The following is a 144179-nucleotide window of genomic DNA, read 5'->3' as shown; positions in this document are numbered from 1 at the left end:
ACAATTAGCCTCCCTTCCAGAAGTTAAGACTTTCGTGAAGGGCGTGTTGCACATCCAACCTCCATTTGTGCCTCCAGTGGCACCATGGGATCTTAATGTGGTGTTGCAGTTCCTTCAATCACATTGGTTTGAGCCTTTGCAGAAGGTGGAGTTGAAGTTCCTCACTTGGAAAGTGGTCATCCTGTTGGCCTTGGCATCTGCAAGGCGGGTGTCTGAGTTAGCGGCCTTGTCTCACAAGAGCCCTTATTTGATCTTCCATGAAGATAGAGCTGGATTGAGGATACATCAGCAATTTCTACCGAAGGTGGTTTCCTCTTTCCACATGAACCAACCTATTGTGGTACCTGTGGCTACTGATGCTTTCGCTGAGTCAAAGTCTCTGGATGTGGTCAGAGCTTTGAAGAGTTATGTCGCCAGAATGGCTCAGATTAGGAAAACAGAGGTTCTGTTTGTCCTGTATGCTCATAACAAGATTGGGTGTCCTGCTTCCAAGCAGACCATTGCGCGCTGGATCTGTGGTATGAGTCAGCGTGCTCATTCCACGGCAGGATTGCCGTTACCGAAATCGGTGAAGGACCATTCTACTAGAAAGGTGGGCTCGTCCTGGGCGGCTGCCTGGGGGGTCTCGGCGTTACAGCTTTGCCGAGCAGCTACTTGGTCAGGATCAAACACTTTTGCTAAGTTTTACAAGTTTGATACCTTGGCCGATGATGACGTCAAGTTTGGTCAATCGGTGCTGCAGAGTCATCCGCACTCTCCCGCCTGTTCTAGAGCTTTGGTATAACCCCATGGTTCTAATGTGATCCCAGCATCCTCTAGGACGTATGAGAAAATAGAATTTTAATACCTACCGGTAAATCCTTTTCTCTTAGCCCGTAGAGGATGCTGGGCGCCCGTCCCAGTGCGTACTAAATCTGCAGTTATTAGTTGTGGTTACACACATGTTGTGTTACGTTTATTGTCAGCATGTTGCTGCAATTGTTTATGCCGTTGGCTTGTGTTCTGTTGAATGCCATGTTGTGCAGCATGCTTGAGGTGTGAGCTGGTATGAATCTCACCTTAGTTTAACAATAAATCCTTTCCTCGAAATGTCCGTCTCCCTGGGCACAGTTCCTATAACTGGAGTCTGGAGGAGGGGCATAGAGGGAGGAGCCAGTTCACACCCTTTCAAAGTCTTAAAGTGCCCATGTCTCCTGCAGATCCCGTCTTTACCCCATGGTTCTAATGTGACCCCAGCATCCTCTACGGACTAAGAGAAAAGGATATACCGGTAGGTATTAAAATCCTATTTTTTTTCCTTATTAAACCTGTCATTATCTCTATTATTTATTTACATCTTAGGCCTAAAGAAGCAAATTTGGTATAAGGTCACCACTTTTACCGCTTGTGACTTCAACTCCTAAGAGTAGCAGGGGTAAACTTGGTCCAATTTACAATTAGTGCTTTTAATATTGTAGTTGGTCACAGTGGAGGTGGGCTGTTGTTGCCAGAGCCGGCCATAGGCATAGGCAAACTAGGCAATTGCCTAGGGAATTTGATATGCCTAGGGGCATCAGCAGCTTCTGCTGATTAAAATGATATGTGGCATGCCTATATTCTATGTGTAGCATTTCATATGCAGATACAGCCACAGTCTCACACAGTATATAGGCATGCTGCATATCATTTTTTTCATAAAAAAAGGTTCCCGACGTTAGCATTGAGGCAAGATTTATGAGGACACATCTGTATCCAAGCAGAGGCAGAGGTCAGAGTGTTAGTGGCAGTGTGAGTGCTGTGTGCATGTGAGTGGGTTGGTTGTGCAGTAGTGTTCGGAATATGTGTATGGAGCATAATGTGTGTCATGTAAAAATGCATTAATAATGTGCAACATATGTGTAAGGGGCACTATGTGTGTCATTATGTGTATAAGGGCATTAATAATGTGCGGCATATGTGTAACAGGGTACTACTGTATGTGTGTCATTATGTGTATAGGGGCACTAATAATGTGCAGCAAATGTGTAGGGGGCACTATGTGTGTCATTATGTGTATAAGGGTATTAATAATGTGCGGCATATGTGTAAGAGACATTGGGGTAAATTTACTAAGATGGGAGTTCTATTTAAGATTTAAGATAGCAACCAATCAGATTCCAGGTACTATCATCTAGAAGGTGCTAGATAAATGAGAAGTAGAATCTGATTGGTTGCTATGGGCAACATCCCATCTTAAATAGAACTCCCATCTTAGTAAATTTACCCCCTTATGTGTAAAAGGGCATTAATAAAGGCAGTCATAATGTGTAAGGCGCATTATGTTTATAAGGACATTAATAAGGTGTCTCATATGTGTAAGGGGCATTATTGTGTGGAATTAGGTGTATACATGCATTACTAATGTGTGTGTCACAACTGAGGGCCTGAGCTGACGGGAGGCAGCCTCAGTTGTAGGGGCTGAGATGTACCGGAACCTGGGAGGTTGTATCAGACCCCTGGACATGTAAGTAACATGAAGAATAACCGCCCGAAGGCGTGACCACGACAACTAGAATAAAAGTCAATGATGTTTATTTATGACAAACTCCATGCATCACAGTAGCAGTAAAAGAAACATAAAATCAGCAGAGAAATAATACAGTTCCTGGGTACTACAGGGTGGCAGGGGCCACAGAGCTCTGGTAGTATGAGACAGTTCTTATTATCTGCGAGTTGGAAAGTCCTTACCAGGCCCGACTGTAGCAATGAAGAAAGCCCAGGATCGTACCAGCTGGTGTTCCAGGGAAAGCTGGACTGCTGTAAATAAAATAGCTGCTGTGGGTTCTGGTTGGAACCAGACAGATGTTGGCACGGAGTGGATACTGGCTGGAACAAGTTAAATAATAAATGAAGCTTGAGAGCGATGCAATATGAATGAAATGTAGAGCTTGAGAGCGGAGAAATAATAATACCGGTGGAGAGTGGTAAACTGTAGAAAGGACACCGGCCCTTTAAGAGAAGCTGTACTCTGCTGGAAGCTGGGCTGGAAGCAGGTAATGTTGTAGCTGGAAACAGATGAATCCACAATGGATCGGAGAGTCAGGCTACACCGCAGGTGGAATGCTGGTGCGGGTCTCTATGGTGGAAGTCTTGAGACAGGAGCTGGAACCTGGAAGACAATCACAGGAGAGAGACAAACAGGAACTAGGTTTGACAACCAAAGCACTGACGCCTTCCTTGCTCAGGCACAGTGTATTTATACCTGCAGCAAGGAAGGGATTGGCTAGGCAATTATGCAGATTAACAATACTGACAACAGATTGGAGGAAATGATCAGCTGACAGAATCCAAGATGGCTGCGCCCATGCAGACACTTGGAGGGAAGTTTGGTTTGTAATCCATGTGGTAATGAAAACAGTAATGGCGGCGCCGGCCACTGGAGACAGGAGACGCCAGACTGACAAGTGCACATCCAACCACGCGGACACAGCGGAGGCCGCGGCTGACGCAATCGCCACTCAGACACTCTGCATGCAGAAGCTCAGGGACGGCGGCGGAGGCCGCGGAAGACGCCATGCCAGGTGTAATATGGCGTCCACTGTGACAGCGTCCCAGAGTGACAGGAGAGGATACAGGAATGCAAACATCAGGACAACAGATGGGATCCGGTCCTGGAGCGCTGAGCCAGCCTTAGGAGGCATCTGATGGGTAAGAAATGGCGTCCAGATACCCGGATCGTGACAGCACCCCCCCCTTTAGGAGTGGCCCCAGGACACTTCTTTGGCTTTTGAGGAAACTTGGAATGGAATCTCCGGACCAAGGCAGGAGCATGGACATCAGAAGCATTGGTCCATGAACGTTCCTCAGGGCCATAACCCTTCCAGTCAATAAGATATTGTAGTTGACCGTAACGGTGACGTGAGTCCAGGATCTTGGCTACTTCATACTCAATGCCTCGTTGAGTTTGGACTTTCGGAGTTGGAGGAAGTGAGGAATGAAACCGATTCAAGATCAGCGGTTTCAACAGGGAAACATGGAATGTCCTGGGTATTTTTAAGAAGGGAGGCAACTGGAGTCTGTAAGCAACAGGATTGATGACTTGTTCAATCTTGAAAGGACCGATATAGCGAGGTGCAAACTTCATACTGGGAACTCTTAACCTCAAATTCTTCGTGGATAACCATACCCGATCACCCACCTTGAGAGCAGGAACTGCTCGACGCTTCTTATCCGCAAACTTCTTGTACCTGAACGATGCCTTGAACAGAGCTGATCGTACGCTCTTCCAGATATTGGCAAACTGATGCAAGGTGATATCCACTGCGGGAACAGAAGTTGCTGGAAGCGGTTGGAACTCAGGGACTTTAGGGTGGAATCCAAAGTTAGTGAAGAATGGTGTTGAAGCAGATGAAGAATGATACTGGTTGTTATGACAGAACTCGGCCCAGGGAAGTAATTGAACCCAGTCATCTTTAGAGGAGGACACATAGATGCGGAGGAAGGCCTCCAAGTCCTGATTCACCCTCTCGGTTTGACCATTGGTCTGAGGATGGTAAGCCGTGGAAAACTTTAGCTTGACTTGGAGGACTTGACATAAACTTCGCCAGAATTTGGCTGTGAATTGAACTCCTCGATCTGAGATAATTTCTTCAGGAAGACCGTGGAGTCGGAAGATCTCTTGTATGAATACTTGAGCCAACTTGGAAGCTGACGGAAGACCGGTGAGAGGAATGAAGTGTGCCATCTTGGTGAACCGGTCAACTACCACCCAGATGGTATTGAACTTGTTGCACATGGGTAAATCTGTAATAAAATCCATCGACAAATGGGTCCAAGGTCGACGGGGAACAGATAATGGAACCAGTTGCCCCGCAGGCGACTGGCGGGATACCTTATGTTGACACACTTTGGGCAAGATGCAATAAACTCCAAGACGTCCTTTTTCAGAGTTGGCCACCAATAGGACCTAGAGATAAACTCCAGGGTTTTTTGGATACCTGTATGTCCGGCAAAACGGGAAGCATGGGCCCAATGCATGAGCTTCTTCCTTAGCATCGGTTTCACAAAACTTTTCCCTGATGGGGGCGTAGAGTCCATCCCTACCGTGGAGAATGCCAACGGATTTATAATAGGATGCTTGTCTGAAGACTCTGACTCATTTTCTTGCTCCCATGAGCGGGAAAGGGCATCGGCCTTGCGATTCTGAGAGCCCGGACAGAACTGGAGTTTAAAGTCGAACCTGGAAAAGAAAAGTGCCCATCTGGCCTGACGAGGGTTGAGACATTGTGCGCCTTTCAGATATAAAAGGTTCTTGTGGTCTGTAAGTATGGTGATTGAATGAGAAGCTCCCTCCAACAGATACCTCCACTCTTCTAGAGCGAGCTTGATGGCTAGCAACTCCTGGTCGCCAATGGCATAGTTGCGCTCAGCTGGGGAGAACTTCCGGGAGAAGAAACTGCAAGGGTGTAAATGGCCATCTTTAGCCCTCTGAGATAACACCGCTCCTACTCCAACGGAGGAGGCATCCACCTCTAAGATGAAAGGAGAGTCGATGTCAGGCTGTTTCAGAACAGGCGCAGAGATGAACCTTTGTTTTAAAAGATGAAATGCTTGCATGGCTTCTTCAGACCACTTGGACGGGTTAGCACCCTTCTTAGTGAAAGCAGTAATAGGCGCCACAATGGTGGAAAAGTCTCGTATAAACTTTCGGTAATAGTTGGCGAACCCCAAGAACCTCTGGACCCCTTTGAGGGTTAAGGGTACCGGCCAATTTTGGATTGCTTGTAGTTTCTCAGGATCCATCTCTAGTCCGGAACCGGACACAATGTACCCTAGAAACGGAATGGACTTGACTTCAAAGACGCATTTCTCTAATTTGCAATAGAGATGATTGACACGGAGACGGGACAGAACCTCTTTAACACAAAAACGATGTTCCTCTAAATCGTTGGCAAAAATGAGGATATCGTCTAGATAGACCACGACATGACGGTATAGAATGTCTCTGAAGATCTCATTGACAAAATGCTGGAAGACAGCTGGAGCATTGCTCAATCCGAAGGGCATGACGAGGTACTCATAATGTCCGTCACGGGTGTTAAAGGCGGTCTTCCACTCGTCACCCTCACGGATCCGGATGAGATTGTACGCACCTCTCAAGTCCAGCTTTGTAAAGATGGTAGCTCCGCTAACTCTGTCAAAGAGCTCAGTAATCAGGGGTAAAGGATAACGGTTCTTGATGGTAATGTCGTTCAAACCTCTGTAGTCGATGCACGGCCGCAGACCACCATCTTTCTTCTTTACAAAAAAGAAGCCTGCGCCGGCTGGAGAAGAAGAAGGTCGAATGAACCCCTTTGCTAGGTTCTCTTTAATGTATTCCTCCATAGAATGCGTCTCAGGCAGAGACAACGGATAAGTTCGGCCTCGAGGTGGAACCTTCCCTGGAACGAGATCAATCGGGCAGTCCCATTCTCTATGAGGAGGAAGGATATCAGCAGAAGCTTTACTGAACACATCCGTGAAATCTTGATATGGAGGAGGCGGAACATCAGACGACCTGCGGGAGGAAGAACAGACAGGCAATACTTTAAACAAACATGTCTCAGCACAGGAGGAACCCCATGCAAGGATTTGCGTAGTCGTCCAATCAATTGTAGGATTGTGAAGACGGAGCCATGGAAGGCCCAGGACCACAGGATGTGTGGCTCTTGGAATCACTAAAAAAGAAATAAGTTCGGAATGAAGAACTCCCACTCTCAGACGAACTGGTAGAGTCCTTAAAGAAATAACTGCATCAAAAATTTTGCTGCCATCCACGGCAGTTAAAGAAATGGACGAAGGAAGTCTCTCGGTGGGTAGGGACCACCGTTTAACATAGGCTTCGGTAATAAAGTTCCCAGCTGCTCCGGAATCAAGGAGGGCAATGACGTTCCGATAACGTTGAGCAACTTGAAGCGAGACTGGGAGATTACAATCTTGAGGAGATGGAGAGGAGATCATTACTCCTAGCCGGCCCTCTCCTTGGCGAGCTAGGATTTGGAGTTTCCCGGACGTTTGGGACAGGCATTAATGGTGTGAGACGGAGCTGCACAATAAAGACAGAGAGACTCGGAGAGACGTCTTCGGCGCTCAGCAGGAGTTAAATGGGAACGGCCAATTTGCATGGGCTCATCTTTAGTTGGTGACAGTTGGCGAGGAGGAGGAGGAGCAGAAGATTTTGGAGCAGATGATCTTCCACGCTCAGTTGCTCTCTCTCTGAAACGTAAATCAACTTTCGTGCAGAGTGAGATTAGCTCATCTAACTTAGAGGGTAACTCTCTGGTAGCTAACTCATCTTTAATACGCTCAGATAAGCCATGCCAGAATGCAGCATACAGGGCCTCGTCGTTCCATGCCAGTTCGGATGCCAGGATCTGGAACTGTATCAGATATTGTCCTACAGTACGTGACCCCTGGCGTAAACGGAGAATCTCGGATGAAGCTGAGGTTACCCGGCCTGGCTCGTCGAAGATGCGCCTGAATGTTGACACGAATGCAGTGTAAGAAGATAGCAGGGTGTCGGACCTCTCCCATAACGGTGATGCCCAATCAAGGGCTGAGCCACTGAGAAGAGAAATAATGTAGGCAATTTTTGTACGGTCACTGGGAAAATTGCCAGGTTGTAGCTCAAACTGAATCTCACACTGGTTGAGAAATCCCCTGCAGAATCTTGGAGATCCGTCAAATTTTGCTGGCGTTGGAAGATGAAGACGTGGAGCAGAAATGGGTAAGGTGGGTGGGGTTATAGCTGGAGTCACTGTGGTTGACGCACCAGACGCGCCTGATCCACGGAGAGTTGTCTGAATCCCATCCAGCCGAGTAGAGAGATCCTGGAGACAGCGGATGATGTGGCCCTGTGCAGCCTCCTGATGTTCTAGTCGGGCTGCCAGTTCTTGCATCGGCCCGGCCGCTTGATCCTGGTCTCCAGCTGGATTCATTAGGTCAGTGCTTACTGTCACAACTGAGGGCCTGAGCTGACGGGAGGCAGCCTCAGTTGTAGGGGCTGAGATGTACCGGAACCTGGGAGGTTGTATCAGACCCCTGGACATGTAAGTAACATGAAGAATAACCGCCCGAAGGCGTGACCACGACAACTAGAATAAAAGTCAATGATGTTTATTTATGACAAACTCCATGCATCACAGTAGCAGTAAAAGAAACATAAAATCAGCAGAGAAATAATACAGTTCCTGGGTACTACAGGGTGGCAGGGGCCACAGAGCTCTGGTAGTATGAGACAGTTCTTATTATCTGCGAGTTGGAAAGTCCTTACCAGGCCCGACTGTAGCAATGAAGAAAGCCCAGGATCGTACCAGCTGGTGTTCCAGGGAAAGCTGGACTGCTGTAAATAAAATAGCTGCTGTGGGTTCTGGTTGGAACCAGACAGATGTTGGCACGGAGTGGATACTGGCTGGAACCAGTTAAATAATAAATGAAGCTTGAGAGCGATGCAATATGAATGAAATGTAGAGCTTGAGAGCGGAGAAATAATAATACCGGTGGAGAGTGGTAAACTGTAGAAAGGACACCGGCCCTTTAAGAGAAGCTGTACTCTGCTGGAAGCTGGGCTGGAAGCAGGTAATGTTGTAGCTGGAAACAGATGAATCCACAATGGATCGGAGAGTCAGGCTACACCGCAGGTGGAATGCTGGTGCGGGTCTCTATGGTGGAAGTCTTGAGACAGGAGCTGGAACCTGGAAGACAATCACAGGAGAGAGACAAACAGGAACTAGGTTTGACAACCAAAGCACTGACGCCTTCCTTGCTCAGGCACAGTGTATTTATACCTGCAGCAAGGAAGGGATTGGCTAGGCATGTTTACATTGGAAAAGCGGAGACTAAGAGGGGATATGATCAACATCTACAAATATATAAGGGGACAATACACAGAGCTTGCGCGGGACCTGTTTTTGGTTAGATCAACACAGAGGACTCGTGGACACTCGCTCAGGTTAGAGGAGAGGAGATTCCGCACAATACGGCGTAAAGGCTTTTTCACGGTAAGGACAATACGTGTTTGGAATTCCCTGCCCGAGGGAGTTGTAATGGCGGAATCTGTCAACACCTTTAAGAATGGGTTGGATAAATTCCTATTGGAAAAGGATATCCAGGGGTATGGTGCATAGTCATGCAGTATAGTTACTATAAATAGGGATAAAATGCAATGGCTGCTGACAGCAGCATCAGTCAGAAATTTTAGTCAAATCATCATGCATAGGACACCACAAATAGGTTGAACTCGATGGACAATTGTCTTTTTTCAACCTCAGATACTATGTTACTATGTTAATACTGACAACAGATTGGAGGAAATGATCAGCTGACAGAATCCAAGATGGCTGCGCCCATGCAGACACTTGGAGGGAAGTTTGGTTTGTAATCCATGTGGTAATGAAAACAGTAATGGCGGCGCCGGCCACTGGAGACAGGAGACGCCAGACTGACAAGTGCACATCCAACCACGCGGACACAGCGGAGGCCGCGGCTGACGCAATCGCCACTCAGACACTCTGCATGCAGAAGCTCAGGGACGGCGGCGGAGGCCGCGGAAGACGCCATGCCAGGTGTAATATGGCGTCCACTGTGACAGCGTCCCAGAGTGACAGGAGAGGATACAGGAATTCAAACATCAGGACAACAGATGGGATCCGGTCCTGGAGCGCTGAGCCAGCCTTAGGAGGCATCTGATGGGTAAGAAATGGCGTCCAGATACCCGGATCGTGACAGTGTGGCATTATGTGTATAAAGTGCTCTACTATGTGGCGTTGCATATAGAAAGGGCACTACGGTGTCATCTAATGTGAATAAAGAGCAATAGAGTGTGGTGTAATGTGAATAAGGAGCAATTCAGTGTGCTGTAATGTGAATAAGGGGCTCTCCTGTGAGGAGTAACGTTTAGAAGGTAAAGTGATACTACTGTGGGATGTAATATGAATTATGGACACTATCACATGATCAAATGTGAATAAAGTTGCAGTACTGTGTGGCGTAATTGGAATTGGGGTTACTATTGTGTGGCCATGCCCCTTGCCAGCAAAAACACACCACTTTTTGGGCTGTGCGCCAAATGTGCGAACTGTTCCTATTTAAAATATAGGGGTACAAACACCAAAATAAGGACTGTTATGGATGAGGGATGATGGTGCTGGGAAAGAGGTGCAAGGTCAGAAGCGGAACCAGCGGTGGTGCTAGGGGGCACCAGTCAAAATTTTGGCTAGGGCATCATATTGGTTAGGGCCGGCTCTGGTTGTTGCAATAATGCCATGAGACCGCCTCACTATCTGTGAGACCTCCTCACTATCGCTTCTCTTTCTGTGTAAAGCTTCTTCAGGGATGACCAATTCATACTCCATCCAGTCTGTTTAACCTGATTCCTACTTGTGATTGACTAGGGTTACCATTTCATCCCTTTAATTCTGGACACAAATTAATTACACAGGTTCTGTGGCTGGCTGTCTTCAAGACTCCATTTCACATGGTTTTAATCAGCCACAGAACCTGTGTAATTAATACCCCTTTTCCACTAGTGATGCGGGTTGCAGCCGGGAGCCTGACACGGGTGCCGCTCGGCTGCGACCCGCTTCAGAGCCCCCTTTCCCACTGCACTCACCAACCCGGCATATTGCCAGGTTGGTGACGCTGCTGGTGACGCGGCAGGGGCGGCGCTGGGAGATCACATGATCTCCCAGTGCCGCTCTTCCATACACTGTGAACGGGAGCATTGTCGCATCGACACGGCTTCTGTTTACACTGCACAGCTTACCAGGTTGTACTCGTGCTCAACCCGGTAAGCTACACGGATAGGATTTCCGGATCACTTGATCCGGGTTTTTGCAGAGGGACCCGTTTCCAGTAGCAAAAAACAAGGGTAAATGCACGCCCCCGTGCATTTACCCGTGTTTCTTGAGTTAGTGGAAAAGGGGTATAATATGTGTCCAGAATTAAAGGGATAAGGTGGTAGATTGACACGTGTCAGAGTTTAAAATTCAAATGTCATAGTAGTGCAACTGTTTACGGTTTGTGCAATCTGAATATGTTCTTTGACTAATCTCTGATAAAAATCAGTCTAACATATCCTCTTTATGTTAAGTGTTATGTGCTGTATAAATAGAGACTGTCACTTTGTGTTTCAGTTGTTTTTAGGTGTATGGATAACTTGTGGCAGACCTTGCCTATTCAAACTGACATCCTTCAAGGTTTTATTGGTTAAAATTAAAATTGACTCAAACGAAAACACAATATTGTATATTGGGGAGATTTATCAAAGATTGGAGAGTAATAAAGTGGAGAGCAACAAAAGGACTAAAGAATAAGCTGCAGATATTTGACAGCCTGTGTTTGAAAAATAACAGTTAGACATTGGATGATTGGTACTTTATCCCCCTCCCACCCCTTTATCCCTCTCCAAGATTTAATAAATCCCTCATAGTCCGCAACTGGTAGTTTTGTGTGTAGAATTCCTTGAAGATCTATGGAATTGTGAAATAGCAGTGTCACTCCCCATTGTAGCTGTTCTTCTATATTGTAATAATATAATAAAAAATGTTTTAATCTAATTAATTGTAAGAACTGAACAACACAGCGAATATAGGGCCCGATTCAGACCTGATCGATGCGGTGCGGTTTCGCACAGCGGGCGATTATCGATTGACTGCATATGTATATGCACCGCAGTGCGCACGTGCGTCTCCAAACAGTGACAAGCTGGTTCAAGCATTTTGATCGCACAGCTATTCGCAAGTGGATTGATAGGAAGAGGCCATTTGTGGGTGGTAACTGCCCGTTTACTGGGAGTGGCAGGAAAACGCAGGCGTGCCCAATCGTTTTCTGGGAGGGTATGTGACGTCAGCTCCGGACCTGATCAGCCTGTTCTTTTTGCATTGAAGCAGTAAGTCCTGGGCTGTGCACAGACTGCACACACTGGAAAAACTATTCGATGGTGAGCGAGTTGCAAACGGATTTGCAGCTGTCAGCTGACTGAGGGACATTTTTGCACAGCATGCACATGTGATTGCACACTTGCACGGGTGAATTTACACTACCCCTTGGGCGGCGACAATCTGGTCGCAGGACAACAGCCATCAGGTCTGAATATACATTATCATAGTACATTTTGAAGGGTAACAAAAAATATTTGTTTGGGATTATTTTTTGCAATTCCACTGTTTGAAATAAATGTTGAAATATTTTCATGTACTGTACATGTAAACAGGTATTTTTTTTCTAAATGCTATTGCGTGCAATAGAGGCATGCTTTGGCTTTGAACAGTTTAAGCTGTGAGAGTTTTTTGCTGCTGTTTGAATGACTTGGAACACTCAGGAAGATAGCAAGGTATCACAATCCTCTATGGGAATTCTCTGTATTCCACACCTACTAACTAAATAACGCAATTTTCCTAATCAAAGACGGCATTATATTTGTTTTATTATTTATTTACGTCTTAGACCTAAAGAAGCAGATGTAACTCACGATGATGACCTGAGTTTAGTGGGAGAAAGAACCAGGTGGCTAATTGTCTGTAAAACAAATACACTGATAATTAGCTAGAGAGCACAATGCCACAGAATCCTAACCACCAACCTTTATTTAAGTTAAGCAAATGGTTGAGCAAATGATGCAGCTGCATCTTTTCCTGACAAGTTAATAAGAGTGCCATACTTCATTTAGGCAGTCTTACTAGCCAAAGCATGCCCTTAGGACCTGACATCAATGACTCTTGAATTGTGAAGTTAAATTGCATAAAATTAAGCACTGCAAAAGCAAATAAGAAAACATGGTTCTCAATTGCAGTGTATATACTGTATATGAAGATAAAATAAAGATAAATGAAAAATAAATATTTCTCAGTCACTGTAATTTTAATGCATATCTCCTTTAATGGGTAATCAGGAAACTATAATATATAAAAGCAGTCATGCAATTTTCATCTATATATACGGAAATTAGTGTGATTTTCATTCATTTTTAATTTTAAGACAACCTAATCATCATCATCATTCAGTTGACCCACCTCTTTATCTTCTAATGCCATTATAATTTCTTATCAATTCTCTAGCGTTTCTTAGGGGTAAATTTACTAAAGCTTCTAAAACAGAGAATTGGTGATGTTGCCCATAGCAACCAATCAGATGCTGTCTATCATTTTTCTATTGCATTTTAGAAAATTATAGACAGCATCTGATTGGTTGTTATGGGCAACATTCACCAATTCTCTGTTTTAGAAGCTTTAGTAAATTTACCCCTTAGTATCAAGAGATGGCTAACATCATCCTGATTACACATTCATTACTATTTGTATGTATGATGCACCTAAAAATGATCAACCAAACCTTGTGCACACCCAGTTACTATGCAACAGGCTGAGACATGGCCATGAAGACGGTTGCGTTACATCTTGATCATAGTGTCTCATGGTATTTGACTGTGGTGTCACCAGCACTCTCCCATCACGTCCACTAAGATGCCTGCTGACTCAACACTCCCCTTCTCCCCATTACCGGGCAGGAATGCCTGTCAGAACTGCATTGATCTGGATGCAGTTCCAATATGCGTCCTTAAGTGGTTACCATTGGGATGTATGTTCAGTGCATCTCGGACACATACGTATATGTAAAACATTGGGTGCTTGCTTGATTTACGTAAGTCCACCTCTAAATCAGGCCCAGTGTAAGCAGTAAGTTGGCTCTGTGATGGTAAAATACCAGAGCTGAATGAGAGACAGAAGGCCATCCAAAAGGGCACTGCAGCTCCGAGACTTGGCATATTATAATACAAGGCAGGATACCTTTAAAAGTTTGCAGCACAGTTATCGAAAAAGAAACAACTAAATAGTTCAGCAATGGGCCTGAAGGTTGTCAACCTGGAGCCAGAGCAATAAACATGGGGCACTGGCTTTAGGATGACTACCTATGTATTGCACAAACATATTTCCAAATAAATAATTGTAATTAAGGTACATGTGTTGAACTGCTGAAGTCTTTACTATCTTTTGCGTAGTTATCAGAACCGTATTTTCATGGTAGAGTGGCCCATGCACTCTGTCCACCTCATGTTTTTTTTCTGTAATCAATACTTATTTGCCGCCACAAACGAACCAAAACAGTGACGTCTATAAAAGAGGCAACAAGTACCGTCATAGTGTGAGTGCATTTTTCAATAGAACAATGAAAAGGAAAAAGAACAAATACACACAGACAAGGAGTAGCGGGGAGGGTATATGAGCAAAGAACATGAAAAGGTGTGGGCAGCACAGTGGTCAGATTAAAATCGTTGTATAAAGAAGGTGTGTTTCAGGTCAGGGGTCAACAATGGGTATAAAAATAGTGAAATACAGATATAGTAATGCTCAGCTTTGCCGCAATGCGATAGCAAAAAGAGGGAGACGGTTCCCTCCCAATTGTGGCAAAACGTTCCTGCGAAACACGCGTGTGTATCATGAGACAGATGAGCAGTGCTAGATGCTTTGCAAGCCAGCATGCCTGCAGACTGATGAGACCCTCTCCCAGGCAAGATGCAACGAGTTTGCAAACTTCTTTGCAGATAAAATATCCACCATCCGGGCTGGAATCTCCACAGTGCCATCAAAGGAGTGCCAAACTACAAAGCCTGCCAATATAAGCTACCTGCCTTCATGGACCAGCTTTGATCCAGTGGATGTAAAGGACACTGCTGAAATTGCTCGGATTTTGCGTCCCACCACCTGTGATCTGGACCCAGCCTCAACCAAGCTTCTAATAGGTTGTATGGATATAATTGGTCCTGTCTTTACAAAAATTGTTCAATGCTCTGTGAAGACAGGCATTTTTCCTGGACCCCTAAAGGAAGCAATTGTTAGACCGCTTCTTAAAAAACCTAATTTAGATCCCGACTGCATGACCAACTACAGACCGGTATCAAACCTTCCTTTCCTTGGAAAGGTTATTGAGAAAGTCGTTGCAAATCAACTGGAAACCCGCCTGACAACCCATGATATTTATGATCCATTTCAATCAGGATTCAGGAGAAGACATAGCACTGAAACCGCCCTGGTGTGTGTGTTAAATGATCTTCTGATGGCAAAAGACAGAGGTGACTGTTCAATATTAATCCTTCTGGATCTCTCGGCAGCATTTGATACCGTGGACCATGGGCTTCTGATTGAGCGACTGATACATTTCTGTGGTCTGGATGGCACAGTCCTAAAATGGTTCAAATAATTTCTCACAGGCAGGTCACAGAGAGTATCATCTGGATTATACTCATCACCACCAGTGCCATTGGTTCTATACTATCCCCCATGCTTTTTGCAGTATACATGCTCCCATTGGGCGAAATAATCAGGCGCCATGGCCTGGTCTACCACTGCTATGCAGATCATACACAACTGTACTTGTCCTTTACTCCGGGCACTGATAACCCAATAGCAACCCTAAATGGCTGTCTAGCTGAACTACAGGAGTGGATGAGCGCCAGTTGGCTGCCACTGAACCCGGATAAAACAGAGGTCCTTATGATACGACCGCAACATCAAAGGACAAGACTGCAGCATAGCCAACCAACTGGACTTACACTTGGGGATTCAGAATTACAGACCAGTGATCGTGTGTGGAATCTTGGCGTTGTCCTGGATGGTGGCTTGACACTTAAACATCAGATATCAGCCACAATCAAATCCTCATTCTTTCACCTGAGGAACATAGCCAGAATCAAGCACTTAATTCCCTCAGATGATATGCCAAAAGTCATACATGCATTTGTATCATCTCGTTTAGACTACTGTAATGCCCTCTACCTTGGTCTACCAGCAAAAGAATTGCAGCGCTTACAGCTGGTGCAAAACACAGCTGCCAGGCTATTAACCAACCAGCCTCGTTCTAGCCACATAACACCCATCCTCTACTCCCTTCACTGGCTGCCTGTACGATGGTGAATCATCTTCAAGATTGGCTTACTGAGTTTCAAAGCATTACATGACCAAGGCCCAAGGTACCTGAAACAGCTTCTCACCCCATACTGCCCCACTCGATTACTGCGATCTGTAGATGAAGGACTTTTAGCAGTACCTAGAATCTACTGTAATTCATCTGGGGGTCGAGCTTTTAGTCATGCGGCTCCGACTCTATGGAACTCACTTCCCCGCACAGTGCGAGAGGCCCCAACTATAGAATCCTTCAAAATTAGACTCAAGACTTTTCTGTTTACTCAAGCATTTCCATAATGTCCCTTTTAGTATCTTCATGCTTCTGTATTTTATGAAAATGTACTTCATTATTTTCTGTACTATATTATGCTATGTATCTGTTAAGCGTCTTGAGTCCTATTGGAGAAAGAGCGCTATATAAATAAAATTATTATTATTATTATTATTATTATTATATCTGCAGGTCTGTTTAACCTGGCTGGATATTGATATGTCCTCCATATCCTTGTACATATCTATTCTTTGAAACCATACAGATATCTGAGGGCTGTGTTGGGCTTTCCAGTAAAATGGAAACACAGCTTTCTCCGGCTGGGTCCACAGGTTATCAACAGGATAACATTGGGATATGCCGGAGCGACAGCGGAAATGGCACCAAATAGTCACGAGCTTTCTGGCCTCCCAGGATGCATCGGGCTCCTCCATATAATTCCGCCCACCGACTCAGTCAAATCAGTTTTTTGTTTGGTGCGGCAGGTGCCGGACCATGGTCACAGGGCTGCTGTTAAGGCAGCCCTAAGCTTTTATTATTTTATTTTTATAGTCTTACTATGTTTTGAGTGATCTTTCTTAATAGCATCTTAAACGCATGCTGGAAAGAGTCGCTCCAACAACTCTCCACCGGGTCGCAACAATGCTTACCCCCGGGTATTAGTGCTGTCTCGACGGGTGTCTGTGTCGGATGTTCTAGCAGGTCCAGCAGACGTTACCAGGCTGTGGCCGGAGCATGGGGAGACGGTAAGGCATCGGTTCCATTTACTAGGGGAATTCGAACACAGCCGAACTGTATTGGAGGAGACTACAAACAGTGGCTGATGCGCCGCCACTGTTAAGTGCTCCAGCGCTATGCTTTAGGGATCATAGGTGCCAGGACTAGGTTGAGGCTGCGATCCCTGGAGTTTATGTTAGCAGGGGGAGTCAGACGCTCTCCTGGTCGCCCCTCCCCCCAGTTCATGACCAGTTTCCGTGCGTCTCCCGTCCATGAACTGATGACCTCACTTCCATCTCAGGCGCTACCACGAGGGTACTCGGTCGCAGCTTAGGCCGCTGCGGTTGTGTACACTACAGTTGCCGCCGGGACCGGGTCGCAGACAGGAGCGTCTCCATACACTCATCGTTCACTGAGCGTCTGAGTCCGTTATTGAGTGTCTGTGTCTCCTATCAGTTACCGGAGCGGCAGTGTACACTAGTAGCGTCTGAATCCACTCAGCATCTATTATACGTAAAGATCGATCCTGGAAGTGGGTGAGTCTCCCTGTATCCCACTCTACTGAGTAAGGGTTATACAGTACTAAAATTCTATCTACTTGTTAGTATGAATAGTTAATTTTGGTACACAATGCATATGAGACCTGTACAGTACTGTTGTATTCTGCATAACATGTCTGAAAAACTTGTGGTAATAGCTGTTTAAAAACAGAAGTGCAGTAATTGTACTCCTACATACTGGAGAAGTATTTTGAGGTTCATTATATACTCATATGGCAATGTCTAATAATTAACATGTGACTGACTGCTAGTGTGATTGATGACTTTTTTATGTTTGTCAAGTATTGTTTCTGAACCTCAATTCAGGTGCACGGATTGTGGTCAGATTGATATCACTTCTATATCTATATAAGTAATTTTCAGTAACAGAGAGTGTAATATTTGTAAAAACGGATTATTTACCATGTCTGTGAGTGGCAAAAGTGATGAGGATACTTTATCAGGGGCACCTACACCCTTAACATGCTTATCTTGTAAAATAGGGTTTTTGGATGGAATAGCCCAGTATCTTACTTATGAGGGGTTATGTACAAACTGTTTTGCGTATAAGCAAACTAAAAAGCAGGCTCTGGTTCAGCAACAAGTAGAGCCACCATGGGGTGTGTTCACACAGACCTTGTCTACAATAGCGGACAGATTAACACCGGCAGTTCCACCCCCAGGAATAGGTTACACTATTAACCCATACATGCAGCTCCCTTTGTATGGTTTGATGCCATCAGCCTCTACAAGTAGCCAGGCTATTAATACCAGGGTAGATACGTCCATGTTACAGACTACACAAGATGATACAACAGATGAGGATACAGTGTATTCAAATACCCCATATGATGATCAGTCGGAGGGTTTCAGCACAGAGGAGATAGCTGAGCTTATTGAGGCCATGAAGGCTATTCTGTGTCTGGAGGAACCAGCCAAAGCAGTGTCAAAATCTAAAGCACCTGTGTTTAAACGTCCAAAAACGGTTAGGACTGAGTTTCCAGAGTCAGAGGATCTGATGGAAATTATGGAAGGACCTTGGGCTACTACCAACAAGAAGTATAAGATTCCGAAAAAATGGGATTCTTACTATCCTTTTCCAGCTGGGGACTGTACAAAAAGAGAAGTTCCTCCTAAAGTAGATGCACATGTTGTACGACTTGTGCGTAAATCGGTTTTACCATTGCCATCTACCTCACTGAATGATGTCACAGATAGAAGAGTAGATGGTTTCTTGAAAAAAAAAATTCTCTCTCAGGGGCTGTTGTAAGACCAGCTATGGCTTCAGCCTGAATAGCAAAAGCAATGGTAGAATGGGTGGAGGAACTAGAGAATGGCCTCTCCGCACCTACCCGGGAGCAGGAGTCTCATCTAGGCTATATAAAACAAGCTGCGCAATATTTGGAGGAAGCAGCAATTGATATGGGTACGATTGCTTCTAAAGCATCAGCCTTAATGGTAGCCGCTCGTAGAGCAATTTGGATACGTACTTGGAAAGTGGATGCAGAATCCAAGAAAGCTCTTGAAGCATTGCCTTTTGCTGGTAATATTCTGTTCGGACAGCAATTGACAGATATTTTGGAATCGGAAGCTGAATCCAAAAAGGTCAGGTATCCAGCTAGTTATAACCCTAAACCGAGGGGGTCAAAATTTCAGCCATTTCGATGGCAAGGTAAATCAAAGGGAAAGGTTGATGCTAACCAACCCCAGAACAATAAATCAGCTAGGGGTAGGAAGCAATGGGCCAATAGACGGCCAGCTTCCAATCCAGAGCAGAAGCCATCAGTTTGAAGGTGCGGGCCTCCGCCTGGAGGATTCCAGGGTTGGGGGCCGACTCCTTCACTTTGCACACATATGGCACCAGTCGATGACAGATGCTTGGGTACAGAAGGTACTATCTTTCGGTTATGATTTCCCTTTCAAGAAACAGCCTCCTCAAAGGATTTTTTGCACCAGCCCATCTCGTATAGTCGAAGACCAGAGCTCTGCAAGAAGCAGTTCAGAAATTGCTTCAGTCTGGGGTAATTATCCCGGTGCCCCTGACACAAAGGGGTCGGGGGTTTTACTCAAACCTATTTTTTATTCATAAGCCAAATGGATCATTCCAACCAATTCTCAATCTCAAGAGGTTGAACGAATACATTTGGGTTCCAAAATTCACATGGAGACGTTGTGCTCCATAGTCTTGGCCATGGAACCAGGAGATTATATGGTATCTCTGGATGTACAGGATGCTTACCTGCATGTGCCCATAGCATGGTCCCATCAGTGTTACCTCAGGTTTGCCATCCTCCAGCAACATTTTCAGTTCCAGGCTTTGCCCTTTGGGCTAGCGACAGCCCCCAGGGTAGTTACCAAAATAATGGTGGTTATGGCAGCTTATCTCCGCAGGCAGGGGATAAGAATTTTTCCATACCTCGATGATCTTTTAATCCTGGCTCAATCCCAGGAGTTAATCTTGGACCATCTCCAACAGACAATAGCTTGTCTACAAAGACACGGATGGTTCATAAATTGGGAAAAGTCGTCTCTGAGTCCATCCCAATGGATGTTCACTTGGGAGCCATATTGGATTCAAGTCTACAAAGGATTATCTTAGAGGGGAGGAAGATATCCAAGGTGCAAGTAATGACTCAGAAATTGTTGCACCGTCAGACAGTATCAGTCCATGCAGCAATGTGAGTGATGGGTCTGATGGTGTCAACATTGGAATATACACAATTCCACTCCAGACCCCTACAGCACCTCATTCTAACCAGATGGAATGGAAAACATCAGACAATAAAAAGACAGATGATAAAGCTTCCAGTAAGCGTAAAAAGGTCACTAGCCTGATGGCTACAGACGGACCATCTAGACAAGGGGAGACCCTTTTGGATAGCAGATTGGCAAGTACTGACAGCAGATGCCAGTCTTCAAGGCTGGGGATCAGTGTTCAAAAATCTTTGGTTCCAGGGAAAATGGACCACAAGGGAAAGTTAACAAAGAAGTACAGCGCCTAATGGTCACAAATGCAAACTTGGTCACATGAAAACATTTATCATTTTATTAAAACATATAATTTAAGTATATTAAAAAGTAATTGAATAAAGTGCACATAAGTGGCAGCTGCCACATGAAATCAGATCTAAATCAGATTTCATGTGGCAGCTGCCACTTATGTGCACTTTATTCAATTACTTTTTAATATACTTAAATTATATGTTTTAATAAAATGATAAATGTTTTCATGTGACCAAGTTTGCATTTGTGACCATTAGGCGCTGTACTTCTTTGTTTGCTTATATTGTTTGGGGGTCTGACCAACCCCATTTCTTGTTTAGCTGCTGTGGTGAACCACCCATCTAGCGCCTGGGAATAGCAATACCTTCGGGTATTTCTTTTTCTTTTATCTTGCATTTCACAAGGGAAAGTTGCCTGCCAATAAATCTGTTGGAAATAAGAGCCATATATATGGCTCTGGTTCAGGCAAAGGACATTCTGCAGGGAAGACCAGTCCAGATCCGTTCAGACAATGCAACAGCAGTAGCGTACCTCAACCATCAGGGAGGAACTCACAGCAAAATACTGATGGTAAAAGTAGATCACATACTAAGATGGGCGGAACTCCATCTTCCGGCGTTGTCCGCAGTGTTTGTGTCAGGAGTGCTGAACTGGGAAGCGGACTTTCTCAGTCGACATACCATTCAGGAGATAGAATGGGCATTACACCCGGAAGTATTCCAAACTCTAGTAAACAGATGGGGTCTGCCAGAGATAGATTTCATGGCATCCTGTTTGAACAACAAAGTTCCGGCATACGGGTCGAGAACAAAGGATCCCGGGGCGATCCTTGTAGACGCTCTGTCAGTGAAATGGGAATTTCATCTGGCATATCTGTTTCCTCCAATCTCCCTGTTACCCAGGGTGGTGAGGAAAATAAAGCAAGCAAAGGGAGCCATAATTCTAATAGCTCCAGCCTGGCCCAGAAGGCATTGGTATATAGATCTACTAAGGATGTCCGTGGAAGCTCCAGTTCTGCTTCCTCAACGTCCAGATCTATGAATGCAGGGGACTTGTTATCACAGCCACCTGGATCGGCTGTCTTTGACGGCGTGGCTGTTGAAACATCTATCCTAAAATCAAGAAGATTTTCACAACAGGCAATTCAAACCATGCTTAGAAAGCCTTCTTCAGCTCGTATTTATTATCGAATATGGCAGGCCTATATTCAGTGGTGTAGCCAAGGAGGTATGAATCCAAGATCTTTTAAAGTATCCAGGATTTTGGATTTCCTCCAAGCAGGAATAGATAAGGGTTTAAAGATGGCTTCCTTGAGAGTTCAAGTTACAGCATTAACTGTATGGTTTCAGAAAAAGTTTGCTAACCTACAGGATGTGAATACGTTTTTTCAGGGAATGTTGCACATTCAACCACCGTTTGTTCCTCCTGCAGTACCCTGGGATTTAAATCTGGTTCTTAAAATCCTTCAGGGGGCTCCGCTTGAACCACTTAAGAGAGCAGATCTTAAATGGTTGATGGCTAATGTTCCCTTTCTACTGGTGATGGCGTCAGCTAGAAGAGAGTCAGATTTAGGAGCACTGTCATGTAAGTCTCCTTTTCTGATCTTTTATCCAGATAAAGCAGTTCTCAGAACTAAATCTGGTTATCTTCCGAAAGTGGTTTCAAAGTTTCACCTGAACAAAGAAATTGTAGTCCCGGCTTTTCAGGTATCGGGACTTTCTGCGGGAGAAGCGTCGTTGGACGTAGTCCGTGCATTAAGAATTTACGTAGATCGTACTAGTGCCATCAGAAAGACAGATTCTCTCTTCATTCTCTACAGATTTCACAAAAGAGGATGACCTGCTACTAAACAGACGCTAGCAAGATGGCTTCGAATGACGATTTCAGAAGCATATTCTCGTGCTGATCTCCCTGCTCCGGCTAATGTTTCTGCGCACTCTACACATAGGGTAGGTCCTTCATGGGCAGCCCAACATGGTGCTTCAGCAGAACAGATTTGTAAGGCAGCCACATGGTCTTCCATTAACACATTCATTAGACATTATGCCTTGGATACTTTTGCCTCTCATGACACGGAATTTGGGCGAAAGGTTCTCCTGCCTAATCAGGAGCGTCCCCACCACTAATAATGGCTTTGGGAATCCCAATGTTATCCTGTGGACCCAGCCGGAGAAATATACCGTTATGGTAAGAACTTACCGTTGATAACGGAATTTCTCCTATGTCCACAGGTATCCACAGGGATCCCACCCTGATGCACCTGATTTGAGGATCTTTACAATCACTAAACCTCTTCCCTCTTGTATGGAAGGGTGTGCATGTGTGTTCATATCGCCTGAATAGGGTTCTACATGATACTCCTGCCTAATTGCTGTGAAAACAACTGATTTGACTGAGTCGGTGGGCGGGATTACATGTAGGAGCCCGTTGCATCCAAGGAGGCCAGAAAGCTCGTGACTATTTGGTGCCATTTCTGCTGTCGCTCCGGCATATCCCAATGTTATCCTGTGGATACTTGTGGACATAGGAGAAATTCAGTTATCAACGGTAAGTTCTTACCATAACGGTATGTTTTGCTACATTGATAAAATGTTTCATCAGAGATTCTTTTATCTAGAAATGGGTAGGTCTGCAAAGTTAAGGAGCCAAGATCAATAGTCACAACAACCAGTAATGAAAAAATTAAGATCTAGTGCACTATTACAATGCAGCTAATAAAGGGGATGTCAGCCCCTACAAATATTAAAAGAACAAGAAGTAGTGAAACCAGAGTTAGTATATACAATATATATATATGATGGTAGGTATACTGTATGGTAAAGAAAATACACAATAAAAATAAAATCACAAGGAATGAAAAGTAACTACTAGCTAGGACACAGGTGTATTGGTATATTAGGGTCATGCAATATCAGACTGACTGCTCTATTAGTCAGTGTTTAAATTAGGACATCTCCTTTGTCTCCATAAGGGATCCTATTTTAGCAGCAATGTATTACCAGTATGTGAATCTTGTGAAATAGGTGGTCATTCTGAGTTGATCGCTCGCTAGCAGTTTTTAGCAGCCGTGCAAACGCTATGCCGCCGCCCACTGGGAGTGTATTTTCGCTTAGCAGAAGTGCGAACGAAAGGATCGCAGAGCGGCTACAAAGTTTTTTTTGTGCAGTTTCTGAGTAGCTCAAAACCTACTCAGCGCTTGTGATAACTTCAGACTATTCAGTTCCTGTTTTGATGTCACGAACACGCCCTGCGTTCACCCAGCCACGCCTGCATTTTTCCTGGCACGCCTGCGTTTTTACGAACACTCCCTGAAAATGGTCAGTTGCCACCCAGAAACGCCCACTTCATGACTATCACTCTGCGGTCAGCAGTGCGACTGAAAAGCTTCGCTAGACCCTGTGTGAAACTACATTGGCTGTTGTAATAGTACGTCACACGTGCGCATTGCGTCACATACGCATGCGCATAAGCGCTATTTTTTTTGCATCATCGCTGCACAGTGAACTAATGCAGCTAGCGATCAACTCGGAATGACCCCCATAGTCCCATTAGCAACCACATTTGCAGATGAATGGACTGAAGGAGTATCCACCAGGTCCAAACAGAAGTACAAGGGAGTTACAGGAGTCCTGATACAAGTTCAGCGTGTTTCCCTGGACCATGGTAACCAACTTCCTCAGGAGCATAACTGTCTGTGGCCAGAGATCCCTTTATATACAGTACCTGCTTGATAATAAGGACATGTGTGGCACCTGTATTTGATTGTGCTATGACTAACAAATTGTCCATCAAAATATCCTTTAAATTGCTATTATGGCAATCTTATTTTGTCCCAATGTTTATTACAGTTATGACTATAAAATAACACTTTAAATAATCTTAAAATCATTTATAATTAAATGATCAAGTGCTTAGTATCCGGATCATGTGATCTACACTGGTCACATGATCCTGAACAAGCCATTCAGATGGAGCTTTGGAGCACAACCTGTTTCTTTGATAGACTTCCTGGTCATGTGACCCACTGTAGTCACATCTTGCAGTATTAGCCTATCAACAGCAAGCTGTGCTGTGCAGCCCTGTTTGTGTTCCAAGGGGAGTATTTTCATTGGTTGGATAACTCTCATGATATAAACAAACCCAAGTGAGCAGACCAAAATAAAACAAAGAGGCATATCCTATATAATAAAAGTCTAACGCTGTTCCTCGCCTCTAGGGGGGAAATTTAAGTGTTTTGCACACCAGTAGCCCCTAGGTTGCACCCGATGGAGCAATTAAAGTGTTACTCCGTTCGGGCATCCACATTCTTTGGCACTAACATTACTGTAATGTTGTCTTGTCATTTTGGTGGGCTGGTAACTAGTATATAAATAATTCTATAGCAGCCTATGTTTAATGCCAACTTGTGTTCACTTTCATGGTCAGTGGTTACTGTTGCACTGTTCACCAAGAAACTGAAACCCTGGCTACTGTCTGTTGTTTGATATTGGTGGTATATAATTAAAAGTACATTTTTCTCACTTGAAGGATATGGTGAGTGCCTTTTTTCTCATATACCATAGATCCAGTAAGGAAGACAGAAAGAGACACACACACACACACACATATATTTTATATAACACACAGACACATATCTATATATATAAATGCAAAAGCCCTCACTCACTGACTGACTGACTGACTGACTGACTGACTGACTGACTGACTCATCACTAATTCTCTTACTTCCTGATATGTGAGGAAGCTGAAATTTAACATAGGTATTCTTCAGGTGGGAAATATTAAAACTACATAATTAGAATTTTAATAAACCTCCCTGTAATGTCCGAGGTCCCTGTGAACTCAGCTGGTGATTTGTGAGAGGGGGTTACTGAGTTTCATTACCACAATAGATGAGAGGGTCGAATATACGTATGATCCCCTCATGAACTGCTAGTACCGGATGTTGACGAGACCTGACCAGAGGCGCAGAGTCTAACCCACCAGAAAGTTTTCACCAGTGACCATTCCAATAGGGATTTGGGTTTTGCAGCTCCACATAGGCAGGGTCCCTGGTCAGGTAATCGGTAATAGCAGAGGAGTCAGAAGATAAATAACAAATGATAGTCTATGGTATATGAATAAGTCCTTGATGAACTAGTAACATGGTATCTGAGGTTGAAAAAAGACAATTTGTCCATCGAGTTCAACCTATTTGTGGTCTCCTATGCAGTTTTCTTTTTGGACTAATTTTGCCTCATGCTGATGTCTGCCGTTTTGTTTTAATGACAGCCGTTGTGATTTAATAACTATAGTGCGTGACTAAGTACCATAACCCTGAATATCCTTATCAATTAGGAATCTATCTAACCCATTCTTAAAGGTGTTGACTGAGTCCGCCATTACTACTTCCTCAGGCAGGGAATTCCAAACACGTATTGTCCTTATTGTGAAAAAACCTTTTCACTGCATTGTGCGGAATCTCCTTTCCTCTAACCTAAGCAAGTGCCCACGTGTCCTCTGAGCTGATGTTATAAAAAACAGGTCCCGCGCAAGCTCTGCGTATTGTCCCCTTATATATTTGTAGATGTTGATCATGTCCCCTCTTAGTCTCCTCTTTTACAGTGTAAACATGCCTAGCCTTGCAAGCCTTTCCTCGTATTCCAGCATCTCCATTCCCTTAATTCTAAGAGAACTAGAGGAAACTTTAAGAAACAATTGATGGTGACTGAGAGTACTTGATATCTTAAGAAACAATCAATGGTGACCGACAGCATTCAGTACTAAAGATACTGTAGAACTAGAAGACACTTAAAGAAGCAATCTAAGTTAACTGACAGCACTCAGTACTTGAGACACTGAAGAACTAGAAAACACTTGAAATAGCAATCGATGATAATCAATTAAATAACCAATGGCACTTGGTACTTGAGACACTGTAGTACTAGAAGACACTTGAAATAGCAATCGATGGTAATCGATGAAATAACCAATGACACTTGAGACACTAAAGAACTAGAAGACACTTGAAATAGCAATCAGTGTTGGATCAATGTTGAAATACTCTGGTGAACAAGTGGAGTCACAGAGTGGAGCCTGGAACCTGGAGCAGCAACACACAGCAGCATGCACTAAAGGAGGATGTTGTTCAGGCACCTTCCTGTTCCCAGGATCCCACTTACATATCCTGAGACAGTCTGCTATTAGTGAGAGTAATCAGCTGAGCAATTCCAGGGTCCCCATTGGACGTTACTGTGATCAGCTGACTCTGTGACATGAGTGCCCAGAGTCCTGTATACTTCATGCATTCCACTACTGTAAACTCTGAGACGGAATGCATACTATTTCCCAGTGGGTGGGATGCCAGCTGTCAAGATCCCAACAGCGGCATCACGGCCGCCAGAATTCCGGCAGCAGGGCGAGGGGTACGAGTTCCCTTGAGTGCTCAATGGCTCGCTATGCTCGCCACAGGTTCTATTCTCACTCTATGGGGTCGTGGATACCCACGAGTGAGAAAAGACCCTGCGTGTTGGGATTACAGGCAGGGGTAGCCCTGGAACAATTGAATTTCACTGGTCTGGGTGGCAGAAGGCACCCTGCCCCCCTGCCCAGTCAGCCCCTGATTCAGGCTATAGGGATTCCGGCATTGGTATCCTGACCACCAGGATCCTGACAACCGGCAAATTGATTGCATCCCCTCTGAGATAGAACAACAACAACATGTATCGTGGCCACCAGTCGGCACCGTAGCTGACATCTGACAGCATCACTGACCCGTGGAAGCTGGCGTCGCACTGAGTAATGGCTGGTTCTAACCCCGATGCGTGGCTTGCATTGCGTGAACGATAATGCCCAAATGGACATTCGGATCAACATTTTGATTGCACCTCCAGTATGTAGAATTTAATAAACTACAAAAATGTGAATCCCTGACTCTCACTCACTCACTGACTCATCACTAATTCTCTTACTTCCCGAAATAACATAGGTATTATGCAGGTGGGAAATAGGAAAACTACGTAATTAGAATGTTAATAAACCTCCCCTAAGGGGATGAAAAGGCGGTTGACATAATGACATCATTACCGATGCATGGCTTGCGTTGTGTTAACGATAACGCCCAAATGGACAATCAGATCAAAATACGAATTGCATTTCCAGTGTGTAGAATTTAATAAACTACAAAAATGGTCTTGTCACGGTTTACCGTACCTGCTACGTGTGCTCCTAGGGTATTGCCAAGAACCATGTATTGATATTAAGATGTCTCAAATTTGCATTAATAATAATAATAATAATAATTTTATTTATATAGCGCTCTTTCTCCAATAGGACTCAAGGCGCTTAACAGATATATAGCATGATATAATACAGAAAATAATGAAGTACATTTTCATAAAATACAGAAGCACGAAGATACTAAAAGGGACACTATGGAAATGCTTGAGTAAACAGGAAAGTCTTGAGTCTACTTTTGAAGGATTCTATAGTTGGGGCCTCTCGCACTGTGCGGGGAAGTGAGTTCCATAGAGTCGGAGCCGCATGACTAAAAGCTCGACCCCCAGATGAATTACGGTAGATTCTAGGTACAGCTAAAAGTCCTTCATCTACAGATCGCAGTAATCGAGTGGGGCAGTATGGGGTCAGAAGCTGTTTCAGGTACCTTGGGCCTTGGTCATGTAATGCTTTGAAACTCAGTAAGCCAATCTTGAAGATGATTCGCCATCTTACAGGCAGCCAGTGAAGGGAGTAGAGGATGGGTGTTATGTGGCTAGAACGGGGCTGGTTGGTTAACAGCCTGGCAGCTGTGTTTTGCACCAGCTGTAAGCGTTGCAATTCTTTTGCTGGTAGACCAAGGTAGAGGGCATTACAGTAGTCTAATCGAGATGATACAAATGCATGTATGACTTTTGGCAGATCATCTGAGGGAATTAAGTGCTTGATTCTGGCTATGTTCCTCAGGTGAAAGAATGAGGATTTGATTGTGGCTGATATCTGATGTTTAAGTGTCAAGCCACCATCCAGGACAACGCCAAGATTCCGCACACGATCACTGGTCTGTAATTCTGAATCCCCGAGTGTAAGTCCAGTTGGTTGGCTATGCTGCAGTCCTGTCCTTTGATGTTGCGGTCGTATTATAAGGACCTCTGTTTTATCCGGGTTCAGTCGTAGCCAGCTGGCGCTCATCCACTCCTGTAGTTCAGCTAGACAGCCATTTAGGGTTGCTATTGGGTTATCAGTGCCCGGAGCAAAGGACAAGTACAATTGTGTATCATCTGCATAGCAGTGGTAGACCAGGCCATGGCGCCTGATTATTTCGCCCAATGGGAGCATGTATACTGCAAAAAGCATGGGGGATAGTATAGAACCTTGTGGGACACCACATGGCAATGGCACTGGTGGTGATGAGTATAATCCAGATGATACTCTCTGTGACCTGCCTGTGAGAAATGATTTGAACCAGCTTAGGACTGTGCCATCCAAACCACAGAAATGTATCAGTCGCTCAATCAGAAGCCCATGGTCCACGGTATCAAATGCTGCCGAGAGATCCAGAAGGATTAATATTGAACAGTCACCTCTGTCTTTTGCCATCAGAAGATCATTTAACACACACACCAGGGCTGTTTCAGTGCTATGTCTTCTCCTGAATCCTGATTGAAATGGATCATAAATATCATGGGTTGTCAGGCGGGTTTCCAGTTGATTTGCCACCACTTTCTCAATAACCTTTCCTAGGAAAGGAAGGTTTGATACCGGTCTGTAGTTGGTCATGCAGTCGGGATCTAAATTAGGTTTTTTAAGAAGCGGTCTAACAATTGCTTCCTTTAGGGGTCCAGGAAAAATGCCTGTCTGCAAAGAGCATTGAACAATTTTTGCAAAGACAGGACCAATTATATCCATACAACCTATTAGAAGCTTTGTTGAGGCTGGGTCCAGACCACAGGTGGTGGGACGCAAAATCCGAGCAATTTCAGCAGTGTCCTTTACATCCACTGGGTCAAAGCTGGTCCATGAAGGCAGGTAGCTTATATTGGCAGGCTTTGTAGTTTGGCACTCCTTTGATGGCACTGTGGAGATTCCAGCCCGGATGGTGGATATTTTATCTGCAAAGAAGTTTGCAAACTCGTTGCATCTTGCCTGGGAAAGGGTCTCATCAGTCTGCAGGCATGCTGGCTTGCAAAGCATCTCCACTGTGCGGAAAAGTTGAGCTGGCCTATTGTTTGCTGCTGTGATCTCATTTGACAGGAACTGTGATTTCTTACGAGTGATTGTCGATTGATATTCTTCGTTATGCTTTATTAGTTTTATTTTGTCATCCACTAGGTTAGTCTTCCTCCATCGTCTTTCCAGTCTACGCCCCCTTTTCTTGAGCTCACTAACACTGTTGTCGAACCATGGAGCTTGACGTTGTGGTTTGCGAGGTCTTATACGCACAGGGGCGATAATATCAATTGCAGCCATAACATCCCTATTATAATAACGGACTAGGGAACAGGGATCTTCACAGGCACCCAGTATAGCAGAGAGATCCAGATTTGCTGCAAGAGCCTGGGGAGTCATACCCCTCCTTGGACGATACCTGGTCAACTCCACGGGCAGAGATCTTATTTGAGGGGTTGCAACTGAGAACCAGAGGGAGTAGTGGTCTGACCAGATGACTGGGTTTATTTTTAGGTCAGTGACTTCTAATCCAATCTGAAAGACAAGATCAAGAGTATGACCACTTTTATGTGTGGCAGAGGGAATGACCTGTGTGAAGCCCAGACCATTCATTGTGCACAGGAGGTCTTGGCCAAGGCGTGAGAGCTCATCATCCACCCATGCATTGAAATCCCCGAGGATGAGCCATCTTTGATGTTCCAGAACCAGGCCAGCAACAGTGTCTGCAATTTCTTGTAGAAATATCTTTCCATCTCCAGGTGGACGGTAAATGAGAAGTACTCTGAAACCTAATCCTGTCGAACTCCGGGCAGCAATGCACTCGAATGAGCGAGTAATTTCAATAGGGTGGACCCTAAGTTTAAGTTCTTTTTTGAAGCAGATAGCCACCCCGCCACCCCTGCGGTCCAGTCTTGGGTTGTGGATGACCGAGTAGTTTGTTGGTACTGCAGCCTCCAATATAGGTGCTGCATTTTCATCTAGCCAGGTCTCTGTAATACAGGCTAGATCTGCAGATTCAATAAGGTCAGCAATTGTTGCAGTCTTGTTTCTTATAGATCTGGCATTACAAAGAACTGACCTGATTGGGCATACCAGAGGGCCTTCAGTTTTCTTTATGTTAATTGCAGGAGCTCTGGGTATGGGGGTCACAAAGCAAGAGTTGACCGTTTTGTCCTTCCAAACATAGGGCCGTCTTTTGGGTATCACTTCTATTTGATTGTTCTTTGAGTATGGGGGTGAGCAGGTGGGCAAAGGACGTAGATGGTTACCGGGGGAAATACATTTCCGGCCTGCTCGCTTCCCACGAATGCGCCTGTGTTTTCTTTTTAAAATGCCAAGGGATTGGAGAATAGAAGCCTGTGATGGTGTGATAGGAACTGCAGAACGTGGTGGGCGGAGTGAAAGAATGAAGCTGGAGCAATACGTATACATTTGGACATCAATGACAGATTACTATAAGTTTGAGCTGCATATGATGATGATGAGAGAGGGAGAGAAAGCAGTGGGTTTTTTTTTTTTTCCTTTTTGTGTTTTGTTTTCCCCCAATTCGGTATGTGATCCAAAATTATAATGGGTTTATGAACAAAGTTATTGCTATAACCTATTGGGTATATTTGAAGCAAGTGATAAATAAAATAACTGCTGATTTAGTCAATTATCCTAGGATAGGCAGACTTTGGAAAGGTGTTAGAAGCCAGTTCCTACTGTGTAGGTGTGAAAAGTCTCAGTGTGAGAGGCCTTTGATGTAGATTTCTTGTGTGGGGGGTAGTGATAACATGTCCTGGGAAATGGATCCTGAGTTGAAACAGTGAGCCTTCAGCAATTCAGAGCCTGAATATACTGATATTAGTAGATTAATGCAATAAGTCAGTTATTTGTTGCTCAGAGAACAGAGGTGGATGATGTCTAAGTGAGGGGCTGGATGTAGCCAAAGATAGGTTGTAATCCACAGTACCTTATCTGGGTAATGTCCAATGCAGAGTACAGCAGCTGCTAAACTGAAGGATTTCTCAGTGGAGGTATGCAGAGGATTCAGTCCAGGATTCAATCCAGTGTGTATCTCAGCGCAGGAATGCAATCCGTTGGTTTTGATGAGATGTCCGCGTAGAGTAGTACAAGTTAAAGGTAAGTCCTTGGATATTTATGATGATTCATAGGTCAGTTGTGGTGAATTTAAGCTGTTTTATGGAGATGATCAGGAGCATACAAAAGGAGAGGCAGCCATCTTGGGCGCCAGTATCCAAAGATCCCATCATTGATATAGATTTACCAAATTTTTAACACTCATTTATATACAAGCATGAAAATCAGAAACTCCCATGCGTAGACAGCTAGTACAGTATAACACAGTATATCACACAAAAACACTCATGCACACACACACACATAGCTGCCAGTGAGGGGGCCCACATGGCAGAGTTGTGGATTGGAGCTTTGCTGGTGGAATTTTGAATTTGCAGTAGCAGCTACTGATTGGCTGCCGGTCTATGAGTTCCACTTGACTCATGGCCTGCTCCAAATTTGAAATACTGATGATTCTGTCCTTCTATGGCTGCCTGCTCTGGACTCCTTCCCTGTGCTGCTGCTGTGGTCCCGGACAACAACAGCTGTGCCTAGGTGTGCCACCTGCTGTTCTGCAGCCTTGTTCCAGGAGCAGCTAAAAGCACCCAGAATGGATAGTTGTGGGGGCGTCAGGGGGAGTGGAAGGGGGGCCCTGCCTTTTATGACTGTCTCACTCCTACAACTTCTGATGGAAGTGCTGCGCGCACACACACACACACATATATATATATATATATGTATATATATATATATAGTGGCAGGGACAGCGTAATTCCACGTGAAGTTAATGTGGAATGTGCAGGTTTAGCAGAGAAAGCTTTCATAAATAAATAATTAGATTGAAGGATTGATTATAGCAAATTTAATATTATTTTTACTCCAAAGCAAATTTAAGAGGGAGGATGGTCTAGAGATGTACGTGACGGCTTGAGTTTTCGCACCAGACTCCAATTCCAAATAAAAACCAAAACGCCATCATCTACATGTCGGATCTTGCAGGTTTTGTCATTTGTCCAGGATGTCTGCAATAAAGTGGAAAGGAAATATACAGTATTTAATTAATGCAAAAATTAGTTGTGTTTATTAGTCAAATACATATGTTTACATGGTACATACTGTGTGTAAAGCTGGCTGAGGCAACTAAACTCTACACACTCAAATAGCGAACATTCTCCATTTAAAAATTCCTGAAATTCCTGAATTACTGTAAAAGAAAGAAATAAAGGATTAGCTTAAAAATAATTTGACAGCAGTTAAGTACTACAGTACTTGGCCCATCTAATCACACAAAAACAAATTACAAACTTTTTTGTCATGAGCCTGGAAAATGTCGAGACCTAGTGGCAGTGATACAGATCATTCAGCAAAAACTCTTGACATTTGATCTGGACTGAAGGAACTGCATACAATTATTACTGACATGTCTACTGTGACTGCATATGATACTGTCACCATTCAAAAATGTCATAGAATTCTAAATAGGCATGTCAGACAGTCTGTTCCAATACTGGCAGGAGCCTAGATGGATGGATGGACAGAACACAGAACAGGCCTTATCAGCCACTGGATGTTTAGTACAGCACAAAATATTTTATTTATTTTTTCAATACTGGGCCAACGCCCCTTGATGGATGGAAAGAACACCCCTAGATGGACGGAGCAGCAGCAGCCCTTGGATGTATATACTGGAAAGATGGACACAGCACAAAATATTTAAAAAAAGAATGTATTTAAAAAAAATGATGCTTAAGGCAAGGCTCAAGATTGCAGTTCACAAAAAGATGAATTAGGCAAAGAAGTATTTAAAAAGACAATATATTAGATGCTGTAATCATGATTTTAATTTATTTTGGATCAAGTTCTTCTGTTGCTGAAGAAAATCTTTGAAATGCAGAAGGTTCACTATTCAAGTGTGGCGAGTTTAGTTATATTCATTTAATTAAAATTTTGTTAATTTATAATTATTATTATTAATAATATTAATTTGAATGAATCACAATGCTATGATAAGAATAATTATGAAAATAGGACAATAAGTTATAACATAAGAACATGAGCTATGAACACAGCACCCTGAAATGGACAGAGCATGCCTGGATGTATACTGGGAGGATAAAGCACAATATATAAAAAAAATGTATTTTATTTTGGGTGGACTGACAGAACACCCTTAGATGGATGGAGCAGCTGCAGTCCCTGGATGTATACTGGGATGACACAGCACAAAATATTAATTTAAATCAGAATATATATATATATATATATATATATATATATATATATAATTTTTTTTATATAACACACTGCGGTTACAGTGTCACACAAATGAGTCAGAAATATATATTATTACACACTACAATTTATCTTCACTGACAGTGTTGCACAAATGAGTCAAAATATGTATTATTACACACTGCAGTTTAGCTTCACCGACAGTGTCAACAAAAAGGAGTCGGAAATATACATATTATTTTTATATCACACACTGCAGTTACAGTGTCAGACAAATGAGTCAGAAATATATATATTATTTTTTTATATCACACACTGGTTATAGTGTCATACAAATGAGTCAGAAATATGCCACACATGAGACTTATCTATAAGTTACATGAACTAGGGCTAGGGAGCACAATATGCACTTGGGTTAGTAACTGGTTAGATAATAGGGAGCAGCACATTGTGGTAAATTGAACTTTTTCAAATTGGACTGAAGTTCTAAGTGGTGTGCCACAAGGGTCTGTTCTCAAACTGCTATTGTTCAACATTTTCATTAACGATCTAGCAGAAGGTCTAGAGAGCTTGGTGTCAATTTTTGCAGATGATACCAAACTATGTAAGGTTGTAAATTTGGAGGGAGACGCTGAGTCTCTCCAGAATTATTATTATTTTATTTATTAGCAGTTTCTTATATAGCGCAGCATATTCCGTTGTGCTTTACAATTAAAACAACAGTTATAGAACAAAACTGGACAAAAACAGACAGACATAGAGGTAGGAAGGCCCTGCTCGCAAGCTTACAATCTATAGAATGATTTATTTAAAATGGAATCATGGGCAGCAAAATGGAGAATGAGGTTTAACACAGACAAGTGTAAGGTAATGCACCTTGGCAGCAAGAACAAAAATAACACCTACATACTTAATTAGGTGATTTTAGGGGACTCTGTACTGGAAAAGGATTTAGGTGTTCACATAGATAACAAATTTTTCCGCAGCACCCAATGTAGTATAGCGGCAAACAAGGTACTAGCATGCATAAAGAGAGGTATTGATGCAAGGTATGAGAGTGTTATACTCCCATTATATAAAGCCCTAGTGAGGCCCTATCTGGAATACTGCGCACAGTTTTGGGCACCCTACTACAAAAAGAATATCCTGGAAATAGAAAAGGTTCAGAGGCGGGCGACCAAACTAATTAAGGGGATGGAGACGTGGAAATACCAGGAAAGACTTGCAAGGCTTGACATGTTCACATTGGAAAAGAGATTAAGAGGAGACATGATCAACATTTATAAATATTTAAGGGGACAATACACAGAGCTTTCGGGGATCTGTTTTTGTTAAGACCAGCACAGAAAACACGCGGACACCCACTTAGGTTAGAAGAGATTCCGCACACAGAGGCGAAAAGGTTTTTTCACAATAAGGACAATACGAGTTTGGAATTCCCTGCCTGAGAAAGAAGTAATGGAAGACTCAGTCAATACTTAAGAATGGCCTAGATAAATTCCAAATGGCTAAGGATATACAGGGTAATGGAGCATAGATCACTTACCATAGTTATGATATAATTAGGAAATACAACACAATGGTCGACTTCATCAACAGATAAAATTACTCCTGAAAATAATACAGAGTAGGAGAACTCAAATAGGTTGAACTCGACTGATGGATTATCTTTTTTCAACCTCACAAACTATGTAACTATGTAAAATATGTATTTTTTTTATATCACACACCATCGGTAACAGTGTTGCACAAATGAGTCAGAAATATATATATTATTTTTTATATCACACACTGCGGTTACAGTGTCACACAAATGAGTCAGAAATATATATTTTTACATACTGCGGTTTAGCTTCACTGACAGTGTCGCACAAATAAGTCAGAAGTATGTATTATTATTTTTTATATCACAAACTGCACCCCTGGACTACACAGCCCTTGATGGACAGAACAAGCAGCCCCTTTCAGTCAGATATCCCCAGTTTATAGACATAGCACCCCTGAAGAAGCTCCTTGTCTACACCAGAGTACCACATCAGCCCCTTACTTTAGTTCAGATAGCCTCCCCTCAAAGAATAGCACACAGCATGGACAAGTAGCACATGTACACTGTACAATCTCAAATGCCAGAGTGAAGATGGCGCTGATGCATGGGGACTTATATAGAATCCAAAACTCATGGGAATCCGACAGCGGGATGATGATGTTTTACCTCGCTTTCAGATAAAACTGAGCCGGGCTCAGAGCCCGGCTTGGATCTCAATGTTCGCGTGTGTTCGGTTCTCGGAGAACCAAACCTGCTCATCTCTTATTAAGGATTGTAACTGCCTTACAATGATGTTAAAAACATACTGTAGATGTGAGTGTAAGTACTTTAACATTAAAAACAAAAATGAGGACATTGTGAGCCTAAATGTTTTTAGTTTTGATTTGTTTTTTGTCGCTTTTTTGTTTAATCAAAATATGAACCGGAATCTTATATTTCAGTGCTGAAAACAACTCTGTACTTTTCTCGACCGACAGAGTTCTGGCATAACAATAATGTCTGCTATATAATTGCTGCTTTGTTACTATCAAATTGTTTTTTTTCCAGTTATATGTGTTCTTGCTAGTTTTACAACTATAATCAATATAATTAAGACTAGTGGAATATATATTAAAACACCTGCCTACAATAAACCATGCTATTCGAATAATGTTTTGTTTGCACCTGATCTATAATATCTGCATACTGTATATGTCCATTGTTATATAAATTTTATTACGTTCCTATACATTATTCTATATTAAACATGGAAAATTTTATGCAACACTGCAGTTTTTATGCAATAATTAGAAAACAAAATAATCGTAAAAGATATTGTAAACATGTAAACGTTATTCAAATAAGCAAATATAAAGACAGCACTCTCTAGGTAATAAGCATTATTTGAGCACAATAAAAAAAATAATGAGTAACAAATCCTAGAAGGCTGATGTAGCTCATACACAAAAGAGTCTTCCTGGTCTTGTAAAAATCAAAATTGTTCTTCGAACATGCAAGAGTATTTTATCTCTGGGGTTATTTATAGGGTAAACATAGCAGATATAAAGTAAGCACACTAAAAAAGAACAAATATATAAACTCAGTACGTGATTTAATCTTGCGTTCTTCCACTGACCGGACACTTTAGGATGGCACAATACCAAAATTATTTATGCCACCATCCAGTACTTCAGTAGTTGCTCTGTAGTCTCAAGAGTACCAGTAAATTATCATCTGATGCAATTAATAGTTCATTATCACTTTTTGAGAGTGACAGGAAGTCAACTAAGAAAGGCTTACTGTTACATAGCTCACTAATTGTATTATGTTAGGGATGGGAAGTAATTGAATATAGCAGCATTTACGGAAGCAACTAAAATGTAATTCATAATGGCAATACTGAAATGTAAACAAACAATCATAGTAATGTGTGTCAGTCTGGGAATTGATGGTCACTGATTTCCTTCATAAAACGTAGACCGTTGTTGGCCTCACCATGTATTGGTAAGGATAAGAAGCACCATTGGTCATAACACTTATTGTGTTTATCCTCAAAACTGGGTACACATGGGCATGGGGGAAATGAATTGGAAATAGCTAGGCTTCATGGTATTCCATAGTTACCGTATGGTTTGTTAAAGAGCCTACATCAACAAGGTACATTTGGTGTTGGTAAAATGAGGCTCGTGCTGAGTTGGATGCTTTAACCACACTGCAATGGCACTTACACTCTATGGAACAACTAAAGGGCCCCATATACTACAACGATATGTCTGAGGCTGAAGTCGGAGGCGATTTCCCTTGAACTGTCCCGGGAGCTTCCCAGGACTGGTTCCATATGATTCCATATGATTTGGTACATTTTGCATGCAATATATCGTATGCGATCCCAGCCATGCCTGCGGGAACTGACATATCACGAGTACAGCACTAACGATCTAGGGGAGCCGATCCGACCCTCACGGGAATGCACGTCGGATCAGAAAAACATCCAAAATGCCTGAATTCACTCAATATTTCGGCCCGAATGCCCGAAATTGGATGAAATCGGACATTATTGTTCTAGTGTATGGGGCCCTTTACATTCAGCCCTAACTTGCAGATCCTCAAAAGCTAGTGCTGCAGTGGCAGCAAACTCTTTGCTTTGGGCGTTGTGTTCCCTCATATAGTATGTGAGGGCTATATGTTCATCAACAAATGTTCCCCTACAACTGAAGTCCTTTTATGATTTGCTGTATTGTTGCATACATACAGTATTTTATTGTTGCATATCTACTGTATATCACTAATGTTAATAGATCGGAGCACCAACATTACTATAGGAACATCATCAGTTCATATTGTGCGCTACAAGCACCCACAAGGGTTTGTTATCAGATTGTCGACAGTGACAATGCAATCAGAATGTCGACATTCATGATATCAAAATGTTTCAAATGTTAACATAATAAATGTTGACACCTGGAAAATGTCAACATAGGCAGAATATCAACATATGAAATGTCGACAATGTCAGATTGCCAGCATTAGCCTTGGGGTTAGGTTTAGAGGTTAGATTTAGGGAATAGGGTTAGGGACCCTAAAATGACATTGTTGATATTCTCACCATGTCGCTATATCAACATTGTCAGCATGGTCAAGGTCGACATTAAGAACACGGTAACATGTTCAATATTGGCATAATGACCATGTCAACATTCTCCATAAAAACAATATTGGACACTTTGACAGAAATGGAACCATTTCACGTCCAGAAGTGGAGCTCTAAAGTTAGCATACAATGGGAGACTTCCTCAAGGCTGTGTTGAGCCTTGAGGAAGGGTCCGCAGTGACCCGAAACACGTTGGAAACTAGTAGCTATCCCTATCCCTATCTGCATCCAGATCTGTCAGAAAGAACCTATGTTGTCTGGTACTGGTGAGTGCCCTGGAGGGAGTAAGGAGGATTTCCGGAGTCTCCCATTGTATGCTAACTCTAGAACTTTACTTCTGGAGCCAGAAACGGTACGGTTCCATTTCTGTCAAAGTGTCCAGTATTGTTTTTATGGAGAATTATATGAATAAATCAGTTTTTATCCATGGATAATGCACTATGGGGGTAATTCCAAGTTGATCGCAGCAGGAATTTTGTTAGCAGTTGGGCAAAACCATGGAGGTCATTCCGAGTTGTTCGCTCGCAAGGCGATTTTAGTAGAGATGAGCGCCTGAAATTTTTCGGGTTTTGTGTTTTGGTTTTGGGTTCGGTTCCGCGGCCGTGTTTTGGGTTCGAACGCGTTTTGGCAAAACCTCACCGAATTATTTTTGTCGGATTCGGGTGTGTTTTGGATTCGGGTGTTTTTTTCCAAAAACACTAAAAAACAGCTTAAATCATAGAATTTGGGGGTCATTTTGATCCCAAAGTATTATTAACCTCAAAAACCATAATTTACACTCATTTTCAGTCTATTCTGAATACCTCACACCTCACAATATTATTTTTAGTCCTAAAATTTGCACCGAGGTCGCTGTGTGAGTAAGATAAGCGACCCTAGTGGCCGACACAAACACCGGGCCCATCTAGGAGTGGCACTGCAGTGTCACGCAGGATGTCCCTTCCAAAAAACCCTCCCCAAACAGCACATGACGCAAAGAAAAAAAGAGGCGCAATGAGGTAGCTGTGTGAGTAAGATTAGCGACCCTAGTGGCCGACACAAACACCGGGCCCATCTAGGAGTGGCACTGCAGTGTCACGCAGGATGGCCCTTCCAAAAAACCCTCCCCAAACAGCACATGACGCAAAGAAAAAAAGAGGCGCAATGAGGTAGCTGTGTGAGTAAGATTAGCGACCCTAGTGGCCGACACAAACACCGGGCCCATCTAGGAGTGGCACTGCAGTGTCACGCAGGATGGCCCTTCCAAAAAACCCTCCCCAAACAGCACATGACGCAAAGAAAAAAAGAGGCGCAATGAGGTAGCTGACTGTGTGAGTAAGATTAGCGACCCTAGTGGCCGACACAAACACCGGGCCCATCTAGGAGTGGCACTGCAGTGTCACGCAGGATGTCCCTTCCAAAAAACCCTCCCCAAACAGCACATGACGCAAAGAAAAAAAGAGGCGCAATGAGGTAGCTGTGTGAGTAAGATTAGCGACCCTAGTGGCCGACACAAACACCGGGCCCATCTAGGAGTGGCACTGCAGTGTCACGCAGGATGTCCCTTCCAAAAAACCCTCCCCAATCAGCACATGATGCAAAGAAAAAGAAAAGAAAAAAGAGGTGCAAGATGGAATTATCCTTGGGCCCTCCCACCCACCCTTATGTTGTATAAACAAAACAGGACATGCACACTTTAACCAACCCATCATTTCAGTGACAGGGTCTGCCACACGACTGTGACTGATATGACGGGTTGGTTTGGACCCCCCCCCAAAAAAGAAGCAATTAATCTCTCCTTGCACAAACTGGCTCTACAGAGGCAAGATGTCCACCTCATCTTCACCCTCCGATATATCACCGTGTACATCCCCCTCCTCACAGATTATCAATTCGTCCCCACTGGAATCCACCATCTCAGCTCCCTGTGTACTTTGTGGAGGCAATTGCTGCTGGTCAATGTCTCCGCGGAGGAATTGATTATAATTCATTTTAATGAACATCATCTTCTCCACATTTTCTGGATGTAACCTCGTACGCCGATTGCTGACAAGGTGAGCGGCGGCACTAAACACTCTTTCGGAGTACACACTTGTGGGAGGGCAACTTAGGTAGAATAAAGCCAGTTTGTGCAAGGGCCTCCAAATTGCCTCTTTTTCCTGCCAGTATAAGTACGGACTGTGTGACGTGCCTACTTGGATGCGGTCACTCATATAATCCTCCACCATTCTATCAATGTTGAGAGAATCATATGCAGTGACAGTAGACGACATGTCCGTAATCGTTGTCAGGTCCTTCAGTCCGGACCAGATGTCAGCATCAGCAGTCGCTCCAGACTGCCCTGCATCACCGCCAGCGGGTGGGCTCGGAATTCTGAGCCTTTTCCTCGCACCCCCAGTTGCGGGAGAATGTGAAGGAGGAGATGTTGACAGGTCGCGTTCCGCTTGACTTGACAATTTTGTCACCAGCAGGTCTTTCAACCCCAGCAGACCTGTGTCTGCCGGAAAGAGAGATCCAAGGTAGGCTTTAAATCTAGGATCGAGCACGGTGGCCAAAATGTAGTGCTCTGATTTCAACAGATTGACCACCCGTGAATCCTTGTTAAGCGAATTAAGGGCTGCATCCACAAGTCCCACATGCCTAGCGGAATCGCTCCGTGTTAGCTCCTTCTTCAATGCCTCCAGCTTCTTCTGCAAAAGCCTGATGAGGGGAATGACCTGACTCAGGCTGGCAGTGTCTGAACTGACTTCACGTGTGGCAAGTTCAAAGGGCATCAGAACCTTGCACAACGTTGAAATCATTCTCCACTGCACTTGAGACAGGTGCATTCCATCTCCTATATCGTGCTCAATTGTATAGGCTTGAATGGCCTTTTGCTGCTCCTCCAACCTCTGAAGCATATAGAGGGTTGAATTCCACCTCGTTACCACTTCTTGCTTCAGATGATGGCAGGGCAGGTTTAGTAGTTTTTGGTGGTGCTCCAGTCTTCTGTACGTGGTGCCTGTACGCCGAAAGTGTCCCGCAATTTTTCTGGCCACCGACAGCATCTCTTGCACGCCCCTGTCGTTTTTTAAAAAATTCTGCACCACCAAATTCAAGGTATGTGCAAAACATGGGACGTGCTGGAATTTGCCCATATTTAATGCACACACAATATTGCTGGCGTTGTCCGATGCCACAAATCCACAGGAGAGTCCAATTGGGGTAAGCCATTCCGCGATGATCTTCCTCAGTTGCCGTAAGAGGTTTTCAGCTGTGTGCGTATTCTGGAAAGCGGTGATACAAAGCGTAGCCTGCCTAGGAAAGAGTTGGCGTTTGCGAGATGCTGCTACTGGTGCCGCCGCTGCTGTTCTTGCGGCGGGAGTCCATACATCTACCCAGTGGGCTGTCACAGTCATATAGTCCTGACCCTGCCCTGCTCCACTTGTCCACATGTCCGTGGTTAAGTGGACATTGGGTACAACTGCATTTTTTAGGACACTGGTGAGTCTTTTTCTGACGTCCGTGTACATTCTCGGTATCGCCTGCCTAGAGAAGTGGAACCTAGATGGTATTTGGTAACAGGGGCACACTGCCTCAATAAATTGTCTAGTTCCCTGTGAACTAACGGCGGATACCGGACGCACGTCTAACACCAACATAGTTGTCAAGGACTCAGTTATCCGCTTTGCAGTAGGATGACTGCTGTGATATTTCATCTTCCTCGCAAAGGACTGTTGAACAGTCAATTGCTTACTGGAAGTAGTACAAGTGGGCTTACGACTTCCCCTCTGGGATGACCATCGACTCCCAGCGGCAACAACAGCAGCGCCAGCAGCAGTAGGCGTTACACGCAAGGATGCATCGGAGGAATCCCAGGCAGGAGAGGACTCGTCAGACTTGCCAGTGACATGGCCTGCAGGACTATTGGCATTCCTGGGGAAGGAGGAAATTGACACTGAGGGAGTTGGTGGGGTGGTTTGCGTGAGCTTGGTTACAAGAGGAAGGGATTTACTGGTCAGTGGACTGCTTCCGCTGTCACCCAAAGTTTTTGAACTTGTCACTGACTTATTATGAATGCGCTGCAGGTGACGTATAAGGGAGGATGTTCCGAGGTGGTTAACGTCCTTACCCCTACTTATTACAGCTTGACAAAGGGAACACACGGCTTGACACCTGTTGTCCGCATTTCTGGTGAAATACCTCCACACCGAAGAGCTGATTTTTTTGGTATTTTCACCTGGCATGTCAACGGCCATATTCCTCCCACGGACAACAGGTGTCTCCCCGGGTGCCTGACTTAAACAAACCACCTCACCATCAGAATCCTTCTGGTCAATTTCCTCCCCAGCGCCAGCAACACCCATATCCTCCTCATCCTGGTGTACTTCAACACTGACATCTTCAATCTGACTATCAGGAACTGGACTGCGGGTGCTCCTTCCAGCACTTGCAGGGGGCATGCAAATAGTGGAAGGCGCATGCTCTTCACGTCCAGTGTTGGGAAGGTCAGGCATCGCAACCGACACAATTGGACTCTCCTTGTGGATTTGGGATTTCAAAGAACGCACAGTTCTTTGCGGTGCTTTTGCCAGCTTGAGTCTTTTCAGTTTTCTAGCGAGAGGCTGAGTGCTTCCATCCTCATGTGAAGCTGAACCACTAGCCATGAACATAGGCCAGGGCCTCAGCCGTTCCTTGCCACTCCGTGTGGTAAATGGCATATTGGCAAGTTTACGCTTCTCCTCCGACAATTTTATTTTAGGTTTTGGAGTCCTTTTTTTTCTGATATTTGGTGTTTTGGATTTGACATGCTCTGTACTATGACATTGGGCATCGGCCTTGGCAGACGACGTTGCTGGCATTTCATCGTCTCGGCCATGACTAGTGGCAGCAGCTTCAGCACGAGGTGGAAGTGGATCTTGATCTTTCCCTAATTTTGGAACCTCAACTTTTTTGTTCTCCATATTTTATAGGCAGAACTAAAAGGCACCTCAGGTAAACAATGGAGATGGATGGATTGGATACTAGTATACAATTATGGACGGACTGCCACGGTTAGGTGGTATAAAAAAACCACGGTTAGGTGGTATATATTGTAATACAATTATGGATGGACGGACTGCCTGCCGAGTGCCGACACAGAGGTAGCCACAGCCGTGAACTACCGCACTGTACACTGGTTGATAAAGAGATAGTAGTATACTCGTAACAACTAGTATGACTGACTATGACGGTATAAAGAATGAAAAAAAAACCACGGTTAGGTGGTATATATTGTAATACAATTATGGATGGACGGACTGCCTGCCGAGTTCCGACACAGAGGTAGCCACAGCCGTGAACTACCGCACTGTACACTGGTTGATAAAGAGATAGTAGTATACTCGTAACAACTAGTATGACTGACTATGACGGTATAAAGAATGAAAAAAAAACCACGGTTAGGTGGTATATATTATAATACAATTATGGATGGACGGACTGCCTGCCGACTGCCGACACAGAGGTAGCCACAGCCGTGAACTACCGCACTGTACACTGGTTGATAAAGAGATAGTAGTATACTCGTAACAACTAGTATGACACTATGACGGTATAAAGAATGAAAAAAAAACCACGGTTAGGTGGTATATATTATAATAATACAATTATGGATGGACGGACTGCCTGCCGAGTTCCGACACAGAGGTAGCCACAGCCGTGAACTACCGCACTGTACACTGGTTGATAAAGAGATAGTAGTATACTCGTAACAACTAGTATGACTGACTATGACGGTATAAAGAATGAAAAAAAAACCACGGTTAGGTGGTATATATTGTAATACAATTATGGATGGACGGACTGCCTGCCGAGTTCCGACACAGAGGTAGCCACAGCCGTGAACTACCGCACTGTACACTGGTTGATAAAGAGATAGTAGTATACTCGTAACAACTAGTATGACACTATGACGGTATAAAGAATGAAAAAAAAACCACGGTTAGGTGGTATATATTATAATACAATTATGGATGGACGGACTGCCTGCCGACTGCCGACACAGAGGTAGCCACAGCCGTGAACTACCGCACTGTACACTGGTTGATAAAGAGATAGTAGTATACTCGTAACAACTAGTATGACACTATGACGGTATAAAGAATGAAAAAAAAACCACGGTTAGGTGGTATATATTATAATACAATTATGGATGGACGGACTGCCTGCCGAGTGCCGACACAGAGGTAGCCACAGCCGTGAACTACCGCACTGTACACTGGTTGATAAAGAGATAGTAGTATACTCGTAACAACTAGTATGACTGACTATGACGGTATAAAGAATGAAAAAAAAACCACGGTTAGGTGGTATATATTGTAATACAATTATGGATGGACGGACTGCCTGCCGAGTTCCGACACAGAGGTAGCCACAGCCGTGAACTACCGCACTGTACACTGGTTGATAAAGAGATAGTAGTATACTCGTAACAACTAGTATGACTGACTATGACGGTATAAAGAATGAAAAAAAAACCACGGTTAGGTGGTATATATTATAATACAATTATGGATGGACGGACTGCCTGCCGACTGCCGACACAGAGGTAGCCACAGCCGTGAACTACCGCACTGTACACTGGTTGATAAAGAGATAGTAGTATACTCGTAACAACTAGTATGACACTATGACGGTATAAAGAATGAAAAAAAAACCACGGTTAGGTGGTATATATTATAATAATACAATTATGGATGGACGGACTGCCTGCCGAGTTCCGACACAGAGGTAGCCACAGCCGTGAACTACCGCACTGTACACTGGTTGATAAAGAGATAGTAGTATACTCGTAACAACTAGTATGACTGACTATGACGGTATAAAGAATGAAAAAAAAACCACGGTTAGGTGGTATATATTGTAATACAATTATGGATGGACGGACTGCCTGCCGAGTTCCGACACAGAGGTAGCCACAGCCGTGAACTACCGCACTGTACACTGGTTGATAAAGAGATAGTAGTATACTCGTAACAACTAGTATGACACTATGACGGTATAAAGAATGAAAAAAAAACCACGGTTAGGTGGTATATATTATAATACAATTATGGATGGACGGACTGCCTGCCGACTGCCGACACAGAGGTAGCCACAGCCGTGAACTACCGCACTGTACACTGGTTGATAAAGAGATAGTAGTATACTCGTAACAACTAGTATGACACTATGACGGTATAAAGAATGAAAAAAAAACCACGGTTAGGTGGTATATATTATAATACAATTATGGATGGACGGACTGCCTGCCGAGTGCCGACACAGAGGTAGCCACAGCCGTGAACTACCGCACTGTACACTGGTTGATAAAGAGATAGTAGTATACTCGTAACAACTAGTATGACTGACTATGACGGTATAAAGAATGAAAAAAAAACCACGGTTAGGTGGTATATATTATAATACAATTATGGATGGACGGACTGCCTGCCGACTGCCGACACAGAGGTAGCCACAGCCGTGAACTACCGCACTGTACACTGGTTGATAAAGAGATAGTAGTATACTCGTAACAACTAGTATGACTGACTATGACGGTATAAAGAATGAAAAAAAAACCACGGTTAGGTGGTATATATTATAATACAATTATGGATGGACGGACTGCCTGCCGACTGCCGACACAGAGGTAGCCACAGCCGTGAACTACCGCACTGTACACTGGTTGATAAAGAGATAGTAGTATACTCGTAACAACTAGTATGACACTATGACGGTATAAAGAATGAAAAAAAAACCACGGTTAGGTGGTATATATTATAATACAATTATGGATGGACGGACTGCCTGCCGACTGCCGACACAGAGGTAGCCACAGCCGTGAACTACCGCACTGTACTGTGTCTGCTGCTAATATAGACTGGTTGATAAAGAGATAGTATACAACAATATACTACTATACTGGTGGTCAGGCACTGGTCACCACTAGTCACACTGGCAGTGGCACTCCTGCAGCAAAAGTGTGCACTGTTTAATTTTAAATTAATATAATATTATGTACTCCTGGCTCCTGCTATAACAACCTGCAGTGCTCCCCAGTCTCCCCCACAATTATTATAAGCTTTTATACATTGATGTGCAGCACACTGGGCTGAGCTGAGTGCACACAGACTGAGTCACACTGTGTGACTGCTGTGTATCGTTTTTTTCAGGCAGAGAACGGATATAGCAGAGAACGGATATATTAAATAAAAGTTAACTTAACAACAACTGCACTGGTCACTGTGGTAAACTCTGTCTGCACAATCTCTCTCTCTCTCTCTCTCTCTCTTCTAATCTATTCTAATGGAGAGGACGCCAGCCACGTCCTCTCCCTATCAATCTCAATGCACGTGTGAAAATGGCGGCGACGCGCGGCTCCTTATATAGAATCCGAGTCTCGCGAGAATCCGACAGCGTCATGATGACGTTCGGGCGCGCTCGGGTTAACCGAGCAAGGCGGGAAGATCCGAGTCGCTCGGACCCGTGAAAAAAAAAGTGAAGTTCGTGCGGGTTCGGATTCAAAGAAACCGAACCTGCTCATCTCTAGATTTTAGCAGAGTTGCTCACGCTAAGCCGCCGCCTACTGGAAGTGAATCTTAGCATCTTAAAATTGCGAACGATGTATTCGCAATATTGCGATTACACACCTCGTAGCAGTTTCTGAGTAGCTTCAGACTTACTCGGCATCTGCGATCAGTTCAGTGCTTGTCGTTCCTGGTTTGACGTCACAAACACACCCAGCGTTCGCCCAGACACTCCTCCGTTTCTCCGGCCACTCCTGCGTTTTTTCCGGAAACGGTAGCGTTTTTTCCCACACGCCCATAAAACGGCCTGTTTCCGCCCAGTAACACCCATTTCCTGTCAATCACATTACGATCGCCAGAACGAAGAAAAAGCCGTGAGTAAAATTCCTAACTGCATAGCAAATTTACTTGGCGCAGTCGCAGTGCGAACATTGCGCATGCGCATTAAGCGGAAAATCGCTGCGATGCGAAGATTTTTACCGAGCGAACAACTCGGAATGAGGGCCCATGTGCACTGCAGGGGAGGCAGATATAACATGTGTAGAAAGAGTTAGATTTGGGTGGGTTATTTTGTTTCTGTGCAGGGTAAATACTGGCTGCTTTATTTTTACACTGCAATTTAGATTGCAGATTGAACACACCCCACCCAAATCTAACTCTCTCTGCACATGTTAAATCTGCCTCACCTGCAGTGCACGTGGGGGTAATTCTGAGTTGATCGCAGCTTCAAGTTTGTTAGCAATTGGGCAAAACCATGTGCAGTGCAGGGGAGGCAGATATAACGTGCAGAGAGAGAAAGATTTGGGTGTGGTGTGTTCAATCTGCAATCTAAATTGCAGTGTAAAAATAAAGCAGCCAGTATTTACCCTGCATAGAAACAAAATAACCCACCCAAATCTAACTCTGCAAATGTTATATCTGCCCCCCCCCTGCAGTGCACATGGTTTTGCCCAACTGCTAAAAAATGTCCTGCTGCGATCAACTTGGAATTACCCCATGGTTTTGCCCAACTGCTAACAAAATTCCTGCTGCGATCAACTTGGAATCACCCCCTATGTGAACTTTGTTATATATATTTTTCTCTTTTGGGTGTTTTTTGCAAGCAAATCTGATTAAAGAACTTAAAGTGTTTTGCGCATAAGGACAGACACCATTATAAGAGAGAGAAAGAGAATTCAGGAATTTACGGATTTGTTAAAGAAAAAGAAATGGACTTACTTTACCTTCCAGGTTTGGATTTTTATTTTTATTTTGTATTGTTTTTATATATTTTTTTCCTGTGTGAGTGGTGTGCTGAAGGCGCCAGAGATTCACTTTTTTGCTATTTCCAATACTTATTGGGTGATTAAGGATTCACCTTCAGTGATTCTAGACTGCCATATTATCAGTTGGAGCGCCATTGGGAATTTTATTTACCTGTTTGCTTTATCTATTTATATCTATCTATATATGCTAATATCTAATATCAATTCTGCTGATTTTTTGTTGCAACACTATTTGATTTATTGGTACTTTATTTCCTGCATGTGAGTAGGGATTTGCTACGGACATTTAGATATATAACTATATATAACAGTGAAAATTATTTATGTAATCTTTTGGTGGGGATACGGATAAACTCCACACAGATGGACTATACATTTATAAACATACCACTCCAATTAGCCCATCCAAAAGCACTCTCTTACCTAAATAGTGCTCTGTTGTTACATTACTATATTGTTTCTTTGTTCCAGCTTATAGTAACAATGGGGATAGATTTTGTTTAATTGTTGCTAGTAGGTGCCACTATATGTCTGTTTATTTTCAATGGTTTGTTAGACCTCTGGTTGCTAGGTGACACATCCGGCGGGAGGGGAGCATATGGGACGTGTGCCATCTGTGATGACGTCATCAAGCCCCAACCCCGGGCGGCGGCCACCTGCAGCACGGATCCGGGGGATGTCTATTTAGGTAAGCACATGCATCACTAATATTTGATTCTGACGAAAGTTTGATATAAACTGAAACATTAATCAGTCAGATGGGCCTTGGCCATTGATTTCTACGTTTACTTCAGTCCTTGGAGTCCAGTATACCAAACTATATATCTATATATATATATCTATATATATATATATATATATATATATATATTCATACACAATCAGAGGGTGCTGATACTTCAATCAAAATGGCTAAATTGCCTATTAAAACAGCAATATTCTACCAACCTGCTGCATCCTAGCCAACCACCTCTCCCATCGAGCCACTTGAAAAACTAGGAGATTTCTAACTACAGTATATGAAGCTATCTGCGCCCTGTAAATATAACCAGCATGATAATCGAGCAGATCCATGCAGTGTGCAGCCGCATATCCAGTCTCTTGCTGCCACACACTACATTGATCTGCCCAAGCATAATGCTGATCACCCCTTCACAAAGTACATGGTAAGCTTTAAATAGTTAAAACTCTCCAGCTTGAAATTCTCTAGCTTTCTATGCAAGGGCAGATATCACAATGAATAGAGTGTCCAACTGCAATGTCATAGGCAACGGGTTCGAATCCCAGGCACATCAGCATCTCAAAATGTAATAAAGGACAGTGCGACTGCACAAATAAGAGCTATCAAGTCAAGTCCATGAATGCTATAGGACAGCTAATAGCAACAAAAGGGATGGGTGTAGGAGACACAGGCTTTCAGGAGATGCTGGGCTTCAAAAAGGAGGAAGCTGCAAGTGAAAGTGATAAGACAATTGATAATTGGCAAATGCTGCCAACAGCGCCCCCTACCCTGCAGCACTATGTGCGGAGCACACTCTGCACACAACTAATTACAACCCTGAGCATAGTATTCTAGATAAGGCCATACCAATGACTTATACGGTGGCAATATTACTTCTTTCATTCTGCTGCTGATTACTCTCCCTATGCAACCAAGCATCTGACTAGCCTTCCTCATTGCTTTGTTACATTGCATACTTGCCTTTAAGTCACCTGAAGAAGTGGCTCCTAGATCCCTTTCCTCCTCAGTAGTTTCCAATATAGTACCATTAATACTATATTTAGCCTTTGGGTTTTTGAGACACAAGTGCATGATTTTGCCTTTTTTTGGCATTAAACTGTAATTGCCATGCTCCTCACTATTCCTCTAGTCTACCTACTGTAGATCATCAATCATTTGCTTTACCCCTCCTGGTGTGACTACCCTGTTGCATACCTTTGTGTCATTTGCAAACAGGTATACTTTCCATTTAATACCGTTTGCAATGTCACCATTAAAGTTATTAAAAAGCACTGGTCCAAGTACAGATCCCTGGGGTACTCCACTGGTAACATTTCCCTTCTGTGAATGCACTCCACTTAATACAGCTCTCTGTTTTCTATCCTGCAACTAATATCTTATCCATTCAACCATTTTAGGAGCCTATTTACTAAGCCTTGTGTGAAGATAAAGTGGATGGAGATAAATTACCAGCCAATCAGCTCCTAACTACCATGTCACAACCTGGGTTTGAAAAATGACAGTTAGGAGCTGATTATCTGGTACTTTATCTCTGTCCACTTTATCTCCACACAAGGCTTAGTAAATAGACCCCTTAATGTCCAAACCCTTGCATTCAAGTTTATTTAGCAGTCAGCGATGCGGGACAATGTCAAAAGCTTTACTAAAGTCTAGATCAGCTATAGCTATGCCCCCTCCCCTTAATCTAGTACTTTAGTCACCCAGTTAAAAAGTCAATAAGATTTGTTTGACATGATCTCCCCACAGTTAATCCATGCTGTTTGGGATCCTGTAAATTGCTGGATTTGAGATAATCTACAACTCTTTCTTTTAAGAGTGTTTCCATCAATTTCCCTACTACTGATGTAAGGCTCACTGGTTGGTAGTTGCTTGTCTCTTTCTTGTTTCCACTTTGTGCACTGGGACTATATTTGTTCTTTTCCAGTCCTCTGGAATTACTCTTGTAGCTAGTGACTGGTTGAATAATTTTGTTAATGGTGCTACCAGCCAGGCTCGGACTGGCTCACAAGGGTACAGGGGAAACCACCGGTAGGCCCCACTGCCTAGGGGCCCCTCCTCCTCTAGGAATCAGGTTCTAGACTGTGCACTTGAATTATATATTATACATATGTTACCTTATACTGCATAGGATTATGACATATTCTCTACAATACATTGCTGTCATTAATCTGGCACATTATCATGCATGCACTAGCATTAATTACTATATAAATTATCAAAGAGTATAGACCAGGTACTCTATAATGGTTAGCCAAACCTCTGTGGTGGCTGGCCACACCTCTAATCATGGGCCCCTACCACTGCATACCCCCGGTGGGCACTTCATGCTCCAGTCCGACACTGCTACCAGCACATCTTTAAACTCTTTTAGTATCCTTGGATGTATTTCATCTGGCCCCATTGATTTAGCCAATTTCAGTTTTGAGAGTTTTGTTAGTACCTTCTCCTCTGTAAATGTTCTTGTTTCTAACTCATTTTTCTGGATATACCTGCAACTTAACTGTGGCCTCTTCCTCTCCCTTTTTAGTAGTGAATACTGAGCAAATATAATTATTAACATGATCTGCTATTACAGCTATTATTGTCTCCCTCAACATGACTCCCACTCTCTGTCTTTAGTCTTATTATTCCGCCTTTTGTTTTTCACCTTTCACTTATATACCTAAAAAAAGTTTTGCCCTCTTTACCCACTGACTGGGCCATTTTTTCCTCAGCTTGTGCCTTTGCACATTTGATTACCTTCTTAGTCTCCTTTTATCTAACAAGATACACCTTTTTGTCTTCATTATTTTGCATCTGCTTATATTTCCTAAAGGCAATCTTTTTGCTTTAACAATACTTACTACTTCTTTCACAGACCACACTGGCTTCCAGTTCCTTGGGCCACATTTTGCACAAACATGCCTAGTAGGGTGGCTCTTATTTTAAGACTTTCTGACAGGGGCGTTTCTACAGAGGAGGGGACCCATGTGCACCTCCGGGTGGGCCCCCTCTTCTGCATCGTGCTGTAGACTCCGGCATTGTGCCAGATTCTACTGCGCAGGTCTCCGGAAGCATGTCACCCGCCATGATCCGGAGACCAATTTGGCTACCGCGCATGCACAGAGGCCATTTTGGCTGCAATTTCTGGCGCGATCACAGCTCCCGGCGCTGGACTCCAGAAAGGTAAGTATTAAAATGGTGCAATGGGTGCAGTATGGGGCCCCCCTGGACCCAGGGACCGTGTGCACTGCACCCATTGCACCCATTATAGAAACGCCAATGCTTTCTGATTATAAGTCACCCACCCACTCATGTAGATCATTTTTATTAGATGTGCTCAAGACAGAAATTTGTATTTTGAATACAAAATTTGTTATTCTGTCCGTGCCCTGTAATAGCCAACAGAGCTAAAGTGGGTTAAAATAAAAGTAAAGTTGCCTATTCATGAAGCAATGAAAAGAGTGGAGAAAAGGACCAGTGGAGAAGTTGCCCATGGCAACCAATCAGTTTTGAAGGAAGTTTTTATCAAGTACATTCTATAAAATGTAAGGGAGATGCTAATTGGTTGCCACGGGCAACTTCTCCACCATTCTGTTTCTCCACTCTTTTCACTGCTTCATGAATAGACTCCAAAGTCTTTAATAAACATTCATTATAATGTGAAAGCTAAAGTGCAGAACATATTTCATAAAGTAACATTGTTCATAATTGTTTCCCTTTCTCTGAGGTGTGGATTTGGTAGTTGTACTGTATTCTGCCAGCTCAGAGAGAACAGTAGCTTTGTTAGCATCAGGAAAGCACATTCGGTGCTCCTTCACAACTTGAAGTACAAACTGAGTGTGTTCTTCACCCTTTGTTAGCAGACCATTGAATTCACTTCCCTGCTTAGCTGTATCGTTAACCAATTGCAGTTGTTTCATTGAATCTTCTGCTTTGAGGTATTCCTCATTAGTAGTCTAGGTCTGGGGGTCATCCCCAAGAATGACTTTGGGATGCCTAATATGTCAAAGAATTTAATAGTGTTTCTTGTAACAAATGTGCATAGTTGTTTGTTTGCAATATTGGGCCTTAATCAGGTTTGTTAGCAAACCAAAAAAGTTAACAATTGGGCAAAACCATGTTGCACTGCAGGTGGGAAGGATGTAACGTGTGCAGAGAGATTTAGATTTGGGTGGGTTATGTTCAAACTGAAATCTAAATTGCAATGTAGAAATTAAGCAGCCAGTATTTACCATGCACAGAAACAATATAAACCACCCAATCTAACTCTCTCTGTACGTTACATCTGCCCCACCTGCAGTGCAACATGATTTTACCCAATTGCTAGCTTTTTTGGTTTGCTAACAAACCTGAATAACCCCCATTATCCAAACTGTGCTTCTTTGATAGTTCCGATGAGGTACACCTCACACTTGCTTCTTGTTGAAGGTGATGCACTGGTTGCCTTTATGACAGTTACTCTTCTACTGATAATGATGATGATAACCTGCTGTATTAATCTTAGGCTGTCGTACTGATATCTTCAGACCTGTAAAAAGAGAGAAACAAAAAGCATGTGTTCACACCTTAAACCTAAAGCAATCAAAGAGAAAATTTACACAAATAACTTTCTAACTAAGGAGCGCTTGTTGTGAATTATACCGCTCATACCTGTAAAAAGAATATGGGTTAGTTAAAATGTTTACAGCCCCTTTTAGAGGTGGTTTGTTATTGAGGATGAGGATGTGGAGTGTTGAGGATTCCAAATGAAAAAGGTCCGGTAACAGAAGTAGGTGATGTTTATGTACAGCTGTCCCGTCCTATCTAGCCCTGCTGTCCCTACCTTGTAAGCCACTGACCGCGGCTTACTTCCAGTTTCCGGACCTGGTTTCCTCACCGCCAGTTAGCGGTATGCGAGCGGGTTGCTCCGCCGTGCATCCAACGATGACGTGTAACGGCGTCTCCTTCCTCCGTCTCTCTCTCACCAACGCGTTTCGGGCTTTTACGCCCTTTGTCAAGGATGAGGGAGTGTCATTTCCTTTTCCTTTTTATTTGTTAAAATTCAAAAAAACTTTCAAAAAACGTTATTGTTCCTCCATTTAAAACAGGAAATAGTCATTCCGGAAATTCTATATTTGGCGGCAACCATATGCCTTTAATGCCCTTTCTATTTTCTATTCTTTTTATACTTCTAAAAAATAATTTTTATGGTATGGCGGTTTTCTTTCTGTTTAAAAGTAATAAGATGATACTAAGAATTATTATGTGTAATTTATAAAAAAAAAAATTAAACAAATTTAAATTTTCAAAAATGCATTAATATCTATGTCTACATTCAGACCCATAGGTTGCAATGTTTGCATATAGTAGATCCATTTAGTTTCTTTTCTTCTAAGATCTAGACTTGGGTTTCCTCCTCTCCAGTTTTTTTGGACTTTTTGAATGCCCATAAACTTCAAACTTGATGGGTCCTGCTGGTGGGAGTCTTTATAGTGTTTTGATACACTATGTGTCTCCAGGCCTCTTCGTATGTTATACAAGTGTTCTGAGATTCTAATCTTTAGCTTCCTTTTTGTTTGTCCGATGTACTGGTATCCGCAGGGACATTCCAGGAGATAAATGACCCCTTCTGAATCGCATGTGATTCTCTCTCTTACTTTATACGAAGCACCTGTTGTCTTTGATTTAAACTCTATTATTGGTTGAATGGAGTTTTTTCCTGTTGTTTTGCATGCTTTGCAATTCGGACAGAAAAAATTGCCTTTATGTTCCATCTGGTTCTTTCCTTCCTTGTGTAAATGGCTCTGCACTAAGTTTTGTTTTAAGTTATTTGCTTTTTTATATATTATCTGTGGTTTTGCTTTGATGTGTGGAGTCAACTGTTCATCCAGAAGTAAAACATGCAAGTGTTTACGTAGGATGTCTTCAAGGTGGTAGAATTGGCTGTTAAATTGGGTAATGAAGGCTGTATTGTAGTTTGTGTTATCTGTTCTATGATTATATTGAATCATGCTTTTTCTATCCATAGCTGTGATCTTTTCTATTTCTTTATTCAGCATTATCGCATCATACCCTTTATTTATAAATTGATCTCTCATATTGATGCATTGTTGATGAAATGTATCTTCCTGTGTACAGTTTCGTTTGAGACGTCTAAATTGGCCTCCTGGAATGTTTTGGAGCCAATTTTTATGATGATTACTGGTGCGGTTTAGCATGTTATTGCCGCTAACTTTTTTAGTATGATTTCTTGTATGCAGTTGGTTGTTCTGCACAAAGATCTCTAGATCTAGATATACTACCATCTGTTTGCTGATTGTAAACGTGAATTCCAGCCCATACTCATTGTTGTTTATATATTGCAGGAATTCTGTAAGCAGTTGTGTTGGCCCTTTCCAGATGATCAGTAAGTCATCTATATATCTTTTCCATATAATTACATGCTTGTCAAATGGGTTGTTGTTCCAAATTTTCTCCTCCTCCCACCTAGCCACAAATAAATTTGCGTAGAAAGGCGCGAAGGAGGAACCCATTGCAGTCCCTTTCACTTGATTATAAAATACTTCATGATCCCAGAAATAGTTCTTATTGAGTATGTATTGTATACATTCAATCAGGAAATTTATCTGTGCATTGGGTAGTTGTGTACTGTTTGAAAGAAAAAAAAATATGAGCGGTATAATTCACAACAATTGCTCCTTTCTTCAATTTTATAGTATTTTTAATTTTTAAGTGGAGCAGCCACCATTTTACAAGCGCAGTACTAATCACATATTATATTAACTTTCTAACTAAATGGAACAAAATAGGACCATGAGAAATTTCCAACACTTTAATTTTTTTCACTATATAAGAACCACCCTAATGACCAAGGATTTTTTTACTAGTACACATTTTAGTCTAATCTCAAGGTTTGCAACAAAATATGTAAAAAAGAAATAAGAGTGGCTAAAGTAGAAACTGAAAGCTAGTAGCAAAGGAAAGTTAATCAAACCCCAAAAATTGTTTTAAATATATCAACAGTAAAAGCATAAAGAAGGAGAGTATAAACCCTTTAGAGGACAAACTGTGAGTCTTAATAAAAAATTATAATGACATAGCGCATAAATTAAACAAGTTTTTCTCATCGGTATTTACAATAAAGGACCAGATGCATACACTAACACCCAACCTCAATAAGGATAATGTCCCACTGCTAAGTGCTTATTTAAGCGAGGAGGAAGTCTGTGACTGATTGAAAAAAACTAAGATTAATAAGTCAACTGGTCCATATGGTATTCAAGCAAGGGTTCTCATGGAGCCACACTCCTTTTTAATCTTCAATGATTCCCTTACATCAGGCATGGTTCCCAAAGACTGGCGTATAGTGGAAGTAGTGCCGATCTTCAAAAGGGAAGTAAAGCTGAACCAGGCAATTATAGACCAGTTAGTCTTACATCTATAGTGGGGAAAGTGCTAGAAAGCATTCTAAGGGATAGTGTACAGAAGATCCTTGAAGCCAAAAAGATAATTATTAGGAACCAACATGGATTTGTGAAGGATAGATCATGTCAAACAAACTTACTAGGCTTTTATGAAACAGTTAGTGCGAACCTTGTGTTATGCACACCAGTGCCAGCAGGAATGTACTGGTGTCTGAACGGTGAGGGATGCAAAACAAATGAACTCACAGACAGACTGGGGAATATGACATTACATACACAGAAGGTGATAGGGTAACAAAATAAACACAAAGTGAACAGAGAAGCCCAAAGGCTAAGAAACTGGGTGTCTCCCTAGTATTAGGAATGCTCAGATGGAAAGAAGCGAGATGTAGTGATTTAATACGTAGAGAACCCGAAATGCTGTTGCTAAGGGCAACAGCAAAATCCTAAAGGGTTACCAACGGGTGTGGCAGTAAACTCCTTGGTCAGAGATGGAATAATAGACACAAGGAGAGTCTCCACAATCCTAGTCCTCACTTGCAGTGCACTGGTTCAGCTTACTGCCACTAAACTGACACCTGAACACCTTGCACAGTGAGAAAGGATTTTGGCAGGCAAGTCTGAGAATACAGCCGCAAACTTGCTAGATTCACAGAGTAGCAAAAGAACCCCAGCAGGTTAAACGACTGACTCCAGTCTTACTGCTAGGTCTGGATTGGCAGAGTGTAATACCAAATCCCAAGGCCTATTTGCAGTAAGCAACAAACAAATACAAAGTTTACACAGTACTAGCTAGCTTTCAGGAACTGACTAACCAACAAAGATTCAGCAGCATCTGCCTAACCTGAGAAGAGGGTTTATATAGCAGGTGCTGTCCACGCCCCACTCAGACCTCACAGACTGTGAGCACAAAAACCAGCACCGGATCCCCTGCCGTGCACAGAGCCTGTATCCACTGCACAGCAAAAGACCCGAACCGGAGTATCAGCTACGCTCAGGTTACTCCGCTAGCACTTATCTCCCGGTTGCCATGACGACGTGGCAGCACAGAGCAGGAGACCCTAACACCTTGATCAGGGTAAGGTGGTGGATTTAATCTTTTTAGACTTTGCCAAAGCTTTCAACACAGTGCCACACATGAGACTTATCTATAAGTTACAAGAACTGGGGCTAGGCAGCACAATATGCACTTAGTTATTGGTTAGATAATAGGTAGCAGCGCGTTGTGGTAAATGGAACTTTTTCAAATTAGACTGAAGTATTAAGTGGTGTGCCACAAGGGTCTGTACTTGGACTACTATTGTTCAACATTTTCGTTAACGATCTAGCAGAAGGTCTAGAGAGCATGGTGTAAATTTTTGCAGATGATATCAAACTATGTAAGGTTATAAATTTGGAGGGAAATGCTGAGTCTCTCCAGAACGATTTATTTAAACTGGAATCATGGGCATCAAAATGGAGAATGAGTTTTAATACAGTAAAAGTGCAAGGTAATGCACCTTGGTTGCAAGAACAAAAATAACACCTACATACTAAATGGGGGGCTGCTAGGGGACTCCGTACTGGAAAAACACTTAGGTGTTCACATAGATAACAAACTTAGCCGCAGCACCCATTGTAGGATAGCAGCAAAAAACCCAAACAAGGTACTAGCATGCATAAAGAGGGGTATTGATGCAAGGGATGAGAGTGTTATACTCTCTCTATATAAAGCCCTAGTGAAGCCCCATCTGGAATACTGCGCACAATTTTGGGCACCTTACTACACCTTACTACAAATAGGATATCCTGGAACTAGAAAACGTTCAGAGGTGGGCGACCAAACTAATTAAGGGGATGGAGACGCTGGAATAACAGAAAAGAAATGCATGCTCTAGATGTTTATGGCTAGTCTGTAAACAAGAAAATTCTCAAATGTACACAAAATCATTGGTGGTCCAAACCTTAGTGGATTTGTTTGTTTCCACAGTAGATAATATTTAGGAAGGATCACTTCCTGGTAAACCCATAATTGCCCTCTGTTTTCCACAGTTCAGTTGTCTTGATTCTTATTGGGCATTGGCAAGAATAATTAGGGTAGGCACCTATCCAAAACAAGTTCAAGATACATCAGGGCAGGCTGCTATGGCAACAAGGTCAATGTCCAATTCCAGTTTAAACTAAAATCTGGGAACAATAAACACCAACTTGTGGGAAAAGATAAACTATACTGACAGTATATTGGGCAGCAAGGCCAACCGCTGCCTGCACACATGTTGGTACAAGCAGATAATAACTGAGAGTCAATGGAGCTGAGCTGACCACAACCAGAAAGTGATTATATGAACATAAAATAAACTTGCTGTCCGCTCAGCAGTATCCCTAGTAATTGAGCATGGAGCAGTAAATTATACTGATGCACGCCTACACGACTACCACTGATAGAGACAACAGCATACTGTACTGTATCTACAAATCAAAACAAAGATATTTTCTGATATACAGTACTATACAGTAGGATGTCAAAATGCATAGAACAGAAATACTTTGGAAGGAACCCTTTTATAATGCAAACCAAAAATTAGATTCAGGCACAAAAATAATTACCAATCATGACTATAGATATAATGGGGCATATGTAGATAACATTGATAAAATGGAACATATTTTAAAGCGGCAATCATTTACAAGGCATGGTTTTGCCTTGTAAATAATTACCACTTTAAAAAAAAATCGGAGATTGGCTGGCATCCCGCAACTCCAGAACACTCGGACCCTGGTACATATGCCCTAATATATAGGTATAATATATACTTATAATTAAGATTAACCTGATGGTGTCCTTATTTAGTCTATGCTGCTCCCACAAGAATTGCTCTAAACATATATCCTTAAAGAGAGCGCATACAGAAAACAATTTTAAAAAGTTTTAATATACATATTTAAATAGAAAAAATAGAAATAGAAAACACATTATAATGCCCATGCTCAGCCATCGTACTACATACAGTATAAGCAAGCATTAATTCCGAGAGAGGAAACCGAAGGTGACCTCAAATGCCACATAAAGATGGCATTAGCCATTGGGGACAAACTCCATAGATTGTAGCTTGATACAGTTGCCATATTTGCAGTCCTATTAAAAAAGATTTGGGGACTACTTTTGTGATTGATTACTGAGTGAATACTCTTGATATTGATTTGATGCGCAATCAGTTTCTGAAGATTCTCCTCAACACTTGTTTAATAAATAAATCCCTCACAGTGAATTTACTGGAGCTATTACCCATCAAATTTCAATTTAGTTTGACGCCTGACATATTTTAAATGTGCAGCTCAGTATTTCTTCACATTGTGGACTTGAAAGCCTTGGATGTTTGCAGATGTTGCAGCTGTGATGGCTGAACAATCATTGTGGCTGCACATTCTAACCGCCTTCACTCATTAGCTGGGGCAAAATTTATCACCTCCAAGTTTGGCACCACATGTTGTCACGTTATCACACATATAACTGCAAACAACAGTACAGAAAAAGTTGCCTGATGTTACAAAACACTGTGCTGAAGCTTTACAATTTGATGGTAACAGAAATTACCAATATAATCTCCCATATAATATAACAAATTCATTTTTTGAATAATGTAAATGTATTAGAACACTATTAAAATGTGACCTAGTGTACTGATATTTCACTGTTGATATTGAATTAAACTGCTATGTCAATACCCCTAACCATATATAATGCTAACACTTTTGTTAGATAAGAGACAGAAGTGGTATAACGAAGCCAGTCCTTGCTTGACCACTTCAAAACTTTTCCATAGCTTTTTACCCAAAATGTTACAATATTTACCTATTATGTAATCAGTTAGTTGTGGATGGTCACTAGACTGCAAATAATAACTTTGAAGTGTCAGAAACTGATATGGCCCCTTTTATTGGTGTCACTCACAACAACTACATCCCCACAGGGGAATTTCTGAAGGGAATTGTACAGACAGGATTCTCTGCAGACGTCTTCTGCATCTCATTATGGTCTCATTAACATGGGGAAACAACCCCAGGCCTAAAGAATATTTTGTGTTGACTATAGTACTTTGGCACAAATATATCTCTGAATCAGCACCAGTGTAAATCATGTCTGAAATGTGCCTATTGTCATTTATGTCAATGTCAAGACATTTTTTCCACTTCAAGTTGTTTTCTCTAACTTTAAAATATTTTTGCAAAAAACAGAAGTATATATATGTGCCTGTTATTGGCAGATGCCTACAAGTTGGTAGTTGCATAGCGAATGTGTGCAAGGAGACTAGTCCACACGTTGACTCCAAACCAGAGTAGGTTTTATAGTAGATAACAGGATATAGGTGATAGAAGATAAACAGCACTCAATAAGATAAGGTATCAATCACTCTTGGGTTAAGTACTGTAAAGCTGTACAGCACTGTGATGCTCCAATAACACAGTGACAGGTTTGGGCATGTGCAGATCCTTTTTTAGAGCCAAGAAAACAACACGCACCTGTAGTCTAATCAACTTGACCTTTCAGTCTGGTGACTCATACACAAGATAGTATAATGGCTAATCATGCACAATCACCCTTAGTTAAGAGACAGTTTGTAGCATTTAATCATTTTAATACAGTATATGACAACTCATGTGAATCACCAACTTGGGACATCTTTAAAACTCAAAGCAAAGCACTGTTCTGACAGTTAAGCAAAATATGGATTTTGTACAACCGATTGTATTTGTCCATGGATTTGTTTATAACACAGCCTGCATGTCTAACAGGCATCTTTCTGCAATTAATATTGGGCAATCCCTAACTGCATAATACTCACACCCAGCTCCCTCACTCACTGCTGCAAATGTGCACTGTGTATTATTGACTTGTTTATCTTTCTCCAAAATGTGATAAATCTCCCCCAAAGGTGCTAGAGTCATAGCCAGATTAAGAAAGGGGCACAGGAGATACTGTACCCCGTGCTCCCATCTGTTGGGGTATACCCTGGCCAGAGCACACTGACATCACTAGCTCTCCCTCTTGTGCAGCAGCAGAACCAGGCAGCCAAAATGCAAACAGGACAGTATGCAGTCCAGGCAGAGACACAGGAATATCATGAATCATGAGCTACCAATGGAGCTTCCTCACAAGAGGAGAGATCAGAGGGGGAGAAAGCTGTAAGTGACCAAGGGACCTAGCTTCTCCTCCTTGCCACCTGGGTGTTTGGGTCCTATGTAACCAGTTATCTAATGAGAGGATGTAGGTCTAGAGAGGGGCACACACAGTCTTCCCAGTGTGTAAGTAGTACAGAGGCTGCTATTATTCTTGCTTTTGACAAGATAAATTAAAGATTTTATTTTTCTATGTGTATTTTAGGTTATTTAAGTTGTCTTTGTCCCACTACAAGAAAACTTTATAAAATATGTGTCTCTCAGTTAGGTGGAGCTATAAACAGTACCATTGGTTTAAATTTAATATACACAATCTATACCTCCCAACATGACCCATTCCAAAAGGGAGAAAATGCTCTCTACCTGGTCTTTCTGATCAATTGAATACTTCAACACAGGTGATGCCAAGTATATTTTAAGAGGGAAGTAATATGCAGCATATGGATGTAGTAGTTGAGAGTGACTATGCAATGAAGAGAGGGGCTTGTGCAAAGTTGGATGCAAATGTATTTGTAGGTTTCTTTCCATTGTGGCTCCCCATTGTGCCTCTTTGCACTAGCAGAAGCAAAACGGGGAAGAGAAGGAATGACTGAACTAGACAAATAAAAGTATATTAACGCACCCAGTGGTACCGAAAGGAGGGGGGGTAGGTACTAATTACCACCATCTCCCCACCCTCTGGCACTCTTACCTGGCAGCTAGTACAGCTCTTCTCCTCAGCCCAGAACATGCTGCGGTGTGCTGTGCTGCAGGGTGCTGGGCTGCACTGTGGCCAGGGAGACCACTGCAGCTGAGCAGCAGCAGCGATCTCTTCAGCCTGTGCCAGTGTGGGTATCGATTGCACTGATCGTGCACTCCCTCCTATATTTGCTCCTGGCTGAGGGGCTCACTGTGCCCCTCCCTGTCCAGCAAGAAGCACAGCTTTGCTGTGCTTAAAGTACTTTTTTTTTTTGCTGTCTTTTTTTTTAAGGGGGTGTGGTCATGCCTCCCATAATTAGGCCATGCCCCCCTTAAAAGTACCTGGGCTTGGCCAGGCTCTCTACTGCCCTGGGTTGAAGAAGCAACAGTTACAACAATTAGGAGGTGCATCAGGAGCTGTCTCCCACATGGTGCAAGATCCATGAAGATCATCATCATTTAACTTGCATTAGATGTAAAAACTAATAATAATAATGCAATGATCAGGGCTGAACTAGTGACACTATGGCAAAGAAATCCAGTCCTGTGCTTATCACACTGGGGTTGTTCCCAACAATCCTTATGGTGGAGTAAGGGTAGATATCTGTAAAAAAAAAAAAAAGATGCCCCGTGCTAAAGTGAGGTTATAGGGTTGGTAGGGTTGCACCTGCTTCAGCATGTAGTACTATAGCTCCAGCATGCCAATGGCATGCTGGTATTTGAGTAACCAGAAGTGCCATCTGACCTGGCAACGAGAATACACTGAAACCTGTAGGGAAAAAAAAACTAAATTTAAAAAAATCTTTTAATAGGAAAAACACACTCCCTCATAAAAACCCTATCAACTTTGTTGTTCTCATATGTCAGAAATCAAGGTGGTCTTCTTTGTTCCATATAGGCCTCCATGATCCCCATGAGACAACGACAATTGCCCAATTAAGGATTCCCGAAACAAGGAAAATGGAACAGAACACTCTGCAAGCGATTGGAACAATTCTTGACTTCCTGTGGACTGGACCTAGATCTCTGAAATGGACATAACCTCTAAACAAAACAATGGACTGGACCTGAAGTCCCTCTGGACTGGACTCTGGTGCCTCTGGAACATTGTATTGGATTATCTGTCAGCTTACTATGTGGCAATGAAAGACTCCCCATTGAAATTGGCAGTTCCCTATATGAGACTGTCCATGTTCTTTATTTTATTTGCAGCTTTATCTTATACATTGGCAGCTCTATCAGCTAGCTGGGGAATTTCATAGTAATGTTGTCAACGCTCTCTGGCAAACATTCTTCTTTCTCTTTTAGACTTGTGGCTCTGTCTAAGCAATGAGTAATATTTTCATCTCATATAGTCTCTCTATGCATTGGTTTCTTCTATGTCTCTGCCTTGCAACATAGCACTTGTTCCCACTGTATACATCTTACAGTGACTTTGTTTGTTATCAGGCTCAGTGGATATGGCTACACTGTCTCTCATCGGCTTGGTAAGGCGTTTCAAATTAGGGCCAAAACTACCTTCTCTCTGGCACAAAATATTGCATTTTTCCATCTCATGCCTTCACTTTGGATCCAAGTTATTAGTAGTGATAAGCGGGTTCGGATCCTCGGAATCCGACCCGCCCGAACTTCACCTTTTTTTTACACGGGTCCGAGCGACTCGGATCCTCCCGCCTTGCTCGGTTAACCCGAGCGCGCCCGAACGTCATCATCCCGCTGTCGGATTCTCGCGAGACTCGGATTCTATATAAGGAGCAACGCGTCGCCGCCATTTTCACACGTGCATTGAGATTGATAGGGAGAGGACGTGGCTGGCGTCCTCTCCGAGTCCGTTGTATTATATTAGAACTTAGTTAGTTATAATTGTGGGGAGGATTGGGGACGGGGAGCAGCTGTTAGGGAGTACAGTGCAGGGTTTTGAGTTTAATCCGTTGTTTCTCTGCCTGAAAAAAAACGCTCCACCATATCGGTGCTCACTCAGTGTGCTGCACTGCTGCATGATATATCTGTGCTGAGTGCACTGCTCACACTGCCTAATTGTGGGGACTGGGGAGCAGTTATAGCAGGAGTACAGTGCACAGTTTTGCTGACAGTGACCACCAGTCCAGTATACGTTTGTCTGCCTGAAAAACACTGTGGTGTTTTTTTTTTCTTTCTTCATGCTAGTTTGTTTAGCAGTCTGCTGACACTGCAGTGTCCACCAGGTCCGTTATACAGTATATTATATATATAATTAAGCACTAAGCAGCAGTACGGTAGGCCACGGCTGTACCTACCTCTGTGTCGACTCGTCACTCGTCGTCCATAAGTATAAGTAATACTATCCATCCATCTACATTGTATACCTGTGGTGTTTTTTTTTTCTTTCTTCATACCAGTTTAGCAGTCTGCTGCTGACACTGTCCACCAGGTCCGTTATACAGTATATTATATTTATATATAAGCACTAAGCAGCAGTACGGTAGGCCACGGCTGTACCTACCTCTGTGTCGTCACTCGTCCATTAGTATAAGTAATACTATACTATCCATCCATCTACATTGTATACCTGTGGTGTTTTTTTTTTCTTTCTTCATACTAGTTTAGCAGTCTGCTGACACTGTCCACCAGGTCCATTATACACACAGTATATTATATTTATATATAAGCACTAAGCAGCAGTACGGTAGGCCACGGCTGTACCTACCTCTGTGTCATCAGTGCACTCGTCGTCCATAAGTATAAGTAATACTATACTATCCATCCATCTACATTGTATACCTGTGGTGGGTTTTTTTTCTTTCTTCATACTAGTTTAGCAGTCTGCTGACTCTGTCCACCAGGTCCGTTATACAGTATATTATATTTATATATAAGCACTAAGCAGCAGTACGGTAGGCCACGGCTGTACCTACCTCTGTGTCGTCAGTGCACTCGTCGTCCATAAGTATAAGTAATACTATACTATCCATCCATCTACATTGTATACCTGTGGTGGTTTTTTTTTTCTTTCTTCATACTAGTTTAGCAGTCTGCTGACACTGTCCACCAGGTCCGTTATACAGTATATTATATTTATATATAAGCACTAAGCAGCAGTACGGTAGGCCACGGCTGTACCTACCTCTGTGTCGTCACTCGTCGTCCATAAGTATAAGTAATACTATACTATCCATCCATCTACATTGTATACCTGTGGTGTTTTTTTTTTCTTTCTTCATACTAGTTTAGCAGTCTGCTGCTGACACTGTCCACCGGGTCCGTTATACAGTATATTATATTTATATATAAGCACTAAGCAGCAGTACGGTAGGCCACGGCTGTACCTACCTCTGTGTCGTCACTCGTCGTCCATAAGTATAAGTAATACTATACTATCCATCCATCCATCTACATTGTATACCTGTGGTGGCTTTTAGTTGTGCGCAAAATATGGAGAACAAAAATGTGGAGGTTAAAAAAATAGGGAAAGATCAAGATCCACTTCCACCTCGTGCTGAAGCTGCTGCCACTAGTCATGGCCGAGACGATGAAATGCCATCAACGTCGTCTGCCAAGGCCGATGCCCAATGTCATAGTACAGAGCATGTAAAATCCAAAACACAAAAGATCAGTAAAAAAATGACCCAAAAATCAAAATTAAAAGCGTCTGAGGAGAAGCGTAAACTTGCCAATATGCCATTTACGACACGGAGTGGCAAGGAACGGCTGAGGCCCTGGCCTATGTTCATGGCTAGTGGTTCAGCTTCACATGAGGATGGAAGCACTCATCCTCTCGCTAGAAAAAAGAAAAGACTTGCGGCAAAAGCACAGCAAAGAACTGTGCGTTCTTCGAAATCACAAATCCCAAAGGAGAGTCCAATTGTGTCGGTTGCGATGCCTGACCTTCCCAACACTGGACGGGAAGAGCTTGCGCCTTCCACCACTTGCACGCCCCCTGCAAGTGTTGAAAGGAGCACCCGCAGTCCAGTTCCTGATAGTGAAATTGAAGATGTCAGTGTTGAAGTACACCAGGATGAGGATATGGGTGTTGCTGGCGCTGGGGAGGAAATTGACAAGGAGGATTCTGATGGTGAGGTGGTTTGTTTAAGTCAGGCACCCGGGGAGACACCTGTTGTCCGTGGGAGGAATATGGCCATTGACATGCCTGGTGAAAATACCAAAAAAATCAGCTCTTCAGTGTGGAAGTATTTCAACAGAAATGCGGACAACAGGTGTCAAGCCGTGTGTTGCCTTTGTCAAGCTGTAATAAGTAGGGGTAAGGACGTTAACCACCTCGGAACATCCTCCCTTATACGTCACCTGCAGCGCATTCATAATAAGTCAGCGATAAGTTCAAAAACTTTGGGCGACAGCGGAAGCAGTCCACTGACCAGTAAATCCCTTCCTCTTGTAACCAAGCTCGCGCAAACCACACCACCAACTCCCTCAGTGTCAATTTCCTCCTTACCCAGGAAAGCCAATAGTCCTGCAGGCCATGTCACTGGCAATTCTGACGAGTCCTCTCCTGCCTGGGATTCCTCCGATGCATCCTTGAGTGTAACGCCTACTGCTGCTGGCGCTGCTGTTGTTGCTGCTGGGAGTCGATCGTCATCCCAGAGGGGAAGTCGGAAGACCACTTGTACTACTTCCAGTAAGCAATTGACTGTCCAACAGTCCTTTGCGAGGAAGATGAAATATCACAGCAGTCATCCTGTTGCAAAGCGGATAACTGAGGCCTTGACAACTATGTTGGTGTTAGACGTGCGTCCGGTATCCGCCGTTAGTTCACAGGGAACTAGACAATTTCTTGAGGTAGTGTGCCCCCGTTACCAAATACCATCTAGGTTCCACTTCTCTAGGCAGGCGAAACCGAGAATGTACACGGACGTCAGAAAAAGACTCACCAGTGTCCTAAAAAATGCAGTTGTACCCAATGTCCACTTAACCACGGACATGTGGACAAGTGGAGCAGGGCAGACTCAGGACTACATGACTGTGACAGACCACTGGGTAGATGTATTGCCTCCCGCTGCAAGAACAGCAGCGGCGGCACCAGTAGCAGCATCTCGCAAACGCCAACTCGTTCCTAGGCAGGCTACGCTTTGTATCACCGCTTTCCAGAATAGGCAAACAGCTGAAAACCTCTTACGGCAACTGAGGAAGATCATCGCAGAATGGCTTACCCCAATTGGACTCTCCTGGGGATTTGTGACATCGGACAATGCCAGCAATATTGTGAGTGCATTACATCTGGGCAAATTCCAGCACGTCCCATGTTTTGCACATACCTTGAATTTGGTGGTGCAGAATTATTTAAAAAACGACAGGGGCGTGCAAGAGATGCTGTCGGTGGCCAGAAGAATTGCGGGCCACTTTCGGCGTACAGGCACCGCGTACAGAAGACTGGAGCACCACCAAAAACACCTGAACCTGCCCTGCCATCATCTGAAGCAAGAGGTGGTAACGAGGTGGAATTCAACCCTCTATATGCTTCAGAGGATGGAGGAGCAGCAAAAGGCCATTCAAGCCTATACATCTGCCTACGATATAGGCAAAGGAGGTGGAATGCACCTGTCTCAAGCGCAGTGGAGAATGATTTCAACGTTGTGCAAGGTTCTGCAACCTTTTGAACTTGCCACACGTGAAGTCAGTTCAGACACTGCCAGCCTGAGTCAGGTCATTCCCCTCATCAGGCTTTTGCAGAAGAAGCTGGAGGCATTGAAGGAGGAGCTAAAACAGAGCGATTCCGCTAGGCATGTGGGACTTGTGGATGGAGCCCTTCATTCGCTTAACCAGGATTCACGTGTGGTCAATCTGTTGAAATCAGAGCACTACATTTTGGCCACCGTGCTCGATCCTAGATTTAAAACCTACCTTGGATCTCTCTTTACGGCAGACACAAGTCTGCAGATGTTCAAAGACCTGCTGGTGACAAAATTGTCAAGTCAAGCGGAACGCGACCCGTCAACAACTCCTCCTTCACATTCTCCCGCAACTGGGGGTGCGAGGAAAAGGCTACGAATTCCGAGCCCATCCGCTGGCGGTGATGCAGGGCAGTCTGGAGCGACTGCTGATGCTGACATCTGGTCCGGACTGAAGGACCTGCCAACGATTACTGACAAGTCGTCTACTGTCACTGCATATGATTCTCTCACCATTGAAAGAATGGTGGAGGATTATATGAGTGACCGCATCCAAGTAGGCACGTCAGACAGTCCGTACGTATACTGGCAGGAAAAAGAGGCAATTTGGAGGCCCTTGCACAAACTCCCTCCAGTGTGTACTCCGAAAGAGTGTTTAGTGCCGCCGCTCACCTTGTCAGCAATCGGCGTACGAGGTTACTTCCAGAAAATGTGGAGAAGATGATGTTCATCAAAATGAATTATAATCAATTCCTCCGTGGAGACATTCACCAGCAGCAATTGCCTCCAGAAAGTACACGAGGACCTGAGATGGTGGATTCCAGTGGGGACGAATTAATAATCTGTGAGGAGGGGGATGTACACAGTGAAAGGGGTGATGAATCGGACGATGATGATGAGGTGGACATCTTGCCTCCGTAGAGCCAGTTTGTGCAAGGAGAGATTGATTGCTTCTTTTTTGGTGGGGGCCCAAACCAACCAGTCATTTCAGTCACAGTCATGTGGCAGACCCTGTCGCTGAAATGATGGGTTCGTTAAAGTGTGCATGTCCTGTTTTTACAACATAAGGGTGGGTGGGAGGGCCCAAGGACAATTCCATCTTGCACCTCTTTTTTCTTTCATTTTTCTTTGCGTCATGTGCCGTTTGTGGAGTATTTTTTTGAAGGGCCATCCTGCGTGACACTGCAGTGACACTCCTAGATGGGCCAGGTGTTTGTGTCGGCCACTAGGGTCGCTTAGCTTAGTCACACAGCTACCTCATTGCGCCTCTTTTTTTCTTTGCGCCATGTGCTGTTTGGGGAGTATTTTTTTGAAGGTCCATCCTGCGTGACACTGCAGTGCCACTCCTAGATGGGCCAGGTGTTTGTGTCGGCCACTAGGGTCGCTTAGCTCAGCCATCCAGCGACCTCTGTGCAAATTTTAGGACTAAAAATAATATTGTGAGGTGTGAGGTGTTCAGAATAGACTGAAAATTAGTGGAAATTATGGTTATTGGGGTTAATAATACTATGGGATCAAAATGACCCCCAAATTCTATGATTTAAGCTGTTTTTTAGGGTCTTTTGAAAAAAAACACCCGAATCCAAAACACACCCGAATCCGACAAAAAAAATTTGGTGAGGTTTTGCCAAAACGCGTCCGAACCCAAAACACGGCCACGGAACCGAACCCAAAACCAAAACACAAAACCCGAAAAATTTCAGGTGCACATCACTAGTTATTAGTATTATTATTATTACAATTTATTTATAAGGCGCCACAAGTTATTTGCAGCCCCGTACGTACAACACACATTAGAACAATACAGAACTTAATATCACAGAAAACTAAAACAGAGCACAGGGAATAATTAGCACCACAGTTCTCAGTACACAATACAGCTGAGATGTAAGGAAGCAAAGGAGTAATAGGTATACTACTGGGGGCGGTCAGCCCTCATTTGGTGGGCTGAGAGGTCTTAATTCAGGCACACAAGGAATACAGCCTTCATTTATCAGTGGCTTCATCTCTCCTGTCACTGAACTCATGGTGCTAGACAGGTGAGTGCTGGGTCAAAGGGTTACAAATAGAACACAACTGGAACTAGAATTTAATATAAATTGTATATAGTACTAATTACCACCATCTCCCCACCCTCTGCCACTCTTACCTGGCAGCTAGTACAGCTCTTCTCCTCAGCCCAGAACACGCTGAAACGAGAATTGGTGCATATAAGTTTCTAACATTAGAATCACTTGTGATTATTAGCTTTAACATCATTTTTTTCTGAGAAACAGCCATATGATGTTCAGAATTATGAATTCTGTTTGTGGCCCCATTAGGATGTATATTTAACTTGTTATTTAAAATAAATCAACATTGAACATTCCAATTTTCAAATCACGGCAGCATTTGAATTGACATTTGCTAAATAGTGTTAAACTTTATGGCACCTTTACAGTCATTTTCTTCATAACAGGTTATTTCTATCAATCATCCTAATTTAGCTAATAACTAATTTCACATACTTAGTATCCTTAGAAGATAAATCAGTGCTCAATAAATTGTTCTCCAATAGTGAATAGTTGAATAAATGCATTATGGATTATGCTTTACCATCTGTAAATGTAGTTGACCAGTTTTTGCAACTTTTTGATTTTAGCTTGACTGCTTCGTATCTGCTGGCAGAGAAATGTGGACAAAATATATTTACACCAACAACCCATATCCAAATTTGCCTAAACTGCTGTCCTTTTTATGATGCTCATGACCCTGAACTACTAAGTCACAAAGCTTTCATGTTCCAGAAATCAGGACTGTTTGATTAATTAATTAGTAGTCCAGAATCTTGTTTTCAAACAAACTTGACAATAATGTCTTCAGTCCTTACTAATACCATCTGGTCCATGTAAGGATATCTCCATGAAATGTATCACTGAGCTGTCACTTTCAAAATAGTAGATTGTAAATTAGTTTACCAAGATGGCTCATGTAATTCCTATTAAGAAATTACCACACTACACATTTTAGATGGCTTTTTGCAAGATTCTGCATACTATCATACTTCAAGAACCTCATCTCCTCCCAGTCTTCGAACCCCCAGCGCCTCTTCACCATTCTCAACTCCCTCCTCTGCCCGCACCCACCTCGTCTCCCCTCCTCACTCTCTGCTCTTGACTTTGCCACTTACTTCACATCTAAAATTGACTCCATACGTCAGGACATCACATCCCACCAAAGAGTCAGCAACCAGCCACCTCCTTTCGCTTACCACCCCTCCCCTTCCATCTTACCAACTCTGACATTTCTCCCATGTATCTGCTGAGGAAGTCATGGCCGTCATCCGTTCCTCACTCCTCTCTACCTCCCCACATGACTATATGCCCTCCCGCCTCCTCTGCTACCTCTCTCTCTCTCTCTCTCTGCCTGCTCCCATCTTGCCTTCCTCCTCAATCTCTCCTTCTCCTCAGGTACTGTCCCCTCTGCTATCAAGCATGCACTTGTCTCCCCTATTATTAAAAAAAACCTACCCTTAATCCATACACTCTCTCCAAATATCGACCCATCACTCTCCTCCCTTTTGTCTCCAAACTCCTTGAGCACATTGTCTATAACTTCCTTACTGCCTTTCTTTCCTCCCACTCAGTGCTTGACCGATTCCAGTCTGGATTCCATCCTCTCCACTCCACTGAAACTGCCCTCACAAAAGTCTACAATGACCTCCTTTCTGCTAAATCCAAGGGTCACTACTCTTTGCTTATTCTCCTTGACCTCTCTGCTGCTTTTGACACTGTGGACCACCCACTCCTTCTGCAAATCCTTCACTCACTTGGCCTGCATGATACTGCCCTCTCCTGGCTATCCTCCTACCTCTCTGACCATTCCTTTTCTGTCTCCTCTCATGGCTCCACCTCCTTCTGACTTCCACTAACTGTAGGTGTCTCCCAAAGTTCTGTTCTTGGTCCTCTCCTTTACTCTCTCAATACATTCTCTTTGGGTGAACTCATTAGCTCTTTTGACTTACAATATCATCTCTATGCTGATGATAATCACATCTAACTGTCACATCTGTGTCACACCTGTCTGACCCTTCACTTCAGAATGTAAGCTGTCACGAGCAGGGCCTTCTTCCCTCATGTGCTTTTACGTCTCTTACTTAACCTACCTTCTTTTCAATACTCCCTTTGACAGCACCAAATCCCTCAGTTTTCTGCCACCCTGATACTTGTTTGAGTGCTGTTTACTGACACAGCTATGTTTATATACCCTGTACTTGTCCTATATTGTATTGAATTGTTAGTCACTGTCTTCATGTTTTGCTTATTTGTTTGTGTAATTGGGCACTGTGGATCCCATGTGGCACCATATAAGCAAAAGATAATTATAATTATAATAATAATGCAGTACCATCCTCAATCGGAGAGACTGAGCAATTCCTTTAAGCTTACACCAGTTTCCAGCAAGACAATTGGCTCTACTCATGCCAACAGCAAAAATCTCTTTTAATAATACTCTACACTCCTCAGTAAAACAGACTCTATTTTGAAGCTAATTCTCGGTACAATCTTTAATTTATAACAACCAGTGGCTCAAGCAGAGGGGTGCAGAGAAATCAACAGCTCCCCTTGCTGAATCAAATTGTCACCTTTCCAACTCTGGTTTTGGTTGTCTTTCTTTTTGCCCATAAGGTCAACAGCTGACATGACAATCCACCAATGTCAATGCAAACTTCAGACTGGAAGTGGGGGAGGGTGTTGGGCCAAACATGAAAGGTATACGAACACCAGGACCTGTTGCTACTACATAATTATTTACTATTGTGAGTATCAGCTCCATCCACCCCTTAGACAGGCTAACTGCCATTAATGTACAATCCTTACAGTTAGAATGCAGTTGGAAGTAGACCGCTCGGGATGCAAGACACCAAGGTGCTCATCATAAGAAAGATAGCCTAGTTCAGCGGTGGCCAACCTGTGGCTCTTGAGCCGCATGTGGCTCTTTCTTTATTCAAATGTGGCTCCCAACACTCTAAATCAAGTGACCACAACAGATACAAAAACCGCTGCACTCCAACCAGACACGCAGCAGCACTACAGGGATTGAAAACTGAAGGCGTCAGATACTATAGGTGAGACACCCACAAGCAAACAGAGGACACATTAGGGACTGCTGCAATGGCATGAGATGATGGGGGTGCTGTAGCGATACATGATGGTGGGCTAGAGTGACACATGGCAGATCTGGTTGGAGAGACACAGGAGGGTCCTGGCAGGAGTGACGTGGGAGGGTGCTGAAAGTAGTGACACATGGGAGAGCTGGCTGGAGTGACATAGGAGGGTGGTAGCAGGAGTGACACATGGGAGAGCTGGCTGGAGTGACAGAAGGGTGTTGGCTGGAGTGACACATGGTGGAGCTGGCTGGAGTGACAGAAGGGTGTTGGCTGGAGTGACACATGGTGGAGCTGGCTGGAGTGACACAGCAGGGTCTTGGCAGTAGTGACACATGGGAGACCTGGCTGGAGTTACACAGCAGGGTCTTGGCAGTAGTGACACATGGCTGGAGTGACACATGGGGGAGCTGAAGTTTATTATGTGAATCTGCCTTTTTCAATTATTTTTTGTGAAAGTGGCTTTTTCAATGGATCTGGCTTTAAAAAATGTATTTTATGTCGTTCTGGCTTTTTCAATGTATTTTATACCAGGGGTGTGGTCTAGCAGCCACAAGGCCACATTCCATTATTGCATGCGCGCCATCGGCTCGATGCCGGCTCTTTGACGTATCTAACAAGGTTTTTTGGCTCTTTGTCACTGACTGGTTGGCCACCCCTGGCCTAGTTGAAGCAGTAAAAACTAACCGATGAGAGCCCCACCCTCTCAAAGAATTTTGGCTCTGCTTCCTCTTCAAAGACCCACAAATAATGATGTGAGAGGCGGGCCTAATCACTCAAAGCACCTGCCCCATCAGTGGCATGTAGAAGGTATGGTAGGTTACCTGAGTGTTTGCCTGTATAGGTGTACAAATATACACTGCTCAAAAAAATAAAGGGAACACTAAAATAACACATCCTAGATCTGAATGAATGAAATATTCTTATTGAATACTTTGTTCTTTACATAGTTGAATGTGCTGACAACAAAATCACACAAAAATTATCAATGGAAATCAAATTCATTAACCCATGGAAGTCTGGATTTGGAGTCACACTCAAAATTAAAGTGGAAAAACACACTACAGGCTGATCCAACTTTAATGTAATGTCCTTAAAACAAGTCAAAATGAGGCTCAGTAGTGTGTGTGGCCTCCACGTGCCTGTATGACCTCCCTACAATGCCTGGGCATGCTCCTGATGAGGTGGCGGATGGTCTACTGAGGGATCTCCTCCCAGACCTGGACTAAAGCATCCGCCAACTCCTGGACAGTCTGTGGTGCAACGTGGCATTGGTGGATGGAGCGAGACCCAGATGTGCTCAATTGGATTCAGGTCTGGGGAACGGGCGGGTCAGTCCATAGCATCAATGCCTTCATCTTGCAGGAACTGCTGACACACTCCAGCCACATGAGGTCTAGCATTGTCTTGCATTAGGGCCAACCGCACCAGCAGATGGTCTCACAAGGGGTCTTAGGATCTCATCTCGGTACCTAATGGCAGTCAGGCTACCTCTGGCGAGCACATGGAGGGCTGTGCGGCCCCCCAAAGAAATGCCACCCCACACCATTACTGACCCACTGCCAAACCGGTCATGCTGGAGGATGTTGCAGGCAGCAGAACGTTCTCCTTGGTGTCTCCAGACTCTGTCACATCTGTCACATGTGCTCAGTGAGAACCTGCTTTCATCTGTGAAGAGCACAGGGCGCCAGTGGAGAATTTGCTAATCTTGGTGTTCTCTGGCAAATGCCAAACATCCTGCATGGTGTTGGGCTGTAAGCACAACCCCCACCTGTGGACTTCGGGCCCTCATACCACCCTCATGGAGTCTGTTTTTGATCATTTGAGTAGACACATGCACATTTGTGGCTTGCTGGAGATCATTTTGCAGGGCTCTGGCAGTGCTCCTCCTGTTCCTCCTTGCACAAAGCCGGAGGTAGCGGTCCTGCTGCTGGGTTGTTGCCCTCCTACGGCCTCCTCCATGTCTCCTGATGTACTGGCCTGTCTCCTGGTAGCACCTCCATGCTCTGGACACTACGCTGACAGACACAGCAAACCTTCTTGCCACAGCTCGCATTGATGTGCCATCCTGGATGAGCTGCACTACCTGAGCCACTTGTGTGGGTTGTAGACTCCGTCTCATGCTACCACTAGAGTGAAAGCACCGCCAGCTTTCAAAAGTGTCCAAAACATCAGCCAGGAAGCATAGGAGCTGAGAAGTGGTCTGTGGTCACCACCTGCAGAACAACTCCTTTATTGGGGGTGTCTTGCTAATTGCCTATAATTTCCACGTGAAATTGATTGTCAATCAGTGTTGCTTCCTAAGTGGACAGTTTGATTTCACAGAAGTGTGATTGACTTGGAGTTACATTGTGTTGTTTAAGTGTTCCCTTTATTTTTTTGAGCAGTGTGTGTGTGTGTGTGTGTGTGTGTGTGTGTGTGTGTGTGTGTGTGTGTGTGTGTGTGTGTGTGTGTGTGTGTTCGTGTATATATAAAATATAAACTCCTCAATGCACCATTCACTTGCAGAACCAGGGAATGGTGGCTTCTATGATGTATTTTAATTTTAATGACACACACTAAATAAAATCAGTAAAAACTCATACATAAAAAATAACTGCTTATCTGACAATCCCAGAAATGCCAGAGTATTCACCAGGTCTTGGAAGAGAGTTCAGGTCAATGCAATCCCTCAGTTCAGTTCAGGTCAATGCAATCCCTATATATAATAATTATTATTATCCTTTATTTATATCGCGCCACAAGGGCTCCGCAGCGCTAAATTACAGAGTACATAAATGAATAATGAAAACAGGAAAATAGTTACTTACAGTTAGAGACAATATAGGACTAGTACAGAGTAAATAAAAATAGCTACAGCAGCAGACGAAACTGACATAGGTATCAGGGTGGCAGAAAACTGAGGTATTTGGTGCCGTCGAAGATGGTTTAAGTAAGAGAAGGATAAGCACATGAGGGTTGAGGGCCCTGCTCATGAGAGCTTACATTCTTAAGATAATATATATATATATATATATATATATATATATGTAAACAGTAGACAATTATATGCCACAGAGTGGGTACTGTTATCGTGCAGTGTAGAGACCTTCAGTATTCAGGGAAGCCTTGACATTTGTCCTGGAAGCTTACCATATCTTTGCAAATATATGTAACTAAGATCTCTAAATTATCTACTACCATGTATTGTTTTTCAAATCTTGGTGTGCTGGGGAATATCTGTTGTGTGTATCTTTCTAGTTTAGGACAACCCCTCCCTTTCAGCACCTGAGGGGTATTACTAATTTGATTGAGCAGCTTCCATTTTAGGTTCAGATATAATGTGCAGAAAAATTTAGATTTGAGAAGGGTGTGTCCAAACTGAAATCTAAATTGCAGCGTAAAACTAAAGGTTCCAGTGTACAGTAGGGTTCCAGCACATATTTGTGCGAAACATGTAAATGTATTTGTACCCTTTGCATTGCAACATATTGCATACCCGTTGCATTGCAACTTTGTTCCAGATACAAAGTAATATGCCATTATTATTATTTTTGCTTTGCTTCCAACTGAAAATCAGCTCAGATTAGGTAGTTTTAAATTTTATTAAAACCTAATAAATGTTTATTTCAGAAGCAAAACAAATGGTTAAAAACATTGGTGTTATGCTGGGTACACACTGGCCAATATATTGGCCTTTCAATTGAACAACCGATATATTGCAGGCCCGTCAGCCAATGTGTACCATTGATATGTCTGCGAGACACTTTGTTCCCAGACATATTGCGTTGGTCATCAGCACAGCTGATGACCAATTTATCTACAGATATATTGGTGCATCGTCCTGTGTGCACGGGCGTTCAGCCGACAGCACGTATGCTTGCTGAACACGCTGGTGCGGTGTTCACCAGTCAACTGAGTGGGTACATGTTAATGCCCGCCCAATTGTAATGTCAGTCACGACTGATCGGGCAATATGTATGCAAAACACACTGCCTGATCCATCTGCAGATCAGTTTATCAGCAGATATATCTATAGGTGTGTACCCAGCTTAACTGTATGTGAAATATGCCTAAAGTACTGTAATCTGGGCTCATAGGTTACGGGGGAAGGCCTGCTTGCATCTTGCTACCCGTATAACTCAGCATTAAGCCCAATGCTTTTACACCATCACACATTGTCTCTGTGGACAATGGACTGCTATAAATTTTATTGTACAATTGGTCAAAGATTCAAGAATGATAAATAGAAACATCTTTATGTCAAAAAATACTATGGTATATCCATGAGAATATGAGGCTTTTGACAAATGTGCCATCTGCTTAAAATAAAATAAATAAATCAAGAGGGGAAAATACAAGGAAATTGTCTATATTACTTATGTATACTATATACCAAATATCTGTCACACTGTACGATTACTAACAACACTAACAGAAATAATTATTAAAATCTAAGGGGCAGATTTACCAACGAGTGATATTTTGTTATCACTCGCTATGAATGTTAAATGGTGCTCCAGCCAATCAACTGTCATGTGCGTTATATCCCATCCTCGTCGCCAGTTGTTACATCCTGATGTACATCTCTTTATTTCAATGAATCATGCAGTATGAATATTATGTATTTTGTTTCTTATTGGTAAGTAACACTTGCATGGTTACAGATAGACATCAAATTCACATGGCTGCTCTCCTTATCCTTCTCTCTCCTTCTACTTCCTGATCACATGTTTATCTGTGCAGCAAGATTCTTAAAGGTACACTACCTCATCTAGCTAATGCACATAAACTATCTTCATAGATACTACAATGTGTTTTAAAAATGACAGGATGTGATTGGCTGAAGCACCATTTAACATTCATAATGAGTGATAACAAGAATATCAGTCGTTGGTAAATCTGCTCCTAAATTACAGTACCTAGCATACAGAGATGAGCAAAATCCTGAAAGTGTTCCTCAAAATATTTGTCTCATTCCACATGGCAGTCGTTTCGCTGGTGGATTTCAGCTTTGTATGCTCCCAGTCCTATCCTAACCAGACCAGACAGCAGAATGAATTGTCATCATGCCCTGCTCTGTGCTTATACTATATTCTGCGAAATGTGAATGCACCAAATAAAGAACGGCTTTCTGCAAAACAGAAAAAGAAAAAAAAAATCAAAGACTATTGCTGGAATTTGGCCTTGAAACACAATTTTGTTCTCTCTGATCATTTATTTTCAAGAAAATAAAAATGATAGATAGATTACATGTTGTATATTCAAACACACATGTATGGTTTGTCGTTCCTGTTCAAATATGCAAATACGCACTCGTTCTCTAAAGAAAAAAAAAAGTCTGCTCCTGCAATTTGCATAAATGTTCCTTATGTTTTATATTTTGGAATGTCTGCTTTTGAGAGTAAACAACATACCAGAGCAAAACTGCATTTATATGCAAACACCCCCTGAGTTATTATACCTATTACATTTTATTAGTAGTAAAACCAAAAAGGACACAAGGAGCTGGTAAATGTAAAATAGTTATTATTGTGGCATAAATACTGCTAATAATAACCTAGAAATGTAAATCTATGTGCATCATATCAAAATGCTGCATACCTTTCACATCAGTACTGCAATGAGGAGCAGCTTTGCTGCTATACAGTATTTATGCTCAAAACATTTGGTTTACAGAAAAAAACTAGTTATAAAAAAATGACTGTCTCGGAATACTGGGCATTGACTGGTCCCTTGCTGCTCTTTAGAGAATGTTTCTGTAAAATATAGTACATCTTGCTGTTTTATTTCATTGTTTGTGGCCCTGGCAAAATTCTATTGTCCAGCTGCCCAGGGTAAATGAACAGCAAGAAGCAAAAAAAAAAGCTCTGTGACTGTTTAAACTAGGTCAGGACTCAGCGATATTGTTTATTTTATAGCTATTAAAGTGTTTCATTTATTTAGGAAACATGTTTGAAGACATCTCTTGGATGAGGGGTTGCCATGGTCTAGCATAGGTGAGGGTGTATATCAGAATACAGTAAAAAGACTAGCATAATAGGATAAAGGATAATAAAAGTCAATACGAAGCATACAGTGTAGCTATCATGATGACAAGATTATGACACATTACCTGAAGCAATAGGAAGACAAAGAATCAGAGACTATGTAAAATAAAGTGCAAATAAGTACAGTTGATTTTGAATGTAGAGAGATTATATAAGAAGTAATAGGATTGTAGACTCAGCCACATGTTTCACGGTTGCTCAGTCTCTGGGAGTACCGTAGCTGGTAAGCAAATGACTGCACTGAGAATTTACGGTCACTGGTAGCAGTCATGATATTAGATGTCACACTGTGTTACCATCTGCAGTAATGTTATACCATCCATGGACAACCTGTGGCTCTCCAGGTGTTGTGCAACTATAAATCCAGATATAACCTGCCAGCTATCAGCTACTAGGCAGAGCATGCTGGGGCTTGTAGTTTTACAATACCTGGATGTAGAGCCATAACCGGACTTTTTGGTACATGTGCCCGAAAGACCATTGGTGCCCCACCACCATTTCGCCAATAAATAACACTTTTCAGTATACTGCCATATCCAGGATTCAAACTCATAACCTGTAGCATTCCAGTCAAACACCCTACTCATTGAACTATCTGATCCTGCATTAAAAACTATGAGATTTCTAACTACATGAAGCTGCTTGCATTTTGTAGTATGCAGCCACACATCCAATCCGTTGCAGCCACACACTACATAGATCTGATCAGATGCAATGCTAATCATTTTTTCACAAAGTACAAAGTAAGATTCAAATAGTTAGATTTCTCTAACTTAGTCTCTAGCTTTCTATGTACGGGCAGATAGCTCAATGAATAGTGTCTGACTGCAATGCCACAGCCAATGGGTTTGAATCCCAGGTATGTCAGCATATTGAAATGTAATAAAGGACAGTGTGACTGAATAACAAAGAGCTCTCAAGTTAAATTCATGAATATTGTAAAGGTACTGTATTAACGATGGAAGGGGTGTAGGAAGGAGAAAGGGGCAGTCAGGAGATGCTGGGCCTCAAAAATGGGGGGAAGCTACAAGTGAAAGTACTATAATTAAAACAGATAAGTGACAAGTGCTCAAATATAAGGGGTTCTTACCTGCGCACTGAGTCTCTTGTGGTTCGGACAAGCTGCTGTACTATATAGGTGACCAGCCTATGTATATAGTTCTATAGACAAATTTCGTACCGCGCTCAATCCTAGACTCTATGTTAGTTACAAAGGATGAATTGTATGGTGTTGACAGTAGTGAACCAAGATTTACTAAAGTTTAAACTCCTGATAATATTTCTGTGTTCACCCCTATCTGAACTATGTTTGTCAATCAATAGTTTGTTCTTATCCGTAAGGACAAATGTAATATTCTATGATGCCGCTTCCCGCTGTCCACTGCGTCTCTGCACCAGCTCTCGTCCCCTCTTCCTGCGTCCTCCTGGTTGCTTGGCGACGTCCGCTCGCTTCCGTAATGCCAGGTCACATCAAATTTAACCTAATCAATATCTCAGCAAAGAGTGCTGAGAGACAGAGAGTACGGGACATTCCGGTCACGTGACCCGGCATTACGGAAGCGAGCGGACGTCGCCAAGCAACCAGGAGGAAGCAGGAAGAGGGGACGAGAGCCGGTGCAGAGACGCGGTGGACAGTGGGAAGCGGCATCAGGTGAGTTTTCGTACGTGGCAGGGATTTTACGGACAGCTGCTCGGAGGAGCGCTGGCCGGGATCTCCCTTGCCCTAGACAGTGTTCGTCCCTCGGACCGACCGGACTTCAGGGGAGCACCTGAACCTGGGCGCAACACTGAGGACAGCGGTAGAGGTTGACGAACCAGTCCGGAGCTACAGCCTATCCACTCCTTGCTAACCCATATCGCATTTGCTCATCACTGCACAGACCCCAACATCTATAAACCCACCCAGGCACTCATCACTCTCAAGCGCTCATAATACATTTCATGCGGGACGCCGCATATGAACTAACTGTATTGGAACTTGAAAGACTTCAGCACCAATTCTTGATAAGACTTTATTTATTTTTGATATTTCCTATCCCCCTTTTTTTGAATTTTTAAACAAGTAATCCCCCCTTTTTCATTTTCATATCAATTTTTGCAAGTTTGAACTGCTGCATATAAGTAGAATAAAAATCAGTTTATAGGACCTATTTCTCCTTATGTTATGCACACCAGTGCCAGCAGGAATGTACTGGTGTCTGAACGGTGAGGGATGCAAAATAAATGAACTCACAGACAGACTGGGGAATATGACATTACATACACAGAAGGCGATAGGGTAACAAAATAAACACAAAGTGAACAGAGAAGCTCAAAGGCTAAGAAACTGGGTGTCTCCCTAGTATTAGGAATGCTCAGATGGAAAGAAGCAAAACCCTAAAGGGTTACCAACGGGTGTGGCAGTAAACTCCTTGGTCAGAGATGGAATAATAGACACAAGGAGAGTCTCCACAATCCTAGTTCTCACTTGCAGTGCACTGGTTCAGCTTACTGCCACTAAACTGACACCTGAACACCTTGCACAGTGAGAAAGGATTTTGGCAGGCAAGTCTGAGAATACAGCCGCAAACTTGCTAGGTTCACAGAGTAGCAAAAGAACCCCAGCAGGTTAAACGACTGACTCCAGTCTTACTGCTAGGTCTGGATTGGCAGAGTGTAATACCAAATCCCAAGGCCTATTTGCAGTAAGCAACAAACAAATACAAAGTTACACAGTACTAGCTAGCTTTCAGGAACTGACTAACCAACAAAGATTCAGCAGCATCTGCCTAACCTGAGACCTCTTCTCATATATATATATATAGCTTATATATATATATATAGTTTATATAGCAGGTGCTGTCCACGCCCCACTCAGACCTCACAGACTGTGAGCACAAAAACCAGCACCGGATCCCCTGCCGTGCACAGAGCCTGTAACCACTGCACAGCAAAAGACCCGAACCGGAGTATCAGCTACGCTCAGGTTACTCCGCTAGCACTTGTCTCCCGGTTGCCATGACGACATGGCAGCACAGAGCAGGAGACCCTAACAGTACCCCCCCTCTGACGAGGGGTCAAAGAACCCCTACCACCGGGTTTATCGGGGAACTGCGAGAAGAAAGAGCGTAACAGTCTGGGGGCATGAAGATCACAACTGCGCACCCACGACCGCTCCTCCGGGCCATACCCCTTCCAGTGCACCAAAAATGACAGCCGACCCCGAACCATCTTGGAGTCAAGAATCCTTTCAACAACAAACTCCCTCTGGCCACGTATCAGAAGAGGGGAAGGTCTTCCACTGGAAGAAGGATTACTAATCGCCCGTTTTAAAAGGGAACAATGAAATGTTTTATTGATACCCAAAGAACGGGGTAGATCTAACTGAAATGCCACCGGATTGATAACCCTAGTGATCTTATAAGGACCGATGAACCGGGGGCCTAACATATGAGATGGCTGTCTCAACTTCAAATTCTTGGTAGACAACCAGACGAAGTCTCCTAATTTGAAGCTGCAGGGTCTTTTCCGCTTATCAAAAACCCTTTTGGTCACTAATGACACAAACACAAGGGCTTTCTTCACTTTCCTCCAAATACCTCTAAGGACTGAAACCACAGAGGAACCACCAGGCATGGAGTCCAGGGGGTCAAAAGAATTGGCCTTAGGATGATGCCCATACACACAAAGGAAGGGAGAGATCCCTGTAGCAGAGTGAGCCGCGTTGTTATAGGCAAACTCCGCCATGGACAGATGAGCAACCCAGTCAGTCTGACACTTGGAGACATAACACCTGAGGAACTGCTCCAAGGACTGGTTCACCCTTTCAGTCTGCCCATTAGACTGGGGATGGTAGCCTGACGACAAGCTGACAGAAATCTGGAGATCGGAACAAAATGCCCTCCAGAATTTGGCCACAAACTGGGATCCGCGGTCAGAGACCACATCAAGTGGCAACCCGTGGAGGCGCACAACATGCAGCATAAATAATTCAGACAGGCGTCTGGCCGATGGCAGCCCAACCAATGGAACGAAGTGCGCCATCTTCGAAAACCTGTCAACGACAACCCAGATGGCTGTCATCCCCGAGGATTTGGGCAAGTCCACCACAAAATCCATTGAAATGTGGGTCCATGGCTTAGATGGAATAGAGAGTGGATGTAATGGGCCAACAGGAACCCCTCTAGGAGTCTTATTTCGGGCACAGATGTCACATGCCCGAACCCACTGATCCACATCCCTAGCCACCGAGGGCCACCACACCGCCCTAGATAGCAACTCCCGAGTTCTGGCAATACCCGGGTGACCTGCCGACTTCTTGGCATGGAATTCCAGGAACACTCGCTGTCTTAACCTAGGAGGCACAAACAAAAGACCTACCGGAAGGTCTGGAGGAGCCTGCTCCTGTGCTCTAAGGACTAATGACAAGAGGTCCTGGGTAATGCCCACTTTAATACATGATGGGGACACAATGGGCAATGGCTTCTCGGTGGTCTCCTGGATTGGAGCAAAACTCCGCGAGAGCGCATCAGCCTTGATGTTTTTTGACCCAGGGCGATATGTTATCAAAAAATTAAAGCGAGCAAAAAACAAAGCCCATCGTGCCTGCCTGGCATTGAGGCGCTTCGCTGACTCTAAATATGCCAAATTCTTATGGTCGGTGAGAATTGAGACCACAAACTTAGCCCCCTTAAGCCAGTGTCTCCACTCCTCGAGTGCATCCTTAATAGCCAACAATTCCCGGTTACCCACGTCATAATTCATCTCGGCAGGCGAAAATTTACGGGAAAAGTAAGCACAGGGATGAAGGCGATTATCAGACACCCCCATCTGAGAGAGCACTGCCCCAATACCCATCTCAGAGGCATCCACCTCCACCACAAAAGGACGCTCTGGATCTGGGTGTCGCAGCACCTTGGCCGAGACAAATGCCCTTTTGAGACGGGCAAAAGCCGCTTTGGCCTCACAAGACCAGTGAGCAAAATCCGCCCCTTTCTTAGTGAGTGCCACCAAGGGCGCCACTATAGACGAAAATCCAGCGATAAATCGTCTATAAAAATTCGCAAAGCCCAGAAAACGCTGAAGCGCCTTCAAACTAGTGGGCTGCACCCAATCCAGGACTGCCTGTACCTTGGAACCCTCCATTTGGAAACCTTCTGGGGAGATAATATATCCTAGAAATGCGATTTGCTGAACTTCAAATTCGCACTTCTCCAGCTTCGCCCCAAGCCGGTGGTCTCTGAGTTTCTGGAGGACTAAGCGTACATGCTTCCGATGTTCCTCCAGGGAATGGAAGAAGATTAGGATGTCATCTAAGTATACAACTAAGAATCTATCCAAATATTCCCTGAGCACATCGTTCATGAAGTCCTGGAAGACTGCCGGGGCATTACAGAGCCCAAAAGGCATCACCAAATATTCATAATGCCCTGAGTGGGTATTAAAGGCAGTCTTCCATTCATCCCCCTCTCTTATTCGGATTAGATTGTACGCACCGCGTAGGTCAATCTTATAAAAAATGGTGGCAGTACGAAGCTGGTCAAACAAGACCGAAATGAGAGGCAGTGGGTATAAGTTTTTAATCGTGATACGGTTCAATTCCCTGAAGTTGATGCAAGGTCGCAACGAACCGTCCTTTTTACCCACGAAGAAGAACCCCGACCCAACTGGAGACTGTGAAGGTCTGATAAATCCCTTAGCCAAGTTCTCCTGAATGTACTCTGCCATAGCCTGAGTCTCAGGAAGTGACAGGGAGTACAACCTGCTCTTGGGAAGCTTAGCATTCGGCAACAAATCAATGGCACAGTCATAGGGGCGATGGGGAGGTAGTACCTCTGCAACTCTTTTGGAGAACACGTCTGCAAAATCTGCATAACATCCTGGCAATCCTGGCAAACTTAGTTGCGAAAGCATGACTGGAAGGCTCAAGCAACTCCTGAAACAATCAGTACCCCAACTTAGAATCTCCCCAGAGACCCAGTCAAATTGAGGATTGTGGGCCCTTAACCAGGGTAACCCCAACACCAATGGGGCAAAAGTACAGACAGTCACATAAAAGGACAATTTTTCAGAGTGTGTGGCTCCAATAAACAAAGAAATCTGGCTAGTGCAAGAGGTAATTTTACCTTGGGATAATGGTTCCCCGTTTAACCCACAAATCTCAATTTCCGATGCCAAGGGTACTAAAGGAACAGAGTGTTTCAGGGCGAATTGGCGGTCCATAAAAACCCCGTCGGCCCCACTGTCCACAAAGGCCTCAGTCTTGACAGTTTGACCGAGGATCTTCAAGGTCACCGGAATGATAAAAGTCTTCTTGGGAAATTCTGACTTCTGGCCTGACAGGATATTTCCCATCACCCTCAGGCCCTGAAGTTTTCCGGCTTTTCTGGGCATGATACTACCACATGACCTTTATTCCCACAGTACAAACATAACCCCTGCTGTCTCCTCCGCGTCTTCTCACGCGAGGAGAGGCGGGTAGCCCCAATCTGCATGGGCTCCTCGGAAAATTCCTCAGAGTCTGAGGTTCCCTTGGGAAAGAAGGAAACCTCGGTCTCCCTTTCAAGCCTGCGCTCTCTCAGCCGTCTATCCACCCGAATGGATAACTGCATGAGCTGATCCAAGCTATCAGGCAAGGGATATTGTACCAGTTGGTCTTTTAACTGGTTAGAAAGACCTCTTCGGTACTGGTGTCTCAGGGCTGGGTCAATCCACTGGGTATCATGGGCCAACCTCCGAAACTCCGTACAATAAACCTCAACTGGCCTTCGCCCTTGCTTAAGGATCGAAATCTGAGCCTCGGCTGAGGCCGTCTTGTCAGGGTCATCATACAACATGCCCAGTGCCGTAAAAAAAGCATCAACACTTTTAAGCGACGGACAGTCAGGCTGCAACCCATATGCCCAGACCTGTGGGTCTCCTTGTAGCAAGGAAATCACTATGCCCACCCGCTGAATCTCCGACCCAGAAGACTGAGGCCTAAGCTGGAAATATAGCTTGCAGCTCTCCTTGAAACAAAAGAACTGCGAGCGATCTCCAGAAAAACGATCCGGGAGATTTACTTTCGGCTCCTTAACCCCTGAAGGTACTGCTGCTGCGGGAGCTCCACCAGCGGCCTGCGAGGTGTGCATTTTAATGGACAAATCATTAAATTGTTGAGTCAGGACCTGCACCTGATCGACCACCTGTTGCAACGTATTTTGAGGGGTATGCTCCATATTCCCACAAAATTTCAACAGGAGTATTAGGCTGCTGAATATGTTATGCACACCAGTGCCAGCAGGAATGTACTGGTGTCTGAACGGTGAGGGATGCAAAACAAATGAACTCACAGACAGACTGGGGAATATGACATTACATACACAGAAGGCGATAGGGTAACAAAATAAGCACAAAGTGAACAGAGAAGCTCAAAGGCTAAGAAACTGGGTGTCTCCCTAGTATTAGGAATGCTCAGATGGAAAGAAGCAAGATGTAGTGATTTAATACGTAGAGAACCCGAAATGCTGTTGCTAAGGGCAACAGCAATCCCCTAAAGGGTTACCAACGGGTGTGGCAGTAAACTCCTTGGTCAGAGATGGAATAATAGACACAAGGAGAGTCTCCACAATCCTAGTTCTCACTTGCAGTGCACTGGTTCAGCTTACTGCCACTAAACTGACACCTGAACACCTTGCACAGTGAGAAAGGATTTTGGCAGGCAAGTCTGAGAATACAGCCGCAAACTTGCTAGGTTCACAGAGTAGCAAAAGAACCCCAGCAGGTTAAACGACTGACTCCAGTCTTACTGCTAGGTCTGGATTGGCAGAGTGTAATACCAAATCCCAAGGCCTATTTGCAGTAAGCAACAAACAAATACAAAGTTACACAGTACTAGCTAGCTTTCAGGAACTGACTAACCAACAAAGATTCAGCAGCATCTGCCTAACCTGAGAAGAGGGTTTATATAGCAGGTGCTGTCCACGCCCCACTCAGACCTCACAGACTGTGAGCACAAAAACCAGCACCGGATCCCCTGCCGTGCACAGAGCCTGTAACCACTGCACAGCAAAAGACCCGAACCGGAGTATCAGCTACGCTCAGGTTACTCCGCTAGAACTTGTCTCCCGGTTGCCATGACGACGTGGCAGCACAGAGCAGGAGACCCTAACACCTTAGTAAAATCATTTGGCTGAAACCATACCTTGGTAGACATTGTACACTGGCACAATTTATTTTGCAGCTCATAGGATATTACATTTGTCCTTACGGATAAGAACAAACTATTGATTGACAAACATAGTTCAGTATACAGAAACTGAGGTAGGGGTGAACACAGATATATTATCAGGAGTTTAAACTTTAGTAAATCTTGGTTCACTACTGTCAACACCATACAATTCATCCTTTGTAACTAACATAGAGTCTAGGATTGAGCGCGGTACGAAATTTGTCTAAGTGACAAGTGCTGCCAACAGCACCCCCTACTATGCTGCACTGTGTGCGGTGGCTCACTCCGCACATACATAGTTACAGCCCTGCCTGGATAGTCACAGGTTGTCCAGACCTGTGCTACACTGACACCTATGGGTGTCTTAATGTAGAATGCTAATCACCTGATTTTCTCATTTTTAATTACCCCACCTACTGTGACCCAAATACAAAATGCTATGTACCTTAATCTTCCACTTGCTATTGCGGTAGCTATTGTGGCTTGAGGACTGTGATTGGGAACACCTGCACCAACCTATTGTTGTAGGGAAAGAGGGGCAAAGCATTATGTACTCTGAGAAATGCATTGACTAATACCTATACTAACACATGCAGAAGTGGAATGCTATGAATTCATTTGGAGTACAGTGTTTTAGTCATGAAAAAAAGATGAAGAGGAAGAATCACAGAAACTGTCGATTAACGTTTATATACCAGAGCTTTTTAAAATGTACAAAGTTTTCTTTATATGACTTTTCTTTTAATTGAAGCATGAATAAAAATACAGAGTTCACAAAGTGTTTTAGTACAATATGGATGTAATAAAGCATTGGTATGATATTAATGATGTTTTCTGGTGACGGTCATTATTTATTGACCATTAAGAAAAGAAGTAATAAGAAAAAAAAAATACTTAACAATCATAATATAAAAATACAAATGCTCAGTTCAAACCCTCAATAGAATGTGTGACTCCCATAGAAAAAGTCAGGGAGATGGATCAATCAAAAGCAATGGGGGGGGGGGGGTTCCCATCAAGGACACGTAGCCAGTACCACGAGGTCAAATGCAGACTTTTATAGATTCCCTCCCGTAATGATAAGGTCTGTGTTGCTATGTAGCTTTCCCATATGTCGAAAAAAGGGCCCACCCGTCTTTCCTTAGCAAACATGGTTTCCACCCAGTCCATTCTAAAGATGTTATAAAACTTTTCCTTGTATAAGGAGAACGAAGGGGGGTTGGGATTAATCCAATTTTGTAAAATCGTTTTTTTTTTTAGCTGCTGAGCTTATGGCTAGGAGTAGCTTTCTCCCTCCCTTGGTAATACGCTGGGATTTTGGGGGGAATCCAAAAATGGCCCACTCGGGGGGAAAGAGGAATGTAATTTATTAACTTGGTTTCCGCGTCTTGTTTAATCCTCATCCAAAAACCTCTGATTATTGGACAGTCCCAAAAGCAATTAAATAAATCTGCAGAGCCCCTGGAGCATTTGGGACAACTATCAGAAGGGGTTAAGCCCATAAGAAACTGTCTATTTGGAGAAAGATATGTTCTATGTATGACATTGTAAAACAGTTCCTGGTACATATTTGAAGAGAGGAGTTTACAGGAATTGTTGAGAAACTTATCGTGGGTTGAAAAAGTTGGGAAATGAACCAACCATTGACTCATTCCAGTTTGTATATTAGTATGATCAAGAGGATTATCGAGAAAGGTGTAGTGATAAGAAATCACTTTTTTTTAGAGGGACCTTTCCGTATTAAAATATCCAAAGGATTATCCCAATACAGACTTTTAAATTCTCTCAACACATTGGCAATATAATGTTGGACCTGTAAAAACGCTAGTGGATAATATTGAAGTATTTCAAACCTAGCCACCGCTTCCGAAAAGGTGAGAGGCCTTTTGTCTTTGAAATGGATTAAGTTCCCTATTGAAAAGATCCCTCCAACCCACCACAAGGTGAAGGGGTGACCCGCCATGCGGCCCTGAAAGCCTGGGTTTTTGCAAAAAGGGAGGTGAACAGATAAATGAGCATTAAACCCACGCTTATGTCTCAAAATATGCCACACCTTTCTCGTGTTCCACAAAAGAGGAAGCGGTATATTTTGGTCATGGGTGTGAAGAAAACTAACTATGTTTAAGTCTCCCAGTAGTTGAGAATCGAGTGCCGTATTTACATAAATATTGGTACCATGAATCCAATCAATTATATACCGTAGGTGGGCTGCATGACTATAACGCACCACGTTTGGGAAATTAATGCCTCCACGTTCCCTGGTCTGGTACAACTTGAGAAAACTGATACGAGGTAATTTTCCTTGCCAAATAAAGGAGCAGAATAGACTGTTAATTAGTGCTGGGCAACGATTAAAATTTTTAATCGCAATTAATCGCAGGATTTCATGCGATTAATAGCGATTAATCGTATTGTTAGCCGACTAAAGACAATAATGAATTCAAAAGTAGTGTATTGCGCACTTTTAGTACTTCTATATGAACTACACAGCAAAAACATTTGGTTTGCAGTTTTCCCTTAACACAGTAGCATTTAAAAAACTTTAAAAATTAAAATTAAAAAATAAAATATGTTTTCTGAGAATCTAAATCTGTTTTCTTACCCAGATTTTTCTTCCCACCAGATTGGACAGATATATTTTAGGTGTGTAATAGAGATGAGCGGGTTCGGTTCCTCGGAATCCGAACCCGCCCGAACTTCAGCTTTTTTTACACGGATCCGAGCGACTCGGATCTTCCCGCCTTGCTCGGTTAACCCGAGCGCGCCCGAACGTCATCATGACGCTGTCGGATTCTCGCGAGGCTCGGATTCTATCGCGAGACTCGGATTCTATATAAGGAGCCGCGCGTCGCCGCCATTTTCACACGTGCATTGAGATTGATAGGGAGAGGACGTGGCTGGCGTCCTCTCCATTTAGATTAGAAGAGAGAGAGTGAGATTGAGACAGAGACACTTGATTTACTGGAGTTTAGGAGTACTAGAGAGTGCAGAGTTTACTAGTGACTGACCACTGACCAGTGACCACCAGTGCAGTTTTATTTAAAATAATCCGTTCTCTGCCTGAAAAAAACGATACACAGTGACTCAGTCACATACCATATCTGTGTGCTCAGCCCAGTGTGCTGCATCATCTATGTATAATATCTGACTGTGCTCACACAGCTTAATTGTGGGGGAGACTGGGGAGCAGTTATAGGTTATAGCAGGAGCCAGGAGTACATATTATTAAAATTAAACAGTGCACACTTTTGCTGCAGGAGTGCCACTGCCAGTGTGACTGACCAGTGACCTGACCACACTGACCACCAGTATAGTATACTATATTGTGATTGCCTGAAAAAGTTAAACACTCGTCGTGTGACTTGTGTGGTGTTTTTTTTTTTATTCTATAAAAAACTCATTCTGCTGACAGACAGTGTCCAGCAGGTCCGTCATTATATAATATATACCTGTCCGGCTGCAGTAGTGATATATATATATTTTTTATATCATTATTTATCATCCAGTCGCAGCAGACACAGTACGGTAGTTCACGGCTGTAGCTACCTCTGTGTCGGCACTCGGCAGTCCATCCATAATTGTATACCACCTACCCGTGGTTTTTTTTTCTTTCTTCTTTATACATACTACATCTCATTATCATCCAGTCTATATTAGCAGCAGACACAGTACAGTACGGTAGTCCACGGCTGTAGCTACCTCTGTGTCGGCACTCGGCAGTCCGTCCATAATTGTATACCACCTACCCGTGGTTTTTTTTTCTTTCTTCTTTATACATACATACTACATCTCATTATCAACCAGTCTATATTAGCAGCAGACACAGTACAGTACGGTAGTCCACGGCTGTAGCTACCTCTGTGTCGGCACTCGGCAATCCGTCCATAATTGTATACCACCTACCCGTGGTTTTTTTTTCTTTCTTCTTTATACATACATACTACATCTCATTATCAACCAGTCTATATTAGCAGCAGACACAGTACAGTACGGTAGTCCATGGCTGTAGCTACCTCTGTGTCGGCACTCGGCAGTCCATCCATAATTGTATACCACCTACCCGTGGTTTTTTTTTCTTTCTTCTTTATACATACTACATCTCATTATCATCCAGTCTATATTAGCAGCAGACACAGTACAGTACGGTAGTCCACGGCTGTAGCTACCTCTGTGTCGGCACTCGGCAGTCCATCCATAATTGTATACCACCTACCCGTGGTTTTTTTTTCTTTCTTCTTTATACATACTACATCTCATTATCATCCAGTCTATATTAGCAGCAGACACAGTACAGTACGGTAGTCCACGGCTGTAGCTACCTCTGTGTCGGCACTCGGCAGTCCGTCCATAATTGTATACCACCTACCCGTGGTTTTTTTTTCTTTCTTCTTTATACATACATACTACATCTCATTATCATCCAGTCTATATTAGCAGCAGACACAGTACAGTACGGTAGTCCATGGCTGTAGCTACCTCTGTGTCGGCACTCGGCAGTCCGTCCATAATTGTATACCACCTACCCGTGGTTTTTTTTTCTTTCTTCTTTATACATACATACTACATCTCATTATCAACCAGTCTATATTAGCAGTAGACACAGTACAGTACGGTAGTCCACGGCTGTAGCTACCTCTGTGTCGGCACTCGGCAGTCCATCCATAATTGTATACCACCTACCCGTGGTTTTTTTTTCTTTCTTCTTTATACATACTACATCTCATTATCATCCAGTCTATATTAGCAGCAGACACAGTACAGTACGGTAGTCCACGGCTGTAGCTACCTCTGTGTCGGCACTCGGCAGTCCGTCCATAATTGTATACCACCTACCCGTGGTTTTTTTTTCTTTCTTCTTTATACATACTACATCTCATTATCATCCAGTCTATATTAGCAGCAGACACAGTACAGGACGGTAGTCCACGGCTGTAGCTACCTCTGTGTCGGCACTCGGCAGTCCATCCATAATTGTATACCACCTACCCGTGGTTTTTTTTTTCTTTCTTCTTTATACATACTACATCTCATTATCATCCAGTCTATATTAGCAGCAGACACAGTACAGTACGGTAGTCCACGGCTGTAGCTACCTCTGTGTCGGCACTCGGCAGTCCGTCCATAATTGTATACCACCTACCCGTGGTTTTTTTTCTTTCTTCTTTATACATACATACTACATCTCATTATCATCCAGTCTATATTAGCAGCAGACACAGTACAGTACGGTAGTCCACGGCTGTAGCTACCTCTGTGTCGGCACTCGGCAGTCCGTCCATAATTGTATACCACCTACCCGTGGTTTTTTTTTCTTTCTTCTTTATACATACATACTACATCTCATTATCAACCAGTCTATATTAGCAGCAGACACAGTACAGTACGGTAGTCCACGGCTGTAGCTACCTCTGTGTCGGCACTCGGCAGTCCATCCATAATTGTATACCACCTACCCGTGGTTTTTTTTTCTTTCTTCTTTATACATACTACATCTCATTATCATCCAGTCTATATTAGCAGCAGACACAGTACAGTACGGTAGTCCACGGCTGTAGCTACCTCTGTGTCGGCACTCGGCAGTCCATCCATAATTGTATACTAGTATCCATCCATCTCCATTGTTTACCTGAGGTGCCTTTTAGTTGTGCCTATTAAAATATGGAGAACAAAAATGTTGAGGTTCCAAAATTAGGGAAAGATCAAGATCCACTTCCACCTCGTGCTGAAGCTGCTGCCACTAGTCATGGCCGAGACGATGAAATGCCAGCAACGTCGTCTGCCAAGGCCGATGCCCAATGTCATAGTACAGAGCATGTCAAATCCAAAACACCAAATATCAGTAAAAAAAGGACTCCAAAACCTAAAATAAAATTGTCGGAGGAGAAGCGTAAACTTGCCAATATGCCATTTACCACACGGAGTGGCAAGGAACGGCTGAGGCCCTGGCCTATGTTCATGGCTAGTGGTTCAGCTTCACATGAGGATGGAAGCACTCAGCCTCTCGCTAGAAAAATGAAAAGACTCAAGCTGGAAAAAGCACAGCAAAGAACTGTGCGTTCTTCGAAATCCCAAATCCACAAGGAGAGTCCAATTGTGTCGGTTGCGATGCCTGACCTTCCCAACACTGGACGTGAAGAGCATGCGCCTTCCACCATTTGCACGCCCCCTGCAAGTGCTGGAAGGAGCACCCGCAGTCCAGTTCCTGATAGTCAGATTGAAGATGTCAGTGTTGAAGTACACCAGGATGAGGAGGATATGGGTGTTGCTGGCGCTGGGGAGGAAATTGACCAGGAGGATTCTGATGGTGAGGTGGTTTGTTTAAGTCAGGCACCCGGGGAGACACCTGTTGTCCGTGGGAGGAATATGGTCGTTGACATGCCTGGTGAAAATACCAAAAAAATCAGCTCTTCGGTGTGGAAGTATTTCACCAGAAATGCGGACAACATTTGTCAAGCCGTGTGTTCCCTTTGTCAAGCTGTAATAAGTAGGGGTAAGGACGTTAACCACCTCGGAACATCCTCCCTTATACGTCACCTGCAGCGCATTCATAATAAGTCAGTGACAAGTTCAAAAACTTTGTCCGACAGCGGAAGCAGTCCACTGACCAGTAAATCCCTTCCTCTTGTAACCAAGCTCACGCAAACCACCCCACCAACTCCCTCAGTGTCAATTTCCTCCTTCCCCAGGAATGCCAATAGTCCTGCAGGCCATGTCACTGGCAATTCTGATGATTCCTCTCCTGCCTGGGATTCCTCCGATGCATCCTTGCGTGTAACGCCTACTGCTGCTGGCGCTGCTGTTGTTGCTGCTGGGAGTCGATGGTCATCCCAGAGGGGAAGTCGTAAGCCCACTTGTACTACTTCCAGTAAGCAATTGACTGTTCAACAGTCCTTTGCGAGGAAGATGAAATATCACAGCAGTCATCCTGCTGCAAAGCGGATAACTGAGGCCTTGACAACTATGTTGGTGTTAGACGTGCGTCCGGTATCCGCCGTTAGTTCACAGGGAACTAGACAATTTATTGAGGCAGTGTGCCCCCGTTACCAAATACCATCTAGGTTCCACTTCTCTAGGCAGGCGATACCGAGAATGTACACGGACGTCAGAAAAAGACTCACCAGTGTCCTAAAAAATGCAGTTGTACCCAATGTCCACTTAACCACGGACATGTGGACAAGTGGAGCAGGGCAGGGTCAGGACTATATGACTGTGACAGCCCACTGGGTAGATGTATGGACTCCCGCCTCAAGAACAGCAGCGGCGGCACCAGTAGCAGCATCTCGCAAACGCCAACTCTTTCCTAGGCAGGCTACGCTTTGTATCACCGGTTTCCAGAATACGCACACAGCTGAAAACCTCTTACGGCAACTGAGGAAGATCATCGCGGAATGGCTTACCCCAATTGGACTCTCCTGTGGATTTGTGGCATCGGACAACGCCAGCAATATTGTGTGTGCATTAAATATGGGCAAATTCCAGCACGTCCCATGTTTTGCACATACCTTGAATTTGGTGGTGCAGAATTTTTTTAAAAACGACAGGGGCGTGCAAGAGATGCTGTCGGTGGCCAGAAGAATTGCGGGACACTTTCGGCGTACAGGCACCACGTACAGAAGACTGGAGCACCACCAAAAACTACTGAACCTGCCCTGCCATCATCTGAAGCAAGAAGTGGTAACGAGGTGGAATTCAACCCTCTATATGCTTCAGAGGTTGGAGGAGCAGCAAAAGGCCATTCAAGCCTATACAATTGAGCACGATATAGGAGGTGGAATGCACCTGTCTCAAGCGCAGTGGAGAATGATTTCAACGTTGTGCAAGGTTCTGATGCCCTTTGAACTTGCCACACGTGAAGTCAGTTCAGACACTGCCAGCCTGAGTCAGGTCATTCCCCTCATCAGGCTTTTGCAGAAGAAGCTGGAGACATTGAAGGAGGAGCTAACACGGAGCGATTCCGCTAGGCATGTGGGACTTGTGGATGGAGCCCTTAATTCGCTTAACAAGGATTCACGGGTGGTCAATCTGTTGAAATCAGAGCACTACATTTTGGCCACCATGCTCGATCCTAGATTTAAAGCCTACCTTGGATCTCTCTTTCCGGCAGACACAAGTCTGCTGGGGTTGAAAGACCTGCTGGTGAGAAAATTGTCAAGTCAAGCGGAACGCGACCTGTCAACATCTCCTCCTTCACATTCTCCCGCAACTGGGGGTGCGAGGAAAAGGCTCAGAATTCCGAGCCCACCCGCTGGCGGTGATGCAGGGCAGTCTGGAGCGACTGCTGATGCTGACATCTGGTCCGGACTGAAGGACCTGACAACGATTACGGACATGTCGTCTACTGTCACTGCATATGATTCTCTCACCATTGAAAGAATGGTGGAGGATTATATGAGTGACCGCATCCAAGTAGGCACGTCACACAGTCCGTACTTATACTGGCAGGAAAAAGAGGCAATTTGGAGGCCCTTGCACAAACTGGCTTTATTCTACCTAAGTTGCCCTCCCACAAGTGTGTACTCCGAAAGAGTGTTTAGTGCCGCCGCTCACCTTGTCAGCAATCGGCGTACGAGGTTACATCCAGAAAATGTGGAGAAGATGATGTTCATTAAAATGAATTATAATCAATTCCTCCGCGGAGACATTGACCAGCAGCAATTGCCTCCACAAAGTACACAGGGAGCTGAGATGGTGGATTCCAGTGGGGACGAATTGATAATCTGTGAGGAGGGGGATGTACACGGTGATATATCGGAGGATGATGATGAGGTGGACATCTTGCCTCTGTAGAGCCAGTTTGTGCAAGGAGAGATTAATTGCTTCTTTTTTGGGGGGGGGTCCAAACCAACCCGTCATATCAGTCACAGTCGTGTGGCAGACCCTGTCACTGAAATGATGGGTTGGTTAAAGTGTGCATGTCCTGTTTTGTTTATACAACATAAGGGTGGGTGGGAGGGCCCAAGGACAATTCCATCTTGCACCTCTTTTTTCTTTTATTTTTCTTTGCGTCATGTGCTGTTTGGGGAGGGTTTTTTGGAAGGGCCATCCTGCGTGACACTGCAGTGCCACTCCTAGATGAGCCCGGTGTTTGTGTCGGCCACTAGGGTCGCTTATCTTACTCACACAGTCAGCTACCTCATTGCGCCTCTTTTTTTCTTTGCGTCATGTGCTGTTTGGGGAGGGTTTTTTGGAAGGGCCATCCTGCGTGACACTGCAGTGCCACTCCTAGATGGGCCCGGTGTTTGTGTCGGCCACTAGGGTCGCTTATCTTACTCACACAGTCAGCTACCTCATTGCGCCTCTTTTTTTCTTTGCGTCATGTGCTGTTTGGGGAGGGTTTTTTGGAAGGGCCATCCTGCGTGACACTGCAGTGACACTCCTAGATGGGCCCGGTGTTTGTGTCGGCCACTAGGGTCGCTTATCTTACTCACACAGTCAGCTACCTCATTGCGCCTCTTTTTTTCTTTGCGTCATGTGCTGTTTGGGGAGGGTTTTTTGGAAGGGCCATCCTGCGTGACACTGCAGTGCCACTCCTAGATGGGCCCGGTGTTTGTGTCGGCCACTAGGGTCGCTTATCTTACTCACACAGTCAGCTACCTCATTGCGCCTCTTTTTTTCTTTGCGTCATGTGCTGTTTGGGGAGGGTTTTTTGGAAGGGACATCCTGCGTGACACTGCAGTGCCACTCCTAGATGGGCCCGGTGTTTGTGTCGGCCACTAGGGTCGCTAATCTTACTCACACAGCTACCTCATTGCGCCTCTTTTTTTCTTTGCGTCATGTGCTGTTTGGGGAGGGTTTTTTGGAAGGGACATCCTGCGTGACACTGCAGTGCCACTCCTAGATGGGCCCGGTGTTTGTGTCGGCCACTAGGGTCGCTTATCTTACTCACACAGCGACCTCGGTGCAAATTTTAGGACTAAAAATAATATTGTGAGGTGTGAGGTATTCAGAATAGACTGAAAATGAGTGGAAATTATGGTTTTTGAGGTTAATAATACTTTGGGATCAAAATGACCCCCAAATTCTATGATTTAAGCTGTTTTTTAGGGTTTTTTTGAAAAAAAACACCCGAATCCAAAACACACCCGAATCCGACAAAAAAAATTCGGTGAGGTTTTGCCAAAACGCGGTCGAACCCAAAACACGGCCGCGGAACCGAACACAAAACCAAAACACAAAACCCGAAAAATTTCAGGCGCTCATCTCTAGTGTGTAACCTATTTACTGCTCTGCACCAAGCCAGTTGCTAAGACACACAAGGTTATTTACATTTTCAGATGATAAAGAAACTCTCTTCTTCTGTACAATATGACCAGCAAGAGAAAACAACCTTTCACAGGGTACTGATGTTGCAGGTGTGGCCAAGTACTTCTGTGCAATGGAGGCCAGCCTGCTGTGTGAGCCTGCCTGTTTGGACCACCACTCTAATGGACAGGACTCTGTACTGATGGTGGGCTCTGCTCTGAATCGACACACACTGTTCTCAACTGAATCTTCCTCCTGTTCAGAATCAGACTCTGATGAAGCAGCCAATAGGGCTAACTTTTTATTTGGTGGCTCTGATGTTGTTGCTTCCACAGGTTTCTCTGCAACAAACCTCTGTTCCTTTAGTAAGTTGGTGACTAAGGCCCACACCTCACCCCTCTCAGCTCTGGGTATACACTTGAGGTCCTTGAATCTAGGGTCCAATGCGGTAGCAATCTTCAGATATGCAATGTTGGCATTTTCTTTGCGTGTCTCCAGGTCTGTTCTGAATGTAGACTTAAATTTGACCACGTAGGCTGGGTCATCATCTGAACTCTCCATGACCCGAGAGAGATGGCAAAAAGCAGGCAGAACCACAGAGCATGAAACATACTTTTCTCCTCCCAGAAGTTCAGTCACATACCTGCAACAGTAAAAAAAAATCAAACCCATTTCTTTGGGTACGGGAGAATGCTGGTGGTCAGAAGACCGACAGCGGCATCCTGGAATCCAGATACCCAAAAGTCCCCGGTAAGTATACTAACCCTCCCTACCCTTAACCCTCCCTGCTCCCTACTAACCCTAACCCTCCCTGCTCCCTACTAACCCTAACCATCCCTGCTCCCTACTAACCCTAACCCTCCCTGCTTCCTACCCACCACCAGTAAGTGCCTAAACCTACCTAACTACATCCCATTCATGCTATATTTTTTACAGACAGGACAGTGGAAAAATTAAATATATGAAGTATGTAAAATATACCTGCAGGGCTCCAGTAGCGTTTCCAACCTCTGCAGTTTGTCCATTTCAGCTGTAGTTGGCATGGCAATCTTGGTGTTGTGTGTGGTGAGGACATCCCTCAGTGCCTGTTCATTTCTACAGACACTTTTTATCATGTCCAGAGTCGAATTCCATCTGGTTGGAATATCTTGTATAAGCGACTCCTTATTTTGTCTATGTTGAAATTGTTGTTTTTGTAATTCTGCAGCACTTGCTGGACTGTGTTTAAAGTGGCCTACAACTTTTCTGCATTTGGCCAGGACATTGTCAAACGCACTGTTCTGCAGAGATACTGTGACAGAACGCTGGAGACTGTGCGCAGTGCAGGGGACATGTTCAAAAGGCAGGTGTCTTGCAGCAGCCATCATATTTCTTGCACTATCTGTGCTAAGTGTGCCGACTTTATCTGAAATGTTCCACTCCTGTGCAACATGAATAAAATGTTCAGCGCACGTTTCAGCAAAATGTCCCTCTTCTGTTTTCATTACAGTCAGAGCATGTGAATGTAGCTCCCAGTGTTCATCAATATAATGCACTGTAACTCCGAGGTAATTATGGTTACCCAGCGATGTCCAGTAATCTCCAGTGAGAGCAATATGTGGTACACATTGTAACGCCATCGCTTTTGTAGTACTCTCCTTTTCATACAAGTCATGTATTCTTCTTGTGATGGTGCGTCTTGAGGGAGGCTCATACGTGCTGTCATTCGTTGCGATCCTAAGAACATTCCTCAGACCGACATCTTCGACAATACTAATTGGCCTGCAGTTTGTAGCTATCCACTTCGCTATGTTATTTGTTAGCTTTTCTTGCTTTTGTTTATCTATACTTCTCCCATACGCTGTATCCAATGTAGTCTGCCGAAGCTTCCCTCCACTGTTTGTTTGAGTGGGTGAGTTGCTGGCATCAACGGTGTGTATTGCATTTAAGTGATACTTCAGACTCGAAGTACTCCGGTGATAAGAAAATTCAGCTTTGCAGTGTTTACAAATAACTTTGGTTTTATCAACTGTGCCATCTGGTAGAGATTTAAAATGAAAATGTCCATGTAAGATTTCGGTTCCTTTCTCCATTTTCTGTGAAAACATTTTTAAATAAATAAAATAAAATTTATTAAAAAAAAGTAAAACAAACTGTATTTTTTGTTTATAGCAGATTAGGCACCCCAGCAATAAAAGGGAGTATAATAGCTCAGCAGGGAGACCTTAATGAACGAAGGAGGCCCAAACTTCCACTAACTCTCCTGTTAATATATGCAATATCAGCCCCAATGTACATAAACCCGTCACATCCAGTCCCACAGCGGCGTTGATAGAACTTGCGCGCACGCTGCGGAACCATTCTCATCCAGTCCCACAGCGGCACCCGCCAGAGAAGAGAAGGGCTGCCCTGCTCGCTGCAACCCACGCGACTGAGGTTTCTCCTGAGCCGCGTAACTAAGTTACCCAGTTCCGGCCAGCGCGCGCTACGGGATCCCACTCACCCAGTCCCACTGCTTGTGTTCTAGCTTAGAACTCTTAGAGCTTAGGCTCTGTATAAAAACCAGTACTCACAGAGATATTGTGAAGATGTCTCGGTCTCAAGAGGTTATGGCGGCTGGCGGCTTCCTCCTCTCCGGCGGCATCCGGTGGCTTCCTCTTCTCCGGCGGCATCCAGCGGCTTCTCCATCAAGGGGGTCAGATGAATAACTGCTTCCGGCGGCTTCTTCCGGCGCAGCAGCATTAACGGCGTTAACAATATTATCGCCGTTATTGCCTTATGGCGTTAACGCGTTAATAACGCGTTATCTTGCCCAGCACTACTGTTAATGTGTTTCACATCTCTTTGAGTGAGAAGCAGAGGGAGAACCTGTAGTAAGTAGAGCAGTCTAGGAAAAGTAATCATTTTGATCAAATTCGCTCTTACTAGATAGGAAAGAGTTAAATTTTTCCAACCACTCAGTTCCGTAGAAATATTGGAAATAGCTTTGCCAATGTTGTGTTTGTATAATTGAGAAGGATTTCTAGACAAAGTTATGCAGGGCCGAAACTAGGGGGGGGCTAGGGGGTCACGTGCCCCGGGCGCTGGGCTGTAGGGGGCGCTAATGAGCCAAGTTCTGGTGCAGCGATTTCTTCCACTGGCTCCCCGACAGCAAGTGACCTGCTGTCAGGTGCCAGCAGCACTAGAGGCTCCCAGCGCTTCCTGGATGCGGACCACGAACACATCGCGCGTGTGACGTCATGACGTCGCGGGTGCACAGGACGTCACGTGCGCACACGGCTACAGAGACGACGGAGGTGGAGGCGGGAGTCTGGCAGCCGTACACTGTCAAACCGCACCAGAAAAGAAGGTGCGTACTGGCAGAGCACAGTGGCAGCACTGGGGCTAACAGGCCAAGCCCCTGGCAACAATACATAACAGAGCACTGATAGAGGAGGAGGGGGGAGCCTATTAAATATATAGTATATACACTGTGAGTGACTGACTCCTCAATGTAAATTTTGGGAAACCAGTATCCCAAATTTTTATATATATATATATATATATATATATATATATATATGTGTGTCTGTATATTATGTATATATAAATATATGTATCCGCACTCAGGGTCTTTTGAAGTGTTACAAGTATAGTATCAGGTGTCACATCAAACAAGCAATGTTCCGGGGCCCGTAGCCTCTCCTTAGCCCCTTTGGGCTACGGCCCCGTAACATTGGCTTATTTGATGTGACACCTGACAATATACACATATGTATATGTATATATACAGTATATATATATATATATATATATATATATGTATACACACACACACATGTGTACATATATATATAGTGCTGCGGTCAGCGGCACTCATGTCTCCATTAAAGGATGACACAGACGTAGTCTGAATTGTCAGACTGCGTCTGTGTCATCCTTTAATGGAGCCGTGACGTGAGTGCTGCCGACCGCTACACTATACAGTATGTTTGGTAACTATGTGGTTACACCTGGAGGGCATCGGTCTTTCTATGCACTTTGTGTATATATATATATATATATATATATATATATATATATAACACACGCACACACACACACACATCCTCTTCTTAATGGCACTCTCTGTCAATAAACAAATGCCGGGGTGCCCTCCTTCAATCATGTAGGCTCAGCTGGGTTCTCTGGGTAATACTTTGTAAGCATGTCCCCGATAGATATTCAAGAACCAGGCGGCACTCACCGGACTTTTTCAAATCATCAAATGTATTGAGAGCTGTAGTTACAAATAAAGAACAGCATATCGAGTATCACCGACGTTTCAACGTCCTATGGACGTATTTTATCAAGGTGCAGTGGTATATCTTTTTCTTCGCAGCACTGCACCTTGATGAAACGTAGTTATTATTATTTTTATTATTATTATTTTCTATCTTATTTATTTCTATATTATTAATACTATTATTATATTTATGTTAATTTTTTTCTTTTGTGTGTGTGTGTGGGGGGGGGGGGGGGTGACGAATTAATGTCCTGCCCCAGGTGACAGAATTCCTAGTTTCGGCCCTGAGTTATGCCTAGGTAGTTTATAGAGGAGGAAGACCATTGGATGGGAACCAGATTACTCCAGTGCAGGATAGATCCACCGGGACCTAAGAGCATTCCCACTGACTTGTCTGCGTTGAAAACCAGTACAGAAACCTCGCCATAGGAATTAATTTTTTTTTTATTTTTTCTAAAATGAGAGGGACCGCTAGGATTATTAATATATAGCAGAAGATCGTCCGCAAAGGCCAAAATTTTTACTTCACTCGACCCAATACGCACATCTTTAAATTGTGGCCAGTGTTGAAGGATCCGTAAGATAGAGTCCAATGATAAATTAAAGAGCAGGGGAGAAAGAGGACATCCCTTACGGGTGCCTCTCTGCAAGGCCAGTGCGCTACTTCTTAAACCGTTAACCAAAATAGGGGTAAGGGAGATTGGTAAAAAAAAGAAATAAGTCTTATAAAATTTTCATCGAAGACCCTACGTTCTAAAACAGAAAACAAATGTGGCCAGAGCACTGGGTCGAATGCTTTATGAGTGTCTACACTGAGTACCAAATTGTCTGACTTAGAAGACTGCATAGAGGAAATGGTCGCTGCAATCGCAGATCTTATAGCTCGAACCGAATGCTAACCTGCTACAAAACCTAGTCGATGGTCAGTAAGTAAATTCAGCAATATTTGTTGCAGGCGGTTAGCCATAATTTTAGACAAAATTTTAAAATCGGTATCTTATAACGTAATGGGCCTATAAGACCCTAATAGTTGGGGATCCTTGTCCGGTTTCGGTAATAAAATCGTGTGTGATTCATTAAATGACGGGTAAAGTGGAGAATCTCTATATATAGTTTGATAAAGCTCATGCAAGGCCGTGATAATATTGTCATGAAGAATTTTGTAATAGTCTCCGGACAGACCGTCCGGTCCCGGGGCTTTTCGTGGTGGAAGCTTTCTGATAACTTGAGAAATTTCTTCTAAGGTGACCACACCACGAAGTTGTTCTCTTTGGATCTGTGACAATTTAGGGAGGCGGGCTTCTTGAAGAATTCTATTTTGTAATTCCAGATCTATTTCCTGATTTGCATAAAGGTTGCTGTAGTATTCATGAAATAGATGCAGAATTTGTTTTGAATCTGTGACAATGGTACTGTCATGTGGATTTGTAATAGCCACAATGTGAGTCTTAGTCTTCCAGGGGCGTGACATATTAGCAAGAAGTCTGCCCGCTTTATATGACTTTTTAAATAATTGTAACGGTTTTCGAGGTACAGTATTAAAAGGATTAAAGCCTTTTATAATGATATGGATCAACTTTCTAAAAACACAAGCATCAGCTTCAACATTTGATTAAATATTATATGTTATCTAATGTAGTTTTGAATCAATCAATTTCATCTGCCGCTATTCGTAACTGTCACAATTCCAGTCTGCCCCTCAAGTACAGCAATTTAGAACAGCTAGGTCATGGCGGTACGCACTTCGGTCAATCACTGATAACTACACAACTTTACAGCCACCATGAAAGATCTTAAGGGAGTTTTAACATTCTTTTCACAAATATTAATATTTCAAACTCAGTTATACATAGGTATGTAGCATTGGGCCTCACAGGGTTGCAGGTGAAACAAGAATCACGGAATATATGCTAAATTAAATGTAATTATCCCCCCAAAAAATCGAAAGTTTAATTATCAAAACACTTGATAAGAATGACAGACAGGTTATAATTCCAGAATAATTTCAGAAATAAGATATAAAAGATTAGAAATGTCAGGAATCTAGGACTTACTACTGAGACCTTAGGGGCTTCTGATGTGGGAGTTTCACAAGAATAAAAAGGTATGGAGCATCCCCAAAAAATACTTAACTTTGGTAAATTGAACAGACATTGTATACGTGCTGTAGGCTGCTTCTTAATTAATTAATTGATGCATGGGTGTATAGCTTCTTTTGTTCTTTTAACACAGTATCTACTTGAAAAGCTAGCAAGCACCCATTTCAATAGGGGGCCCCATGGTCTTTAAAACAGGGTCACCCTATCAAACTAGCAGGGTCTACATTGAAGTTGCAACATATCTTAGAAGTGGAACCATAGCCCCTAGCATAGTTTTATATATATATTTATTCTGCTCTGAAGAGTGTAAAACATTCTTAGATCCTGTTATCAGTACCATCCTTTCACTTCAAAAAGGATTTTGTCATGTTTGTGGACTTAGTATAGATTGTAAGAAAGACAGAGCCCTCTGCTCATGACCTTCTGCTGTGCATAGCAAACACACATTCTTTTACAACCAGACCAAATATCTTTTTGCTCAATTCAATTACCTGGATTCATAAGCGTTTCTATAATGGTTGCAAGGTGTGTAGTGCACACTGGCTGCTGGGTCCACGGGGGCCCACACCACACACCCTGCACTCGTATATTATACTACTTATGGAGTCCCGCAGCAGCACTGCAAATACAAATCACTTGGAAAATGGCCACCACGGCCATTTCTGAGTGATTTGTGCATGCGCACTGCAGATATCCCAGAGAACAAGGCACAGGAACCATGTTCCTGAAGACCTGTGCATGTGCAGTAGACTCTGGCATAATACCAGAGTCTACTTAACTGCCAGAGAGGAGGGTGCCCACAATGGAGGCTGCACGCGGGCCCTCTCCTCTCTTAAAACATCTCTGTCTGGATTGCTAATTACAGAATTGTAAAAATAACCTTTTCCATACAGAATATATATTGATACAACATACACAACAGTAACAATTACAGAAGACTTTTCAGGAAATTTCTCAGAAAACTTTTGCAAGGACAGTGGCTCCTGTAAACGGGATAGTAATAACTTTACTGCTGCGTTCAACTTCTGACACTGTGCTGGTGCCATTATTATGCTGTGCTTGCACAGAAAATATGTACATTAATGGAGATGGAAGCAGCATCAAGCTCTCCAGTGATGCTCTCCCCGCTGGGTTACAGCAGTTTACCTCATATGTAGAAGATGTTAGCTATTGTGGCAAGCTCCAAAATGCTAAGCTTCACAGTGGGAAAACTGGATTGAAAACTGGGCAAAAAAGGGAACTGTTGTGAAGTTAATGCCTAAAAACAACCATTGGTGGTTTCATCTTTTCAAATATAGAAAAGTTGGCTTATGATGGACACTGATATATCCAAAAACATACTGATAGGTTAATTTTTGGCAGAAGCCAATAAACCTTAGTGTCTGTGTGTGTAATATGCCAGCGTACCTGGAGTCTCACGCCTGTCCGGTTGCGGCCTATCTGGTCGACCAGTTCTTGTTTGTCGCGACGTCTGCCAGAATCTGCGTAGAACATCTGCATAGTACCTGGGCAGAAGGACGGAGATACCCCAGTACAAACAACACCCCCCCACCCCCCAAAGTGTATAAGGATAACTATGGTGGGACCCGGTAACAAAGGTTTATTGCACCGCTTACGTAACGTGAGTTACTAGTCAGTATGTTTAGCACATTTTGGTAAGGCACATTACTAAGTAATACATGTCATTTGCACAATGAAACAGGTCATAACAACATAAGTACTTTCAAAATTCCAATACCTAAACTGGCATTTAAGGAAAAAAGGTTCAGGAATGTTCAAACAGTATAGTAGTAGGCCACTAGGTGACACTATAGACTTATTAAAGGGAAGCCTCTGACCCTACACAAAATCCGTAGAAGTCCACATATGAGTTCGCACAGAAAAGCAACTGAAGGCAGTTATGCCTGCTCGCCGTCTGGTGGGGCTGGTAAGTCCGGCACACAATACACAGTTCAGACTGCCTTCCGGGGATCACTTCCCTTAACACGACTTGGCAAGGGGCATATAACAAATGGGGTGCAGCGTAGTGGTACTGCTGCTTTAAGGTCAGTGCATTTCTTTGAGGCTGTGAGTTAGGTAGCAACTTAGGGGTTGCCCGGGTTGAGGCACAGTGGGGTTTTAGAGTGCGGCCGGGAATAAAGTTCCCATATCTGTGGAGGTGCGCAGGTAATTAACTGGGGTTAGAGTAGAGGGGGGGAGGTGCCTCAGTTCCCCTGCTAAGTGTCCCTTGGCATAAGGAGTGTGTGGGGGGGTGCAGTGTGAGGAGTACCTGTTTCCAGCCTTCACTCCACTTTCACTGGAGCTCTCCCTGGGTACAGCAGTGATGAGGGTCCTGGCGGCTCTCCCTCCTGACGGGTGCCGCTGCTCTATTCACGCGCTCTTCTCTATGTCCTGCCCTCTCTCCAGTGATCTGCGGCACAGACCCGTTCCTCCGTCCGTCTCTGGCTTCGGCAGCAGCGCCTCACCCTTCCTCTGCACGGTCACCAGCGTCCCGTCACTCACTCCTTCTTTTCCTCTCTGGGCGCCAACTCCGCCTTTTCCCTCTTGCGTGCGCCGGACCAGCCAACACCGGGGTTTTCCTCTTCCCGCTCTGCAGGGCCATTTCTGCCTGACACTGGGTCCTAGTGTCCTCGGTGTGGCTACAGTCCATTAACCCCTGCAGGGTCAGCAGCTGCAGTTGTGTTTGGGCAGGGGTTGGAGGAGCAGATACTGGGCATCACATGTTCCCCCTCTGAAAGATTGCATGTCCTCACACATTAGGCAACATGCCAAAAGTCAATGCTATAGTCTTTCCAGATACAAACGGTGGCAAACAGGTAAACATAACCAAGTTGGGTATCAACATACATATACATTCGTAAACAAACATATTTACAGATCAAGTATTAGCTCATTCCCTGTACCTGGAGGGCGGGACGCCCTTTGTGCTACGTCCTGACCTTCTAATCTCTACCGTGGGGACTCTGTTCTCAATATGGGTAGTGACTGGATTGGTTCGACTCTGACCCTCTACGGGCTCATTCACCACGGGAGCGAGGGTGTCATGAGACGCTGAGCTCGATGCTGGTGTACCGCACATAAAGAGTAAGAGCTCCATGGGGTCGAGTAAGGGTATGCCCCCCGGGGATCCCCGCCCCTCTGCCGCAGGTGAGCCTGCTTTTTCCGGTGATACTTCGGAGGTGTAAGGCTTCAGTTGCTCTCTTAACACAACACTGACGGGCCCATCTTGACCTCGGCGGATCTCATAAGTGAACCGTTCTCCCTCTGGGATGCTGACGACGACATAGGGTGCATTTTCCCACATGGTGTCCAACTTACTGGTCCAGTGATTCCGTTGCCTCCAAACAAGGTCACCCACGTGTAGAGGCGTAGGACGGATGGTTGCATTGTAATTCTTCTCTTGGCAGTGTCGGTCGGTTCCCATCCGCATCTCCACCAGCTCTCTGGCCACTTCAATTCTCCGCTGATGCTCCTGGACCCAGTTGGTTTGTGGAGTGGCAGGAGATGTTAGTGCGGGGGCAAGCGCTAGGTCTTGAGGCAGTTTACCTTGTCGACCAAACATAAGGTAGTATGGTGTTAAGCCGGTGGTGGAATGTTCCGCATTATTGTAGAGGTAGACGAGTTCGGGCAACAAGGTCGGCCAATGGGCACGGTCTCCAGCTGGTAGGCTTCTGAGCATCCCAATGAGAGTCTGGTCAGCTCTCTCGCACAAACCATTCCCCTGTGGGTGGTACGCTGTCGTTCCTGCTTTCTGGCAGCCATAGTAGGAGCACAGTTCATAGAATAGCTGTGACTCAAAGGCAGGCCCTTGGTCAGTTAGTATACACTCAGGATAACCGTAGGGCCTGGCGAAGTTTTTCAGGAATAGTTCGGCTGTAGTCTGAGCAGTCAAGTCTTTCGCAGGGACCGCCACTAAGAGCTTGCTATAGTGGTCGGTCATGGTTAAGGCATAGTTGTGTCCGCTGGTGCTGGGCTCTAGTTTTACATGGTCGAGAGCGAAAATTTGTAGTGGATGGTGACTCTCGATGGGGTGCAAATGGTCCTTCTGATGCGCATCTGGGTGCCTCTTCAGGTTGCAGGGGATACAGTCCCGGCACCATCGCTCTACGTCATCATGCAGACCTATCCAGAAGTACCGTGTACGCAAGATGGCTTCCGTTTTTTGTGTACCAAAATGCCCTGACTTGTCGTGGTAGGCGGTAAGTAGAAAGTTTGCTTGTTCCCTGGGAACAACCACTTGGTCCACTGTCTGGTGGGTACCAGGGTCAATACTGGTACGTACTTGTTTCAGGTGAAATTGTCTCCGATGTCGCAGTAACTTTACCAGCTCCGGATTTGCTTCGGCACGTTGTGTCCGGGTCAGCTTGTAGTTCCGTTGGAGGAGGGCTGTGAGTTCCTTCAGCACTGGATTCTGTCGCTGGATCACTTCCCAGTCTACAGCAGGGGCTTCGGATAAATCTGATCGCTGTCGGTCCATGATGGCTAATGGATCTGAGGTGACCGTCCATCTTTTCTTCGAGGCCTTGAAGACTGGGGCTTCTATTTCTTTCTCAACGTCTCTTCCCTCCTCTGCCACATCGGTGGTGGGCAACCGGGACAGAGCGTCGGCGTTGCCGTTGGACTTCCCACTCCTGTAGGACACAGTGTATTGGAAATTGGCGAGCCGTGATACCTATCGCTGCTCAAGGGCGCCGAGCCGGGTGGTGGACTGGTGCACCAATGGGTTGTTGTCAGTCATGATGACAAATGGATTAGCAGCGAGATAGTGTTTACATTTTTCTGTGGCGGCCCAGACTAGGGCGAGCATTTCCAATTTAAAAGCACTGTAATTCTCGCAATTCCATTCTGTTTTGCATAGCCCTCTGCTGGCATGTGCGATTACTCTCTCGCGCCCATTCTGCACCTGGGACAATACGGCTCCCAATCCATGATTGCTGGTGTCTGTGAAGACTTGGAACGGCTGCTCGTAATCAGGATAAGCCAATAGCAGGGCTTCTGTCAAGGAGGTCTTTAACTGGTGGAAGGCCTGTTGCTGTTCTTCGCCCCACTGCACTGGTGACGATCCCCTCCTTTCGTGGCCCAACTGACTTCTCAGCAATTCATGCAATGGGGCTGCCACTTTGGCGAAGTGCTCCATGAAATGTCTGTAGTAGCCCATGAACCCGAGGTAGCTTCGGACATCCCTAACGGTCTTCGGCACTGGCCAGTCCCGAACAACTCGGACCTTCTCAGGGTCGGGCATCATGCCTTCCGCGCTGACGACATGGCCTAAGTACTGGACCTCAGGTTTGAGCAGGTGACATTTCGTTGGCTTAAGTTTCAGACCACATCTTGTCAGTTGATGGAACAGTTCTTCTAGATGTTGCAAGTGGTTCTCTTAACTCTTCGAGAAAATTAATACGTCATCGAGGTATAGCAGGACCATCTCGAAGTTGTGCTGTCCAAGACAGTGTTCCATGACGCGTTGGAATGTGGCGGGGGCGCGTTACAAAGCCCAAAAGGCATCCTTTCGAACTCAAGCAGACTCATCGGCGTTGTGAAGGCTGTTTTTTCCATGTCCTCGGGGGCCATCTGAATCTGCCAGTATCCACTGTTGAGGTCAAGGGTCGAAAAGTATGCGGCAGTCTTCAGGGCCGTCAAGGACTCTTCGATCCGAGGAAGCGGGTAGGCGTCCTTATGGGTAGCCGCATTGAGCTTGTGGTAATCAATGCAGAAGCAGAGGCTGCCGTCTTTCTTTTTAACGATCACTAGCGGGGCTGCCCATGGGCTGTGACTTTCCTTGATAACTTCTGCGTCTTTCATCTCCGCTATCATCTTCCTCACAGGCTGGTACAAGGAGGGGTCGTCCCTGTAGGGATATGATGGTACACTTTGTCGGCTCTTCCGAAATCAGATGGGTATTGGCTAAAAGCTGCTGCATTCCGCTGCACCACTCGTAATACTCCCGCTTTCTGTTCATTGGGGGTTTCTGCGTCGCCAACCTGAATATCAGCCCACCATGGTGGTTCTTGACCCGTTGTCGACGGCCCCTAGGTCGCCGTCTCTTGGGCAGCTGTTGTCACATCCTGGCCCACAATGTCTTGGAAGTCAATTGAGCTTATTTTCGCCACCAGACAGCGCTTGTGTAGTCTAATAGCATAGGGATGCGGGTTCAATATGCGTACTGGCACTCTTCCGTGTTCCACCTTTGCTAGCGTTCTTGCCACCGCAAAGGGTTGTTGGCCTTCCGAGTCACAGGATTCCACCAAGGCTTCATAATCTCGTCCTCCTGGACCGATTCTCGCCCTACACCAAATTACATGTTCGGAGTTCGGCCTCAAGAGGATAGACCGGTGGTCGGCGATTCTGGCCTTCCCAACCTCCCCTCAATGGTTGGCGAATTTCTTCTCCCTCTCCAGCAGGTGCACCGTCTGTTGCAAGGCACTCCGCTCCACCGGAAAAAAAGTTTACCAAGAAATGGATGATAGGGCGCTTTTAGGTGCTGTGTCTCTAATGCTGCTGCTATACCGTTAGGGGTAGTCACACCCCAACCATAAATTACAAAAAGAAAACAACAACAATAGCAGCGCTATTATGATGCTGAATAAAGATTGTGATAAGAAGGATTGAGTGATAAATTATTCACATTTAATGAAATATAAAATTAGGCCTCATTAAAACTTAGATGCACAAATCTAAAGGCAATTCATGGCAATAAAAATAATAAATGTGGGTCAAACACTGTAGCTGCCTCTCACAATATCATCCGTTCCCATTAGATATATACTTGATTGTAGAGCAGATGAAGACAGACTGACGGTGCAGTCTCACCAATAAACTTTACCCAAGCCGCTAGAGGTATAGTCCCTTAAGCGTGTCTCTGATGTTTTACTCAAAACCAGCCAGGTTTGGGATCCTCAATGTAACGCGGTGTCCTCTTTGTAAAGGAAAGGGTTGGTGGTGCTTCAGTTGTAGGAGATTGCCTCACTTTTTCTGCAGGTAGCAAAGTCCAGTAATTGGTCCGGATGTGGTACGGCTGTAGACTAGCGTAATTGGCATAATTGTCGACCCAAATAGCCTCCTGCTGATGCATTTCGCTGCGAGCACTGCAGCTTTCTGTCTGCATCTATCTGCATCTCCTGCCGAAGGGCTTCCACTAGCTCATCAGGGCAGTTCTTCAAGACATTCATGCCCAGGATGATGGGAGGTAGGTGAGTGTTAGGAGCGGTGGTGACAAGATACCCTTGCCGGGGCAATGTCGCATTTCCAATTTTTGTGTCCGCTTCCCAGTAACCCTGATATGTTATGGGTTGCCCATTGCTGGCCAGCAGATGGAGCCAGGTGGTTGTTGGGGACACAATGGCGGCTTCGTCCCATTGCTGAAGGAACTCTGTGATCCGAATGGTGGAGACTTGTGACCCAGTATCCAACAGAGCTGGCATTTCAATTCCATTGATACAAATCTTCAGGTGCGGGCACTCTCCGACGTACTTGGACCATTCTTGGGGCAGTGGACCACTTACTGGTTCCTCTCCCGAAGGTCGGACCGTTGCCTCGGGAGTTCCTCGTTTAAAGCAGCCGCAGGGCAGTTCCTCTCAATATGGCCACTCTGTCGACACCCTCTACATATCGGGCTCCCCTGAGAGTCGAACTGGTCAGTAGATCTTCGGCCAGATTCTCTTACAACGTCCCAGCGAGGAAGACTCCGCCCACCTCATTCTTGACGCCATTCTCGGCGTCTATTCCTATCTTGGTCCCTGTCAAACTCATCCATCCTTCAGTTCATTCGGGAGAGATTCATTGTCATCTCCGCCAGCTTCTTATTGGGCGTTTCCATAGAATCTGGTCCCGGTGAGGCTTGCGCTTGCTGGAGGACCGCTCCTACTTGGGTTAGTCCGTCTGGCTTCCTGAGCGCAACGGTTTCTCTATAGCTGTCCTCTTCACTCCACTCCGAAGACGCATTACATTATTGCTCTGATTTTTCCCAAGGATCTGCAGCACCGTCTCTTTGAATTTGGAGAAGGAGCTCCCTGGTTGCTGTCGTCTCTCCATACGCATTTGAGAGCGAATCGTCTCTCCTCTTGCCCCTTCCACAAACAGGTCTGTTAACATACTGTCTATCCCTTCGACTTCTAGTTCATCCAGGGCCCATATAGCCTTTGCAGCTTCTTGTAGGGCCAGCGCGAAGTCTCGCAGTGATTTGTCGGGTCTTCGTTTCCTCGCATAAAGGCGGCTCTTTAATTCCGCTATGGTCTGGCAGTCAAATATGGTCACCAGCTTCTTGAAGATGCATTCGACGGTCATCTTTTCACTGTTTTCCCATGCCTTCACTTCCCGTAGTGCCGAATCCGTCAATTGACCCATCACAATCTCTATTTTCTGTTCTTCAGTTAGTGGGTACAGGCGGAACATGGAATACATCTTGTCTTTAAATTGTTTGAATGTACTCGAACCCGGAACTTGTTTTCCTGCATATGTCGGTAACCATGGTGCTACAAAATAGTAGGGCATAGTCAACGGTGATGCCGCCGTGGTGGTCGTGTTTCTTTGCCCGGGTGACGCTGGTAGCATCCCCCTGCCGGATGCTGATGTGGGGGTAGTGGGAACCCGTGGATCCGTCATCTTGTTCGTATCCTGTTCGCGGATGCCAAATGTAATTTGTCAGCATACCTGGAGTCTCACGCCTGTCCGGTTGTGGCCAATCTGGTTGTCCAGTTTTTGCTTGTCGCGACGTCTGCCAGAATCTGCGTAGAACACCTGCGTAGTACCTGGGCAGAAGGACAGAGATACCCTAGTACGAACAACACCCCCAACCCCCCTCCCCCCCCCCCCCCCGAAGTGTACAGGATAACTATGGTGGGACCCGGTAACAAAGGTTTATTTAACGCTTACGTAACGTGAGTTACTAGCCAGTATGTTAGCACATTTTGGTAAGGTACATTACTAAATAATACATGTCATTTGCACAATGAAACAGGTCATAACAACATAAGTACTTTGGAAATTCCAATACCTAAACTGGCATTTAAGGAAAAAAGGTTCAGGAATGTTCAAACAGTATAGTAGTAGGCCACTAGGTGACACTATAGACTTATTAAAGGGAAGCCTCTGACCCTACACAAAATCCGTAGAAGTCCACATATGAGTTCTCACAGAAAAGCAACTGAAGGCAGCTATGCCTGCTCGCCGTCTGGTGGGGCTGGTAAGTCCAGCACACAATACACAGTTCAGACTGCCTTCCGGGGATCACTTGCCTTAACACGACTTGGCAAGGGGCATATAACAAATGGGGTGCAGCGTAGTGGTACTGCTCCTTTAAGGTCAGTGCGTTTCTTTGAGGCTGTGAGTTAGGTAGCAACTTAGGGGTTGCCCGGGTTGAGGCACAGTGGGGTCTTAGAGTGTGGCCGGGAATAAAGTTCCCATATCTGTGGAGGTGCGCAGGTAATTAACTTGGGTTAGAGTAGAGGGGGGAGGTGCCTCAGTTCCCCTGCTAAGTGTCCCTTGGCATAAGGAGTGTGTGGGGGGATGCAGTGTGAGGAGTACCTGTTTCCAGCCTTCACTCCACCTTCACTGGAGCTCTCTCCCGGTACAGCAGTGATGAGGGTCCTGGCGGCTCTCCCTCCTGACGGGTGCCGCTGCTCTATTCACGTGCTACACAGCACTCATCCCAGCATCTCCCTGCTGCTGCTCTCAGCTCCTCTCCGGCGGCCAGCGGCAGCCTGTTCCCGGCGGTCAGCGGCAGCGTGTCTTCTCTGCCCGGCGGCCGGGCATGACGTCACTCCCTGGTTCTTCTCTATGTCCTGCCCTCTCTCCGGTGATCTGCGGCACAGACCCGTTCCTCCGTCCGTCTCTGGCTCCAGCAGCAGCGCCTCACCCTTCCTCTACACGGCCACCAGCGTCCCATCACTCACTCCTTCTTTTCCTCTCTGGGCGCCAACTCCGCCTTTTCCCTCTTGCGCGCACCGGACCAGCCAATCCCCGGGGTTTTCCTCTTCCCGCTCTGCAGGGCCATTTCTGTCTGACACTGGGTCCTAGTGTCCTTGGTGTGGCTACAGTCCGTTAACCCCTGCAGGGTCAGCAGCTGCAGTTGTGTTTAGGCAGGGGTTGGAGGAGCAGATACTGGGCATCACATGTGTATACATAGGGTGTCACAGTGGCTAGAAACCCTGTTCACACCATAGGTTGGACCCCGATTATTGCCTGGTCTTCTTTCTGCTGGCACTTGGAGATGATATAATTTCCAAGTGCCAGTGATCCGACTCTCACTTTTAACCTTACCTGTTCACACAGAAGGCTACCCAGGTTGGTGCCAGGTTCATCCCTGGTAGCTTCCTTGGTTGGATTATTGAGTAACGCAACCCCGGTCATTTTGATCTGACCCTTCCCCACCAAATCTTGACCCCGGTTGCCCTGGCATTTACACGAGTTATAAGTTTGGTGGAAAAGGTATAACTGTTAATAAAAATAATATATTGATTTGTTTTTCATTTATTCATTAATTATAAAGAATAACTACAACAAAAACATAAAATTAGTTTTGGGTGGTGTAGTCAATTAGGCTTACATTTGGCAAGCCCCAGTTGATAGCAGACCCAAATGGCAATTTCATTAGGAAGGGCATTGATCATGCTGCCAGATTGAATCAAGCAAGTGATTATAAGAGTTCATGGCTGGACCATTGGCGTTTTTGGCAAACCTGCCTAATAGGGAGAAGCTCACAACAAAGATACAGTAAATAGAATTGCATATTTTAGTAAATACAACCTAAATTAAATTTTTAGTTTTAAGTGCAATTCTTTTTTAATGATCAAACTTTTTAGCCAAATTTTTGCTTTTGAATGATTGCTTGATTTGTCCAATCTTTCATTCTTACCATGTGTTAAAAAAAAGAATCAGACTGAAAAGAAGAAAGATCATCTTTACGGATCTAAATTCATTTTACATTAAGATCTAAAAGAATAGCTAAATCTTAGCACATATCTGAAAAGCTTATTATCATGCAGTAGTAGCTTGATCTTGTTACTGATTTGCCTCATATGAATAAGTGATTAATTACTACAAAGGCTAACACAGTGCAGAGTGAGAGTACTGTAGCTCACCCTGAAAGCGGGTCTTAAACACGTTTATTGCCCTTTAAGTGCATTTCATTAAGGCCAATTAAGACTTTCGTGTCTTATTAGAAAAACGAAGGAGATTTATGAGGTTGGTTGTAAATGCTGGGGTCTCTGAGATACTAAACTGCACAGAATTACATGGTTTAGCAGCAATGAAAATGTACGAAAATACTAACAGAGGAATGTCAATGTTAAATTTCATTAAACAGAAAGATTACAATAAAGTTTTCTTTCAAGAAAAACAATTAGGAATTATCTTTCTGATTCTGTTTCATCTAAACCTTTGGTTTTCTAAATAAAATAATGAATGTCTGATAGTTCAGGATATTTATGCATTTCGCAGGCATTACCCTCTGTGCTGCGTATGGGTAAAATCAATCACATTTGCAAAATGATGATGATCTAAGTAATAAAGTCCATATTGAGAGGGCAGTAATGGAATAAAGACCTTTTTAAATGACATGTAACTCCCAAGATAAAACAGATGCCTCATAAGAACCTTTCATCTACACCTTCAAGAGCAAGTGTCTTTGCATATGAAAAGCACACTTTACCTTCATAGTTAGCATTTTATAGCTAATTCTCCCAAACCACACAACATGAACAACTAACCAGTGCATTTGGCAAAGATTAAAATACATGATATGAGGCTCAGCATTGTGAATAATGCCAGGAAACGTGTTAAGATGAATTCAAGGCGGTAATACCTTTTAATTATTAGTAAAATAAGCAATCAAAACTGCTTTAAATACATCTAGTTTTACATATTTGATTTCCAAAGCTAATACTGAAGCTGAAAGAAACCAGCTGCATAAAAGTATAACAGCGACAGATATGTACATGTATCAAAATGATTATTATTGAAATAAAATATGATTCTTCTTCGCATAGGATTTCTTTAGAAGTAACACTATACATCATTAAAGACAAAAAACTCTATCAACTGTATGAATAAAAAGAATGTCTAAGCTTTTTGTATTGCTGGAACTATGGAACTACTCTTGGAGTAACAGAAGTGTGTGTGTGTGTGTGTGTGTGTGTGTGTGTGTGTGTGTGTGTGTGTGTGTGTGTGTGTGTGTGTGTTTTTGTGAAATCTGAGCCCTCCTCCCCCGAACTTCTGGTAAATGAGTAAATCCAGGCCCTTACTCAGTTTTTCACACCAGGCTTGGATTCTCACAGGTTTAGGATTCTTGCGGTGGTGACTCAGCACCATTTCACTTAATTTACGCTGCTGTATGCTGTGCTGTGCTCTGTTGTGTCCATCCACAAGTACTGTACTCTGCTGTTCCCATTCACAAGCTTTGCTGTGTCCATCAAGTGGCTGTGCTGTGTCCAGTGCCCTTAGTCTAATTCTGTCACACAGTGGTGCTGCAATGACTCCGCAGGCCATACACTACTGAGTTCACATTAGTGTGACTCTGCAGAATCAGGTGCTAAAAAGTAAAAAAAAAAAGTTAATAAAAGTTTTTAAATAATGTAAAAAATTGTAAATAAAAATGTTTTTTTTAAATGTTGGAAACCTGTGTGCGCTGCACCCCAATGCAACTTTGTTCACATATATAGAAAAGCCTTTTGAAACCCCACTGTGTGAGCTGAGCTGCAAATTTAAAAAATTAAAAAATATATGTATTGTACAGTTTTGTGCACTGTACCCCAGTGCAACTTTGTTCACGTATATATGAAAGTCCTTTGAATCCTTGCATTGTGAGCTGAGCTGGCATCTCAGCAGTGTAGAGCTATTAGCTTAGATGCCTTAAACCAATTGGTAGCTTGTTTTGTGGGAACCCAAACAAACCAAGCACTTCAGCACAAAAGTGCCAGTTCCTGTCATTGAAGTACTTGGTTTGTTAAACTGTGCATGCCCATTTTAAAATACAACATAAGGGTGGGTGGGAGGTCCCAATGACAATTCAATCTTGCATCACTTTTCATTTCTGCAACTGCTGTATGGCAGTGTTTCATAGATGTGCTATAAGCTCAGTGCATTTGCCTTGGTGGGTAAGAGCCTTTTCGGCAGCACAAAGAGGAGCGGCAGCATATTAAGCAGATAGTGATATAGTTTTGGGGCATTATGTGTGACTATACATATATACAGTATATCAAGATAGATGGATAAATAGATAAATAGATAGATAGATATACATATATATATTGATAGATAGATAGATAGATAGATAGATAGATAGATAGATAGATAGATAGATAGATAGATAGATAGAGCAACAGCATATTAAGCAGGTGGTGATATAGTTTTGGGGCATTATGTGTGACTATGCATATATACAGTATATCTAGATAGATAAATAGATAGATACATGGATAGCTAGATATATATATATACTGTATATATACATATATACATATATATATATATATAATCTATATTGATCGATAGATAGATAGATAGATAGATAGATAGATAGATAGATAGATAGATAGAATGAGCAACAGCAGCACTCAGGTGAATAAATCAACACAACTCATTGGCTCAGTACCAACATTTCAATAGTGAAAATATTTTAATGCTATTGAAATGTTGGTTACTAAGCCACTGAATGTTTTGATTTAATTCTGGAGTGCTTCTGTTCCAGTGTGTACACTGGAGGCACAACTTCTGTGGTTGTTTCCTTGAGGGCACTGGATCAGTTGTATTTTCCAAGGACCATTGTTATTATTTTAACAAACTGTAATATGAGCGATAGATGAAAAAAAAAATTTTTTCAGCACTATGAAATTAAAAGCAGCTCACATTAACAGTATTAATGACAATGAAAAATTGAGCGCTAAATGTACTGTCGCACATGTGGAAAAAAACATTGTTAAAACAGCATTGTGTTTACAGCCCTTTTATAGATTTATGTTGTGGAAGTCCGAGTTGTTCAGATTCTAACTGTCACTACCTACCAGTTACAGCGGGACTCCTCAGCCTCAATGCAGGGATGGCTGTCCATGTCCTCTCAGGGTTGTTTAAGCTACACCGCCGCTGCATCCAGCAGGTGAGCGGGAGCAGAGCCGGCCCTAACCAATATGATGCCCTAGGCAAGATTTTGGCTGGTGCCCCTAGCACCGCCACTAGTTCTGCAGGAGATGCCTGCCATGAGTCAGCTGGCAGCTCTGCTAGCGTTGGGTGCCTTTTGTTTATGAAAATGCATCATATTATTTGCATTACTATGTGGCTAGTATGCACAAGCAGCTTCTGCTGATTAAAATGATATGCGGCATGCCTTTATTCTGTGTGCAACTGTGGCTGTATCTGCATACAGTATGCTACATTACAGTGATTTCCAGGAATACACTGCAACGTAGCATTTCATATGCAGATACAGCCGCAGTCACACACAGAATATAGGCATGCTGCATATCATTTTAATCAGCAGAAGCTACTGGTGCCCCTAAGCATACCAAATGCCCTAGGCATTTGCCTAGTTTGCCTATGCCCAAGGTCGGCTCTGTGCGGGAGAGCTGGAAGGTTGGCGTCACTCGGCAGCTCCGGGTCTGCCGTGTGGCAGCGTCTGAGTGTCCTCGGTATTCCACTTGTCCACCAATGCGTTTCATGCATATTAACTGCAGATCTCAGATATCAAGCTAGGTATATACATTTCATTATATCAGAGGTTCCCAAACGTGGTCCTCAAGGCACCTCAACAGTCCAGCTTTTAGGTATATACATGGCTCAGCACAGATGGTTAAATCAAATTGACTAAGGTGCTGATTAAGTCACCTGTGGCCAAGCATGGATACATTTAAAACAAGGACCGTTGGGGTGCCTTGAGGACCGTGTTTGGGAACCTCTGCTTTATATACAGTACATTAGGGTCACTCTCCAGACCAATGTCTGATAGCTTTTGTTTGGGGACTTTATCAGCAGGCTGTTGATAAAGTCCCCAAAGAAAAGCTATCAGACATTGGGATCTGCAGTTAATACGCACAAAACGCGTTGGGGGACAAGTGGAATACCAAGGACACCTGCCGGTTGTTATCTGTGATCTTTTATTTACAAGCACTGAAACTAAAAACTGTTTTTATATGCCATTGTTTTATGTTACAAAAATATGTTCAGACAAAAATCTAAAAAAACGCTGCATGCCTAAATAATGGAAGCCCATAGCGCAATATTTTCTCCAGACACCTTTTGCAGCAAAAAAAATTTTGAGTATTTTAAAGTATGTGAATGTGAATATTCACTGTTCAGGAGTGATTCTGGCCAGTAAAGTAGATGGTCCAAGGGCTTCCTTACACAATTCATAAACTACTTAATTAGGGACCTCTTGGAGGACATAATTCAAATGTTAGCAAGTATGCTTTACTTCAGTTTCAGCTAATAAACTCTGTTTCTTCTTAGAAGTGATATTGCATCTAATCACGTCTCCTACTTGTTTTAAAAGGGACTCCCTCTTTGCAAGATGCTGATTGGCTTGATGTAGTACCAATTTCCTGAAAATGTAACTAATGGTGGCTGCTGGACATCTAAATACTTGTACATTTTTTATACATTTTTCATAATTTCTGAGGTATTTGGCATGCTCTTTAGTCTTCATTTATATCTGACTGTTGGGAGTTCGTCCAGACCCTGTGCCAGTATATTTAATAAGTCACTGGTAAATCCCTGATAAACTTATCCCATAGGTTCATCCCCTGTAGGTCCACCTTGCTGTTTCTAGAAACAGAACCCTTAAATGTAAACTCACCAGATATTGTGAACCCAGAAAATTCTGATACAGATTTCTTGGGAGATTTATCAAGCCTTTAAAGAGGACATGTAGCTGTGCTGTCCATGGCAACCACTCAGCTTCAAATTATCATTTACCTATTTTATTCTATAAAATTATAGATGCATATTGCTGCCTATGGGCAACACCTCCATTTGTCCTCTGCAGGAGGTTTGGTAAATCTCACCATTTGTCTATCCTGAGGGAAGCCATAAATTAACAAAACTCATGTTGATCAGCAGCAACTATCTGGTTGGACTAATTTATGCAGTAAGATTAAATGACTATCCTATATAATAAAATGCTAATGCTGCTCCTCAACTCTATGGGGGAAATTCAAGTGTTTTGCACACCGGCAGCAACTAGATGGCACCAGATGGAGCAGTTCAAGTGTTGTTCCTTCCAGGCACGCATGGCTGTCAGCGCAGACATTACTGTTATGTTGTTCCATCATTTTGACAGGCTGATAACTAATGTCATAATAATTGTACCAGAAAATAATATACAATGCTATGCCACTTCATATTTTGACATGTATCAGTCCCTGCTTCCAACCCATTCATGTAACAACAGCTGTCTAGAGAGGATATATTATATTATTAACCTTTATTTATATGGCGCCACAAGGGATCCACAGCACCCAATTACAGAGTACATAAAAAAATAAGTAAAACAAAAAAACCAGTGACTAATGTTCAAGACAATAAAGGACAAGTACAGCGTATAGTAACAGCTTCAGCAGCAGACGACACTGAAAGAAGTATCAGGGTGGCAGAAAACCAAAGGATTTGGTACCATTGAAGGGAGTATGGAGTAGACGATAGTTTAAGTAAGAGAAAGAAAATCAATAGAGAGAAGAGGGCCCTGTTCGTGAGAGCTTAGATTCTTAAGTGGAGGGGCAGACAGAAAGGGGTGACACAGATGGCATACACAGTGAGTGTGGGACAGAAGGCTTAGGATGGCAGTTGTCTGGGTTTGGTGAAGTGGGGCTTGAGAGCCCGTTTGAAGTTTTGTAGAGAGCTGAAGAGTCTGAAGGGGAGGGGTAGAGAATTCCAGAGAAAGAGAGCAGCATGTGCAAAATATTGGAGATACAGATGAAGCCTCCATTATCTTGGCTGTTTCTCTGCCTAAATGGAGGTTTAGTTGTGCCTAGGCGATAGCTTAGGTTGCTGGGTTTAAACACAGACAGGCGCATTGAGGCACGACTACATACTCAGCATGCAATACACATCTCCAGAGCTGGGTGGCTAATGCTCCACTAATACAGTACTTTAGATCGAATAGCGGAGGAATGATCTACAAGCTCTGGATAATGGTCAGTGATTACTGTAATGTTAATATATTGGGGGTCATTCCGAGTTGTTCGCTCGGTAAAAATCTTCGCATCGCAGCGATTTTCCGCTTAATGCGCATGCGCAATGTCCGCACTGCGACTGCGCCAAGTAAATTTGCTATGCACTTAGGAATTTTACTCACGGCATTTTCATCGTTCTGGCGATCGTAATGTGATTGACAGGAAATGGGTGTTACTGGGCGGAAACAGGCCGTTTTATGGGCGTGTGGGAAAAAACGCTACAGTTTCCGGAAAAAACGCAGGAGTGGCCGGAGAAACGGGGGAGTGTCTGGGCGAACGCTGGGTGTGTTTGTGACGTCAAACCAGGAACGACAAGCAGTGAAATGATCGCAGATGCCGAGTAAGTCTGAAGCTACTCAGAAACTGCTACGAGGTGTGTAATCGCAATATTGTGAATACATCGTTCGCAATTTTAAGATGCTAAGATTCACTCCCAGTAGGCGGCGGCTTAGCATGAGCTAATCTGCTAAACTCCACTTGCGAGCGAACAACTCGGAATGACCCCCATAGGCCTGTACTGCATATTGTACACAGATGGTGACCAATGGTCAGATGGAGAGAGTAAAAAATAAAGTAAAAATAGTTTATACAGATGCAAACGAACGTGTTAAAACACTTGTCAATTGCCGTATTAATGATGATAATAATAATATTAATAATTTTATTTATATAGCGCTCTTTCTCCAATAGGACTCAAGGCGCTTAACAGATACAGTACATAGCATAATATAGTACAGAAAATAATGAAGTACATTTTCATAAAATACAGAAGCATGAAGATACTAAAAGGGACATTATGGAAATGCTTGAGTAAACACAAAAGTCTTGAGTCTACTTTTGAAGGATTCTATAGTTGGGGCCTCTCGCACTGTGCGGGGAAGTGAGTGTTACTGAATGTGAGCATCCAAGTCCCGTAGACAAAGCAATAGAGTAAAAATTAAAATAGTGTATGCAGACGCAACTAATGTGTGAAAGGAATAATGTAGTTCATTGACTTTAAAGTATGTACAATGGGGGTAATTCTGAGTTGATCGCAGCAGGAACTTTGTTAGCAGTTGGGCAAAGCCATGTGCACTGCAGGGGAAGCAGATATAACATGTGCAGAGAGAGTTAGATTTGGGAGGGTTATTTTATTTCTGCGCAGGGTAAATACTGGCTGCTTTATTTTTACACTGCAATTTAGATTGCAGATTGAACACATCACACCCAAATCTAACTCTCTCTGCACATGTTATATCTGCCTCCCCTGCACTGCACATGGTTTAGCCCAACTGCTAACAAAGTTTCTGCTGCGATCAACTCAGAATTACCCCCCAGTGCACTGTATGTTTTGTACAATATGAGCCTCAAAGTACCCTAAAGGCATAAACGAACACCAATGGGAAGGAATTGCTGCTTGCAGTACTTTTACATATGAACTTGTGTATCTTCCATGCAGGGATGTGGGCAAGCGGTGAAGGCTTCCGCCTCCCACGCTTAGAGTCCTGGGTTCGATTCCCAAAGTGCAAATGTATTTTTTTTTCTGACACTCACTTTTTTATTTTTATTTTCCTTTGTAATCCATTGTAATACATTCAATAGAAGTGTGCACACAGGTTTCACATAAATCAGGGTAAATCTGCAGGTGCACCTGATTCCACTATCTAAAATACACAGCAGTAATGGCGGGCCCATAGACATACCAATAAATATAAATTAGTGTATCCTGACGCAATTAACTGTTCGAGCAACACAGTACTGTAGATCATCGGTGATAGAGAATCTGTATTGTACTTTATGAGAAGGGATCACTGCTACTGTACCAATTACACACCTATCAAAGTGATTGCAGTTCTCTATCTGATTTTCATATACAGTATACTGTAGTATTGTGTTGTACATTTATTGTAACCTGACCTCCCTCCCTGTCTATTGTATGAACTGTGTAGGCTCCCGGGGGGGAGGGGGAAGTGGGATGGGGGGTAGGGGGAGGTGGTGACTAAATACCATGTTCAAAAGCAAGGCATAATCAAAACCAATGGGAACTGATGTCCTGGGCCCAAGATGAACAACCTGGGATGCCTGGGACGCACGCTGTCTGAGACACACGATGTCTGAGGCGCTCATTGTGATTACTGTATATCATAGCTGCCAGGGACCGTCCCTATTCCCTCAGTAAGCTCTGACTCCTCATTTGCTGGCACGACCAAGCTCTCACCAGCAACGAGGAGAAGGTGAGAGTGTACTGGAGGGCATGCAGAGAGATCCTCCAGAAGTATAACTGGAGTTGGACGGTGAGGTCAAACCAAAGGTCACTCCAAGACGCCTGCAGGCCATTCGTAACTGTAAGTACAGTACAGAAGATTGCTGTACTTTAAGTTACTGTACTTACAGGTACTGTATAAAACAGGGTCTGCTGTAGCAGCAGGTATCCTGTCTATACAGTACCTGTGGTAAACAAATGGTTAAACAAGGTGCAAAAGTTCACCAGGGTCAAAAGGACAAGTTTTTTAATACATTTTTCCAACTTTTTTTGCATTTACTATCCATGTCAAAAACGACACCGCCTAGGTCGACACACCTTAGGTCGACACCAATTGGTCGACATTTACTACAGTAGGTTGACACCAGATATAGGTTGACATGGCTGTTAGGTCAACATGGCAAAAGGTCGACATGAGTTTTTGAAATTGTTTTCTTTTTTTTAAACTTATTTATACTGTTCTTTACGATCCACGTGGACTACGATTGTGATTAGTAACCTGTGCCGACCACAGTGAGGCACCTTGCCCAAAGCATGGCGAGGGGACACGTGGCACTAATTGGGGTTTCACTTTACGAAGAAAACGACACCCAAAAAGCATAAAATACTCTTGTTGACTTTTTTCCATGTCGACCTTGTTTCCTTTCCACAAATTGGGGTTAAAAAATGTTTTCACACATTGAGTGTCGCCCATTTGACTGTCGACCTTTTACTGTCGACCAAATGACTGTTTATATTTTTAATGTCTACAGTATCTTCTGTATTACAACCATAGCAGCATTACTGTTTGCCTTAATGTACTGTAAATGACAGTCAGGTGCTGTATGGTGAGGTTCTAAGAGGCGTTCATGTTGCAGATTGTGGTGGTCATTCCGAGTTGATCGCAACTTTTTGCTGCTCATGTGATCAACTTGACGCCACCTATTGGGGAGTGTATTTTTGGAATGCAGGGCTGCGATTGTTTATGCAGCCCTGCTATGCTAAAAAAGTTTTGTGCAGAACAAGAGCAGCCCTGCAACTACTTACCCAGTGCGATGGATCCAGCAATGAAGGTCCCGCGTGTGATGTCAGACATCTGCCCTCCAAACGCCTGGACACGCCTGTGATTGCCTTACCACGGCCGGGAAATGGTGAGTAGATGCCCCGATCCTCCTTCCCACTGTCAATCTCTTGCGATCGGGCCTGCAATCGCTTTCTTCGGTCCTGGTGTCGTTGCTCGGCAACTGCCATTGCTAGGCAACGACGCGCATGCACAATGCGGGTGGCGCGCAGCCGCAGTTCTGACCCCCTGTGTTCTAAGGGACATTTGTGTTTCAGATACTGTAGTATTCTAAGGGCATTACTGTGGTACAGTACAGTAGATTGTATTCTAAGGGCATTACTGTGGTACAGTAGATTGTACTGTATTCTAAGGGCATTACTGTGGTACAGTATATTGTATTCTAAGGGTATTACTGTGGTACAGTAGATTGTATTCTAAGGGCATAACTGTGGCAGATACTGTAGTATTCTAAGGGCATTACTGTGGCAGATACTGTAGTATTCTAAGGGCATTACTGTGGTACAGTAGATTGTACTGTATTCTAAGGGCATTACTGTGGTACAGTATATTGTATTCTAAGGGTATTACTGTGGTACAGTAGATTGTATTCTAAGGGCATTACTGTGGCAGATACTGTAGTATTCTAAGGGCATTACTGTGGTACAGTAGATTGTATTCTAAGGGCATTACTGTGGCAGATACTGTAGTATTCTAAGGGCATTACTGTGGCAAATTGTATTGTAAGGGAGATTTGTGTTTCACATAGTATTCTAAGGGCATTACTGTGGCAGGATTTATTCTAAGGGAAGTTACTGTGGCAGAAATTATTCTAAGGGACATTACTGTGGCCTAATGTGTTATGAGGTGCATTACTCTTGCATAATGTGTTATAAGGTCCATGACTATGGCAGATCTCTACTTTGTGATGTAATGTGAATATATTACTGCACTACTGTGACGTACAGTAACGTGAATAAGGTGCTCTACTGTGTGACACAACGTGAATCAAGGGCAGTACTGTGATGTGACGTGAATAAACTGCACTACTGTGATGTGACGTGAATAAGATGGATTCAGGTGAGTGCTGCATCATCTGTCATGAAATCAATTTATACTGTTATGAACAGTACTGAGATGGTTAAGGGTGTGAGGGCCGCATGTTGATGTGTGTCATAATGTTTATAAGGGCAATGCTAATGTGTGTCACAATGTCTATAAAGGTAGTATTCTGCCTACTGTACTGTACTCTAGCGATACTGTAAGTCAGTGGTGGTCAACCAGTAAGTGACAAAGTGCCAAAAAACCTTGTTAGGTACGTCAAAGAGCCAACATCGAGCCGAAGGCGCACATGCAACAATGGAATGTGGCCTTGTGCCTGCTAGACCATGTCCCTGGTATAAAAATACATTGAAAAAGTCAGAATGACATAAAATAATTTTTTACCCATTGAAAAAGCCACTTTTGCATAAAATAATTGAAAAAGCAAGATTCACATAATAAACTTCAGCTCCCCCATGTGTCGCTCCAGCCAACACCCTCCTGTCACTGCAGCCAGCTCCCCACGAGTCACTCCTGCTAGCACCTCCTATGTCACTCCAGTCAGCACCCCCATGTGTCACTCCTGCCAGGACCCTCCTGTGTTACCCCAGCCAGTTCCGCCTTGTGTGTCTCTATTATCTGGCTTCTTCAGTTTTCAGTCCCTGTAGTGCTGCTGCACGTCTGGCTGGAGTGCAGCGGTTTCTGTATCTATTGTGGTCACATGATTTAGAGTGTTGGGAGCCACATTTGAATAAAGGAAGAGCCGCATGTAGCTCAAGAGTCACTGGTTGGCCACCGCTGCTGTAAGTGAATGTCACGTTTAAAAATTTGCCCCTTAAGTTTTTACGGGGGGTCATTCCGAGTTGATCGCGAGCTGCCGTTGTTTGCAGCGCAGCGATCAGGCTAAAAATCTGCATTTCTGCGCATGCGTTTGCACCACAATGCGCATGCGTGACATACGGGTACAAAGCCATTTGTTGTTTTGCACAGGTTCTAGCGAAGTTTTCAATCGCACTGACGGCCGCAAGACGATTGACAGGAAGGGGGCGTTTCTGGGTGGCAACTGACCGTTTTCAGGGAGGGTTTGCAAAAATGCAGGCGTGTCTGAAAAAACGCAGGCTTGGCTGGTCGTTCGCTGGGCGGGTGTATGACGTCAAATCCGGACACGAATAGGCTGAAGTGATCGCAAGCACTGAGTAGGTTCAGAACTACTCTGAAACTGCACAAACTGTTTTTGCAGAGCTTGGCTGCACATGCGTTCGCACTTCTGCTAAGCTAAAATACACTCCCCAGTGGGCGGCGGCATAGCATTTGCCCGGCTGCTAAAACTAGCTAGCGAGCGATCAACTCGGAATGACCCCCACTATGCCTTCCTGAGTGATTAAGTTCAGGGTACTAGAATGAACAATTCCATTGATTGTGATGTCATAAAGATGCTGTCAATATTGAATTTCATTGGCTGCACAGTATGCCTGCATTATACTGTATATATTTTTTCACAGGGCTAGAAGCACAACGACATAGAAGGCGGGAAAGGCGCCGCCAAGATTGTAAGTATTGTCAAGTACAGTACTGTACTGTACATAGTGATTTATAGAGTATTTTCAACGTGTCCCACCTCCCTGTCCTGACCATCCCAGATAACACACTGCAATCCGGATGGGAGAGAGGGTGGGCCACTTCCTATGAGATCCAGTGGGTGGGAAGTGCAGGGCAACGGTGAGGTCCGGTGGGTGGGCGGGTGGCTGTCTGTCTGGCCTTTCTATCATGCATTGCTGTTATTAATCTGCTATATTATCATGCATGCACTGGCAATATTGACTGTATATATCAAGGGCCCCAGTCCATGCAGTCTCTAATGGTTAAGTAAACCAATGTGGTGGCTGGCCACACCCATATGCACGGGAACCTACCACTGCATTCCCCCGGTAGGCCCTTCATGCCCTGGTCTGACACTGAGTGCAAGGGGAGGTGAGTTTCTCCCTGGGGTAAGAGTGGATTTGTGAGGGGGATACAGGGCTTCAGGATGGTGTGGGAGGCTGGCAATGCATGAAACAGCCTGTGGGTTGTGTGGGGTAGAAAGGAGAGATACTGTACTGTACTGCATACTGTACTGTACATACTGTATAAATTATACACTACAGCGTCACTTACGGTACTGTTATATTTTTTATTCACAGTACCGCCACCACCTGCCCGCCCGCAGATCCCCCAGGGTGATGAGGAGGAGCCGGGCACCAGAGCAGCCGGTAAGCACACTACTCTCCGATTTCTGCCTCACTTCCCAATGGTATTGTGTAACGAGAATTCTGGTGTGACTGTCATTGTTACACTACTGTACATGTGTCCTGGATACTGTACAGTACATGTTACAAATTGACAGCTTCACTTATGGTACTGTTATTTTTTTCACAGTACCACGACCACCTGCCCACCCGCAGCCACCCCTGGCCCAGGAAGTGCAGCAGGACGAGGTGCCAGGCCCCAGCTCAGCCAGTAAGCACACTACTCTCTGATTTCTGCAATTGTTTCACAGTGGTATTGTGTAACAAGAATTCTGGTGCACCAGTCATGATTTGTGATCCCGGCGGTCGAGATCCCGGTGCCAGAATCCACACACCCCTGAAAATGGGGGTGATGATGGCTCAAATTGTGTGGGAGACCGGCATCGGGATCCCGACACACAGGATCCTGATCGTAAGGATGCCGGATGAAGTGAGCATACAGCCAGGGAAGGGAGAGTTAGGTTTAGGCACCACCAGGGGGGACTTAGGGTTAAGCACTAAGGGGGAGATTTAGGTTTAGGCTGCAGGAGGGGAGCTTTCGGGTTAGAGGGTAGGGGGGTACTATCAGTGGTGCAAGTAGAAATGTTTTCTTAGTTGTACTCATAGTTAAAATGGTTGTGGTCATGTGTCATGAGGGGGTGTGGTCACACAAAACTAGGTGAGTTGCTGCAAGACAATAGGCACATGATGACATTATGCCACACACCTTAATGCCCATTACACATTATGCCACACACCCTAATGCCCATTACACATTATGCCACCCACCCTAATACCTTACATATTATACCACACACCGTAATGCTGTTTACATATTATGCCACACACAGTTATGCCACTGACACCATTTTATGTCCCACACACAAAGATATGCCCCATATAACTTATGCACCAGTGGAGGGCTGATGGTACTGCGTACTACCACCAAATTTCTTAACTCTGTACCACCCTACTTTCAGCACTGGGTACTATACAGTACTTAACAAACCCCTGTCGGTATTTTCCAATTTTTTATTTTCGCTTTCGGGATGCCATTGTTGGGATACTGAGCGCCGGCATCGAGTAGGGTTAGGGTTAGGCTGTGGGCATGGGTGGTTAGGTTTAGGCACCACCAGGGGGGAATTAGGGTTAAGCTCCAAGGGGGAGGTTTAGGCTGCAGGTGGGTAGGTTTTTGGTTAGAGGGAAGGGGGTACTATATTTTCGCATTTGGGATGCAGTCATCGGGATACTGATCGCTGGCATCCCGAATGCTGGCATATCATAAGATATTTTATGCTTTATTTTGATTCATTATTTACAGTACTGTATTTCATTGTACTGTAGCTTACATTATAATGTTATTTTTCCACAGTATCTCGTGCCCCACCCCCCCAGGAGCATGTCGGCCAGGAGGAAGGGAGCTCCGGCAGTGGTAATCATTATTATTGTTGCAAACACACTATTTTCCTACAGCATTACTGTCATTTTTTTATTTTACAATACTTGTTATCTTTTACACACAGACCGCCTTGTGATCGATACTGAGGCAGAGTAGGAGGAGAAACCGCCTTCTGCCCACCTCAGTAAGTACTGTAGTTTACAGTACTGTTCTGTACATTAAGTTCTACCAATGGGTTGGTTTCGCGTGACCGACAGCAGCATTCTGAATGCCAGGATCCCGACAGCCGGTATTTTAAATACAGGTACAGTACAGTACGTCCCCTGCCAATGGACAGTGATTCTGCTCCTGTTATGAATGTCTCCCTGCTTCCTGTACTCTACTTCCTGTAGCACTGTACTACTGTAAAGTACTGTACAATACTGTAGTACAGTAGTACTGTAAATAACAATGTAAAATTGTACTTTTCGTTTTTGGGTTATAATGTTTTGTTTTTTTATATTCAAGACATCGTTTACATGGAGGCAGAGGCGGAGGAGGAGCCCCAGTGCAGTAAGTACCAGTAAGTACAGTAATCTACAGTACTGTTCTGTACTGTAACATAGTAACATACTGTAGTTTCTGAGTTTGAAAAAAGACAATTTGTCCATCTGGTTCAAGCTTTTTGTGGTCTCCCACGCTGTATTATTTTTAGGACTATTTTTATCTGCTGTGGATGATGGCAGTTGTGTTTATGCCTCTTTTTTTTTACTATAGTGCGCAATCTAACCACCATAACCCTGTATATCTTTATCCATTAGGAATTTATCTAGTCCATTCTTAAAAGTATTGACCGAGTCCGCCTTTACTAGTCTCTCAGGCAGGGAATACCAAACACGTAGTGTCCTTACTGTGAAGAAACCTTTTCGTCTCCGTGTACGAAAACTCCTCTCCTCTACTTCTTCCAGCATCTCCATCATCTTGATCAGTTTGGTCGCCGCCTCTGAACCTTTTCTAATTTCAGGATATCCTTTTTGTAATATTGTGCACCGTATTCAATATGTGGCCTCCCTAGGGATTTATATAATGGGAGTACAGTATAACACTCTCATCCCTTGCATCAATTCCCTGCTTAATGCATGCTAATACCTTATTTGCCTTCTTACAGTAACTGCAATCCTACTATACTTTGGGTACAGCTGCTAAGTTTGTTATCTACATGTGAACGCCTAAGTCTCTTTCCAGTACAGAATCCCCTAATTTTACCCAATTTAGTGTGTACTGTAGGTGGTATTTTTATTCTTGTTACCAAAGTGCATTACTGTACCTTACACTTGTCTGTATTGAACCTCATTCTCCATTTTGCTGCAACGACGGCATAGGTTTTGCAGGCTACAGGACAATGCTGAAGTAGCGTCACAATACCCTAGCTAAAATACACACGTTCAGCAAGGATATTAATTTAAATATATAAATAAATTAAAACAGTAAATGAAAGAATTACCGATCAAATACTGTATGGAAAAACTGTAGAAACTAGCTGGAACAAGTGAGGCCAGCAGAAGATTTCAACAGCAGGATCACAGAGAGCAAATTAGCAGGAGATTTCTCAAAGGTTGGAGACCTACACCTACAGAATAGTATGGTATAGTAGCCCATGCACATTATGATACACCGTACTCGATCGCATAGCAAGTTGACAAAATGGCTGCTGTCCGTGACCCCTTGCCCTGTGGAAGCCGTCAGCTATGGAGCGAGCGACGGCACAGGTTTTTCAGGCTACAGGGCACAGCTGAAGGAGCATCTGAATACCCTAGTTAAAATACACAGGGGCAATAGGGATAGGTGAGCTCTATGCACATTACGATACACCGGACTCAATCGCATAGCAAGTTGACAAAATGGTCGCCGTCGGTGATCCTCCGCCTCGTGGCAGCACTCAGCTACGGAGCGAGCGACAGTATAGGTTTTGCAGGCTACAGGACAAGGAGCATCTGAATACCCTAGCTAAAATACACAGGGGTAATAGGTATAGGTGAGCTCTATGCACATTACGATTCCTACTATGTATTTTGGTATTGTATTTTATTGGAGACCACATGCATGCGCAATGGTGATTTTAAAAAGCGTCATCTGGTGAATGATCGCAAGTATTACACTTAAAGGTAACGCCAAACGTTCTGTGCGCCTCCCTACGACTAGGCGCGCCTCCCTACAACTAGGTGTGCCTCCTTGCGCCCAAGCCTAGCTGCATATGCCCGATTGCGACTAACGCCTCAGCCATCCAAGATAACAGAGGCTCCATCTGTAGGAGTGGGAGGAGGTAACCAGTAGGCAGGAGAGGCAGCATGTATTAGTGGAGCGGGGTATAAAGGGAGATAAGGTCAGAGATGTAAATGAGAGAGGAGTGGGTGAGGGCTTTGTGAGTGTGAGAAGCTTGAATTGGACTCAGAAGGGGAACTCAGTCCCTGGTGTATGTAAAATGGGTGCAAGGTGTGGTGCACACATGCCTCTGGGTCCAGGGAAGCATTTAATTATATTTGCCACTACATCAGCCAGGCACTGTTTACAGAACTGCAGAAATCAGTGGGAAAATGGACGCCGTGGCAATTTTCCGGTGATTTGCAAATGCACAGTAGAGATGTTTCTGGGAACATGGCACAGGTGCCCTGTTCCTGGAGACCTGAACATGTGCAGTAAACTCTGTGAAGTTAGTGAAGGGCTTGTAAGAGAGTGAAGGTGGATGTAGTACATTTGGTGAGGAAGATGAGCTGGGCAGTAGCATTAAGGTTAGATTGCAGTTGAGAGAAGTGTTTGTTAGGAATGCCAGATAGGAGAAGGTTACAGTAGTACAGTCTGAAGATGACCAGTGGGTGGATAAGGGTCTTAGTGGCACCTTGGGTGAGAAAGTGACTGATCCTCAAAATATTTTTGAGATGAAAACAGCAGATTTGTGAGAGGTACTGAATGTGTGGTTTGAAGGAGAGGGAGGAGTCACGGATTACTCCAAGACAGCGCACTCTGGGTTTTGAGGAAACAATAGTGCAATCAATAGATAATGAAATTGTGGGAGGTTAGGTTGTGTTGCAGGGGGTGGAAGATGATCAGCTCAATCTTAGACATGTTAAGTTTAAGAAAGTGTATGTAAGCTGAAATAAAGGTTAGAATAATACTTTATTATTACATAGGTAGTGATTCTGGGTGTGGTATAGAAGCTCTACAGTAATTACATAGTCAGTAGGTCAACACCATATGGTCGACATGCATTAGGTCAACAGGGTCAAAAGGTCGACATGGTCAAAAGTTCAACATGGAAAATTTACACAGTAAAATAGTTTGACAGGATTAAAGTTTTTTGTGTGTAATTTTCTATGTTTCATGATATGTGACCACAATTATAGCCTCAGGTTACTATTCTCGATCATAGTTCACATGGATGGTAATTCAAGCAAAAGTTGAAAATGATGTGAAAACCCCCCAAAACTTGTTTAAACCATATGTGTGTCGACCACTGTCATGTTGACCTTTTGAACCTGTTGACCTTTTGTACCTGTCGACCTTAAGCACTGTCTATTACCTGTCGATTTTTGACCCAGACGACTCTGTGACCTGTCGACCTAATGCATGGTGTCAACCTATTGACTAAATATCTAGACAGTGTAGATCTATCATCTGGATACCGTGATTTCTAACACTGTATTTATTAAATTCAAAATGCATGAACTATTACAAAGCCAGCAAGGATTTATTTTTCTGTTGAAACTGCTAAATATTAATGGATATTTCACTGTAATCCTTTTAAAGCATTGCTACTGCAATATGAGATGTTACAGATAACAAAAAGAACTGACCGTGGGACCTGAAAATCTACCAAAAATCTAAACCTGCACCCTGCTTTACAGACGGTTAGACAGCCTGCTTCAAAGCCAGGGCAGATGCCAAAGATCAGATCAGCCATAGATCGAACAGAAGCACAATCCAGAGCCTAGCATCTGGGTAGTTCATCTGCCAAGCTTGCCTCATAAGTAGCCACAATGGTTGGCTCCTCCACTGGAACCAGCAGTGAGAGGACAAAGGGTTCTATGTTCCACTCTGCCAGGAATAGGTATGGGTAGAGCCAAGGCAGCATTGCAGTTACAGGAATGTGCCAATCTGCTTTGGAACTGGATTTTTGTATTCAAACAAATGAAAACATCCTTGCACAGGAAGCCACAGCTAAACATTTCTCCCCACTGTACTTTCTTTTCTTTTTTTTTGTCCTTCATTAAAACTATAGTAAAACATTCTATACATTCGCACTTCCACTGGCTCTCTCTAGCTGCTGGAAATTACAAAGCTGGCTATTCGTTTGTGTCAAATGAATTAAACAAAAATAACGTAGTGCTCTCATAAAAAGCTAACATGCTGTAAATATCTTGGACTCTGCTGCTGATATGAATTACTTTTCAACTAAAGCATTATTGAAATCTGTTTTAAAAATACAGTTACTCCTGCATTTTAGGTTACCGTCCATCTGTGCCTATCTGGTCTTCATTGCAATGTTAATAAATATGATATGGAACAGGAGGAAAGGTGTCAAGTTTATATTTATAATAATATTTTTCATGAAGCATTTTTCATAAACTCTGCTTATGCCTGCTCACTGCAGAACATTTACAAGCAGGCCTTGAAGTGCTAATCCAACTAAACACAAATTATTAACTACAGATTAGTCACAGCTTCAGTCACCCAGAGCCGACGTTTTATAGTATCACTTCTTTCAAATATGTGCACTCAAGTTCGTGACCTTTCAAACTATGAATTTTAAATATGGTTCCAGTTAGGATGTCGACTTTCAGAATGTAGTCAATTAAAATGTCTACACCATAATGTCAACATGCTCTGTATGCCAGTTTTCAGTATGCTGACATGTTCAGAATGGCAAGAGATAACATGATGACATTCGCAATGTTGACACTTACATAATGTAAACACTGGTGGATGTCGCCAGTCAAAATGTGAACACATGCATTTAGGGATAGGCTGGGTATACATTACAACCGTGCAATATATACTTCCATCCTGCATTTACGAGCAGCACATCAGATGGGAAAAACCAGCTGACGATGCACATGACGGCGAGATTGAGCGTATACACTAGATGAGATGGACAATATATAATTCCGATCCACGCTGGAAAGATATATAATTAGATATATTGCCTTATATGCACCCCACCTTAGGGTTAGACTATAATTAGTTTTAGGTTCATTTAAGGCTAAGATATCAGTGTTGACATTGTAACTTTTGACTTTCACAATGTTGAAACTGTGGATTTCGACATATTTTCAGCCGACATTCTGAACATGTTGTTATCCTTACTGATGCTTCTGTGGCTTGCATGCACCAATTAGCTTTATCTAATTAAATAACTAGAGTACTTTAAACAGCAGTATTCACCAACGTATATATTTCCATAAATTGAGTGAGTGAATACTATAAGGAAAGCCATAACAGCAGGGCTCCATAAATGAGACATTTTGCAACCAATCAAGCACCTACTGCATGTCTATAACTAAATATCTTTAATCTTCAGAATGTCCTTTTTATTTCCGGGCTGACATAAACTTGGAGTCTTTCACTATTGCTAATATTCATTATGCTGAAGTTTTTTCAATTTTAGATATCAATGCCTGGAGAATTATAAAAGGACTATATCACGAAACATGCTCCATACACCCATAATGTAGACATTACTAGGAGTACTTGATTACAATACACAGGCCCTCATTCCGAGTTGTTCGCTCACTAGCTGCTTTTAACAGCATTGCACACGCTAGGCCGCCGCCCTCTGGGAGTGTATCTTAGCTTAGCAGAATAGCGAACGAAAAATCAGCAAAACTGCTACTAAATAATTCTTAGCAGTTTCTGAGTAGCTCCAGACCTACTCACAGATTGCGATCAGCTCAGTACGTTTAGTTCCTGGGTTGACGTCACAAACACGCCCTGCGTTCAGCCAGCCACTCCCCCGTTTCTCCAGACACTCCCGCGTTTTTCCCTGACACGCCTGCGTTTTTTTGTAAACGCCGGGAAAACGCTGAGTTGCCGCCCAGAAATGCCCCTTTCCTGTCAATCATTTACCGAACAGCAGTGCGACTGAAAAGCGTCGCAGAAGCCACAGCAAACTGCTAAGTTTTGTGTTAAATAACTAAGCGCATGCGCCCTGCGTGCCTTGCGCATGCGCAATTTGCAACAAATCGCAGCATAGCGAAAACCGGCAACGAGCGAACAACTCGGAATGACCCCCACTGAGCGGAATTTTAGCGTTGTCCTGGATGGGGGATTGACACTTAAACATCAGGTGTCAGCCACAATCAAATCCTCATTTGTTCATCTGAGAAATATAGCCAGAAACAAACGCTTAATTCTGTCTATAGATCTGCCAAAAGCCATATGTGCATTTGTATCATCTTGGTTAGACTACTGCAATGCCCTGTACCTTGGTCTCCCAGCAAAAGAATTGCACCACTTACAGCTGATACAAAATGCAGGCTGTTAAACAACCAGCCCCATTCTAGCCACATAACACCCATTCTATACTCCCTACACTGGCTGCCTGTAAGATGGCGAATTGTATTCAAGATTGGCTAACTGACTTAACCCTACATGATCAGGGCCCAAAGGTACCTTCTGATTCCATACTGACCCGCTCGATTACAGCGATCTGTAGATGAAGGACTCTTAGTACCTAGAAACTCCCATAATTCATCCATGTGGCTTCCGACTCACAGTTTGAGAGGACCGCACTCTAGAATCCTTCAAAAACAGACTCAAGACTTTCCTGTTTACACAAGCATTTCCACAATGTCCCTCCATGCTCTCTGTATTTTAGGAAAAGCGTTTGTGTATTTCCCTGTTTCTGTACTGTACTATGTTCATTCTAGCACCTTGAGTCCTATTGGAGAAAGAGCACTACATAAAAAAAAAATAATAATTATTATTATTATTATTATTATTATTATTATTATTACTATAAGGGGTCAAACAGAGTTTCAGCACCCAGTCTTGCAGAAGTCTATCACCCAGATGCAGTTCTCGCTGAATCACACCCAAATAATGTTTTCTCATATTCATACACAACTACTGTCTGCCACTAACTATTGCATTTGGCACGCGCGCAAAAATGGGGACATGGCCTAGTTGTCACAAAACCACACCCCAATTTTGTGCGCACACCTTTCGGTATAACATTTGTAGGAGTATGACCTTGTGGCATAATCCTGTTTTTAGTCATGTTGTACATATAATGCCCTAGTACAGTGCCACATACATATAAAATTGCACAAACATGGGTGCCTCCACAGTGCCAGATACATATATGCCCCCACAGTGCCAGATACATATATTCCCCCAGTGCCAAATACATATATGCCCTCAGTGTCAGATACACATGCCCCCAGTGCCAGATACACATGCCCCCAGTGCCAGATACATATATGCTCCCAGTGCTAGATACACATGTCCCCACAGTGCCAGATGCATATATGCCCCACAGTGCCAGATACATATATATATAGTTACATAGTTAGTGAGGTTGAAAAGAGGCAAAATGCCCATTGGGTTCAACCTGTATTCCGTGTTAAGCTGCACATATTATAATGCACCTACTGAAGTAATGGTTTAGTACCAACTGACAACTATGGGGGTGATTCTGAGTTGTTCGCTCGCTAGCTGCTTTTAGCAGCATTGCACACGCTAAGCCGCCGCCCTCTGGGAGTGTATCTTAGCTTAGCAGAAGTGCGAACGAAAGATTAGCAGAATTGCGAGTAGAAATTTCTTAGCAGTTTCTGAGTAGCTCCAGACTTACTTAGCCATTGCGACCAGCTCAGTCCTTTTCGTTCCTGGTTTGATGTCACAAACACACCCAGCGTTTGCCCAACCACTCCCCCGTTTCTCCAGCCACTCCTGCGTTTTGCAACTCGAACGCCTGCGTTTTTTCACACTCCCATAAAACGGCCAGTTTCCGCCCAGATACACCCACTTCCTGTCAATCACACTACGATCAGCACAGCGATGAAAAAGCTTCGTTATGCTGTGAGTAAAATACCTAACTTTTGTGTAAAATAACTAAGCGCATGCGCTCTGCGAACCTTGCGCATGCGCAGTAAGCGACTAATCGCAGTATAGTGAAAACCGGCAACGAGCGAACAACTCGGAATGACCCCCTATGATTCTTACCACTCCCAGATATTTAATGTCAATATGTTAAATGCTATAGCCCTGGATACTTTTTCCAGTTAGAAATTTGTCCAATCCGTTTTCAAATGCATTTACAGAGTTCACCATTATTACCTTCTCCGGCAGGTAGTTCCAAATCTTCATTGCCCTTACCGTGAAGAACCCTTTCCTACATTGTGTACGGAATTTTCTCTCCTCTAGCCTCAGCGAGTGCCCACGTGTCCTATACAGAATTCTTTTAATAAGCAAATCCCCTGCTAACTCTTTGTAATGACCCGTTACATATTTGAAGACATTAATAATGTTAGACGCCTTAGATGCCTCTTTTCTAGTGTATACATATGTAACTAGTAAGCCTTTCCTCATACTCCTTTCCCCGTGTCTATAACCCTTTAATAAATTTAGTAGCTCACCTTTGAACTCTTTCGAGTTCCCTGATATCTTTTTTATAATATGGTGCCCAAAATTGAATACAATATTCTAGGTGCGGACGTACCAATGATTTGTACAGCGGCAGGATTACATGCTCGTCCCTTGTCTCAATGCCCCGATTTATGCATGCAAACACTTTACTTGCCTTCATTGCTGCATTTTGACATTGTGTACTGTTATTAAGCCTACTATCTATGAGCACCCCCCCCCCATCTTTTTCCACTACTGTTACCCCTATACTTTCCCCATTTAGAGTGTAGGATGCAAGTTTGTTTTTTGTCCCAAAATGCATGAATTTGCATTTTTCTATTTTGAACCTCATTCTCCATTTAGATGCCCAGGTTTCAAGTTTAAATAAGTCATTCTGTAGAGACTCCACATCACTTTCTGAATTAATTACCTTACACAGTTTAGTATCATCTGCAAAGATTGACACTGTGCTTTCCAGGCCTATTCCTAGATCATTGATAAATATATTGAACAGTAGCGGGCCAAGTATGGACCCTTGCGTTTTTACGCTGACTACTGGTGCCCAGCTGGAGAACATCCCATTGACCATTACTCATTGTACTCTGTTATCCAGCCAATTACTTATCCATGTACAAATAGTATATCCTAGGCAAAGTCCCCTTAATTTGATGATCAGTCTCCTATGAGGCACTGCAGAGGAGGCTTTTGCAAAATCTAAATAGACCAAATCCACTGCTTTTCCCTGGTCAAGATTCTCGCTCACTTCCTCGTAGGAGCTAATTAAGTTAGTTTGACATAATCTTTCCCTTACAAACCCATACTGACTTTTGCTAATAATCTTAGTAGCCTGCAGATAATCCTCTATGCTATCCCTCAAAATTCCTTTTAATATTTTACCCACTATAGAGATTAAACTAACTGGTCTATAGTTACCAGGATTATTTTTAGTTCCATTTTTAAATAAAGGCATTATCTCAGCTATGCGTCAATCCTTTGGTACCATGCCTGATCTAATTGAACTATAGAAAATCAAGTATAGGGGTTTTGCTAGCTGTGACCTAAGCTCCATAATAACCCTTGGATGAAAACCATCTGGGCCTGGTGATATATTAATCTTTATGTTGTGTCAAAGTCGAAAAATATCGTTATTCTCATGCCTTGTACTAACCCCATGCGCTTGCCCGCTGCACGTGCACATTCTCTCACGTGCGTGCGCATATTCACAGTTGCGTGACGGCGCCTCCACGGACATGCGCTCAAGCGCGTGGTATGTGCATTTACGGTAGAGTTTGTGTGCGTCTGGCGGGCGACTCAATTGTCACATAGTTAATCCAAATAGTGCATTTTGTAGGTTATGGTCTCCTTAATAATATCAGTAAGTTTGTTTAGTGTAACTGGTTTATGGACAGAGAAATCCCTCTTTGCATGATACGAAGGGTCAGATAGGGTCTGAGCGATGGTGTTTGGTACCTAACCGAAGAGTATTTTATTAGAAACAATCCGGTGCTGGTTAGGTAGAGATTAATTGCTCCTGCGTATAGTTATGTCTATAAATAGTTTCTGGACATTTACTATATTTGCGGTTCATTGTCCATGTGGTAGGAATCCTGAGATTCCCTCCCACCTGAGCAGTCTGGAATAGTCACAGCCCACCTGTTCAAACAAACCTATGACCTTTTGTTGTAATGTGAAGACAGATTCCTGTGTCCAATGAACAATGAGATATAGGTCCCTTTGTAGTGTACTGTATGCAGTGTATATAAGGAACAGCCAGTTTGGGCCAGCTTAGTCTACTCTCCACAAAAGGTTTTCATCACTGACTAACTATGGAGCTGGTGACCAGGACTGCGCAGCGATCGTTCCCCAGTGTGTAAGTGTTTCTCTGTAACCAACTTGTATTTGCCATACTCTCTCTCTCTCTCTCTCTCTCTCTCTCTCTCTGTTATTGTTATGCTGTTGTATATTGTATATGTGTAGTTATTATGTTTAGATATTGATGTTAGCCTGTAGTGCATAAAATGTTAACTGTATTTTCCTTTTTTACATAACTAAATCTCGTTAGTAAAGGTTTTGGAACCTTAGCAAGGTATTGTGTGTTTATTACATTGCTGAGAGTATTCAGAGCGTCTCAATAACTTAAGAGGCTTTTATATAATAGAGGTTAATTAGCATTGCATTGTGTTCACATTACAAAACCAAGGTTTACAGTATAGGCTCAGCCTTTCATTGTGTTGCATACAAGGTTTACTGTGTGTCATCCTGTGAGCGTCTGCGCCGCTTGTGTTCCTCTTGTAGGGCACAGCGTCCGCTACGCTAGTAGCGTAGCATTACGGTACTCGGACCGCCTATAGCGTGCTCTATACCCAGCGTAAGCCGTGAGCGGACGTGTCGCTCGTGCGTCTCGACCACGGCCTAGCGTCTGCTACGCTAAGTGCGTACCCTTACGGTACCCCGTACGCCCATTGCGTACTGAGTCTCTTACCAATATATAGTGAATGTTATAAGATAAATATTTAGCTTTATCAGTTGCTTAGTCTCTCCAGGACTACTTCCTCACTTAAACAAGTATCAAGCCAAGGGTAATTACCTTCACTATCGTTATGCACTACCCTCACCATCTGATCCTCCCTGGTGAATACTGAGGGGAAAAATGTTTTCAGTATTTCCGCTTTTATTTTGTCATCGCTTATCAAAGCTCCCAGTTCATCTTTTAATGGGCGTACGTTCTCCTTCTTTAACCTTTTAATGTTTATGTATTTATAAAACTTTTTAGGATTGGTTTTACTCTCTATAGCGATTTGCTTTTTATTTACAATTTTAGCTGCTCTTTTTACTTTTTTGCATCTTTTATTGCATTCCTTATAATACTGGAATGACTTCTCCCCTCCATTAGATTTAAATATTTTGAAAGCACGCCTCTTTTTAGCCATTGCTTCTGTTTTGAAAGCACGCCTCTTTTTAGCCATTGCTTCTTTGACCTCCTTATTAAGCCACATTGGTTTGTGTTTAGTAAGTCTGCGTTTACTGCTCATTTGAATGAAATTGTGAATATTGCTATAAAGCAACCCTTTTAAAGCATCCCACATTTCCGTTATGTCTTTACCATAAAATAAAACTTCCCAGTCAATGACGTTTAGTCTCAGCGTATTGAAGTAAGATTTTCTAAAATTTAATGTTATGGTTGATCCCTTATAGCTATGTTTTTTTAAATTGATGTTGAATGTAATCATATAGTGATCACTGTTTCCCAAGGTCTCCCCAACTTCAGTGTTTGATATACAGTAATGTCCACATTTTTGGTAATAACTAGGTCCAGCATAGTTTTACCTCTAGTTGGGTCCTCGACTAATTGAGTCAAGTATTGTTCCTTTAATGTATTTAGGAACCTGCTGCTCCTAGTTTTTACATGTGAATTGTTACTCCAATTTATATCACGATAGTTAAAATCCCCTAATGTTAGGATGCAACCCATTCCCACAGATTTTTCAATTTGCCCCCAGTGCCAGATACATATATGCCCCACAGTGCCAGACACACATATTCCTCCAGTGCCAGATACACATATGCCCCACAGTGCCAGATACATATATGCCCCCAGTGCCAGATACATATATGCCCCTAGTGCCAGATACACATGTTCCCACAGTGCCATATACATATATTCCCCACAGTGCCAGGTACACATATGCCCCACATTGCCGGATACATATATGCCCCACAGTGCCAGATTCATATATGCCCCACAATGCCAGATACATATATGCCCCACAGTGCAAGGCACATTTATGCCCCCAGTGCCAGAAACATATGTCCCCACAGTGTCAGATACATATATGCCCCACATTGCCAGGTACATATATGCCCCACATTGCCAGATACATATATGACCCACAGTGCCAAAACCACCCTTTTGGATCTGGATGATTTTTGAAAAAAACATAAAAATGGCTAAAATCACAGAATTTTGGGTAATTTTGATCCTACGGTATTATTAACCTCAATAACATTAATTTTCATTAATTTCCAGTCTATTCTGAACACCTCACAATATTGTTTTTAAGCCAAAAGGTTGCACAGAGGTGATTGTATGACTAAGCTAAGTAACACAAGTGTACGGCACAAACACCTGGCCCATCTAGGAGTGGCACTGCAGTGTCAGACAGAAGGGCAGATATAAAAAAAGGCCTCAAACAGCACCTCATGCAAAGATGTAGAAGAGGTGTAATGAGGTACCTGTATGACTAAGCTAAGCGACACAAATAATTGGCCCATCTAGGAGTGGCACTGGAGTGGCATACAGGAGGGCAGATATTAAAAAAAGGCCCCAAACAGCACCTGATTCAAAGATGTAGAAGAAGTGCAATGAGGTAGCTGTCTGACTAAGCCAAGCGACACAAACAATTGGCCCATCTAGGAATGGCACTGCAGTGGCAGACAGGATGGCGCTTTACAAAAACTAGGCCCCAAACAGCACCTCACGCAAAGATGTAGAAGAAGTGCAATGAGGTAGCTGTATGACTAATCCAAGCGACACAAACAATTGGCCCATCTAGGAGTGACACTGCAGTGGTAGACAGGAGGGCAGATATAAAAAATAGGCCCCAAACAGCACCTCATGCAAAGATGTAGAAGAGGTGCAATGAGGTAGCTGTCTGACTAAGCCAAGCGACACAAACAATTCCCACTGGAATTATACAGCAATATCACTGGATTTATATGGCAATATCACTGGAATTATATGGCAGTACCACTGGACATATACGGCAGTATCACTGGAATTATACGGCAGTACCACTGGACAAATACGGAAGTGTCAGACAGGATGGCATGAAAAACAATAGTCCCCAAACAGCACATGATGCAAAGAAGAAAAAGAGGTGCAAGATGGAATTGTCCTTGGGCCCTCCCACCCACCCTTATGTTGTATAAACAGGACATGCACATTTTAACAAACCAATCATTTCAGCGACAGGGTCTGCCACATGACTGTGGCTGAAATGACCGGTTTGTTTCGTCCCGCACCAAAAAAGAAGCAAACAATCTCTCCTTGCACAAACTGGCTCTACAGAGGCAAGATGTCGACCTCATCCTCATCCTCCGATTCCTCACCCCTTTCACTGTGTACATTCCCCTCCTCACACAGTATTAATTAGTCCCCACTGGAATCCACTATCACAGGTCCCTGTGTACTTTCCAGAGGCAATTGCTGGTCAAGGTCTTCCTGGAGGAATTTATAATTAATTTTGATGAACATCATCTTCTCCACATTTTGTGGAAGTAACCTCCTACGCCGATCGCTGACAAGGTTTCCGGCTGCACTAAACACTCTTTTGGAGTACACACTGGAGGGGGGGCAACTTAGATAAAATAAAGCCAGTTTGTGCAAGAGCATCCAAATTGACTCTTTTTCCTGCCAGTATACGTACGGACTGTCTGACATGCCTACTTGGATTCTGTCACTCATATAATCCTCCACCATTCTTTCAATGGTGACAGAATCATATGCAGTGACAGTAGACATGTCAGTAATCGTTGGCAGGTCCTTCAGTCTGGACCAGATGTCAACTTTCGCTCCTGACTGCCCTGCATCACAGCCAGCGGATGGGCTAGGAAATCTTATCCTTTTCCTTGCAGCCCCAGTGGTGGGAGAAATTGAAGGAGGAGCTGTTGACAGGTCACATTCTGCTTGAGTTGACAATTTACTCACCAGCAGGTCTTTGCACCTCTGCAGACTTGTGTCTACCGGAAAGAGAGATACAATGTAGGCTTTAAACCTAGGATCGAGCACGGTGGCCAAAATGTAGTGCTCCGATTTCAACAGATTGACCACCCTTGAATCCTGGCAATGAAGGGTGGCATGAAAAACAATAGTCCCCAAACAGCACATGATGCAAAGAAGAAAAAGAGGTGCAAGATAGAATTGTCCTTGGGCCCTCCCACCCACCCTTATGTTGTATAAACAGGACATGCAAATTTTAACAAACCAATTATCCTGGCAATGAAGGGCTCCATCCACAAGTCCCACATACTTAGCGGAATCCCTCCGTCTTAGCTCCTCCTTTAATTTCTCCAGCTGCTTCTGCAAAAGCCTGATGAGGGGAATGACCTGACTCAAGCTGGCAGTGCCTGAACTGACTTCACGTGTGGCAAGTTCAAAGGGTTGGAGAACATTGCGCAACATGGAAATCATTCTCCACTGCGCTTGAGTCAGGTGCATTCCCCCTCCTTTGCCTATATCGTAGGTGGATGTATAGGCTTTAATGGCCTTTTGCTGTTCCTCCATCCTCTGAAGCATATAGAGTGTTGAATTCCACCTCATTACCACCTCTTGCTTCAGGTGTTGGCAGGGCAGGTTCTGTCGTGTTCGATGGCACTCCAGTCTTCGGTACGCGGTGGCTGAATGCCGAAAGTGGCCCACAATTTTTCGGGCCACCGACAGCATCTCCTGTATGCCCCTGTCATTTAAAAAAAAATCTGCACCACCAAATGAATTGTATGTGCAAAACATGGGACGTGCTGGAATTTGCCCAAATGTAATGCACGCACAATATTGGTGGCATTGTCCGATATCACAAATCCCAGGAAACTCTAATTGGGGTAAGCCATTCTGCGATGAT

Source organism: Pseudophryne corroboree, chromosome 5 (genome assembly GCF_028390025.1).
Source record: "Pseudophryne corroboree isolate aPseCor3 chromosome 5, aPseCor3.hap2, whole genome shotgun sequence".
In the NCBI taxonomy this organism is placed as follows: Eukaryota; Metazoa; Chordata; class Amphibia; order Anura; family Myobatrachidae; genus Pseudophryne; species Pseudophryne corroboree.
Note: the sequence above shows the minus strand (reverse complement) of the source record.